This window comes from Babylonia areolata, chromosome 2 (genome assembly GCF_041734735.1).
Source record: "Babylonia areolata isolate BAREFJ2019XMU chromosome 2, ASM4173473v1, whole genome shotgun sequence".
Taxonomy (NCBI): domain Eukaryota; kingdom Metazoa; phylum Mollusca; class Gastropoda; order Neogastropoda; family Buccinidae; genus Babylonia; species Babylonia areolata.
In genome coordinates, this window is record NC_134877.1 from 53,108,618 (window position 1) to 53,252,796 (window position 144,179).

At 40.6% G+C, this 144,179-nt stretch overlaps 3 protein-coding genes across 3 annotated transcripts in view; 1 reads left to right on the forward strand and 2 right to left on the reverse strand.

Annotated features, from left to right (window-relative positions):
- Positions 1 to 3,075: 3,075 nt before the first annotated feature.
- Positions 3,076 to 81,858, reverse strand: LOC143277743 (ATP-dependent translocase ABCB1-like). The gene is made up of 27 exons (XM_076582650.1): positions 81,702 to 81,858; positions 79,880 to 79,977; positions 78,910 to 79,133; positions 72,385 to 72,497; positions 71,268 to 71,439; positions 67,629 to 67,800; positions 65,190 to 65,314; positions 63,753 to 63,930; positions 61,140 to 61,253; positions 60,281 to 60,391; positions 58,053 to 58,178; positions 54,810 to 55,013; positions 54,118 to 54,288; positions 53,464 to 53,625; positions 52,882 to 52,936; positions 46,130 to 46,266; positions 41,324 to 41,476; positions 36,572 to 36,676; positions 34,976 to 35,053; positions 33,874 to 33,957; positions 31,978 to 32,181; positions 26,112 to 26,353; positions 25,303 to 25,462; positions 24,133 to 24,330; positions 23,059 to 23,265; positions 3,718 to 3,864; positions 3,076 to 3,276 (listed from the first exon to the last, which is right to left on the reverse strand). Exons 1-27 carry the CDS (start codon positions 81,856 to 81,858, stop codon positions 3,076 to 3,078), a joined length of 4,098 nt encoding a protein of 1,365 aa, XP_076438765.1.
- Positions 81,859 to 110,586: 28,728 nt separating this feature from the next.
- LOC143274973 (protein FAM184A-like) overlaps positions 110,587 to 144,179 on the forward strand; it is an 86,395-nt gene continuing 52,802 nt past the window's right edge. The window contains exons 1-9 of the mRNA XM_076579004.1: positions 110,587 to 110,927; positions 114,081 to 114,205; positions 114,355 to 114,580; positions 114,855 to 115,376; positions 117,676 to 117,796; positions 118,712 to 118,893; positions 122,250 to 122,456; positions 122,900 to 123,022; positions 130,430 to 130,591. Coding sequence (XP_076435119.1) covers positions 110,790 to 110,927; positions 114,081 to 114,205; positions 114,355 to 114,580; positions 114,855 to 115,376; positions 117,676 to 117,796; positions 118,712 to 118,893; positions 122,250 to 122,456; positions 122,900 to 123,022; positions 130,430 to 130,591 — 1,806 coding nt within the window. The 5' untranslated portion in view covers positions 110,587 to 110,789. The remainder of the gene's footprint in view (positions 110,928 to 114,080; positions 114,206 to 114,354; positions 114,581 to 114,854; positions 115,377 to 117,675; positions 117,797 to 118,711; positions 118,894 to 122,249; positions 122,457 to 122,899; positions 123,023 to 130,429; positions 130,592 to 144,179) is intronic.
- LOC143274968 (G-protein coupled receptor daf-37-like) overlaps positions 134,739 to 144,179 on the reverse strand; it is a 15,283-nt gene continuing 5,842 nt past the window's right edge. Inside the window, exon 2 of the mRNA XM_076578991.1 lies at positions 134,739 to 139,651. Within this exon, the coding sequence (XP_076435106.1) occupies positions 138,754 to 139,651 (898 nt within the window). The 3' untranslated portion in view covers positions 134,739 to 138,753. The remainder of the gene's footprint in view (positions 139,652 to 144,179) is intronic.

Sequence of the window (144,179 nt, forward strand, 5' to 3'; positions counted from 1 at the left end):
GTGCCTCAATGTCTCGGGCAACTGGATCAATATTATTTTATTCTCGGAATTTCCAGACGTCGTCAAACTCTGTATTTTACTGCTGTTCATACCTTTTGTCTGTATTACTCTGAGGGAGGTGTGGCTGCTCAGTCAAGCCTCTCAAATATGTCATTCGATGCAGATTGTATGTATGTATATGTGTGTGTGTGTGTGCGTGCGTGTGTGCACGAGCATGCGTGCATGCCGGCGGGCGGGCGTGTGCGCCTTTATCACTGGAGGCGTCACTGCGTTCGGACAAATCCATATACGCAACATCACATCTGATCAGCAGCACAACCCAAAGTGGTTAGTCACACTGGACCGTGGTTATTGTCTCATCCAAATGGCCAGACTCTCAGTTTGATATTTCCAGGAACACTTCGGAGAAAAGGCGAGAGCGTTAATCGAACCCAGACCCTCACGGACACTGTAATGGCAGATGAGCATCTAAACCATTCTGCCACCTTTCTTCTTGAAGGAGCAAGAGAGAGAGAAAGAGAGACAGAGAGAGACAGACAGAGAGAGAGAGATTTTGACCATCTGATATTGTATTGTCATCATCATTGAATGTCTCTGACAGGATGGAAACAACGACCGTATACATTTATGTAATCAAGTGAGTTAATAAAACAAAACAAAATGTCCTGTACAGTTTTCCGTGCAAGTGAAGTGTCTAAAGAAATCAAAATAACAGAAATAATACATAAAACGCATAAGATACTACTACTACAACTTCTGCTTCTTCGTAATATTATCATACATCATTACTATTATTATTGTTATCATTATTACTACTATCATCATTGTTATTATTTTCAATTATTATTATTCCTATTATTTTTGTCATTATCATCTTTATAATGCTGTTTTACAGCGCTGTGCCCCTTTTTTTACGTTATTTTTATTATTATTATTATTATTATCACTATTTTTTATGATTATTTATTTATTTATTTACGCTTTTTGCGCCTTATACATATTATTAGTAGTAGTAGTTCTTTTTTTATGTATTTATCTATTGTTTATTTACTTTTTTTCTCAAGGCCTGACTAAGCGCGTTGGATTATGCTGCTGGTCAGGCATCTGCTTGGCAGATGTGGTGTAGAGTATATGGATTTGTCCGAACGCAGTGACGCCTCCTTGAGCTACTGAAACTGAAACTGTTCCCTCACATAAAGGCTAAAAACGCCTCACAAATTACATATAACAAGAATCAAATAATATTAGCCAAGAAGAAACAAAGAAGAATTAGGTATACTCACTCACGGCGCGTGAAAAATCAACACTGCTAAAAAAAGAAAAAGAAAAAAAAGAAAAAAGAAAAGAAAAGAAATGGAGAAAAAATAAACCACGAAGAAACAATCACCATTCTCACATCAGAAACAACAAAGAGAGTGAGAGAGAGGTGGGTGGGGGGGGGGGGAATCTGGACTCTTTCTGAGTCCATGTATTAACATGATGAGAACTTACTTTCAACAAAAATATTTAAAAGAAAATCACATTGCGCATATTTGCTGAGATTATTTTTGAAAATGAAATAAAGAAGAAAAGTACAGAACATATTTTGAACAGTTGTCATACAGTGGAAATGTCTGGAATAATTGTCATACAATGTCTATTTTTTAAAATCCACACTTACAATGTTTCGGTAAACAGGGTTTGGAGTCGGAGTACAGGGTTAAGGTTTCATTTCGGTCATTGACGCATACAATTTTGAAATGACCTTTCGATGTGGCAGCCAGTCAGCCACTTGACTCATTGATATTCTGTAAAATTGGTCATGCTAAAAGGGCTTTCGTAGATTTCTCTTATTCTCCTGCAAAACAATGGTGATTGCAGTTTCAAGCACTGAAAAATATAAATATAGTAGTTACTATTGTTGCTCTGCTGTTTGACATGCAGACAAACACCGTGGGAAAAAAATTCACATCTTGTATCCACGAGGCACGTTTACACTAGTCATTTGCCCATTGTGAATAGATAAAAGAACAACCACAAGAGACATATCAGTATGCAAACTGCATTTTTCGGGGGAACTTTCAGGTACTTGATTAGAGTTCATGCTGGTAAGCTTCAGTGAATCACAAATCATGTTGCAAAACAATTCCGGTGTATTTAAAGCATTCATGCTGCAAAAACAGAATTAGCAGGATTTTCCAAATCTTATATTAGATAACAACAACAACAAAACCTACACAATAATGCCGTTCAAAGCATGAGCAGCTGAAATACTCAGCATTTCATGTACAGATCATTTTCATTACAAAGAATGATCTTTTTTTTCCAAAAACAGAAAAAGGGAGTAGATTTTTAAAAACTGAAATGAAATGCTTTGTCTGTCAAAATCCATATATCAACAAGACTGCCTAAAGTACATGATCCACATACACAATAAGATAAAAAGCTAGTTCAAGTTACAGGCAGAACCTGATATGCATATCATAATACTGAGTTAACACAGGTAAATATCAGTGGAGCAAATGTTATATGGATTAAAAGCAATAAACATAAGTCATCATCAATATCGAGCTACAATCAGAAAAAAATGAGATCTGACAAATGGTCAATAAATGAACCGGGAAAATTTCTGCAAATCTACATTTTGTACAGATTTGGTTTGGATTCTGCAAATATTTTAATTTCAATCATTATTCAGTTAGGTCAGGTTAACTGGGACATTTTCTGCTTATGTTTTCCGAAGATTTGAACTTTGATTCATTATCCAGCTGTTGACTTGTATTAGACATTAAAACATCTTAAAAGCATGTTCATGCTTATACAGTCAATGAACTGAATCCAACTAAACTTTTTCGTCAACAGTCAGATATATATGTGAAAAAAAAAGCTGAAACAGTGGAGGTACTGTTTGCTTAACATTTCTTATTATTCATAACAGGAACTGTATGCAACGCATTTTATTGTTTATAACAGAAACGATATGCAACACTTCTTAATGTTCATGATATGAGAGAAATGATATGCACAGGCTTGGATCATCACATCTAAGGTTCACAGAATTCTTCAACACCCTGAGAAAACCACGAAGCCAACACATTACTTCTGCCTGGCTTGTGCCATGTTCAGCTTGTAGTAGAAGCCTTGCAAGTTCATCAGTTCATTGTGTGTACCCTCCTCTGTGACCACCCCATGACGGAACACACAGATTTTGTCAGCGTTCGTGATGGTGGAGAGGCGGTGGGCGATGACAATACAGGTGCGGCCTTCTCTTGCCTTGTCCAGAGCTTCTTGAACGATCTGGTACATAGTGATAAACATAGTAATAACAGTAGTTATGATGATGATACCAGTAATCATCATCCTGATAATGATACTGATAATGATAACGGTAACAATGATAATAATGCTAATATTACAGTGCACGTAAACCCCTGCACAAAGTAACACAAGCTGCAAAGAAGACTGGTGATAACAACCAACAGCAAAACACACACACACACAAACTCAACATAGAGATTTTGACACCTGCAACTAAAGATTACATGTGACAAATGATCACAGGCTTTTCACTGTACTGAAATGATTCATCAAAGAAAACAGAAAGTGCTTGTTCATGACTTGCACTGTCAACTGCACACATTTCTCCTGCTGACATCTCAGAATCACGGAAAGTCATCACGAACCACCTCATAGAAAATGAAAAAATTTTAGAGAAGAAAAAGGAAACAGCATATTTACCCTTTCACTTTCAGTGTCAAGAGCCGATGTAGCTTCATCCAGTAACAAAACACGAGGGTTGCGCACCAAGGCACGTGCGATTGCCACTCGCTGTTTCTGACCACCACTCAACTGGGCTCCTTTGTCTCCTGCTGGCGTATTGTAACCCTGAAAACACACCAGCAACCTTAAACATCAGCAGATGAACCCTGAAAACACACCAGCAACACTAAACATCAGCAGATGAACCCTGAAAACAGACCAGCAACCCTAAACATCAGCAGATGAACCCTGAAAACAGACCAGCAACCCTAAACATCAGCAGATGAACCCTGAAAACAGACCAGCAACCCTAAACATCAGCAGATGAACCCTGAAAACAGACCAGCAACCTTAAACATCAGCAGATGAACCCTGAAAACAGACCAGCAACCCTAAACATCAGCAGAGGAACCCTGAAAACAGACCAGCAACTTTAAACATTAGCAGATGAACCCTGAAAACAGACCAGCAACTTTAAACATCAGCAGATGAACCCTGAAAACAGACCAGCAACCATTCTCTTAAACATCAGCAGATGAATCCTGAAAACAGATCAACAGCCTTCCTGTTAAACATCAGCAGATGAATCCTGAAAACAGATCAACAGCCTTCCTGTTAAACATCAGCAGATGAATCCTGAGAACAGATCAGCAACCTTCCTGTTAAACATCAGCAGATGAATCCTGAGAACAGATCAGCAACCTTCCTGTTAAACATCAGCAGATGAACCCTGAAAACAGATCAACAGCCTTCCTGTTAAACATCAGCAGATGAATCCTGAGAACAGATCAGCAACCTTCCTGTTAAACATCAGCAGATGAACCCTGAAAACAGACCAGCAACCTTCCTGTTAAACATCAGCAGATGAACCCTGAAAACAGATCAACAGCCTTCCTGTTAAACATCAGCAGATGAATCCTGAAAACAGATCAACAGCCTTCCTGTTAAACATCAGCAGATGAATCCTGAGAACAGATCAGCAACCTTCCTGTTAAACATCAGCAGATGAACCCTGAAAACAGACCAGCAACCTTCCTGTTAAACATCAGCAGATGAATCCTGAGAACAGATCAGCAACCTTCCTGTTAAACATCAGCAGATGAACCCTGAAAACAGATCAACAGCCTTCCTGTTAAACATTAACAGGTTGGCAGTATTACTGAGATTAAAATGGTCAATATTGCTCAGTTAAGTTCTTGGGACATTTCATAAGTCTCGCGGCTTTTAAGTTTCCTGTCTAACAAAACGTCATTTGGACTTGCCAGTGCACTTGCTCATGAGTAATAAGAATAATTCTTATCATTCATCATATATGAATTTCAACTTGCTGATAATTTTTACCTGTTCAAGGAGATTTTTGTAAGTGTTAACACTGTTAGCTTCCTTAATATGCAAAGGTAGTGCATTCCATCATTTATCAGTATTATTAAGTATTTCATATGTTTACCTTTAATTCTACGAAGTTTTAATTGAGTAATTTCAATCTTTTTTGATACGTTTTGTCCTGCAATCCAGCAACAAACCTGGTTGCCCTTCTTTGAACTTTCTCACCTGCAACAGCTTGCTTTTTTTTTGTGATGGGTACCGTATAACATTTCTGTATTTGAGGTGTGTTCTTACTAGTGTCTTAAATTATCTAACAAAAGTGTCACTGTCCATTTATGAAAATGTTCTTTCTAAAATCCCAAGTACTCTGTTTGCCTTTGATACATGTGTATTACAAAATTAATGTGTCTATCGAATTTCAAATAATCGTCAAGGATAACTCCCAAGTCTTTTTCTTCAAAACATTTATTCACATTCTTCCCTCCATCATTCAATCTCATGCTATAGTTATTGTGGGGGTTGTTGTTCTTCCCAACAGGTAATACTTTACACTCATCTGCACTAAAATAAAGATTCCAAGTGTTTGTCCATTCTTCTGATTTATATCCACCCCCAGAGGAATGTACAAGCAATCGAGAAACCTTTCCACCCATCACATCTGAAACTAATGTGTGTCAATGTTCAGCCATGTTGACAGAAGGCATCTTCTATCCACGACGTAATTGTTGACAATGCTTTTGGTGTTGTTATGTTAACTGAAACATGGCTGTATAAAGAGGGGGGTGAATCATTCACGGCACAGCTAACACCGCAGGGATACAAATCGAAATCATTCCCAAGACAACTTAGAAAAGGGGGTGGTATAACAGCTATAATAAGAAGCCATATACAAAATGTTTGTAGGTTCAAAACCCTCAACAACACATCATTTGAGGGCGTAGCATTTAAGTTCGAGAGCAATAACTATGTGTGCCATGTTATATGTGTATATAGACCTCCACCAAGTCAACATAATAAATGTAGTATCCAGGATTTTATCACTGAATTTTCCAATCTCTTAGATAAATACACCTTAGATGCAGGGGATATAGTATTAATAGGTGATTTTAACTTGCATTATGAACAGACCAACAATTCTGACATCTTACGTTTGCGTACTTTGCTCCATGACCACGGATTAAAACAACTGATAAGTGAACCAACCCACAAACATGGTCACACACTTGACTGGCTTGTGGTTTGGGAGAATATACTCACCCCCCAGTTTCAGGTTATGGACTTTGCCCTTGCTGACCACATGGCAGTCATTTACAACATCCCTTTTAAGAGACTCAAACGAGAAAAACGCCTTTTAACATCACAAAACACCAAAATGATTAATGTTGATCTTTTCCACGCTGACATCAAATCCCTTGTGCAGGAAAATCATTCAAACTCATCTACCCTCAGAACATACAACACCGGCCTCAGTCAGATACTGGACCAGCATGCCCCTCTCTCCACTCGCCTTGTTACTGACCGTCTCTCTGCTCCCTGGATGACTGATGAACTGAGGGCCACCAGGCATCGGGAACGACATGCCAAGCATGTCTGGCGTTCCAACAAACTGACAGTCTTCTGTGAGATCTATGTCAAAGAGCGCAACACACTGAACGCAATGCAGACCACCGCAAAACGCCAACATTTTTGTGTTTCCATCTGCCAGTGCTCCACGTCCAAACAGCTATATGCTGTTTCAAACCAACTGACTGGCAAAAGCAAAGAACTGTTACTGCCAAAAGACATTTCTCTTCAGGATCTTCCTGATGCTTACTGTACATACTTTACTGATAAAATCGCTAACATCCGACATGAACTGGATGCTTGTCCACCAGAGAATCAGTTTGATGAATTCAAAGGGGTTTTAATTACATGTTTTAGAACAATTTCGGAAAAGACTGTAAGAGATTTTATTCTTGATTCTCCAAATAAGAACTGTGATTTGGATCCATTACCATCTAACCTTTTGAAGATAGGTCTAGATGACCTTCTCCCCTTGATCACCAGTATTGTAAACCACTCTCTAGAGTCAGGCACTGTTGATGAATCTCTCAAATTGGCTATTGTCACCCCACTTTTGAAAAAGTACAATCTGGACTTGAATCAACTAAAGAACTATCGACCCGTGTCTAATCTGTCATTCATTTCTAAAATTATTGAGAAAGTTGTGTTACAGCAGTTACAGGAACATCTAGAGAAAAACGGTCTACTCGAAATTTATCAGTCTGCCTATCGAAAAAAACCACAGCACAGAAACAGCTCTACTCCCTGTTACAGACAGTCTTCTCTCAAATACAGACAAAAAACTTGCATCCTTTTGTATTTGTATTTCTTTTTATCACAACAGATTTCTCTGTGTGAAATTCAGGCTGCTCTCCCCAGGGAGAGCACATTGCTATACTACAGCGCCATCCTTTTTTTGTTTTTCTTTTTTTTTCCCTGCGTGCAGTTTCATTTGTTTTCCCTATCGAAGTGGATTTTTCTATAGAATTTTGCCAGGAACAACCCTTTTGTTGTCGTGGGTTCTTTTATGTGCGCTAAGTGCATGCTGCACACGGGACCTCGGTTTATCGTCTCATCCGAATGACTAGCGTCCAGACCACCACTCAAGGTCTAGTGGAGGGGGAGAAAATATCGGCAGCTGAGCCGTGATTCGAACCAGCGCGCTCAGATTTTCTCGCTTCCTAGGCGGACGTGTTACCTCTAGGCCATCTCCTTAGTGGCATTCCTAGATCTGTCAAGAGCATTTGATACAATTGACCACCAAATTCTCATCAACCATCTGAGCACTACCTTTAGCATTCGATCTACTGCTTTAAAATGGTTTTCATCATATCTGTCAAACAGTCAGTTCTGCGTTAAAGTAAATCATACCACTTCTAATGTTATCCCTCTTGTATTTGGTGTCCCTCAGGGATCAGTTCTGGGACCTATTTTATTCACTTTATATACTTAGCCTTTGTCTGACAACACCAAAAGGCATTCACTTGATTACCAAAAGTATGCTGATGACACTGAGCTACAAAAAGCCGCTCCACCATTTGACTTCAAAACAGTCATTAATGAGACGGATGCCTTTGTGGCTGATGTAAAGGTGTGGATGGACAGAAATAAGCTAAAACTTAACGAAGAGAAAACCGAGCTCTTAGCTGTAGGAGACCGAGCTCATCTCAATGAAATAAAAAAGGGCCCAGTCACTCTCGGCACTTCTATAGTTACACTGCAAACATCAGCTAAATACCTAAGTGTACATACTGATAAGACCTTGACCATGGCTGACCACATTTCATCCCTGTGTCGCTCATGCAGTTTCATCTTGCCTAGCCTCAGTCAGTTTCAGTTTCATTAGCTCAAGGAGGCGTCACTGCGTTCGGACAAATCCATATACGCTACACCACATCTGCCAAGCAGATGCCTGACCAGCAGCGTAACCCAATGCGCTTAGTCAGGCCTTGAGGAAAAAAAAAGAAAAAAAAAAGGTGAATAAATAATAGATAAGCTTACACAAATAAATAAATAAATAAATAAATAAGTAAATAATAACTATTAAAAAAAACAACAACCAATAATAAATAAATAAGATAACAATGATGATAAATAAGCAAATAGATGTAAAACATGAAGACACACATTCACATATACACCCACACATGCATAACAGATATGCACTGAACATGCAGTTTCACAGATATGAAAGCACAGTCAAATACATATAAGCGTACATGAGCTCCAACACACACACACACACACACCACACACATTACCCTGCACCTCCTCTACCCCCCTCCTCCACACACTCATTTCTAGTCTACGTATTGCAGCTTCCACGGCACACACACAAATACACACACACACACACACACTCACACACACACATACACACAGATGAACACTTACTTGTACAAGCACACACACATATGCCCATATCTCCACACACATATATACAAAGATAATTATATATATATATATATATACGTTCCAATATCCTGTTGCTCCCACAGTGTAGGCATGCATACACTCACATACCTCATCCTCTACACCACCTCTCCCTGCACCCCCACCTCCCCCTCACACACACACACACACACACACACACACACACACACACGTGCACAGAACTCTCCTGACACTTGTGTACACTTACACTCTCGCGCATGCACAGACGCACTCAAAAAATACAGACCCACACATGCACACAAACACACACATACACACACGCACAGAGGCTGCCACTGATTGGCCGCAAGAGGGATGGGAAAAGATCTCTGATGCCAAGAACGTGGCGTCTAGTGTGTTGCTCAGTCTATTGTATTTGGAAAAGCCCACAGAGACTCTGTTCCGTTTTGAAGAAATTTGCACAATGTTGGTTTGGAAATTGTGCCGATATTTGTTTGATTTGCAAAGCATCGTGCTCTACCTTTCATGTTAGACTTACGGCCACTCCCTCTCTCTGCTTTTATTTCTTTGAGGCGATCGATGGTGTGATGGCCTTGTACCTGTTCTTTTTGATATTCTTGGACTTTTCTGAGGATTTTCGATTTTCCTAGATGTAGGCCGCTTGTTGGTGTTGCGTTACCAGCAAGTCTGTCAGCTCGCTCATTTCCCTTAACACCTGCATGTCCCGGGCAGTATGACCATGTGAGTTTTTTAATCTGAAAGTTGCGCATTGCCTTATGCCACTCTGGGCTTCCCATTCCGTTTTCAATTTTCTGTATGATGTTCATTGAGTCGGTTAGAATCATGGCATGTTGGTTTCCGGGTGTATGGATGGACGATAGCCACTGGAGGGCATGTGTCACAGCTTCAACTTCCATCGTTAGGCTGGAGGTTGTGACTTTGTAGGCAGCATTCTCTTCCCTAACTGTTTTTCCATTTTGTTTCGCAGTGAATCCCCAACTGGATTGGTCTTTGGTGACTGAGCCATCTGTGTATATGATGATGTCCTCTTCTTTACTGTTTTCTTCTATGAGTAGCTTCACTTCCGCATCAGTTTTGCCCTCTGGCCATTCCCGACAATGTCTTCCTAGAGTGGGTGTGTTGAATAGATGGTTGAGGTTTTCGGGGTTTTTCTCCCATTCTTTTGTTTCTTTCAGGTCTTGTAGTCGGCATACTAGCTGGATTGTGTCTTCTGCTTGCCCCATCCATGATCTTCCTCGTCCTAGGCGGCTGTCTTTTGGTTCTTTGACTGCGTCATGCAGTGGGTTTTGAGGGTTTTCTAATGCTTTGAAGTAGGTCTTGACCTGTTCTAACTTGTTTCTGGCCTGCACTGAAGGTCAAGCAGGTATCGCATGGTTTCTGTGGGCGTGTCCTTTGTTGTTCAGCCTCATAGCTTCATTTTGAACTCTTTCTAATTTTAGGAGGTTGCTTTGAGACGGTGTTGTTAGCCCAAGTCCGTAGTCGATCACACTGAGGACGAGTGATTGGTATAGCAGGAAGAGGTGGCGTTGTTCAATACCTTTGGTTGCCATTGCTTTTAAGACTGAAAGGCCCTTTTTGCATTTGAGAACAGTATTTTCCGTATGTTTTCTGAAGGTCAGCATCCTGTCAAAGTGTATTCCTAGGTAGCGTAACATGCGTAACATGGCTCAGTTGGTTTCCTCTTTTGTCCTGTCCAGACTAGATTACTGCAATTCTACCTTAGCAGGTTTACCATCTTCCTCTCTTATTAGACTACAGAAAGTGCAGAACAATGCTGCATGACTCGTCCTAGCAAAAAAGAAATCTGATCATGTCACACCTCTTTTGCATCAGTTACACTGGACTTCCTATACAGTCCCGCATCTACTATATACTAGCGACACTTGCCTTCCGATGAATCTCTCCCCCCGTATCTCTCCTCTGTGCTGGAAACATACGTACCATGTAGAACGCTAAGATCCAGTTCTGAACTGTTAATTAAAATCCCAAGAACTAATTTAAAATGTGCAGGGAAAAGGTCTTTTATGGCTCAAGTACCCCAAATTTGGGTGTCAGGTCAGGGGCATAGCCCTTGCTACTGGTACCATGTAACCCAGTACTACCTGATGCATGTGAAGTCTCCCAACAATGGAACAGGCGGAGGAGGAAACCTTTCCCAATGGCTTTGAAGGCGGAAGAGGATGACCAAAGGGCAGGGGGAGCTCTTATCCCTGGCTGGAAGTCCTCTGAAGCAAAAATCTGCACCTGCCAAGGCCGTCCTACACGTGGCAGTATCTGCACCTGTGGGACTGTGAGCGTCGGTAGGCGAGAGAGTGGGGAAGGGACTGCACAACTCCTCCTCACTAAAAAAAAAAGTCACCTGTGCTGGTCAGGCAACCAGACTAATATCGGAACGATGTGCTAGCCCTTCAACACCCAGTTTTCCCAAGCCCTGCGGCAATGGAGAAGTGGTAACGGGGACAGGCAGAGGATGCTGCTGGCAGTTCCTAGTCATGACTGCACGCAGGTGGCTGTGGGGTGATGGTCGTCCACCGTAGATTGGGGCAGATGCGGCGCCGTATCCTCCCACAGTGTCAGAGCAGCCCTTTTTAGGGACAGCACTGCTCTCCCCACATGGGGAAGGAGAGATAAACGGATCCCTAAACAAAGTAGTACCTAGTAGGAAACCGCACCTACTTGGACATCCAACACGAGTGAGTAGTCGTAAACAACAGAAGAAAAGAACTAGGATTCATGCCCTGACTGGGTGCCTGGAATGTTCGCACCCTTTTAGACAGAGACGACAGACCAGAAAGACGCACAGCGCTCATTACTAGAATGCTTGATAGCTACCAGGTGGACATAGCAGCCCTGAGTGAAACCAGGTTTGCCGGTGAAACCCAGCTGGAGAAAGTTGGAGGGGGCTATACCTTCTACTGCATTGGGAAGCAAGATGGCACCCCAAGAACCTCAGGCGTGGGCTTTCAATTTCAATTCAATTCATGTTGTTTAGAGCCCAGCCGACCGTTTAGGCCATCTCAGGGTTGTTACCACATTTCAACAAAAAATCTTCTCAAAGCTGTAAATAAAATATCTTATTTAAAATTTTTATGTTTACAGCCCAGCCAGCCACTTAGGCCATCTCAGGGCTGTGACCACAACAAATCTTTACAGTATGCCTTTTTTTTTTAAAAACATGTAATTAAAAATATCTAAATCTTGTTAAAAATATTTGTTTCTCTTAAAAAGTCCATTACTGCCCAGGGAGGCACATCCCTGAACAGTGTTCTCAAGGACTCAGCTGTGTAGTGTTTATGTCGGACCTCGTTCAAATCCCAGCAGTCAATTAATAAGTGTTTCACAGTAAGAGGTTCATGACAAGGGATACACCAAGGAGCTTCTTCATTTTTTAGCAGATAGGAGTGTGTGAGGAGTGTGTGGCCAGTATGTAATCGGCATATCACCGTTTCCTCTCTGCGGTTACCAGAAAAAGATGGAAGGTATTCTTTCAAATTTGGTCTAATTTGGAACAGTTTGTTGTTGGTATTGTTGTTCCATTCTTCTTGCCAGAGATTGTTTGTGTAACTTTGAACTTTTGGTTTCAGGTCAGAAAACGGAATTGTGGAATTGGATTTGGTCTGCTTTGTTGCACTTTTGGCTAGTTGGTCAGCCATCTCATTTCCAAAAATGCCCGAATGACCCGGTATCCAAACAAAGACAATATTATAGTCATCATTTTTAAGGGAGGTGTGCAGCTCGTGGAATTTTAGAAGCATGGGATGATTTGTATTGCGGCCAGAGATGGCCTCCAGAGCAGACAGAGAATCAGAGAGGATAAGAAAGTTTTTGTTTTGTGACTGATGAATCATTTTTAGAGCTAAAACCAAAGCAGTGAGTTCTGCAGTGTAAACTGAGCTGTCGTTTGGAAGATGTTTAGATAAAGACGAGTTGTTGAGAGAAGGGGATACAGCAGCACAGCCAACACCTTCCTCAGACTCTGAACCATCAGTAAAAATGCGCAGGAAGTCTGGATACAACTGGCATAGTTCAGCATACAATGATTTATAGATCAGGGAGTTGGTGGACTCTTTTTTGTAAGAAGACAGGTCAAACCTCACCTCAGGAGTTTTTATCATCCAGGGAGGACTGTCCGGAAACTTGGAATCATCAGAAATGACATCAGTGTTTATATCCGCATCCTCCAAGTGTGGAAGAATGCGGATGCCCAGAGGTGGAATGCAGGACTGGTTATCTTGAAATTTTTCTTGAGAGGGAGGATTCATAACAATGTCATAGGCAGGGTTTAGTGGATCAGATGAAAGTTTCAGATAGTAATTTAAAGATAGCTTGGGGCGTCTGAGGGTTAATGAGGGTTCTCCGGCTTCAGCGTATAGACAATGAACTGGGGTCGTTCTAAATGCCCCCAGACACAGTCTTAATCCTTGATGATGAATGGGATCGAGCTTCTTAAGGTAAGAGTCTCTCGCAGAGCCGTATACAATGCTGCCATAGTCAAGCTTGGAGCGCACAAGGGCCCGGTACAGGCGTAGGAGGGTCCGACGGTCTGCACCCCAGTCCGTGTGAGCTACCACTTTGAGTGCATTGAGAGCTTCTTGACAAGATTTCTTGAGATATTTGATATGACTGAGGAAATTCAGTTTTTGGTCAAAAATGATACCAAGAAATTTGGCTTCTTTGACAGATTTGATTTTTCCATTTTTTAGTTTTATTTCTGGGTCAGGAAAAAAGGTTCTAAAATTATGGAAATGGATACACTCTGTTTTGGAAGAAGAAAACTGGAATCTGTTGTTCTCAGCCCACTGTTGAATTTTGTCTACACATAACTGCAGTTGACGTTGTATGCATGGAAACGATTTCCCTGTTGCGTACAGAGCAAAGTCGTCGACAAACAGTGAAGAATCGGATCCATGGCGAACAGAATTTATAATGCTATTTATTTTAATATTGAAAAGTGCAGGATAGAGAATGCTGCCCTGTGGAACACCCTGCTCCTGCGTGTAGAAGTCAGACAAAGAAGAACCCAAGCGGACCTGAAACTGTCTGTTAGATAAAAACTTTTGGATGAATTTTGGAAGGCGACCACGGAAACCAAGGTCATGAAGGTCAGATAAAATTCCATATTTCCAGGTTGTGTCAAACGCCTTTTCCAGATCAAAAAATATAGCTACAACATGTTGTTTGTTTACAAAAGCATTGCGGATGGTAGACTCAAGACGGATCAGATGATCAACTGTAGAGTGGTGTTTCCTGAAACCACACTGCTCAGCTGCTAAGAGCCCCTCAGTTTCTAGGTACCACATCAAGCGGGAGTTGACCATTTTCTCCATGAGTTTGCAAATGCAGCTGGTTAGAGCAATAGGTCGATAGTTTGAAGGGTTGCTCGGGTCTTTGCCAGGTTTGGGAAGTGGAATAATATGGGCTTTTCTCCAGGATGGAGGGAAGTAATCAGTGGTCCAGATATGATTAAAAACTTTTAGGACTGTTTGAAGACAACTTTCAGGTAAATGTTTTAATAGGCTGTAATGAATTTCATCGGGCCCAGCTGCAGAGTCATTGCATGACTGGAGACTCGACTTCAATTCATCCAGCGTAAAAGGCAGATTGTAAAGTTTGATACCATCAAAGTCAAAGTCACAAGGAGATTTTTCTTTTTGAGTTCTTAATTTTGAAAAGGCAGCAGATCTGTTGACAGCAGAGTTTTCCTGTAAAGTTGACGCTAATAAGTTGGCAACTGCTTCTTTTCCTGTAATTAGGCGGTCGTTTAGTTTCAGGTGATGGAAAGAGGGGCAGGTGTTTTTACCCTTGATCTTTTTTATAACTTTCCATACTTTCTTGGTAGATGTTTTAAAATTTAGTGTGGAAACAAATTTTTTCCAGGAATTGCGTCTGCTCATTTTGTAGATATGTCTTGATTTCGCTCGGAGACGTTGGTGGGCTCTAACATTGTCTGTGGTTGGTCTTTTAAAGACCTTACGTTGAGCCTTTTTCCTCTCCGAGCAAATATCTCGACAATCTTGATTAAACCAAGGTGTTTTGGGAAGTTGAGGTGATCTACTGGAGGTAGGAATAGCCGTTTTTGCACTATTTAATATTACATCTGTGAGAGATTTGATAGGATCATCAGAGTTTATTATGTTGTTTTCATCCATTTTTGAATGAACTATGGCAGAGAAAAGGTCCCAGTTGGCTTTATTCAGAAGAAAGTGTTCTGGAATAGAGATAGGCTCACGAACAGTGGGAGAAATAAGAATAGGGAAGTGGTCACTCCCATGCAGGTCATCATGTACTTTCCAATCATAGTCAAGCATGAGAATGTACCATTTCTAGAGTCAAAGAAAGTGTGAGATCCATCATTTAAGACACAGAGATCAAGATCAGAGAAGATAGTTTCCAGTAAGCGACCTCTGGAAGATGTGCGGTCACTTCCCCAGAGTGGAGAATGACCGTTAAAGTCACCCAGGAGAAGAAATGGTCTAGGTAATTGTTGAACAAGATTTTCAATGGCTTGTTTTTGAACTGGGATAGAAGGGCTGAGATAAAGGTTGCAGATAGTGATAGTTTTATGTAAACTAACTCTAGTTGCTACGGCTTGTAAATTGGTTATGAGGGGAACAGGACTGTGTAAAAGAGATTTGTGGATAAGTAAGGATACGCCTCCAGTAAGACCGTCTTTTTCAGTGACATCTGCTGGTGTGTTTTCAATGTAGGCGTAGGCTTTGCCATACGAACCAAACTTGCACAACAGCTTGACAGCCTTCCACATGGGATAAACGATAGGCTGTTGACCCTGCGTCTGAAGCTGTCCAAGGATTGCTTCTCCACAGTCATTAGCTGCTATGCCCCGACAATGACCAACCCTGATGACATCAAAGAAGTTTTCTACGAGGAGCTCAGCCGCACCATTTCAGCGGTAGACAGAAAGGACAGGATGATCATCCTTGGGGATTTCAATGCCCACGTCGGCGTGGACTTCTCCTCGTGGCCAAAAGTCCTTGCACAGCACAGCACTGGCAAGTGCAACTCCAACGGACTGCTTTTGGTCTCGCTCTGCGCGCAGCATGGACTGACCATCACCAACACCCTCTTCCAACAAGCGCACAAGTACAAGAACACATGGATGCACCCCCGCTCCAAGCAATGGCACATGCTGGACTATGTGATTGTCCGGCAGAGGGACAGAGGTGATGTTTCCATTACACGCTGCATGAGAGGAGCAGTCCTTTGGTCGGACCATTGCCTGGTACGCAGCAAGATGAACATCAGACTTGCACGCAAGCTCCAACCAGCCAGGCAGAAAATCCCTTGGAAACTGAACATCCACTGCCTCCCTATCACCAAGGACGTGCTGCAGCAGCAAATCCAAGCAGCTCTCCAAGAAATTCCTGCGTCGACTGATGCAGAAGAGGTATGGAGCACCTTTAGAGATGCTGTGTATACAGCAGCAGCTGACACACTCGGCTTTGTACAGAAGAGCCACAAAGACTGGTCTGACGAGAACGACTCTCAAATCTCCAAGCTCCTGAACAAACTGCACATACGGCATCAGGATCACATTTCCGATAAAGACTGCCAAAGGAAGGAGAACCAGTTCTTACAAACCAAGCAACTCGTACAGAAGAAGCTGCATGAGCTGAAGAACACCTGGTAGGAGAGAAAGTCCGTAGAGCTTCAATCCGCTACTGATGCTCCCGACATGAAGACCTTCATGATGGTCTCCAAGTTGTGTATGGGCTGCGAGTCACAGGATCAACCCCTGTCCAAGCCTTGGACCAGATCACCCTCCTGACAGACAAAAAATACATCCTTGCCCGCTGGGCAGAGTACTCCAACACCCTCCTCAACAGGGACTCGTCCGCATCTGACGAGATAATTGCAGCCCTCCCACAGCTACCAGTCAATGACTCACTTGCTGCCCCTCCCACCAAGACCGAGACCTGGAAGGCCCAGAAGCTGACAACGTCAGGAAAAGCACTAGCAGTGGATGGAATCCAAGCTGACACCTACAAGTATGGAGGTGAGGTGCTGACAGACAAGCTGACTGCCCTGTTCCAGTCTATCTGGGAGAGAGGGGAGGTCCCCCAGGATTTCAAGGATGCTTCAATTGTCCACATTCACAAACGGAAGGGAGACAAAACATCCTGCGATAACCATCGCGGAATCTCTCTCCTCTGCATCGCTGGCAAGATCTTCGCCTGCATCATACTGAACAGACTGGTTGAACATGTCTCCAACACAGTCATCCCTGAAGCACAGTGTGGCTTCCGCAGGGGAACATGTGACATGGTGTTTGCTGTACGCTAGATGCAAGAGAAGTGCTGTGAGCAGAACAAGGAGCTCCACATGGTCTTTGTAGACCTGACTAAGGCCTTCAACACGGTGAACCGCCATGGTCTGTGGAAGATCCTCCTAAAGTTCGGCTGCCCAGAGAGCCTAATCCAGCTGATTGCATCATTTCAAGATGGCATGCAGGCGAAAGTACATGAAAATACTGACATGTCGGATCCATTCCCTGTGGTAAATGGAGTGAAGCAGGGCTGTGTCCTGGCACCCACACTGTTCTCCATTCTCTTCTCTGCCATGCTGATTGATGCCTTCCAAGACTGTGACCGGGCATCTACATTCAGTTTCGTACAGATGGCAAAGTTTTCAACTTGCGGCGACTCCATGCCAGGCCCAGGGTGTTTGAGGCAATGTTAAGAGAGTTCCTCTTCGCTGATGACTGCGCACTTGCTGCACAAACCCATGCAGTTCATTATGGACAGGTTCTCAACCTCCTGCAGGCGCTTTGGACTCACCATCAGCCTCAGCAAGACCCAAGTCCATGTACCAACCAGCCAGCTCACAGAACAGCAGTGCCTCCCTCCACCTGCAATCAAGATCAATGACACAGAGATCAAGTCAGTCAACAAGTTTTGCTACCTGGGCAGCACCCTATGCAGCAACGGAGCCCTTGATGCAGAAGTGACGCTGCACATCGCCGAGGCCAGCTCCGCCTTTGGCAAACTCAACAACAGGCTGTGAAACAGCAAAGGCATCAGGCTCAGCACCAAAATCAAATCCTACAAAGCTGTTGTTCTGACCACCTTGTACTGCTGTGAAACATGGACGACGTATTGCCGTCACATTCAACAACTTGAGCAGTTTCACCAGAGATGCCTACAAAAGATCCTTGGCATAAAGTGGCAAGACAGGGTCTCCAACCTCCTGGTCTTAGAGAGGAGCTGCCTGCCCAGCATCGAAAGCCTGCTGACCCATTGCCAGCTACGCTGGACAGGACACATTGTCCGCATGACAGATAGCAGGATCAAAAAGATGCTCTTGTATGGCCAGCTGAAGGAAGGCCACCGCGAACTTGGAAGACCCTCCAAGCGCTTCAAGGACACCTTGAAGACAAACCTCAAAGCCTGTGACATAGACATCACTTCCTGGGAAACTGATGCCATTAACCGCTGTTGCTGGAGGATGCTGTGCTCAAGTGGCATAAAGACGTTTGAAAACAAGAGAACACTGGCCATTAAGGAGAAGCGTGAGTGAAGGAAGCAGGGCTCAGCTTCTGGAGACGTTTTCCCTTGCAACACCTGTGGGAAGAATCCAGAATCGGCCTCTTCTCCCATATGAGGACACACACTGACAGATAAGCCTGCCTGCCTACTCATCCGTTGAACCGACGGGAGACTCCATCACCCCAAATTTGGAATTCTTTGCAATGGTCCCTCAGAAACGCTCCTGATCTCCAGACCTTCAAGTCAGATCTGAAAACACACCTTTTCCACAAACATTTCTGTACTCAGTACGATGGTAGTCCAAAGTCCGTTCGCCACATGGAGTTTTATGACAGAGATATTTATACTCACGTAAACCTCTTTTAGTGCAGTTGATATATTTAATGTGTCTGGGCGCGCGCCCGTGCGTGCATGTGTGTGTGTGTGTGTGTGTGTGTGTGTGTGTGTGTGTGCCTGCGAGTGTGAGTGTGCGCACGCTTGTATGTGTGTGTCTAAAAAATGTGTGTTCTTAAGGAATGTATTTCTTTTTAAGCATTATTTACTTGATAATTTTATTGTTTGGTGGATCATGCTTTTTTATTCATTCTGTGAATGCACTGGATTGAGCTGTTGTAATGTTTTATGTTATGTTCCTATCTGTGATGATACATCGATGATGTAAGGCGCTTTGAGCACCATTAGTACTGGATATCGCACCATAGAAAAGTTATGAATTTAAGCTTATCTATATCTGTCTGTAATGTATCTTTATGGCTGCTCAGGTTATAAATTTTAGTGTCATCCGCAAAGATTTTGCATGGGCTGATAACCATGTCAGGTAGGTCATTAATATTGTAATGAGAATGGGGCTGACTACACTTCCCTCAGGGATACCGCTTAAAACTTTGTTTTCTGAAAATTATGTATTCCCAACTCTAACACCTTGTGTTCTATTTTTGAGAAACTGGACACCCATGCTAATACAGCTCCAGGTATTCCATATGATTGGATCTTTGCAAGGAGCCAAATATGTGGAACAGAGTCAAAACCTGCCTTATTAGGGTTTAGATTCTTAAGTTTATTCTCAACAGCTTTTGGAATTTCATTCAATGCAACACCATCGGATCTTGTAGCAGGGGGCTGATGCCTGTGGTCATATTCAATTTGCTTCTAACATATTTCCAGAAACACTTTGGGTTGCTTTTACAATTTTGAGCTATTTTCTTTCCGTGTACCCTTTTAGTTTTCCTCATCTTCTTTGTGCACTGATTGTGCAGTTTAATGTAAAACTGATAGTCATTACCATCTTGAGTGGTCTCTCACAAGCACGATATTTCTTTCTTCTTTTTTTTTTTAATCTTTTAAACAATGCTTTGTTCATCCTATTGTGGTGCTACTTTGACAATGCCGCTTAACCTTCTTTTAGTTATACTGGCCTCTGTGGTGCATAAAGTCTGTTTTTCAATATATGACGAACATTCTTCCACTGTGGCATCATATTTTTCAATAGGGCTCCAGTTAATACTGCTGAGGTCTTTCCTGATATTATCATAGTTAACTTCACCAAAGTCGTATTGAGTACTTGTTCTGTTGTTTTAATTTTTCATATACAAGTCAAAAATGAGAATGTCGTAACCAGCCGCCATGGCGAAGTGGTTAGCGTCGCGGACTGACGGCTGGAAGGACGCGGGTTCGAATCCCAGCGGCGGTGGGTTTTTCGGCCCGTGGCCGGCTCCTACCCAGAGTTGAGTGTGCTGTGGGCTTAAATGGGGAGACTGGGACCACACAGTCGAGTGTCATCCACTTAAAGGATGCGTCTTTGGGTGTGTTGCTCAAATTACCTGACCAACACTGCAAGTGTCTGTATCTCTTGGGCCTGGTTAACGCCGGGATATCATTATGACAGGAAGCGTAGAGTACAGCCTTGTCACACAGTCCCAAACCAAAATGGACCTCCATAGCAACATCGTCATCATCACTGTCATCCTCCTCCTCCTTCATCGTCATCAATAGAAACAAAATAGTCTCAAAGTCTGTGGCCTTTCATGCCCTGCTCTCATGGTGACCTCAGTTTCGATACCCCTCCACTTCCGTGCTTGGGGTGAGTCCTGTCAATGTCGTCAGTGTCGGCAGATTCATGGAGGGCTGTTGTTTGAGGGACATGGTGGCGGTCTCCACTCTGGGAGGGACGCTCACTCAGTCTGGCTCCGCGACTAAGCCATTATTGTCGTTAGTAGGGGGCTTAGTAGGTGGTGTCCTAAGTATGTTAAAACAGAACAGGCACCACTGAACACCACCGAAGTGCAGGGTCTCCTCTGGTGTGTGGCCTCCTGGCGACCTAACATCGATGGTTCCCTGTGGACTGCCGACGCTGGAACTACGACGGACGAACCCGGGTGTGGCCGTGTATGGGGGAATCTAAATGAGCGGCGTGGGAGTAATGCCACTGAAACGGTGCAGATGGTGGGGCAGCAAAAAAAAAAAAAAGAGAGAACGTCATAGTCATTCTTTCCAAGAGGACTGTAATGTTCTATAACCGATATTAGATCTTCTGAACTGACAAATATTAAATCTTCTCTCGTAGGTCTTTGTCCCTCTCAACGCCTTGTGGGTTTTTCAACACATTGCATTAGACATGCCTCTCTGACAGCCTCCACAAAATCAGTCGTCTTTGCTTGAGCAGCTGGTTGTCCAGTCTATTTTAGGGAAACTGAAGTCCCCATGATGCAGATATTGTCATACTTGATTTCATTAACTCCAGCAGTTTATCATGATTTCATCAGTTGTAATGGAGCTCTTTTATATAACACCAAGGGTCCTTTTTCCAGAATCACCTGAGACCTGGCACCAAACACTCTCCTGAAATGATGTATCACTTAGTAAGTTTTCTGGTTGGGCATTAAGGTTATCTCGAAAGTAGAGTGCTACTCCATGCAATGGCTTTGTATTCTTTTTTTAAAAAAAAGTCAAAATCTAGGGTGTGATATTCAGTTAAATTTATTTCCTTTTGGTTTTTTGCTTGTGCTTTCTGTCAATGCCACAACATTCGCCTTCCTTTCTTCTATGAGTGCTAACGATTCATCCTTGTCGTTTAGAAAACTATAGATTATGTGAATATGTACTAACAGCAGCTGAGAAAGGAAAATTGATGTTTTAAAACCATTTACATTATAACCCTGCTGACAGCTCAGTCACTCTGCAGGCTGGTCGGCTGGTGAGGCCACCTCTGCAGCTTTTTGTGAAGGAGCAGAACCATTCCTTCCACCAGCGATGTTCAACAGTCTTTTAACAATCTGACCATTTCTGATTATAAGGTCAGTTTCTTCTGCTGTGATGCGATCTTTCACTGTCTGCCTTAGCTCTTTGTGTTTCTGCCTCTGAAAGGGGGTATGGTCTGGGTTGAAGTAGAGTCTATCTTCTTGTCTTTTCTTGTCTTCGTTCAGTTTGTAATAGTTCTTCAATATTTTGACTTGGGGTCTCTCTTTTACTTTGAATTTCAAAAGTCTTGGTCGGTCTTGTCTGCGTCCCTATCTTGTGATATAAAGGATTTCTGTTTTGGTCAATACTGGGTCCATTTTAGTCAGTATTTTTTTCAGGTTTGTGGTGTCGTCTGTGTGTGTGTGTGTGTGTGTGTGTGTGTGTGTTTCCCCATCACTTTCTTTCAAACCCACCAGCATCACAATACATTTCCTTTTTTTCAATTTATCCTCTTTCGTCCAAGGCTTCAGTCAGTTTCGTTTACACCATCTTTTCGATCTTTTCATTCAGACGTTTGCCCATGTGTTCTGATTCTATTTTGCCAGTTTTTACTTGCATTTTCTGCATCACTCTGATCAAGTGGTCAATTTTGGCTTCAGTTTCAGTTTTCCTTTCACAATGTTCTGCTTGGCACTTCTCACTGTTCCACCGAATACAACTGCCAGGACATTCAACCGGGAAATCAAACGGTTTCTTTGCTAAGTGTGAGCAGCTGAAATGGGCCCACCGTTTACAGCCAAAATACCCAATACAGATGTGGTCTTCGATGGCTGCATCGAGCATGAGGCACATGTACTCTGGACCCAATCTTTCTTGTGTTTTATTTTGGGTTCTAAATGGTGGATCATTTGTCAATGGCGAGCATGGTTTTTTGCCTGTTTGCTAACCTCTTCAATGAGAGTTTTTTTAGAATTTGGTGGAGGCAATTCTCAAAATATGTGAAAACAGAAAGGTGGAAGAATAACAAAAATAGCTGCTTACCTTGTTAACGTCTGCGTAAACAACAGAAAATAAACATGCACATTGTGTTAATTTGTTTCCTGAGGCAAAACTGGGGAAGAAAATGCATGAATGTAATTGCATGCATGTGTACACACCACAAACATACCTATGAATGCATGCACATATGCATGCATGAGCATACATCCACACACATACACACTGACTCATACTTACACAAGCGCAAGTGCACATACATACACACACGCATGTATGCACACACAAGTGACATAACCCTTTTTGTCTTCCCGTACTTGAAACTATTCCCAGTACTCTATAGAATAACAGAAAATGTTACTTTGGGTAAAGCAGCGATGAATTCATGGACATTGGCAGCCCGTGCAGCAGCGATGATTTCATCCATTGACACCACTCGCTCGTTATCGCCATATGCAATGTTTTCTGCCAAGCTCCGGTCAAACAGTACTGGCTCCTGGGAGACAATGCCTATTTGTGCTCTCAGGTGCTGCAGGTTCAGCTCTTTCAAACTGTATCCACCTAACGTCTGCAACAATGAAAGCAACAATGTTTTTTAACTGCTTAAAGCAGACAATCAAGCATTTTGATTTTGAATTCAAATTTGAGAAAACAAATCACATGTAAAAAATCATATGTTACAACTCTTCCAATCGCTCCTGTCAGGTCCATGAAGTAGAAGAAAGAATTTACAGTCAGTGACACTAAACTTTGGATTGGCAACTCACTTTAGGTTAAATCATTCATCTGGACCTGAAAATCCCGAGAAGTCCAACTCATAAGTGTCAGACAAAAACAACGAAAATATCAGAGCCTCTGTAGAAATTCCGGGTGTTGCTCCCTGAGGACTGGTGTCGTCTTTCGGAGTTAATGTTGGAATCTGCCGTCATGGAGTCATCTGCGCCCAACACTATTCAGTCTTTGGTCTTTTAGACATGCAGACCATTGACTTGATGATTTCCAGTATGAAGGCAGTCCTACGATTTCCTTTTTTTGTCAGCAAGTGCAACAGCTTTCAATTCGAAATCAGCATTACATGCTATTTGCTTGGTCTTCGGTATGATTTACGGTTTAACAAGAAACTCTTACTGTGACTGTCATATCGGGACTGAAAGTTCAAGTGTAACTAATGTGGAACTGAAAGAACTCTGCGAGCTGTCTGAGTGACTGTCTGCTGTGTGAGTTTTGAAGTCCAGAAACAAGTGAGTTGTTGTCAGTTTGTTGTGTCCAATGTGCCCATGCTATATTTGAATTGTGTCCATGGTTTGCAAACAGATAAGGCGCAATCAACAGATAAGTGCTGGTGTCAGAATTGGTAAAATATGTGTGCCATGTAGGCCAGAAATTACAGCACTAGTTAACCAAACATTTCCTCAAGAAAGTGAAGCAGACTCACCACAGATCCCTCTTCAGCATCATAGAAGCGTTCAATCAACTGCACTGTGGTACTTTTGCCACAGCCACTGGAACCCACCAGAGCTACTGTCTGCCCTTGCTGCACAGTGATGTTCAGCTTCTGCAGGATTTTGGCATCTGGCCGGGATGGGTAATGGAATTCCACATCTTTGAAAACCACTTCGGACCTGAACCCTTTCTGTAAACAGCAAAGATAATTACATTGATAGATAAACTAAACACCAAAATGGGCATTTTTCATGAAACTGGGGTACAGAGAGAGGACTATGCCTTAACCTGTCAACACAGATGTATGTACAGACATAGAAATGTATGCACAGACTGACACTATTGACAGGATACAATTTAACCTTTCTATTCTGTTTCATGCTCAGTGACAACTATTTGTCAAAGGAGATTTTGGTCACAGAGCATAACAGATTGTTTTTCTTTAATCTAAATGCAAACAACGGAACGCAAGTGCAAATAATCTGTACTTTTCAGAATGGAAAATTAACACACTATCCAATCATGATAATTTCATATAATGTAATGATTTTGCAATAGGAAAATTCCTACAATGACGTGGACGGAAATTTCCGTCCTGGGCACATTTTTGCCCACTGAAAAACAAACAAACATGGCTTGGATAAAATATATATTTCTAGACTATAGGTAATCTTTACTTATGGTTTATTTTGTTTTTAATTGTTGATCTTTTCTAACAGACCTCAAAACTTCTTTTTATAATCATTCACACAGTGTCAAATATCGAAGTGTAACTGAATAATTAACTGTTCTTCACATTTCCCTGGCCTGCTACTACAAATCATATTGGGGGAGAGGGATGGATGATGAGGGATGTAGGGGGCATACATTGGCACCTTTCCTGATCCACTTACACTTTGTGTGTTCTGCAAATAAAATAATAAATTGTCACGCCATATTCTCTTCAAAGTTTTGACCCAATGCACACTAAAGTTGACTACTAGCAAAACTCACTGAACCATCTAGTGGTGGCTGTGTCCACAGATAAACAAAGGGATGACATTTGATATTTGTAAAGACCTGTCTTCTCCTTCATCTGCATTCAATGAGCAAGCTTTTACATGTTGGTCGTTTATACCCCACTATTTAAGGGTGTCAACAATGGATGAAACAATTTACTTACAGGCAACCTTCTGCCCTCTGTCGACTGGCTGTTGATGCTGGGTACACTGTCAAGGAGCTTGATGATGTGTTGGGCAGACACCTTAGCTTTGCCGGCATCTGGGGCAAAGGCTCTGGCATTTCCTAAAGCCATGGCACCAAACACGATGGCTCCAAACACTCTGAAGAAACAGAGCATGGAAAGTGAAAACAATGGCCCCTAAACTTGTTGACGTATATATAATGTATGTCTGTATGCCAAAAAATTGTAACAACACAGATGAGTGAAACAGAAGAGTTTAACAGTGTTCCAAGACAGAATGACAACCAAAGTGAAGACCTTTGTAACCCTGAACATCCATCCTTGTTTTGTATTCTATTATTAGTTTACCCATATGGCTATATATTTCACTTCTATATCTTCTATTGATTTGGGAATTTAAACAGGTGATCACTGTCTGTGTTGGTGTTTGACATAAATTCACTTTTGTACAAGGGAAAATGTAACTTTTAGAATAAGATATTACTGAGTTTTTAATGCAATGTAATACTTTATTGATGTTGCAAAAAAAAAGAAACCTACTGGATTTCAACAATTCTAAGAAATAATACATTACATGTAAACTGAAAGAAAACACAATCTTTAAATATGCATGGAAATTTAGGGTTGAACTCACTTTGACTTCCTGTTTGGGTATAGATGCAAAATGTTCAAAAGATTCAGATCAGAATTACTTTTGAAAGGAAAAAAACGAGCGATTTAGATCAGAAACAGACTCTTTTAAAAAAGAAAAAAAAGAAATGTAAGCATGCATAATGCCCTCAACTCACAGGAAAACATCCTCAAAGGTCATCTCTGACTCCTCGATGAGATGGGCACCCATCACAAAAGTTGATGCGTACACAAAATAAATGCAACCCTGGGAGAAGCCGAAGGCAAAGCCCACAATATGCCCTTTCTTCAGTGCAGCGTTGTAAGGGCCTCTCAGATGTTCCATGAAACGCTCATGCATCGTTATTTCTCTGCCAAGAGCCACGACTGTACGCATGTTCTCAATGGCTTCTGTGGCTGTCTATTGAAACAAAGAAATCATAAAAAAATGATAACTGCTTCTGATACTAAGAAAAATAATTCCCGACAGAGAATCATTGACACCTATGCCTTCATGGGCATATTGTTAAATGCAAAACAATATCAAGGTAGGTTTTTTGGGGGGAAATGTGCAAAATAAACCCACCAAACAAACAAAAATCAAAACAAAAACAACTTATTTGAGAAAGAAATTTATATCCTTATTCTTTACAACCCAGCCCATAAAAATCCTAACGCATGGTCAAAAATACTGCAACAAATAAAACTACACCAACAATCAAACTATCCCAACAAACTACCACAAAAAACAAACAAGACAACCACATTGAAAAAAACTACGGTAACAAACTAACAACACTATCCAAACGAACAAAAAGCACTACCACAACAAACAAATAAAACTACGGCAACCACACACTAAACTACCCCAACAAAACTACACCAACAAACTTAATATCATAACAAGACCAGATAACTACCTCAACAAACTACCCCATAAACAAAACTTCCCGAAAAACAATAAGAACAACCCCCAACAAACACAACTAACCCAAGAAATAAAACTACCACCAAAACGAACCAAGAATATTACCCTAACAAATCAACAATGATAACTATCCCAACAACAAAACTACCCAAAGAAAACACCCCAACAAATAAAAAATATTCCAACAACAAACAAATACAACTCCAAACTAACTATGTCAAATCTGAAAAAAAAAAAATTACATGAAAAAGGAAAATAAACTAGTATCATAATTACATTTATTTTAACCTCTTCAGTGGTGGGCATGATTTTAGCTTGTGCTACCTATCTGCCAAGCGGTTTTCAGTTGCTGAAAAACAATTCTAGCACGCAAACTACTGCAAGAAAATATACTTAATCATTATTTTTATGAAAGAAAAGCTAACAGTCTATCAATTCATGATAGTTTGATGCATACTCAACACATTGGTTAGCTATGGGTGAATCATAAAGATAAATAATGTTCACATACGATCTGAATATACATTACAGACTGTTTGTAGCATTGTAGTTTAGTTTTTTCAAGAGAAGTTGAAATCACACACACACACACACACACACACACACACATATATATATATATATATATATATAAAACTGTGTCCTTCACCTGCTGTACCTGCTTGTGCCATGCCAGCTCACTTCATGCTCACTTTCAGACAACATCAAAGAGTTAACAGTGACCCAGTTGGCATGCAGTACAGAGGGAGGGGGTTAGTACTGTTAAGAATTTTGCCAGCAGGTGATAGCTGATCCCTGTCTTTGATCAACGCGTGCATGGTTTTGGAAAATAACACTGGTCCAGTAATTCATCCAATGCACAATGTTGTTCAGTCCCCTTCATCACTCTCTCCCTCCCTTCCTGTCCTGAATAAGCAGATGGTTTCTCTTCGAGTTCAACTCTGTGTCAGCCACTGAGCTTTTCGTGGCCTTCTGTTCTGCTCTTCTTAGTTCAACATGCAGCTCTACTACGACCCCTACCCTCACTCTCATTCTCACCAAGCGAACCATCTGACAAGATCTTGTCACCACAGGCACTAACATCATCGTCTTCAATGGCTTGTTAAGCTTCTGCAATATTTTGTGTGACAAATCACAAAGTGTTTTTTTCAACACACTGCTGTTTTGAAGCCACTAATTTCAGGTTGTCTCTCATCGTCCGCCATTTTGAAAGCATTGTCCTAAATTTCTTAGATGTATACTAACAATAACATCCAGTACACAAAGCGTGATCAGTTGTTTTTCCTCACAGATAATGAAACTTGCAAGCTTTCTGACTGGTGACTATTGGGACACATCAACTGTAAAATAAAACTGAAATCTTTGGCTACATTCACAAAAAATCCCAGCACGTGACCTGGAATTGTGCGCACATCATTTTGCACTTTCCCACCACTGGCAGCCAGCAACACGTGTTCACACTAGCCACCATCCATCCTCAGCTAGCATTCTGCGAAACAAGACAGATGAGACGGATGGCTGGTCCAAGGGACAGAACTCTTCAATGATACCAGTAGTGGGAATCTGAATCCAAATAATGTTTCTTTCATTTGAATAGCATCATAGCTGACGGCAACTGGCTGTGCCTGACTCACTGAGCTGAATGGGATGAAGTGGCAGCCGCAGTAATATAAACAGGCAGCCAGTTCTCCATCTTGTTAGAGGCTGGCAGCGTACATTTCACTGCTGGACAGTAGTAGAGTGTAGACATTTTCAGCAAAATATTTAATCGCTGTTTGGCAATAAACTGCGATAGTTGGTATGGGACAGAGTACTATTTGTTAAGAAAAAAAAAAGGGGGGGCTGAGGGGTGGATCAAACAAACGATCTTTTATTTTTGACATCTTTCTCTCTCTTAATCTTGACCATAATAATAATAATGATAATGACTAATAATAATATTTATAATATTAATGATGTTGACAATGATAATAGCAACAACTGATGATGATAACGACAACAACAGCAGCAATAACAATAATAATAATAATAATAAAAGCAACAAATAGTTGTCTCAGACAGTATCAGTATCAGTAGGTCAAGGAGGCATCACTGCGTTTGGATAAATCCATATATGCTACACCACATCTGCCAAGCAGATGCCTGACCAGCAATGTAACCCAACACACTTTGTCAGACCTTGAGAAAAAAAAGAAAAAGTTAAGAAGTAAATTAATATTAAAACTTAGATATAATGATCAGAATAATAGTAAAATGATTATGAAAATGAAAATAGAAAAAAAAAAATGATAATGATAAATAAGGATGAAACAAAATGAAATGAACAAATGAATGAATAATTTAAAAATAAACTAAATAGATAAATAAATAAGAAATTTAAAAAAATTAAAATTCTTTTTTTATATATAAAAAACAACTTTGTCTTCGACAAAGTTCATGTAGCAAATCGTACACTTAAGTCGACAAATTCTGCCCATCAATAGAAAGACAGGCAAAGAACTGTGCATAAATGGGTGTAAAAGGAAAGAAAATGAAAGAAGACTTTAAAAAAAATTTTTTTTTAAAGTCAGAAAAAGAAGGGGAAAAAAAGAAAATGAAAGAAAAAAGAAAGACAGAAAACAAAGTAGAGGGGAAAAAAAGAAAGTGGGAAAAACAGGAGGTTGGAGGCCTCACAATGGACACCAAAAAAACAGCATCAGTGTGTGTGTGTGACAAAAAAAAAAAAAGGAAAAAAAAAAGAAGTGGGAAAAATTAGCTAGGAGGTTGGAGGTCCCACAAAAAAACAACAATAAACAAAAACAACAACAACAAAACAAACAAGAAAAAAACAGCCAAAAACATTGTGTGTATGTGTGTGTGTGTGTGTGTGTGTGTGTGTGTGTGTGTGTGTGTGTGTGTGCCATCACCTTTATCTCATTTTCTTTCTTTGCCCCCCTCCCTCCTTAAGTTTTCGTAGCAGTTGACATTTTAGAGCTGAGTAGCCTTTTTTTTCTTTTTTTTGCTGCCCCATTCATCTGCACCATTTCAGTGGCATTACTCCCACGCCGCTCATTTAGATTCTCCCATACATGGCCACACCCGGGTTCATCCGTCACAGTTCCAGCGTCGGCAGTCCACAGGGAACCATCAATGTTAGTTCGCCAGGAGGCCACACACCAGAGGAGACCCTGCACTGCTGCTGAGTCACTTTGGTGGTGTTCAGTGGTGCCTGTTCTGTTTTAACGTACTTAGGACACCACCTACTAAGCCCCCTACTAACGACAATAATGACTTAGTCACGGAGCCAGACTGAGTGAGTGTCCCTCCCAGAGTGAAGACCGCCACCACGTCCCTCAAACAACAGCCCCCCATGAATCTGCCGACACTGACGACATCGACAGGACTCACCCCAAGCACGGAAGTGGAGGGGTATCGAAACTGGGGTCACCATGAGAGCAGGGCATGAAAGGCCACAGACTTTGAGACTATTTTGTTTATATTGATGACGATGAAGGAAGAGGAGGATGACAATGATGATGACAATGTTGCTATGGAGGTCCATTTTGGTTTGGGACTGCGTGACAAGGCTTGTACTCTACGCTTCCTGTCATAATATCCCGGCGTTAACCAGGCCCGAGAGATACAGACACTTGCAGTGTTGGTCAGGTAATTAGAGCAACACACCCAAAGACGCATCCTTGAAGTGGATGACACTCGACTGTGTGGTCCCAGTCTCACCATTTAAGCCCACAGCACACTCAACTCTGGGTAGGAGCCGGCCACAGGCCAAAAAAACCACCTCCACTGGGATTTGAACCTGCGTCCTCCCAGCCGTCAGTCAGGCGACGCTAACCACTTCGCCACGGCGGCTGGTGAGTAGCCTTTGTGTGTGTGTGTGTGTGTGTGTGTGTGTGTGTCTCTCTCTCTCCCTCTCTCTCTTGTCCAGTTGTTTGGAGACATTAAAACCAAGGTAATTTTCAGGCACAACAGATTTGTCAGCTTAATTAGAGAGACTCAGAGAGAGAGGGAGAGGTGCGCACGGCAGGCAGTAGCCTCCAGCAAGAAGGCAGCCTGCTAGTGCATGGCCGGCCTCCCTTCTTCCCCTCCATACTATTGAGCTCGATGGTCTGACTGAAGTGTGTTGCTGCGTTAGGCATGGTGACGGTAACTCACTGGCAGCAACTGGCTGGGCTTAAAGTGAACGTAGCCATAAGAGAGAAGAGTTCCTCAAAAACCAGGTATATGGCTATCATGCCATTGATCTTCTCACACAAAAAATGATAGAGGGACTTGAGTCTAACATGGAAGGTACAGCACAATCTGCTACTAATAAAATGAATATTCGCATCATTTCCAAACCAACAGTGCTCGGATTTCTTCAAAGTGGAACAGAGCCTCTCTGGGCCTTCCAAAATACAGTAGACAGAACAACATACTAGACAATAACCTCATGGCCTCGAGTTCTTTTCCTCAAACTCTACCAGCAAATCTGTGGCAGTATGTGAGTGCATAAACACATGTGCATGTATGCCACGGGAGCTGGTGTGTGTGGGTGTGCGTGGGGGGGGAGGGCAGGGGGTGCAGGGGGGGGGGGTTATCTTGTAACTGGGGTATGTATTGGTGTGTTAGTGTACATATATGTGTGTAGAGGGGGGGAATTTGTGTATGCAAGTGTGTGTGTAGACCATGGGAGCTATGTGCAAGCATAGCCGTACAAATGCATTTTCTCTTTTTGTGGGATCAATATCTTATGCGCGTATTTGCGTATGTATGTATTCATGTGCATTTGTGTGTTCGTATACATGTGTGTGCATGCGAGTAATGCATTATGTATTTGTGAAACATACATATTTATGCCTGAGAGAGAGAGAGAGAGTGTGTGTGTGTTCTGGTGTATGTGTTTGTGTGTGTGTGCATTTGTACACTTTTGTCAGTGTATGCACATAATTGGGGGTGTCCAGTTTTGTTTATCGCCTTTTTTAAATGTTAATGTTTTATACAAACCTAGCCTAGGCTCTCAAGGCCTGATCACCGTGTTGGGTTTATGCAGGCATCAACGCATCAAACTATTTTTTGCAATACAGCTGATGCAGCGTAGTGTACTGTACAAATGACATGACACACTTGACCATACTGACCTTTCCAGCTTCTTCGAGTGCAGTCTTGTTGCTACCAGCCACACCCGCTAAAATGCGGAATTGCAGGAATCCACAAAGGATGATCACTGGCAAGAACACAACGACGACCAAGGTGAGTTGCCAGCCATAAATGGTAGCAATGATGACACCAGTTCCAATGTTGGCAATATTCATGATGAACATACCCAGTTGAGATCCTGTCGCCTGAAATCAAGAATATTTTTAATCAGCTGTTCCAGTACGGACTACTAAATGTATCCACTACATAACAAATGTTATGCACTTCACATGCTAAAGTTTGGCCATTGTATGCATCATTTTTCACCCAAACAGCATTGGTATGAGTCAATTTAAATGATGGGAACAACATATATATATGATTAAATACAAATATCAATTATCTATTTGGTAAATACATTAAAACTAAACACACACACACACACACACACACACACACACACACATTCATATACACACACTCATATGCAAGCACACACACACACACACACACACACACACACGCACACCCATTATTGTGTGTGAGCACATGCACTCATACACTTCGTTCATACACTTAGACTTCAGGCAACTAACATGTTTAACACATTCAGTGCCATGAATATTTTGTGGATGTTTCTGTCAGCATTCTGAATCTGGGCTATTTTTTTTAAATATTCTGATTGTATGTATGTATGTATGTATAGATATAGATGTATATATACATACACACACACACACACATATACAATACATATTTTTGTATACATACAAACACAAACACATATATAGATAGACAGATAGATATACATATATATATATGTAGATACACACACACACATACATATATATATTAGATAAGTATTCAGTCATTTCAAAGTGAAGATAATACTTTTTGTACAACAAAAGGTCTATTTCTTCCCCCACAGAATGACAACCGAAACAAATATAAACAAAATACAGCTGGAGCAGACATGCTTGTTGTCAATGTATATCCACAGATGAAAATAAAACTGGTTATAAGGTTTTGGTAACAATCACAACTCAAGCACACATGTAAGTGAATAACCGTTCCGTCAGTGACAAACAAGTCCTCAATCTTACTGTATACTAAAAAAAACTGCTCAGTCAAGCTTTGTGACACCAAAGACCTTTCCCTCAGAGAGGAACATGATCTTTCAAAACACTAAGTCCATGCTGTACATGTGCTTACAAAAAGTCTGCTGTGCATGCCAGTTTGCTTCTTCTGTGAACAAGTCCGTCATCTGATCAGTGACAAAAAGCATGAAAAAAAACAGACACATTTCCCATCTTTTGCACTTTCAAACTTGGGTTTCATGGAAATCATGGATTGTTGGCTGCTGTCCAAACCACAGTATAATCCGTATCACAAAGGAAATAGTCTTGCACCAAACCAATCCTCATTTATATAATGCAGACACATCAAACTAAGCATTAAAAGTATGTTTATGTCCACTGAACTAATTCCGATGAAGGAAAAATCGGAATACATGTAACAGTGTATAATGTCAGTGGACATCTTCTATGAACAGGTGAAACATTTTGGTGTATGATAACAGCTGACATCTTACTGGCACAGAACGGGTTAATAGACACTGGAGCTGAGCTACTTTTCTGTCATTGCTCAGGTACCAGAAAATCTCCATAATCTGGTCTTGAACTGCAACTCACATGAGTTCACACACACATATAAACACAATTTAAAAAATCTTTTTAAAAATTAATATATTACACAAACTATTATCTCTTTTTTCCCCTTTAAATGCCAGTTTATCATCATTATTGCCAAATTAACTATAGCACAATTCAATATTCTGAAATAGTAAATCTGGTAACAAAACAAGAACAAAAATTGAAGACAAACAAAAAGTTACATACTCCTTGTACAAGAGAAGCATCTGTAGCCAGCCTGGTAGTTAATGCACCAGTGGTGTTGCTTTTGTCATCATAGAATGAGATTTCCTGAAATAATAAACACACAGAATAAACATCACTCAGAGCAAATGGAATCGTGCTGTTTATAGAGCAGCCACTTCGGGGCTGATTTAGAACAAATGCGAAGTTTTAAACTGTCATCATGTCATTATAAAGCGAAGTCCCCCACGACCCCCACCCGAACTACCCCCTCCGAGCATAAACATCTTGATAAGTGTCAACAATGAGGTTTTTATGAGCAAAGCTACATATTTTACATGGCTGCTATTTTGTTTCCTGTGTTTAATCATTTTGTGCATGAATGCAAGCGAGTATCGACTGTGCATATGAGCGCAGATGTGTGTGTGTGTTTGTGTGTGTGTTCTTTCTTTAGTTTAACGTCTTTTCATAGTTAATTGATATTATTAGACAGGGTAAAAATGCAATGCACGTCTGTGTGTGTGTGTGTGTGTGTGTTTCTGTGTCTGTGTGTGATTGTGTGTGAGATTGGGCTCGTGTGTGTGTGTATAAAAGCAGACATCTATAACAGTCTGCTGTCAATCTGGTTTTACTTAAGTACCACCGGTAACGACTGGTCAGCAGCACAACATTGCACATATCATACTGCACAATATTACACACCATTCACCATTGTCCCACACCATCTTATTTTCTGTGTCACAGCTCTCGAATGTATGAGTTCCATCACCTCAACTGATTCTTACCAGAATGATATTGTATATATTTTTTTCACTTCTATCCATTTACTTGTGTATGCCATGGCAAATTATATATATATCTGTGTGTATGTGTGTTTGTGTGTGTATGTGTGCATAGGTGTGTGTGTGTGTGTGTCTTTTTTGTCTTTTTAATCGTTTTTTTAAGCCATGTGCTTCTAGAAATATTAACAACAACATCACATTTTGTTCATATATAAAAGATAGAGTCACTGCTTTTAATCAACCACTTCTACAGCAGAACCAAACACTGCCAAACATTTTGTCTTAAAGAGTGTAGGCTATATCATCATAACGTTTCTTTTCTAAATCCACCAGTACTTTCTTACCTGATGCAACATGGCTCGGAAGGTCAAATCACGAACTCTCACTGTCAGGTTTTCTCCAGACACAGCAAAGAAGTAGGACTGGAAAGAGACAGACACACAAGCTGGATGACATGTGTCTTATAAGACAGGTGGGTGACATGCATATCTTATGAGACAGCTGGGTGACATTTGAATCTTATAAGACATCTGGATGACATGGAGACAGCTGAATGAGAAGCATATCTTATAAAGCAGCTGGGTGACATGTGAAGACAGATGGATGACAAGTGTATCTTACAAGCCAGCTGGGTGACACGTGTATCTTGAAAGACAGTTGGGTGACATATGAAGACCGCTGGGTGATGTATGTTTCTCTTATAAGACAGATGAATGAAAACGTATATTTATAAGACTGCTGGGTGACATGTGAAGACATACAGATTACTTGTGTATTTTGAAAGGCAGCTGGGTGAAATGTGTATCTTATAAGACGACTGGATGATGTGTACCTTTTGAGACTGCTGGGAGACGCGCATCTTATATAAGACAGCTGGATGGCATGTGTGTCTTACAAGACAGCTAGGTGAGATGTTTATCTTGAAAGACAGTTGGGTGACATATGAAGACAGCTGGGTGACATGTATAAGACAGCTGACTGACGTGTGAAGACAGCTGGTTGACGTGTATGCTTTAAGACAGTTGTATGCTTTAAGACAGTTGCGTGACGTGTGTTAGAAGACAGCTGGGTGACATGTATCTTGTAAGAAAGCTGGGAGATGTGTATAAGGCAGCTGGGTGGCATGTGTCTGTTGCAAGACAGCTGGATGACAGGTATCTTGCTAGACAGCTGAATGGCATGTGTATAACTGCACATCCCATCCCATCAGCTCCATTCTTCTTCCGATACTTGTCTGCTTCGCATCCCCTCTGTCAGAACAAAGTCCTTCAGTCAGTGTTCTTTCTTTTTTCTTGGACCAACTGGCAACTCCCTGTCCATTTCAGTCAAGTCTTTCCTGAAAACCCATTCTTTCAAACTAATGAAGAAACCACCACCCAACCCCACTGTTCTCATTATGTACTTCTCATCTGTGTGTGTGTGTGTGTGTGTGTGTGTGTGTGTGTGTGTGTGTTTATATGCGCGCATGCATTCTTGGTTCTTGGTTCTTTGTGTGTGTGCATGCATGTGTGTGTGTGTGTGTTTACATGTTTTTTTGTAAAGCATTTACAGTCCTATTTAGAAAACAGGTGTATTATTATTACTTAACATAAATCTGACAAAGTACCAGGACTGTCCTAAGAAAATATTGCAGATCTAGAGACAAAACAAAACAAACAAAAAAAAGACTAAATGAAATAAACTACTTAACTCTCAAACTGATGATCAAAACTGATAACTTTTGACTCTTGTGCATACAAAATATTGCATACATAGTGTTAAGCATTCAATTTTTTGAAAACTTTTCCCCCTTTCATTGAGAATAAGACAAAACACATGTGCATCTCCAGAGGTCATATTTCTGTGACAATTGATGAAAGACCAGTTAGACTAAGAAACTGCTCAGATATGATGCTCATAAATGATGATGCAATGTCGAAAGTAGATGTTAGTATACATACCTGCAAGAACTTTGCTAGAAGAGAGGCAAAAGCAAGCCCGAGCAAGATCAAACAGTAAACCCTGATCTTTTTCTCTTGCTCGTCCTCATCAGTCTCAGCAAACACCTTCAGACAAAAAACTTGTACATTTGAAGATCTTAAGACTATCTTTAACCTGGAAAGATGTCAGTTACTCTCTCTGAATCACATACCAGTTCTGTTGGTATCTGAACGTTTCATGCAGTGAATTGAAATCCAAATGCTTATGCAATGATGCAGACTCATATGTAAATACAAGCAAATTATGAATTCAGAGAGAGAGAGAGACAGTGTGTGTGTGTATGTGTGTGTGTGTGTGTGTGTGTGTGTGTGTGTTTATGCATTAATTAGAGCATATATAGCAGTCAGGTCTGGGGCATAGCCCTTGCTGCTGGTACCATGTAACCCAGTACTACCTACCGCATGTGAAGTCTCCCAACGACGGAACAGGCAGAGGATGAAACCTTTCCCAACGGAAGAGGATGACCAAAGGGCAGGGGGGAGCTCTTATCATTGGCTGGAAGTCCTCCAAGAAGACAGAGCTCCAAAGAAAAAACCTGCACCTGCCGAGGTCGTCCTACACGTGGCAGTATCTGCACCTGTGGGACTGTGAGCATCGGTAGGCGAGAGAGTGGGGAAGGGACTGCACAACTCCTCCTCACTAAAAAAAAAGTCACCTATGCTGGTCAGGCAACCAGGCTAATGTTGGAACGACAAGCTAGCCCTTCAACACCCAGCTTTCCTAAGCCCTGCAGCGATGGAGAAGTGGTGACGGGGACAGGCAGAGGATGCTGCTGGCAGTTCCTAGTCATGACTCTGCACGCAGGTGGCTGTGAGGTGATGGTCGTCCACCGTAGATTGGGGCAGATGCGGCGCCCGTATCCTCCCACAGTGTCAGAGCAGCCCTTTTTAGGGACAGCACTGCTCTCCCCACATGGGGAAGGGGAGATAAAAGGATCCCTAAACAAAACCTGTCTCGCCTAGTACCTAGCAGAAAAAGCACCTACTTGGACATCCAAAACTATCAGTCGAAAACAACAGAAGAAAAGAACCAGGAGTCATGCCCGGACTCTGGGTGCCTGGAATGTTCACACCCTTTTAGACAGAGACGACAGACCAGAAAGGCGCACAGCGCTCATTGCTAGAATGCTTAATCGCTACTAGGTGGACATAGCAGCCCTGATCGAAACCAGGTTTGCCGGTGAAACCCAGCTGGAGGAAGTTGGAGGAGGGTACACCTTCTACTGCATTGGGAAGCCAGATGGCACCCCAAGAACCTCAGGCGTGGGCTTTGCCATACGAACCAAACTTGCACGACAGCTTGACAGCCTTCCACATGCGATAAACGATAGGCTGATGACCCTGCGTCTGAAGCTGTCCAAGGATTGCTTCTCCACAGTCATCAGCTGCTATGCCTCGACGATGACCAACCCTGACATCAAAGAAGCTTTCTACAAGGAGCTCAGCTGCACCATTTCAGTGGTAGACAGAAAGGACAGGCTGATCATCCTTGGGAATTTCAATGCCCGTGTCGGCGTGGACTTCTCCTCATAGCCCAAAGTCCTAGAACAGCACAGCACTGGCAAGTGCAACTCCAACGGACTGCTTTTGCTCTCACTGTGCACACAGCATGGACTGACCATCACCAATACCCTCTTCCAACAAGCGCACAAGTAAAAGAACACATGGATGCACCCCCACTCCAAGCAATGGCACATGCTGGACTATGTGACTGTCCGGCAGAGGGACAGAGGTGATGTTTCCATTACATGCTGCATGAGAGGAGCAGTCTGTTGGTCGGACCATCGCCTGGTATGCAGCAAGATGAACATCAGACTTGCACGCAAGCTCCAACCAGCCAGGCAGAAACCCCCTTGAAAGCTGAACATCCACCGCCTCCCTATCACCAAGGTCGTGCTGCAGCAGCAAATCCAAGCAGCTCTCCAAGAAATTCCTGCATCGACTGATGCAGAAGAGGTATGGAGCACCTTTAGAGATGCTGTGTTCACAGCAGCAGCTGACACACTTGGCTTTGTACAGAGGAGCAACAAAGACAGGTCTGATGAGAACGACTCTCAATTCTCCAAGCTCCTGAACACACTGCATATACGGCATCAGGATCACATTTCCGATAAAGACTGCCAGAGGAAGGAGAACCATGTTCTTGGAAACCAAGCAACTCGTACAGAAGAGGCTGCGTGAGATGAAGAACACCTGGTGGGAGAGAAAGTCCGAAGAGCTTCAGTCCGCTGCTGATGCTCATGACATGAAGACCTTCCATGATGGTCTCCGAGCTGTGTATGGCCCAAGAGTCACAGGATCAACCCCTGTCTGAGCCTTGGACCAGACCACCCTCCTGACAGACAAGAAAGACATCCTTGCCCGCTGGGCAGAGCACTTAACACCCTCCTCAACAGGGACTCATCCGTATCTGACGAGGCAGTTGCAGCCCTCCCACAGCTACCAGTCAATGACTCGCTAGCTGCCTCTCCTACCAAGGCCAAGACCTGGAAGGCCCTGAAGCTGACAACGTCAGGAAAATCATGTGACATGGTGTTTGCCATATGTCAGATGCAAGAGAAGTGCTGTGAGCAAAACAAGGAGCTCCACATGGTCTTTGTAGACTTGATTATGGCCTTCGATACGGTGAACCACTGTGGTCTGTGGAAGATCCTCCTAAAGTTCGGCTGCACAGAGAGCCTAATCCAGCTGATTACGTCATTCCACGATGGCATGCAGGCGAGAATACAGGAAAATACTGACATATCGTATCCGTTCTCTGTGGTAAATGGAGTGAAGCAGGGCTGCATCCTGGCACCCACACTGTTCTCCATTCTATTCTCTGCCATGCTCATTGACGCCTTCCAAGACTGTGACCAGGGCATCTACATTCAGTTTCGCACAGATGGCAAACTTTTCAACTTGTGGCAACTCCACGCCAGGTCCAGGGTGTTTGAGGCACTGTTGAGAGAGTTCCTCTTTGCTGATGACTGCGCGCTTGCTGCACACAACCATGAGGACATGCAGTTCATTATGGACAGGTTCTCAACCTCCTGCAGGCACTTTGGACTCACCATCAGCCTCAGCAAGACCAAGTCCATGTACCAACCAGCTAGCTCACAGAACGCCAGTGCCTGCCTCCTACCTGCAGTCAAGACTGATGACACAGAGATCAAGTCAGTCAACAAGTTTTGCTACCTGGGCAGCACCCTATGCAGCAACGGAGCCCTTGATGCAGAAGTGACGCTGCGCATCGCCAAGGCCACCTCCATCTTTGGCAGACTCAAAAACAGGCTGTGGATCAACAAAGGCATCAGGCTCAGCACCAAGATCAAAACCTACAGAGCTGTTGTGCTGACCACCTTGTTGTACTGCTGTGAAACATGGACAATGTATCACCGTCACATTCAACAACTTGAGCAGTTTTCACCAGACATGCCTACAAAAGATCCTCGGCATAAAGTGGCAAGACAGGGTCTCCAACCTCCAGGTCCTAGAGAGGAGCGGCCTGCCCAGCATCAAAAGCCTGCTGATCCAGTGCCAGCTACGCTGGACAGGACACGTTGTCCGCATGACATATAGCAGGATCAAAAAGATGCTCTTGTATGGCCAGCTGAAGGAAGGCCACCGCGAACTTGGAAGACCCTCCAAGCGCTTCAAGGACACCTTGAAGACAAACCTCAAAGCCTGTAACATAGACATCGCTTCCTGGGAAATTGATGCCCTTGACCGCTGTCGCTGGAGGATCCTGTGCTCTAGTGGCATAAAGACATTTGAAAACAAGAGAACGCTGGCCATTAAGGTGAAGTGTGAGTGAAGGAAGCAGGGCTCAACTTCTGGAGACGTTTTCCCTTGCAACACCTCTGGGAAGTGCTGCGCATCCAGAATCGGCCTCCTCTCCCATATGAGGACACACACCAACAGTTAAGCCTGCATGCCTACTCATCCATCAGTTCGACAGGAGACTCCATCATTAGAGCATATATGTATATGCACATATGTGCATTACTCAGGTTTGTGCATTAATTAGAGCGCTAATTAGACAGTCGCAATAGCCGAGTGGTTAACACATTGGACTTTCAATCTGAGGGTCCCAGGTTCGAATCTTGGTAACAGTGCCTTGTGGGTAAAGGCTGGAGATTTTTTTCGATCTCCCAGGTCAACATATGCGCATACCTGCCAGTGCCTGAACGCCCTTCGTGTGTATAGGCACGCAGAAGATCAAATACGCATGATAAAGATCATGTAATCCATGTCAGCGTTTGGTGGGTTATGGAAACAAGGACACGCCCAGCATGCACACCCCCGAAAACGAAGTATGGCTGGCTGCCTACATGGCGGGGTGAATAAACAAAACGGTCATACATGAAAAGTATTACATGTCTGTCTGAGTGTGTATGTGTGCCTGTCTGAAATCTGATTGAATGACACAGGAAACGAATGATGAGAGCCCAATGGCAGCCGTCAGCTGGCTCTAACCAGGTAGGCAGCCTGTTGTGCAAATGATCCCGAGTTTGTAAAGTGTTTAAGAGTTTGGTCTCCGACCAAGGATAGGCGCTATATAAGTATCCATGTCATCCAAATCTTTCTAGAAAGCCAATGGATTGGCTCAAGTCATATATTAACTAATGAAAACCAAGTGGTGACAACAAAGACAATTCTGTCTCTTGTCTCTCATGTGGACAAAATGCTCTTTCCCTCCCTTCCTATCAGTATACACACTAAACTACTGACCGATATGATCTTGCTAAAGATGACGGCAAAAGATGGCTCTACACCCCCATTGAACATGGCAGCGATGCATCCCAGCAAAATGTACATCCATTCTGGGGCGTTCATCCGCATCAGTCGTGTGAATGGGGCGTTGGGCAGCTCTTCCATTTCATCCTATGAAAAAGGTGTACCGTGTTAGACAACTGTAAATATCCACCAGTAGTATTCATGCACAAAAGAAGTCGACCTCTGAACTGTTTTCAAAAATGAAGGGAAAAGAAGTAGCCCTGGTTAGTTGGAAGAGGTGTATACAAGCAGTCAGAGCCGAGGACTGAATTGTCAGGCTGAGACCTAAAATTACATTTATCATTGTCAAAACAGTCATTCATTAACGTGTGTGCACGAGTAGTGATTTACATATATAAACTGACAACAAGCAAGTCATTCCCAGCTGTAATTTGTTTGTTTCCTTTTCGGATGCCAATTTGTAGATCTTGAAATAAGACTTCTTAAAAGGCAGAAAATTGCTATCTTCACTTTGAAATGCCTGAATTGTTCTCTGCCATTAATATGATTGGAAAAGAGATTCAGAATCCTAGTTCATTTTCCTCCATCACTTCCCAGCAGGAGTTATTTCTTTCACTGCACTGTAATACCTTGTCACTTTTGTATGCCTTTTGCAGTTTTTCACCAGCATCATTAACATTTTTAGGATCCCAAGGTAAGGTACTAATTGCTAATTACTGGTACTTTAAACTGGATGTATATTTCGTTGGTCAATTTACTTGAAAGATTAAGATAGTTGACTGCAATTACCTCCTTCCTTTTTTCATTTGTAAATTACTTAGCCATCCTTATGAATCACAATCGTAGAAACTCCACCCAAAACACCACAGCAAAAGCAGGCGACAATAGCAACTGATGGACCAGCGTGCACCATGGGTGTGACAATGCCCTGGTAAATGGGGCAACAGAGGCAATAGAATGCCATGGTTGCAAGCAATGGTGCCACTGCAGCTGTGCTGAATTGACAGAAGCGCAGTGCAAGTGCTTGAGCGAAGAAGATTTCATGGTTATGCAAAAAATGTAGAGAACCAGAAATGAAGTTATAACTTACAACAAATTTACAACAAGAATGGAAAGTAAACTGGACTGTACTGAATATGCAGATAGAAAAATACAACACTGATGCAAAACATACAGCCTGCAGTGCAGTCCCTTGAAAATAAAACTGTGGACACAGCAGCACAAATGGTGAAATTAAAAGAAAAGGAAAAAAAAAATAGTGGTGTGGCTAACTTGCCAGAAAGTGACAAGAACTCTGTTGAAAGCAAAAGAACAGAACTGGGATCGAGTCAGAAAACTAGTGAAGAAGATTGCTGATGATATGGATACAGATGAAGTGGATGACCTTGGCAGACTTGGCCCTTATAAAATTTATAATTATACAAATGCAAGACCAAGACTGCCTAGACTGACTGTTAGAATTCAACTACCAATTTATGACATGTCTGAATAAAGATACAAAGAGAGGTGGAGCTCAATATAACCTAAATGCCAGTGTACGTGAGGAACTAAATAATGCAGCATTTGTTGAAAGCCTGTGGTGTAGTTGCAAAGGAGCGCATAACGAATCTGTACTTACTGCTTGTATTATGTAAGTCCGAACACAAGAGAAAACACACAAAAGCTCTTTCAACTACTGAGATCAAAAGAAGTAAGTACATTCAGTAAAGTCTGTATTTTCCTGATGTGCAATGGAATGGAGCATGGAGTAGTGAATTAAATAATGAGTTTGCTGAGTCTCTAAGAGATGCTTTCCTTATTGAGAAAGTTACACAACTAACAAGACTCAGGAAACAGCAAATACCTACACTGGATGACTTAATTTTAGTTAATGATGACAAGTTGATATCAGACATTACACATATGGACCCCCTAGGAAAGAGTGATCAAGACATTTTGGTACTTGACTTATATGTGTCAAGAATGTGGAGACCATAATGCGAGACTGAAGTTATGAGACTTGCAGAACATGAACACACAAGGGCTCGCCCTTGAAGAAATGATAGGAGAAATTCTTATAAGCCCATTAGCAACTACAACCCCAACATGCCTTGGAACAAGACAAGGAGACAGTGACAGTGTGATCTACATAGTTCTAACATCTTCAAAATTCAGAGCAGGAATGAGTTTGGATATGCCTCCACATCAAAGCAGTGACCACCTACCTGTAGTTTTCAGTCTACAGAAACCATAAAAAATGCCCTGTATGAAACCGGACAATCCATTTCATTATTAAAACAAAGAGGCAACCATCATCGAAAAATTAAGAAGGAAAAGAAACAAAAGAACGGTGCTGAATCGGAAGCATTCAGCCCCCACAGTGGAAGGCTGACATAGAAAAAGCCTGGATGGAAAAGAATGCTGCTGTCAAACTGTGACGACAAAAAAAGACAGAGCAAAGCCTTCTCCTGACAATGAAATTGAGACAAAAATGAAGAAAAAAACAAAGCTGTTTGAAGTCATAGCTCAAGAAGCAAACAATGACAAGTGGAAACAGTTTTGTGAGGAACTCAGCCATGACACAGCATTGACAGAGTCCTGACAATTTTATCGTCGCATGGAAGGGAAAACTAGCACAACAACAACCCCAGACAGTCATGTTAGATACTGATGGAACCAAGTTAAAGAAAAATGAAGAAAATGGATCCGCTCGGCTCAAAAGGTTCATAAAACAGAGTGGAAAAAACTTAGATGAAAAGAAGGAATATATGGAGGAGTTAAACAAAAGGCCAATGCAGACTGGACCTGATGATGACATCACAATAGATGATTGAATAAAGCAATAGCAAAATATTTATGTATTTAAGTACTTATGTTAAATATATATGTGTAATCAAAACTGAAAATTTTATTAAAAAATATTTTAAAAAAATAAAAATTTAAATAAAAATTAAAAAGCAATAGCAAAATGCAAGAAAGACACTGCTCCTGGCCCAGACAAAGTTTGCTACTCGGATATCAAGGAGCTATCGAAGAAGACAGAAACAAACTTTTCTATGTATATCAAAACAGTTTCCACAATGGACATGTGCCAGAGGACTGGACACCAATCTCCCTAAAACCTATACCAAAAGCAGGGAAGGACCATCGTCAGGTAAGCGGCTGCCGGATCCTAACCATACAAAACATTGCTGGAAAGCTCATGGGACTCATAATAGCCAGGAAACTCGTAAGGGATCTTTAATAGAGGCACATTCTCCCTGCAAATCGAGGTGGGTACAGAACAGGTAAGTGTACATGGGGATATGTGGCATATGAGGCATATGAAGGATTTCAAAGAAAAGAAGAAACATTAGCAGTAGCAACTGACCTGGAAGATGCTTACAATGAAGTCCAGTTTGCGCACCTCCTGGAGCTAATACTAAACTATGGAGCAAGTTTGACACTAACAAGATGGATAGCAGCAGGACTTCAAGAAAGAACGGTTGTCCTACGTCTTGGAGACTGGATGTCTGCACCCTCTAAACATTCCATGGGACTGCCACAAGGATCTCCACTTTCTGCTGTCCTCTACAACGTCTACACGAAAGGCTTTGCAGACCTAAACAAGAAAGGATTTACTCGGGTGCTTACTCTTGCGGATGAAAACCTGGTCTTCAAAAGATGTTCCATAGAGAACTACAGCCGTCCAGAAATAACTGAACAATATTGCCCAATGGTGCAAGGAGGGAGGATCTTCCATCAATCCAATGAAAGCCCAAACATTGCAGTGCACTCTCAACAACAAAACTGCGAGCAAATCACCACCATTTGTCTCATTCGACGGAATTCAGATCGAGAAAACCAACTGTCCATGCTACCTAGGAATACAGTTCGGCAGGATGCTGACCTTCAGAAAATACACTAAAAGCACTGTTCTAAAATGTAAAAAGGGTCTTTCAGTCTTACAGGCAATGGCAGCCAAAGGCAGCCAACAACGCCACCTCTTCCAGCTATATCAATCACTCATTCTCAGTGTGATTGACTACGAACCATGGCTAACTGTGTCAAAGCAGCCTCCTAAAATTAGAAAGAGTTCGAAATGAAGCTATGAGACTGATCCTCGGAAAAACAAAAGACACCCCTAAGGAGACCATGTGATACCTGCCTGACCTTCCTTCAATGCAGGCCAGAAACAGGTTAGAAGAGGTTAAGGCCTACTTCAGAGCATTAGAAAACCTCAAAACTCACTGCATGATGCAGTCAAGGATCCAAAAGGCAGCTGTCTAGGATGCACAAGATTATGGATGGGACAAGCAGCAGACACAATCCAGCGTGTATGCCAGTGCAAGACCTGAAAGAAACAAAAGGATGGTAGGAAAACCCTGAAAACATTAAACACCTTTTCAACACAGTCATTTCACCCACTCGAGGAAGACATTGTCGGGAATGGCCAGAGAGCAAAACTGATGCAGAAGTGAAGCTACTCATAGAAGAAAAAAGAAGAAGAGAACATCATCATATACAGAGATAGCTTAGTCACCAAAGACCAATCCATTTGGGGATTCACTGCAAAGCAAAGTGTGTGTGTGTGTGTGTGTGTGTGTGTGTGTGTGTGTGTGTGAATGTGTGTGTGTGTGTTTTTTTCTTTTTTTCAAATCTTTATTGGCTGTGTGCTTCTAAAATATTAGATATTCATCTGTTCAGATAAAACCACTTACAAACACTTTTCAGTGCCTTTGCTTGACAAACAAAGTTATCAAGGTCTGGAAAATGACTAACAAATGGTATGTCACCAAAGACCTTCTCCATAATATCCCAGCCTGTCAGGTCTCCACTTACTTTCTTCTCTGCTGTCCTCTCTGACTCAGATGTACCACGCGCACGCTGCAGTCTCTCCCCTTCGTTTGACAATGCGCGGGACAGCTGGCGTCGAGTGCTGCCTGGTGCTCCTTTCTGGGTGAACTTCTTGATCTCCTCTGTCAGAAACGATAACATGGTGATGAAGTTGTGCACAAAGAGAGAAAAACATTTCGGGGGAAATTTTGAAATAATTATTCTATTTAAAAAAAATCATATATTGACAAAAGTAATGTGAATGAAAGTGTTGTTCAATTAAAGCTTTCAGGACATTAGTTTTTTTCCCCCATTTTTCTATTTGTTTATTCTAAAATGGATAATCAAGAACTACTATCAGCACAGCATTTAAAACAATGCAGAATTTTCAATTTATCTCCACTAAAGTCAGACCCAACACACGCACACCACAACTTCTGAAATCTCAGAGGTTTCCAACACTCACAACAAACCTATAGTTTATTGTACAATCAAGGTGATAAAGAAAAGAAAGAAAGAGGCGTATATTTAAGTCCCAAAATATGCACAATTTTAAATTTCTCGTCCCTAAACTAAAATTTTGTATCAAATGAAATTTTGCTCTTCTTTTCTGTAAATTTACAATTAGAAATCTAATCAAAATAATGATAAAATGAAGCAAATCGTTCTTCAAAGAATCTGAGTCGTGTATGGAACTGAAAATACCCTTTATCCAAATTTTTAATGTCTGTCTCTATCTTCGCTTCATCTGCTCTCATCTCAATTTTCATTTTATCCTGTTAGCCCTTTTATAAGACAGAAACTGGACAGGAAAAAAACACTAAGTGCTTGTCTGTTTACTTAGAAAATAAACTTTTAGTTGTTACTAATTGCATTCATACAGTCTTCTAGTTTGCAACTCATATTGTAAAAAAAAAAAAGAAAAGAAAATCAATAAATATCTGAAGCATATAACAATAACTAGAAAAGATGCTGATTTTGTGTGTCTGACAATTTCTTTCTGGATCAAGCATGTGCTAGAAATTTGATTCACCAACAAATCAAGATAAGATAAGATATATAATGTACTGTCTTACTATCCAGTACTGACATTGTGACAGATGTTATTCCACTTCAGCTTTAAAAGCAAAATATAACCCCCAAAAACTGCCTGTTCTAACACTTTATAAACATATAAAACATTTTTATCTGTCACTTTTTTTTTCCTTACTTTACGTGCGTATGTGTGCGTATGTGCGTGCATGAGCGTGTGCACACATCTATGAGTGTGTTTGCATATCTGTATGGTTGTTTATGTGTACCTGTTTCTGTATGCATGTGCATGTGCGCGTGTGTGCGCGCGCACACACACACACACACACACACACACAAATCATACTGTGTTGTATAAATGAAAATACATACACTAATTATTTCTTATCTGTATGAATCAAACTGGAGCATCTCTTGTCAACAAAACTTTAGAAAAACAGCTCTTATCAATCAGTCACCATAATATACAAGCTTACTAGTGATATCATTCATCATAAAAAAATAATAATAAATAGATAATAATAATAATAATAATAATAATAATAATAATAATAATAATAATGCACATGCATATCTGTACCCTTGCCTCTCTTGGAAAAAACTTTGACAAAAAATGTTGCTCATTCCTATAAAGAGAGTTGGTCGTGTACATATTTTACTACTGATTCAGAAATAAATCATTTAAAACAACAAATTTTATTTCAACAGGAATGCACACATTTCACCCCACCAATCTATTATGTTACAGGTCTAGATCATTCAACTCGTCAGACGTAAACAAAAGGGTTTGCTGAATTTTGTACAGTCCCTGACCAACTGCACACACCACCCCACACAGGAACTGACGATCAGGTTTCTTTCAAACCAAATCCATCTTCCAGTCTGAGAAATTCATTTACCTATCATCTTGTCCAGTTCACATAAAACAATTTACAACAAAGGAGAAAACGCTTAAATTTGCAACACATCGTGCAAGAAAGTAAACAAAATAGTTTAAAAAAACATCAGGAGTTGTTTTGTTTCGTTGTTTTTTCTCACACAACAACACCAATACAAGTTTGGAAACCTTGAAAGAATAATAATAAAATAAATAAAAAGTGAAATAAATGATCACAAAAATAAAACAACACAAACATCAATAAATAGAAAGATGGATTGATAGATAGACAGATAGATAGATAGATAACCATAATATAAGAAGAAAACACATGTCCTGAACTGCCCAACATATACAAAAAAGAAAGGGAGAAGGGATAAAGGATTAGGAGACTGTGGACATAAAACTTTCCTCCTGACCACAATTGAGAAGAAGACTGGGAAGAAAATGTCATTCCATCCACTCTTGCCAACCTGTGGCACTGAACTGTATACACGAGGTAAATTCAGTAAGTACTATTTTCCATTGCAAAATGTTTAAGTACACTCACAAGTTAACTGTCTCAAGCAGAAAGAGAGACATAATTTTGGTACAACATATACAGTAGACCAGTGGTTGTGCTAAAGCCAATTTGCCTCAGCCATCAATATATCAGGTGCCCCCCAAAAAAGTGAACCGCTTTTTGACAAGTATTTTCTCAGTGACAGAGAAACAGAATTCATTGAAAATTTACACACAGTAACCTTAGGGTATCATCAACAAGTCTGCAAAATATCTAAAAGTTTGGACGCAATGTGACCATCATGTTTATGCCAGCTGCCAGGTGTTGGCATCTGTCATTCAGTGTCACTCTAAAAATAGCCTGTCTCGGTGTCAAGTCTACTGATTTTTTTATTGTCGTCTGTATCCAAAATCAGTTATGTCCAAAGTTTCAGTTTGGCAGGATCAACCATGCCTTTCAGTGAAAGTGATAAGGTTACCATTGAAAACTGTTTCAAGGAGAAAGGCTGGGGTGGAAGAAGGATCATAAAGGAATTTCCAAGCAAGGGGTGGAGTCATGTCACTGTAAGTAAACTTATCGCTAAAATACACACTACCGGGTCAGTAGCACGTAAAATTGGCAGTGGGAGACCCAAGTCTGCATGTTTGGAGGAGAACAAAGACTGTGTTGAGGAACTGATTCAATCCCAGGAGAAGAACCCAAGGACCCACAAATCTCAGAGGTAGCTAAAAATCGCCAAAATGATCGCGTTTATGGGAAATGGAAACAAGAAATTCAGCCATCTCACCTCTATCATGAGACTTCTAGATTTTCAAAAAAGGTAATGGTTTCAGCTGGAGTATCCTGGAAAGGAAAAACAAACATTCATTTCACTGACACTGATAGAGCCAAGGTTAATAATGAAAGCTACATTCAGTTATTGGATGACAATCTTCTCCTGGATTGTAGGTGTCTTTATCCTAGAAACAATTATGTTTCAGCAAGATGGGGCTCCTTCACACACAAGTAGGGTAACCCAGGCCCATCTGGGGGAGGCTACACTAGAATTCATCAAGAAGGATGAATGGCCTCCACAAAGTCCTGACTGTAACCCAATGGATTATGCCATTTGGGACTCTCTGAAGGAGAAAGTTTACCGGTGAGTGAGAGACAAATTGACTGAGCAGGCGTTAAAGGACAGGATAATTATGTCATGGGAGGAGATATCTGTGGAAGAAATACGTAAAAGCATTTCTGCTTGGAAGAAACGGATTCGTTTAGTCGTGAAGGAAGATGGAAGCCACACTGAGCATAAACTGAAATGAGTGAGTTTTCCTCTGATACTGGATTTTTTGACACACTGTATTGAATTTGACAATACTCAAATAATTTGCTTCAAAACCTTTAGATATTTTGCAGACTTGTTGATGATACCCTAAGGTTACTGTGTGAAAATTTTCAATGAATTCAGTTTCTCTATCACTGAGAAAATACTTGTCAAAAAGCGGTTCACTTTTTGGGGACACCCAATATTCCTTTTGACTTGCACATTAAAGTTACTACAACATTTACTTGTGCAAAATCGTTTTTAACTCAAAATTTATGATTGATCAATGATGCGCAACATTTGAAACAATTTCGTTTCTTGCCAGAATAAAATCTAGAAAACCAAACAAACAAAAAAGAGATAACTGCTCTTGCAAGTTCCATGTTTCATGATCTTGTATTGCAATCACCCACTCTCAGCTTGTTTCACAGTATATTTGATTTTTTTAAAAATAAAATTAAAAAATTAAAAAAACAAACATAACCCAGACAGCTTATGTTTTTTTCCACACCTAAGAGTAGCGACAAGAAGTGATACTTGTTTCTCACAAATATCCTCTGCCGGAGGCTGCTCCAGCAACACAGGACAATAGGAAAAGCCCAAATTGAATGATGCTGAACAAATAGTAATGTAAAGAATATTCCTTTTCTAACCAATACAAATGCATTTTGCTTGCTGAAAGTAAGGGTAAAATCAGCTATCAATGACAGAAATTGATCATTATCATTGTTAATGTCAAATTGAATCAGTCTGTATTTCTATCTTTCCCTCTTCTTTTTCCTTTTGAATTCACTTTCTCTACCCTCACCCCACCTTCTCTTTCTTCTACCCCTCCTTCTCCCACACCATGTATCTCCCTCCCTCCTCTCCTCTCCCTCTTTATCAAAATTATTTCATGAAAGAAGCACCTTCTTTTAAAGTCTGTGCAGCTCTGTTTCTATGATATCCAGTACAAAAGAGAAGGGAAAAGTAAAGTAACGTCTGTCTAAAGCACTAAGTCCTTGTAAAGAAATAGCACAGAAAAAACAACAAAATGGAATCAGAAGGTCATCAAAGCATAACTCCATGACAAACATGTATTGTATCAAAGTGTTTCTTTGCATTCTTCAAAGAAAAATTGTAGAGGCAGTATTTTTCTGATCATTAGACGAGATTTTTTTAACCTTCAGCATAACTCTCTTCTTCCAGATTTGCATGAGAATGTAATTAGCTATAACTTTCCAAATCTTTAAAACTGATTTTTACAACTGTCTGAATGTCTGATTCAGATGATTTTAGCATTAAAGAAAAACCTCACTTGCATAACACACGTAATCATATTTCACATCTAAAATCTACAGCTGGTAGATGAAGATTGAAGCAGCAACAGTGTATCTTACTACTGATGTCTTTAAAGAAAAATATATATAATGCCAAGGTCAGTGGGTGATGAGAAAAGAGGTACAAATCACTCACAAAATTTTGCTAAACAAAGAACACAGTGATACATACCTTCTTCTTCTTCAACAGCAGTACTTTTGTCTGTCTGAGAAAAGAAAATGATTTAAAATTGCACAGATGCAGAATGCACACCTACATACTGTAAACGAATGTTAACTTGTAACTTCAATTCAAATCTAAACTTGCATGGGCAGGTTTTACAGTGTTCAGCTTCACAGATACGTTTGGAAATTTAAAGTATGCTGTATGCACAATTCCGAAAACATTATTTATTTTCCTTACAATTAAACGTTACATAACAAAGATACAATAAACATAATGAATTTGTTTCAGCTTTTAGTTTGATGTGTGTGTGTGTGTGTGTGTGTGTGAGAGAGAGAGAGAGAGTGTATGTGGTCATGTGTATTTCTACATATGCCACTTCCTTCTGTTTTTATGCTGGTTACGATTTTGCACACAGACACAAAAAAAAATCACACAATGAATACCATTCACATTAAATGATAAAACTTTCATTTCTTAGGATATCTCATCAAATGTTCATAATCATAATTGTTTTAGTAAATGATAATTAAAACATCACTCACAGCAAAATTGGAACCTCTGTCTGCTGTCAAATCTACGAACCCAACCAATCATGAACAAATTGACAGATATACGTACTTTTGAGTATTTCCTTGCATTGTAACTGCAAATATTATGTATTTTCTGTAAACGAAGGGAAAAATCAATTTTGTGCCAGCCACCACTGTCTTGTATGTCATCAGAATCACACAACCTAACTTTTTTATTAATATAATTATTCTGCGGGCATTTCAGCAGAAGTGAAGTTTACTCAACTGTTATTCACTTCCATTCAATGTAACGAAGCCCTGAGGGTGTCGCCCGATTCTGAAAGACAAATGATCGTAAAATCCAAAGTCCTGGTATGTTTTTATGGTGTTTTTATTATCTTTTAATGCTTATATTTGTTGAAAATGTGCAAGATCTACGAATGCAGTATCTGTAAATTTCATTCTTTCGAACTCGGGGATTTAGAACAAAAGATTTTCTTGAGTCTTTCTCCAACTTATATGAATGTATAGTCAACTGACTTGATAACTCTTTGCCTGGCCGGTTGGTCAGTTATTCATTTTATAAATTTGTGCCTTTATGGTACTGGTATATCTAAACACACTCACAGACACACATCAATATATACATGTGTGTGTGTGTGTGTGTGTGTGTTGGGTTAGGCAAGTATGGATTGACTGATAAGTTCAGAGAGATACGAGGACGTTGTGTCACAACTGAGGCACTGAAAACAGAGTGGCAACTCTGTATTCAATTCTGGCTTGAACAGGTAGCCAGTGAAAGTGTTCAGAGGAATGCTGTTGCACTATCGCTCCTTGACTTTCTGAGAACGAGTCGAGCTGCACTATTCTGTATTTTCTAGCATGTATAGTTTGTAATTCAAAAGGCCAGCTAAGAGAGAATTACAATAGTCTAATCAAGACAGAATGAAGGCAACAACCAATTTGCTGGCAGCATGGGTAGAGAGGAAGGGGCAAATTTTATTAAGCTTTCGAAGCTGAAAGTAAAGATCTTTGTAGATGGCTCACCTGAGAGTCCATCGAAAGAGATGAATCTTGGTAAAAGCCAAGACTGCGGACTGAACTAGAAAAAGGAATTTTGAAGTCAGAACATGTGTCATACTTTCTGTCTATGTGTTTGAGCTTTTTTTTCATACTGGTCTGCGTAAGTTCTGTTTTAGCATCCTTCATTTTTGGTTTGTTTTGTTTCATCCACATAGCTACTTTTTCTATCCAGGTTTTAAAGTTACTAGCCAAGCTTGGAATTTCAGAAGGAATGACAGAATCGTGTAGCTGAGAATCATCAGCAAACTGATGATACAGAGACACAGACTGTTGGATGACCAAACATAGATGATGTGTATACATTGTGAAAAGTATGGGTCCCAGAACAGAACCTTGTGGAACAGATGGAACAGACAGGTTTCCATTCACAAGGACAGACTGTATGTGACTTGATAAATAGGACTGGAACTATATCAAGGCTGTACCACCGATTCTTAACGTAGCACTTAACTTTCTGATTAAAATATCATGGTCTATTTGTCAAATGCTGTACAGATGTTGCACAATGACTGTTTATAACTTGCTGCCCTTCACAGTGCAATATACCTGATTCATAACAAGCTGGTAGTAGATTCCCTGCTTTGCCATCAGTTCATCGTGAGATCCTTGCTCAAACACCTTGCCCTTCTTGAAGCTGATAATGATATCGGCCGTTTTGATTGTGGAAAGACGATGGGCAATAACAATGGTTGTCCTGCCCTGTCTGGCCTGTGATCAGAACAACATATTCCAAAAGTTACAGGAACAAAAACAGCGAATGAAGCCAAATTAAAAAACAACAACAAACAATATGTATACATTCCAAAATTGAAAGGAGAAATTGCTGGTAATGAAAAAGGATAATCTCAGATATGCAAGAGTCTTCTAATTAAGGGTAAATGTGATAAACCAGTTTTGACATTAATCAAACCTGATCATAGCCCACAAATTTTCAAAAGTTCAGGACAAGGTGGATTCAACACACTGTTAGATTTTATCTGTGATATATTAAGATGTATCTTATTTTTCATAGATACAAAAATATCATTCTAAGGCTTTTCACTTCTTAGCCATTCTCTATTGAAGCACAAAGCAGACTGAATGGAAGTTCTTATCAAAAGCCAATCCTTGGAAATCACTCTTATTTTAAGTGAGAAATCACAAGTGAAAAAAAAAAAGATACTCCAAATAGTCTAGGCTTATCAAATCAATATAACTCACCTTATCCAAAGCATCCTGCACAATCTTTTCACTCTCTGTGTCCAGGGCAGAGGTGGCTTCATCCAGCAGAAGGATCTTTGGGTTGCGCACAAGGGCACGAGCGATGGCAACACGCTGTTTCTGTCCCCCTGACAACTGAGCTCCACGTTCACCCACCAAGGTCTCATATTTCTGCAGTTAGAACACAGCCATCAAGTTTGAAGCCAGTCGCCACATCACGAAACTGGAGAAACTCACAAAGCACACTTTTCAGTTCCTGAGTTAGATTCATTTCTATTTTCTTGTGAAATATAGAGATAATGACCACTGGTTTCCATAAAGTGAATAAGTTACACTATCATATAGGAAGCAGTCTATTACCGAAATCTAAAGTCTAAGCACTTTTCAGCTGTCACTTGAAATGACAAAACTTTGTTAAAATCTGCCATGCCTGTTTATGTCAATCGAAAAATCTATAAATAAGAAAATGTTTTCATTAAATGTTACACTTTGATTTTGCTTGGGGTTTAGTAAAAATAGCCAAATAAAGACACAGGAACATAAATCAATACTCTACTCACATCATCATCAATCGTAATAATACATTCAAGTTATATAGTCTTTCGACTTCACACAAGAACACATATACATACATTTACAAAAAGGTAAATAAAAAAGTGTACAGGCGTAAGTGAAAATGCGAATCAACCAACCTCAGGTAAACTCATTATGAAGTCATGGGCATTGGCATTTTTGGCTGCTTGAATGACATCCTGTTCTGTGACCCCTTCACAGCCATAGCGGATGTTTTCAGCAATGGTGGTGGCAAAGAGGACAGGCTCCTGGGATACCACACCAATGTGACTGCGCAGCCATCGAACGTTTAGATCTTTGAGATCTTCACCATCCAGCTTGACCTTCAGACAAGAAAAGTCAGGTGTTTAACAGCTAGACTACTGCTGTACTGAAAGGCTTCATGTCAATCAAATATGTCAGAGGGTCATGAATTTCCATAACAAGTTAAATCACAAAGTTGATGAGATAGCAGTTTTCAAAATACCATACATGTTCATTTTCTGAAACATCTGGGTCCGGTGAAATCAACACTAAATGGGAAAAAGCCAGACCAGCATTCTTTCAAACCTGTGAAACTTGCTTAGGAACCAGACAAAATTAAAAAAGGTGGATTACATTTAACAGACATATAACAACAACAACAGTAAAGGAACAAGCACATAGATTACTGCGTGACATAATTCACAGTGGACTGAGTGGAAAAGACAGCTCTATATCAACTTTACAGATTTCGAAAAAGACTCTTACAGCATATACAGGGAAAGCCTGTGGCGTACACTGCAAGCACATGGGATTCACAGCAGATCATCCTTCTCACCAAAAACTTTTAAACCAACTTCACATGCTAAGTAGAAAACAGCGAACACGGTTTCGAGATGAAGGCAAGGATGTCAGCACTGTTCTTCAACATGCCATAGACTGGGTGATGCAAAGAACAACCGAAGATCAACCAAGAGGTATCAGATGGACTCTCCTCTCAACGCTGGAAAATCTGGACTTTGCAAACGACCTGACATTGGTCTCCCACACTCAAAAGAAGACAGCCCGTTTTGTGTACCTTGTTAATGGAGAGAGTTACCACCCTTTACTATTTGTTTATAATTTGTTCTGCTGGTCTCATTGTTTATTAATTCGTCTCCGCATCTTTGCTCAGCAAATAAGCCTGAAGACCGGCCAGAAGAAAACAGAGCTGATGACTGCACACTGCAAACCCTTCACCAATCCAAGTAACGGATCAGATCTACCCACAACCGAAGAATTTGTGTACCTGAGCAGCACTGTCAGACATAATGGATGAGCTGGCAGCAGCATCAAGAGCTGTCTCACTCAGCAAGGCCAGAATCACCTTCAGAATGCTGAACAACATGTGAAAATCCCCCAGTACAGCACCACACTGCTCTTTGGCTCAGAATGCCGGAGGATGAGTGAGAGTGATCTAACGAAGTTGTCAACTTTCCAAGGGAGTTTGTGTGCGTGAATGTGTGTATGTGTGTACATGTTCACTTGTGTACGTTTATGCGCAGACCCTAACCCTCACTGTTTCAGGTCCATGAACTCAAGCCAGCATTGTCCTGATTGCGCAGACATGTGTGTTTGTTGTTGTAGAACTAGGAGTGGTAGTAGTAGTCTTCAATTTAACGTCTTTCCACTTTAAGCAACATTAGATGGTGTGTGTGTGTGTGTGTGTGTGTGTGTGTGTGTGTAACTTGTTGTCTTGTACATATACGCTTGAGTACACGTGTGTGCGCAGTTGGGATATTATGTGTTTGTGGAGGCTGGGGAGAGGGGGGCGGGGGCAATATCAAAGCAAACGAGCAGTCCAAATCTGAATGTCAATAGACTGTCTAGCATTTCAACATGTAATGCAGATGTTTGACTTGCAGTTTTAAACTCAGTTGATCCACTGTGCCAGTGTACATGCATGTATGTATGTATGTGTTGAGGGGTAGATTGGGGTGGGTGTTCAACTTGGGTATGATGAAGAGAGAACAGGACTGGATGTAGGTGTACGCGAGTTGTTTTGGAAATGACAGGTTTGATGGACCTGATATGATTTACTTACTATTTTTAATTTTACCCTGTTGAAAGTTTTATAGTAGCTTTTTGTTTTGCATGTCAATATCTTGTTAGTGGAGAAAAATGAGCAGTTGTGAAAATTCTGTGCTTATTGAATACATTTTTAAACAGCTCAGCAGGATTATTCTTTAATATAAGTTGACTAGCCTAAAGTGCAATGCAATGCTGAGATTAGAGCTTTTGAAACAGGTAGAGAAACAGGATTACGTTTGTTTGCCATGAAACAGTTTCTATGTGTTGACCTGCAACCCCCAATGATCTGTTTACGGTGAACTGGGAGGATTCCCAATTTATCTTATCTCATATATTAAATGTATAAACTACTGGTTAAAACTAATCCAAATCTATGAATATAATCTGCCTGCCCAAGCTCGTAAAATAATCTAGGTACTAGAGGGAAAATCACTTGGGCAACAAACATTCGAAAGTGTCTGTGCAGTTATGGTTTTTCGTTTGTTTCGTTGAATCAAGGAGTTGGCTGTACTGAAAGTTTCTTAGTTTGCTTTAACTTATGATTGATTGATTGTTGGTGGCAAGACTGGAGTAGTCATATCGAAAATAATGATAGATTTTCTTTGTACAGAATGCTAAAATCAAATCATTCGATAGAACTCTGTATTGTATTGGATATAAATAGGACTACCTGATGTGTGCTGAAGTAAGAATTGGTGTTTCTGAAGTAGCTGTGCATAATCAAAGGTACAAGAAAGATGAAAGGTATATATGTGTCAGATGTGCAGATCCAAGAGAGAGAATGATGCTTTGTTGTCCAGTATTAGATTGTCTTAGAAGAAATTCATCCCTCTGGAGTACAGTAGCAGACCAACCTTGTTGAGGCTATCATTCCTCTTGTCTCGCAAAAATGAATCTGTCGTTAAAAACTCCACAGTGTTTCTACAAAAGTAATTTCAGATCAGAAATATCATGAGTTGAAACTATTATTTTGTCCAAATATACAATGTTCATAAGTTATATGTATAATACCTATGTGTGCATCATCATCTAAAATGTGTCATATTTTTGTGTACCCCTTCAAATGGGGCCATGTCCTTTCTTGAATAAAATTACTGTCATCATTATATCTCTCTCTCCTCTATCCCTCCCTCCCTCTCTCTATCTCTCTCTTGGCTATCTCCATAAGTCAATACATCTGTGTCCGCTGGTGTTCACCCATTACTGATCAAGTTACTTTAACAAATTCCCTGAGAACCTGTGATTGTACATTTTGGTCTCATTTCTGGTCCAGATGTAGTTCTAATTTTTCATCTGAGTGTCCATGAAAATGCATACACATATGTACACACCTGTCCTTCCAGAGGGTCATAGAAACGCTGCAGAAGCTGGACAGTTGTGCTCTTGCCACAGCCACTTGACCCTACCAAGGCCACCGTTTTCCCCGGATTGACTGTTAGGCTGAGTCCATCCAGGACCTGTTCACAAGCAAGGAAGTGAACATGTATACACACACAGAAAGTCTCTTACATACACACACACACACACAAAACCACACACACACACACACACACACACACACACACACACACTGTCCCTCCATGGGAGTTAACAAAAGCAAATGTCAACATATGTGCTTCTGACACAACAAAAGGAGAATCTCCACATATAATAGCAGCATCTGTCAGAACTGAATTAGAAGAAAATTTTGATTATCATTTAAAAGTTTACACAGATGGCTCGGTCCTGGATGATAGCAGTGCAGGATCTGCTTTTGTCATTCCTGACCTAAAAACAGAAAAATCATATTATTTAGGTAAGGGACATTCAATTTTTACAGCTGAATTGATGGCCATCCTTATGGCTTTAAATCATCTTGTTGATATACCAATCATAGTAAGTAATATCCTATTTTGTGTTGATTCTCAATCTGTTTTAAAATAGTTTGCTCCTTTTTGAGAATAATCAAAGAGAAGATTTACTGTTTGAAATTAGGTATTTATTGCACTCCCTATTTGTGAAGGGTACAAATGTTGATTTTTGTTGGATACCATCCCACACTGGATTCCTTTATAACGGCCAAGCAAACAGGGCAGCAAAAAGGGGAGCAAAGAATCATATAGACAGTATAAAAGTATATTGCCCATTGTCATACAAGGAAATAAGCAATATACTAGAAGAGACTTTTATAGGTGCTTCAAGTCTAAAACTTCATCAGTTGACTCTCTCAGACTTTGGTCCGATTCGCAGACCAATTCTGTGTTTAGCTCTCAGACTATTATCAAATTCATTATGGACCAAGTATTGTTCTAATGTCAAGTGCATATGCTTTAGTAACCTGACAATTAAGCATATAATTTTTTAATGTAGCTTGATGAAGCCTTATGTCCATGAAAGTGTGTCTTCACAAGTGACTGAGAACGTCGATGTTTTTGACTTTTTGCATTCATCATCAGTTGTTTCGCTTGTCAGTTTAACGACTTTTCTATTACGAAGTCCTTTAAGTAATTTCCTGTAATTGTATTTAGATTTTTTTTTCAAATTTCACCCTCATTTCACTATCATCTGCCCAGTTTCCCCCAACCCTCCATTCATTCACATCTCCCACCCCTTCTAACTGATAATACTCAAATGTATTCATAAATACTTTAACAAAATGTCTTCAATCACTGATGTGTGACAGGACATTAAACAAAATTCCTCCTCCTCCACACACATTAAAAAAATATCTTAAAAGATGACACATGCAAGGACACACACAATTCCTATGAAACAAAAAATAACGTCATTATCTGTTGATTTTAAAGATATTGCGATATACTTTTTTTCTGTTACCACCACACACACACACACACACACACACACACACACACACACACACACACAAACAAGCAAACAAACAAAAAAACAAAACAAAAACAATTAAATTTAAAAAAACATGGCACGTGGACAAAAATATGTGATAAAATGTGCAGAAATTCTACCTGACTTGCATTAAACGTTTCAGTAATTACAAACAGTAATGTAATTATCCCTGGCGAGCTTTCACTTCAATCAGCCATGACATTGTGGCTTAGTGTGTGTATTTGCCTTACAATATTTATCATCAGTTTCACTTTGACAGCAGGCCTCAGTCTACGAGACCCACCGTCAACCGGTTAAAGTGCATTTTGATAAAAGGACAGACCAGCAGACTTTATAAAACAGGGATATAAACTGGCTGGTGCCTCAGGGAAAGTTTGCCTGGGCTAATAATTACTCCTTTCACAACAATTGTTCTGAACACACACTGGCCTAACATTGATAATGACAGGTTCTAGTTGATGACATTTATTGACAAAGATTTGGTTCTCTGCTGACCTTTGCTCAAAATAAAAACAAGCACAAAAAACGTGACAAGAGGACACCGCTCGTTGACTTGGAATAAGTGACAGTGGAAGTTATGTCACTGAAATGGCGCTAGTGATGCATCAGCTAAAAAGTAAAACAAGTAAACAACAACAAAACTAGAGTGAAAATGTCACTTCCTTTCTGAAAGTAACACACTGTATATTTAAATGGACCATAAGCCTTCAATTACCTTTGTCTCCGGCCTGGAAGGGTAAGAGAAGTGTACGTTGTGAAAAGAGATAGTTCCTGTCACTCCTGATGGACGCTTGCCACCCTCCATCATGTTGTCGATCTTGGTTTTCTGCAACCCAGAACAGAAACACATCACTGCCGGTCAAGAGAGAGAGAGAGAGAGAGATAGGTGCCAGTGTATGTGTGCATACACAAATGTGCAAAATTGTACACAGGTACATGCATGTACATGTATGCATTACCATGTGTACAGAAGCTCTCTCACACTTGCCTGCCCCCCCCCCCCACTCCCACCCCCCCACACACACACAGTCATTCATTCATTCATATAAACACACACACCATTTACATGAACACATGCGTGTGCATGCGCAAGTATGTATGCACACACACACACATTGTTAACGCACGTTCGTGAGCTGGCAGTGTAAAGCGAAGTATATAATCGTCACGATTACATGTCTAATCAACTTGTTATGATAATTGCCTTTATGTTATTTCACATGCCCTTCTGATTCATATCAAACCTACATCACTTTATACACAAGTATGCAATATATTACTGTGATATAGATGTATAAACATACATACATGAAAGTGAACAAATATTAAATATGGGTTAAAAAAAAAACTCAAATGATCCATGCTTTAAATGAGCCTTTTCTATGTTTTAATTCACACCTAATTTAAAGACTTTATATTCATAGGTCAATTAAAATATTGAAAGATTCATCTCACAAACTCACTATTCACAGATCACATGCTGTAATCAATCTAGGACGGAAAGCCAATTTCTTTGTCTATGGTGCTCACTCTGTCTTGCTGTTCCACAAGACACACAGACACTGACTACTTACCAAGTCTATGAGGTGAAATATCACGTATGCAGCACCCCTGGCGGTTGCCATACTTTGCATGCTAGGACTGGCATTGCCAATGGATAATGCACCAATCAAAACAGAGAAGAAAACCTGGCAAAACAGAAGAACGGTTACTGATCTTATATTTTCAATAACAAAGAATGGTTACTGATCTTTTGTTTTCAGTAACAGAAGTAACTTATTTTAATGACAAAAGCAAATACATCCAACAATAAATCTTGAATCAAAGATCAAAACGCCAAATTAATGGATATAGAATATATGGCAACATTACTGATACATACCTTTTGTACATATACAGTCCTTAATTATGATCCAAACTTCTGGTATTGTACACAAACTGTCTCTCTCATATGCACTCTTTCACGCAAATGCATGCCACATGCGCACACACACACACACCATCCCATTACACACACATGGAGGTCTTTCAACTACCACGCCTTCATTCTCACTTTTCAACAATATCAGAGGTTGACCATTTGGCACGCAATGCAGTGTTGTGAGTACTGTGCATGCTTCTCCTGCAGACGATAGCTGATCCCCTTCTTTGATGCGTGTATGCACTGCTAAAACCATTCTGGCCACACGACAGCAGGAAATTGTTCCACTCCCTTCATCACTCTCCACCCCTCCCTGCCCTGAATAAGAGAACGGTTTGTCTTATGAGTTCAACTCCAGCTCAGCCACATAGCTGTATTTCGCCTCCTGCACCGTTTTCTCTTCTTTGCTCGCAACATCTAACGGGGTCAGCCATCTAACACTATAACTACCTCTCCCCTATATGGAAATTGTCACCTTCTTTCTCGTCAACAAACCATCTGACAAGACTCTGTCGAGCAACCACTAAGCTTGTAGTCAAAAATGATTTGTAAAGCTTCTGCAACATCTTGGGTAACAAAATCTCAAAGGGTTTTGTTGTCGTTTTTTTAAACAAGCTAGTTTGTTGTCCGACATTTTGAAATAGGGTGCTACTGATAGGGGTACTACAAATAACATCCCTTAATGGCCACACAAAGTTTTACTGGGTTTTGCTCCTCATAAATAATTAATGCAGACATATCAAGTTTTCCCACTGGTGTACTGGAAAGCCGTAATCTAAAATCAGAGGAAGAAAATTTATGCCATGACGAACACAGATTTATCCGTCATGGGGCACTTCAGAACTTCACAGAAATTTCCATTGTGGGGCACTGAAGAGTTTAACAGACTCACTGGCTAAAACATAGTGCTTCAGGATATGCTAGTGACATGACAGGCCCCAAGCCGTCCTTACGCTTATCATCTCATGAAATGAATTTGACTCTTGTACATACAGGATGTTCTGAATTCTTGAACAGTCACTCTAAAACATTTTCATGCCCATGAAATCAGGAAAATTCTTATCTCTCAGTCAAAACTGAATGCTTGGAATACAAAAAATTCTTCTTCTTCTTCTGCGTTCACTCGTATGCACACGAGTGGACTTTTACGTGTATGACCGTTTTTACCCCGCCATGTAGGCAGCCATACTCCGTTTTCGGAGGTGTGCATGCTGGGTATGTTCTTGTTTCCATAACCCACCGAACGCTGACATGGATTACAGGATCTTTAACGTGCGTATTTGATCTTGTGCTTGCATATACACACGAAGGGGGTTCAGGCACTAGCAGGTCTGCACATATGTTGACCTGGGAGATCGTAAAAATCTCCACCCTTTACCCACCAGGCGCCGTCACCGTGATTCGAAGCCGGGACCCTCAGATTGACAGTCCAACGCTTTAACCACTCGGCTATTGCGCCCGTCTGCAAAAAATTCAAAAATGTTACCTGCAGTTGCTCCAGCGCTATTTCTGTACACCATTTCTTATTTGACTGTCCATTCTCACAACGATTTCTCACAACTTGAAAGTATCAAAGAACAGAGGGATAAGTCTGAGCACAAGATACAGTGACATTCAATGTGTCGTGTGATTCCCAGCATTTTGTGACGTCAATCGCTGAGGTCATATGCCACTCTGTGGTGTGTAGCTTGTTGCATTGGTAATTTGACTGATGACCCTTCCAGTTAATGCCCCAATTTTCCACTTGAAGCTGTTTTCCAAAAATGACTAAATACCTCCCCTCTAATCCCTCGTGATCCATTTTCCACATCCATTGTTTGAGTGTGTATACGTGTATGCGCAGTAAAGATCCTGTCATCTATGTCAGTGTTCGATGGGTTACAGAAACAAGAACATACCCAGCATGCACACTCCAGAAAACGGAATATGGCTGCCTACATGACGGGGTAAATGAACAACAACAACAAAACACAAAAAAACGGTAACACTTAAAATGTTACATATCTGAGTGTGCATATATGCGTGCCTGAAATCTGACTGAATGACACAGGAAACGAATGATGAGCGCCCAATGGCAGCCATTAGTTGGCTCTACCCAGGTAGACAGCCTGTTGTGCATATGACCCCAAGTTTCTAAAGCGCTTAGAGCTTGGTCTCCGACCGAGGATGAGCGCTATTTAAGTATCCTTATCAAATGAACATTTGTCTAAACCACATTGTGGTGAGCAGACAATAAAACATTGAGGAGAAGAAAAAATGAACTTGCTGTAATCATATCGCCCACACTGTAGTTGTCTGGTTCATCTCGAGTCAGCTTAGCACCATACCAGAACCCCAAGGCATAGGACCCTAAGATGACGAACCACACAAAGCCGAGTGACAGTCCCGCTGTGAAGCCTTTTTTGATGCCATAGGCCTTGGTTTCACCCAAATTGTTCTTGTACCTGCAGATGTACAGTGACAGACCAATCAAATGCTTCACAATCAAAACAGGATAGTACTGTTCTCAACTGATGGACAAAGAAAAAACAGAGGCCACAACACAAAAGACAAAAAAGCGATGTGATCTGACCAGGAGAATTTGAGTTACAACTCAAATTTTCGTTTTCTTGTCTCGTGTGTTTTAACCTATATATAATAGGTGAACACAGTACTATCCTTTTTGAATGTCCACTGTCACCTGCAATCAACAGTTTCATTCAAATCCGTTCTGGAAAAAAAACAAACAGAGAGCGATTTATATGGACAGAGAGATATGCAGAGACAAAGATAGGCCAACAGAGAGGTGAAATGAAAGACACACTAATACACAAAGACTTTCTTTTGTAAAAGGCGGGAAAAGAAAAGGGGAACTTTTTAAAAAACATTTTTTCTGTTGATTACATGGCGTACACACAACCTCATTTTGCATCATTAAAGTTGTCTGCACATGTTTGCACATCTGATATCAGACACTGATATGTGCAAGAACATACCTTCTGGACACACATTCAGCTGCAGCCTGAGAACCCGCACAGATGATCATTTTTCTGAATACGTCCATGGACATGCAGTCAGAATCATGTTTCTGCAGTAGTTTTCTTTCTTCAAGTTACAACATATTTCATTTTGTTGAAAGTGGCATGCATTTCCGCAGATGGAAATTTAACAAATAAACTGATAATGCACATCTATCCCTGCAGCAGGAATGCATATGCAATGGCAAAGCATAGTCATGCACGTGTTTTTGATTTTTAAGTAACCACAAAGCAAGTTTGAATTATGTTCTACTTTTTTTTCTGCTGTTCCACTGTATGTGTCCATAACATTAACAGTTCTGTGGGATTAGCATCAAACTGCTGATCACTAACTCCATGTATATTGTCACAACAAGGCTCATGGTCTTTAGACTACACACCAGAGGAAATGCTGCACTACATGTGTGTGTGAGTGTGTGTGTGTGTATGTGTGCGCGCGCGTGTGTGTGTGTGTGTGTGTGTGTGTTTCTATGTCTGTATGTCTGTGTGTCTGTGCCTGTATCTGTGTATGCATGCATGTGCAAAAGCATGCCACCTGCAAGTAATTGGACAACATATGCTTGCACACCCATGAAATATGTTTATATGTGATTGCAGAATAAAAGCTTCATGAGAAATTCACCAATCACAACACAGTTCATATCTTTTCTAACTTCAACATGTTTGAGCAGAACAGCGCCAAGTACCTTTGTGCCTCTTTCTCCTGGCCACCAAAAGCCACCACAGTGCGTATGGAACTGAACACTTCTTCTGCCACGGCACCAGCCTTGGCGTAGGCTGCCATTTCTTTGGTTGTCATGGATGCAGCAAGCTGGAACAGTGAGGTTGACAGAAATGTTTAATAAATTAGACAACATATCTATTTCTTCTTCTGCATTCATGGACTGCAACTCTCACGTTCTTTTGTATGTATGAGTGGGCTTTTTTGTGAATGACCGTTTTTACATCATCATGTAGGCATCCATATTCCGTTTTCTTGGATGTATACATATACTGGATATGTTTTTGTTTCCATAACCCACCGAACGCTGACTTGAATTACAGGATCTTTAACCTGCGTATCTGATCTGTTGCAGGCATATACTCGCAAATTGGGTTCAGGCACAAGCATGTCTGCACACAGTGTATACGTTGACCTATGAGATCGGAAAAATCTCCATACTTAACCCACCAAAACCCGGGACTGGACTCAGATTATTATATGTATGTATCCTTGTATGTATGCATGTGTGTATGTATGTAGATATATATATATATATATATAGAGAGAGAGAGAGAGAGAGAGAGAGATATTATTTATGTATAGGCCAAGGCCCCTTATGAAGGGGTATGTGAACAGTATATTAAATAAACATCATTTAACGAAATATGTCTACATGTAACACACTGTCAAATACAAATATAGCTACACTGCACTCAGTTCACTCAGTTACAAGAGCTAGAACATTCTTATGAAGCAGCAATTTCTCGGAATTTGAAAGCTTTGTATAAATACAAAGAGAAATTTCGAACAGTTTCAGAGGAGTTTGAAGTTCAATTTAAACTTGTAGGGTGGGTTTTTTTTAATATTTAGGCTTAATAAATTCTTCTCAAATATCCCTCAAAGCTGGACAACAAAGAATGGAAATGCATCTCATTTTTCTTGTGAATCTTTACATAATGGGCAAATTAAATCACTGTCATTACGTGTTCTGTATCTATAATGATGAACCACTAATTCAGAAATGCCGAGTCTGAATCTCGTCGCTATAGTATATATTCTAAATGTCTATCCATATTTCATACTAGGTAAGGTTTCAGGTCACACACATTACATTCTTATAAAAACTTAGTCTTTCACTGTTATGGATATGGTCAGACCGTTTCTGCCATCTACAATCAGTCAGTCGCTGGCGCAAAACACAAATAAACGCTTTAATGCAGCCGGCACCTTGGTTTAACCAGACATAACCAAAACCATACTCAAACAAACAGTGGCGTATCTTGGATAGCTAGTTCACTTTTCCTCTAGCATCTAAATCATAAAACATATTGTAAGCTTTACGGGGTATTCTATTATCCTCCATTTGCAACAGTCTGAACCAATAATGGATACAATTAACTGCAGACACTTAACATATGAGATATCGATTTCTTTCATTTGTTTCACTGTAAACTAAATCATTTGGAGTTTGCCAATCAACACCTAAGAACTTCTTCAAAGCAGACGTATGAACTGATTCACAATGAACAGCAGCTTTATCAAGGCCCCACAATTCTGAGCCATATTGCACAACTGGCTGTACCTGGGCATCAAATAACTTGATAAACAAATCAAAAGAAACATTATTGAGCATGTGCAACTTTTTCATGATATAGATTAAAGCATTTTAGCCCTACTTGCAAGGTCTTCACTTGCACCAAGAAAACTCAAACATGTGGAGAAAAATATGCCCAAATGTTTATAAACATTGACAGCTGGCATTAAATTGCCATCATACACCCGTCTTTCCCTGGTGCTCAAATATCCACCCTTACGAAATAGTATGATATTACTTTTAGAAATATTATTTTTTTATTGGAGTGAGTCTGCTGCATAGTGTAAGTTGTTCAGCTGTGTTTGTAACCTTATAACAGTTTCTGACATCAAAATAATATCATCAGCTAAGAGAAGTATAAACAATTCAAAAGTATCAGCTGAAAACAAAGCTCCGTGTCTTCCATTATTTATTACTTGAATTGCTAATTCGTTGATAAAAAGAGAAAATAAAATCGGACTGTAGGCATCTCCCTGTTTAACTCCAGCAGTACAGTTGATAAACCCTGTCAGTTTAGCACCACAGCAAACTCTAGCTCTTACTACACTATACTGTACACAATAGTAACACATGCTTTAAATAGATCTATAACGTTTAAGAGAGAGAGAGAGGCGGGGGGGGGGGGTACATGAATGAAAAAGGTTGCGTTTTTTTTTCTAATACAAAGCATTTTTGTTGTTACTTTTACATTCATGTGCGTGGGGGCCGGGGGGTGGGGGTGTATGCGTGTGTTTGCATGTGCAAAGCGAATACGCATGCACGTATGTTAATTATTATGCCAGTATGCACAACAAATACACAAACACACAGTGTGAATGAGCAATTCACCTTGCTGAAAAAGGCAGCTGATACAACCAGCAGAGGACTGACGGCCAGAATGACGAGAGTCAGTTTCCAACCGAAGTAGAAGCCGATGAGGATGCCAGCAATGGCGGTACAGCTGTGCTGGATCAGTGTCGCCACCTTGTCCCCAATCCCGCCGTGGATCTTGAGGATGTCGCTGCAGACACAAACCACAAAATCCTAGCAACGGGGGATGTAAGCAATACCTCACTGCACTTTTCAGTGAAATATACAGCATCTGCGTATAGACACAATCAGTAATGAGGGTTGTTTTTAGCGACATAGACATCTTCAGTCATCCGTGAAATACAATGGCTGCCTGCACGCAGATAAATTATTCGCGGAGAAATTTTTTTTTTCATTGTCCCGAAAGCATCTGCTTAACATCATTTGAAATTACATAACTACTTACTTGTTTTTGATAATCTGGAAACTTAATTGGTTGATGATAGGTTCTTGAATTACGTTGGTGTTATCTCAGTTGTTCCGCTAGATCTAATCAGCGTGACACTGACTTGCGTATCTTGAATCGACTGACGTTTGTGTTTTAGTTGTATGATCTGGGAATGATTTTCACAGTAAACTGGCCCAGTGATATCCACGTAATGTTTTAATCATTGGTAAGCAATGAAATGATTTAAAGAAACAACATCTGCTGCTCCAACGATGCTTTGCGAGATAAAAAAAATAATACATATCATGTGCATGTCGAGTTGTGTCATGTACATGATTTACATTTCAGTTATTAATTACTTTTCTTTGCATTCAAATTGTAAATAATTGCGCGCGTTATATCTGTAATGTTTCACGTTGTTGTTTTCTAACAATAAAACAAAACAAAAACAAAACAAAAAAATCATCGCCATGTACAGGAAGTTTAGATCCAGAACGAGTAGCTCTAGAGCCTGAAACCGCTCTGGGGGAGAGGGTGGGGGTGGCGGGGGCAGACATCTGAATCTGGGTTTCTGTGTCAAAGATGGGCATAACAGAGTGCTCATCAAGATTACACATTCAGATATATGGACCTTGCTATTGCCAATATCCAAACAAAAGAGGTCAAAGCGTTGTGGGTTGCCCTCGTAACAGGCAGAAGGGGGAGAGGTAGTGGTCATGAGTGGCTTTTTGATGCCTATAGCTTTGTCCTCGAACAGCAAGAGCCTTCCCGGCTTTTCACTTTTCGTTGTTGTTGCTCATAATGTGCGTTTATACTAAGAGTGGATTTGTGCATTCGTTTGTCGGTTGTTAGTATGCGTATATGCATGTATGTATGTATGTATGAATGTATCTATAATTATATCTATCTATTATATCTAATTATATCTATGTTCGTATCTAACTATGTATGTGTGTTTGTATCTATGTAGGCGCTTGCGTCCATGGTAAACTTTAACATAAACTGCACAAAATTAGGCTGAGAAATAGAAGAACAAATTATTTTTTCCACACATTTTCCGCACATTCACAATGATGTATGTATGTATTATGCATGTGTGTATGTATCTATCTAAAGGAATGCAAGCAGAGAGCCCTACTCAAGCCTGAAAATTTTGTCTGCCCAGACCGAAGCCTGAAATCAGCCTGATTTTTTTTTTCTGCCCAGACCGAAGCCTGAAATCAGCCTGATATTTTTTTTTCTGCCCAGACCGAAGCCTGAAATCAGCCTGACATTTTTTTTTCTGCCCAGACCGAAGCCTGAAAAAAATGACTGCCCAGACCGAAGCATGAAAATACTACGCGGGCTCAACAAAAGAGAGTCAATTAGTTTTATTCACTGCGTATGCGTGTATGTGTGTGTGTGTGTGTGTGTGCGCGCGCGCGCGCGCGCGCGCGCTCGCATGTGTGTATGCCCGTGTAAGTGTGTGGATGGTGTGAGCATGTGCATGTGCGTGTGTGTGTGTGTGCACATGCGCGTGTACATGTATTTGCGCGCGCGTCTGTGAATGTATGTAAGCAATGGTAGATTGTGCCGTGTGCACATCTATGTGTTTGTGTGTCTGTGCATGCATGGTGTCTGTCAAACATCGTCATAGAGTGCATAAACCTACTTGGAACTCTTTTAACCACACATCCAGTGACATGAAAGTGGGATTTTCATCTCAAGAGTTCTCTTTGAGTTTAAAACTCTTTCTGTGCTATTAAGTATCATGGCAAATATAATTTGACATGAGGAGAACTGTTTCATTGTATTTCATACATTATAAAATATATGTTTCTGTAAATACAATAACATGATTGTCGCCAGTTACCATGGTCTTATTGAATAAATCTTGTTGTTCTGATATTTAAGATGCCTAAATATGGATTTGCTGGTCAAGGCCATTATATTTTGCTGTGACCTTTTCACAGATTTAATTAATCTTCTGACAACGCAGTTAATGCACTTTAAACAACACTAATTGATCAGATTCCGGGTAAGCAGGGTGTTTCTGAATTTAGATAATACAGATCCAGTGTAGCACAGTATTTGTATGAATGGTCATAAGTAGTGCGATAAACACACTGTTCTGAGCAGCAGTCACTGCAATGTGGTCAGTGCGTGTGTAGTGACCTAATTTTATTCCTAAGGTTAGCCAGTTGAAGAAAGTGCTGATAGGTCTATGCGCCCCATAATGTTCAGACAGCATCACAGTACATGTAAGCAATTCTTCATATTTTCATTCAATTGTCTCTGGCTACAATTTTGTTTACTTGTTTTCAAAACATTATAAGTTATGGGTTTACCGGTCAAGGTCATCTGGTTTTACTGTGACCAAATTACATGTCTAATGCTAATTCCATTAAACAAAGTGTCTGAAACGAATAACATACATCATAAAACAACACGATTGGTTGAAAATCAAAGGTGATGTTCAAAGGAAAGACATTTAGATATACAGTTACAGTGACGTTGCCATTGTGTAATGGGTGACTTAATTTCATAGCAAAACGAGGAAAGTATCAAGATGTCCATGTGCTTAAAATATGTTTAGTTAGAATCACAGTAAATGTGTGCAACAGGTCATGCTTCCACTACATTGTGCAGCCTTATACACCCCACTATAGGTGTGAAAGAGAAGAAAAATCCCTAATCAAACAAGGATCTGTGACAGCATACAAACAAACAAAGAAGAATTATGGAAACTAAACTGAACAAAATTATAGCAAAATACATATATTGATAGCTAAACTTATCAAACTCCATGTATGAGATAATTCTCACCACACCTACTTCATGTACCAAAGCGCTGCCCCAATTTTGTTTACACATCATTAACATCTAAAATATTTGAAATGTCCAAAATCATACCATCCCATAAGAGTTTGATTGAAAGTCATCCCTGAAAAATATTGCTGATAACACCGTTCTAACTAAGCACGTTAAGTTGTAACGTTTAGCAAAGACACCCCAATTTTCACTGCACCTATTACTAGTAGTGCTTGTGCTGGAGATTTGTAATACACGTGTAGTTTTAGAGTACATAGTCAACACTGATGCGTTTGTTCACTGATCTTCTGCAACAAATTCACTTTTCAATAACAAAGCATGTTTAAAAAAAACAAAAAAAACAACAACAAAACCAAAAAAAAACAAAGCATGTTTTGTACTTTTAGTTTACTGAAACTATGAAGAACGGATGGACTTACTCTGCCAGTCGTGTGTTAAGTTCTCCGGTTTCAGTATTATCAAACCATCCAATGTCCTGTCGCAGAACGTTGTACAAAAAGCGATTCCTGATACGATGGGACTGCCTTTCAGATGCTGCCATCCAGGTGACAACTTGTACGTAAGCGCACACAATAACCACCAAACCAGTGACTGCAAAGGATTTGAATAAACCAACTGTATTCAATTGAACACAAAAAATATGGTGATTTAGTCTAAAACTATTCAAAACAACATAATTAAGCGGTGGTACACTAAATCTTTACATATTGTGACCCATTCTTCACACAAGATTTTGCATCAAATTATGTGCTAGTATGACACAGTTTCCTATAAATGTAGCAATGTACTGGTTACATCAAGAGCCAAATCCATATGAATGGATGCATATAAAATTCTATATATTTCACCAATCAATTTCCAACAATTTGATTCAAATGAATAACAAGTTTAACCTTGGTTCAACTAGACTGAAAAATTGATTGAAATAAAAGAATTTGTAATTGTGATAAAAATAAAATAAAATAAAATAAAATAATTCCACTGGGCCAGTTCCTGTTTCTCTCTTCCTGAATGGACAAATTTGCACATAAAGGCGATTCTCATTTGAAATCATTATGAATAAATCAGAATAGTTGTAGTTTGTGGGGGAGGAGGGAGGTATTTTTGCATATGCAGCCTTTTTAAATCCCACGCACACAGAACCTCGATTCATTGTCTCAGTGAAAGACTTGTAGGAAATGGGGTCAGAAACAAGTTTAACTTCGAGAGAAAGAAATACCTTGAACTAAACAGCTCAGTGGAGATTCGAACAATGACCCCAGGAACACAAGTCCTGCGCTATAACAACTGAACTATTCCAGCCTAACACAGAAAATGACACAAAATAGGTTAATTATTTACTGACAAAGAAGTAGCAAAACTGATGAATATGTTACTAATTCAGCAAATAGCTACAAAATTTGTCATTATTTACTGATTTGTAGGCAGGAATAAAACAAAGAATATTCATACTTATTAACATGAAAAGATGGTAATAATATGCTTATTTAGTTGTTACCTGCCAACATAGCAAATGGCAAAAATATGATTACTTACTGAAAAAGTAGATGGCAAAATGTGTCATTTTATCCAAAATTTTATCAGTGATGTAGTCACTGGGGCACGTTTTGGTACCATTGTAGAAGGTAGATATCTGACTGCAGTATCCGCTGAAGAAGGAATCAAAGGCAGTTATGTTGCATTCACGGAGACATATGAATGTTTTGTGAAAATATGCGTATGTGTGCGTGTGTGTGCGCGCCCCCGCGCGTATACGTGTTCAAGGTCATGAATGTGTACAAGTGCGCGTGCGCGCACACACACGCACACACACACACACACACACACACGCGCGCGCGCGCGCGCGCGCATGCATTCACTCATAAACCAAAAAAGAGACAAAGCCTTCATGGTTCACACTTGCTTCATGTAGAATAACAACAACGAAACCGAATACACCGGGTAGGAGATGGATGGGGTGGGGTATGGGGCTACCAGTACATACATAACAATCCAAATCATAGTTTTTGCTCACCATCGTCAGAAGCGAGTGTTTGTCGAATGTGTGCTGGAAATGGAGCTATTCTATCTTAAACATGTCATACCAGTCACCATTTCATTATCTTACAATCATAATATAGAACTATCAAACTTTCCCTGTCTTCATTACAGCTTTTCGGTTTTGACAAATCGTAACATCGTCGAACGCATCTTCAGGTGTAATCACTCTGGACAATCCAGTTCTTTCGGCAAAATCATCATCTGTGGATCGGATGAATTGTAGACTGATGGACTGTCGCCGATCAAAGATGCATTAAAAAGATAAAATGAAATAAAAACGGTTACTCGTTGTCAGAATCCGTGAAAAAGAATGCCCATTTTCAAAAACTATGATAGTGTATGAAGATTTCTCTTCAATCAATGATTTAAGTTGAAGTTGGACTCATTTGAAAAACCATGAAACGTTTTCAAATGCGCATACGTAATATGAGTTAAGTTTGACAAACTGTGAACCAAAGATTATTTATCTTTTTTTGGACATTATACAGTAAGTGATGAGGCCTATGCATAAATCATTATCTGAATAAAATTGAATGGCTTCATTCGCCTCGTTTCCATGTTATCGGTAACTATCGATATATGCGTATGCTTGATTATGCATACTGATTTAAATAATCTTTAACTATTCAGCAATACACGTTATTACAATACAAACAAAGACAAAAGAGCATCAACAAACTTAAAGCTTATACTGTGCTCACACGTTGCCCTTTAATTTTAACATGACAGCTGATGAACCATATTTTATCAAATAACTTATTCATAAACAGTTAGTGAAGAAATAAAACAAATGAATATACAACTAAGTAAAATACTGCTACTATCGTCAATATCAATGTCAAATCAAATCAATAGTCACCAGAGGTATCGCCTGATGAAAGAGAAGCACGAAAAGAAAAGAAAAAAAAACGAAAAGGAAAATGGAAATGAAATTTATAAAAATGATGGGTGAGGTGGAGGGCTGGGGGAGGGGGGGGGGTGCAGAGGGGAGTAAGGAAAATCTGATCTGACAACCGAAATTGACCGTTTGGTCAGTCAAGGATACAATATGATCACATCCAACACATATCTAACAAACAGAATCAAGTTGTACCCGTTCTTCACAAATATTTTTTTAAGTTAATATCTATTTGAATCGTAAATAAACTGGTGAACAAATTTAAATATGAATATATTAGTATCGTTTTGGAGATCAGGATTTCAATACATCATTATTTGTAAGTGGATGTAATTCGGAAATAAAGTTAATACTGTGTTTGCCCAAGCCACATAAAAGTATTGGCAAAATAATAGATAATGTTCAGCAGTTTCGCTTGCAGTGCCACAAGCACAAAGTGGATCATTTAGTAATTGTCTGTTGAACATAATATCTCTCAAATCACAAATCCCTAGACGAAGTCGACAGTAAATGATTTGTTCCTTCCGTTTACCAAAGTAATCATAGCTACAGCATCGTTAGCACACAGGTACTGTTTAAGCTGGCATAAGGAGTTGCTGGTTTTAACATAATCAGGTAAAGAATTTCAGAGATAAAACATGGTATCAATGATTTCCGATTGAGTTCAGTGTGGAATTTTGACACGGTGCGTTCCAGTGATCTGCGCCTATGGTATGGGTTACTGTCTGAAACAAGAGCGGGAACAAGATCTGTTAGGTAATTTGGGCACAGACCATCAACATCTTGAAATATGTATATATCTCTTCCTTCTTTACTTAGGTGTACAGAACCCTGATTCTTGGTATACTTTCTTTTGGAGACTAGTCCCACGAACAGCTCCAGTTATAGTTCTTAATGCTTAAAGTTGTAAATTTTCCAGAGAGTTTGATTTTACATGTGATGCAATTATTCCATACAATAACGGCATTGTCAAAATGTAATATGAATAATTTGTACATAATTTCTAATGCTCTTCTGTTTAGCTTGTACTTGTACGTCTTAAGACAAAAATCGAACACAGTTACAGCATCAATTATAATCTTGGTATGTTCATCCCATTTACAATTGTTTTGGAGTATAACGCCTAGATGTTTACGTGTGTTTGTACTTTGTAATGGTGAGCTGGCAAAGGTAAGAGGTAAAACTGTGTTAGTGTTTCGAGGAAAATTTAATTATTCTGCTTTCCCTTCGTTAAATTTTACTTTCCATCGCTTCGCCCAAAAACCGGTCTTTTCTATGTCAGAACTGAGTGTTTATGCACGTATGTTTGGGTTATTAAGTGCTAAGGACATCCTCGTATCATTTGCAAATGCTATATTTGAATGGATGTCGTATACAATATCATCAATATAAATAAGGAATAAAAGTGGACCTTACATAACCTTAAGGAACACCTGCAGGGATTCCTTTGTAATCTGACTTATCACCCTTTATAACGACTGCTTGGATACGGTTAGAAAGGTAATCAGAAAACCAGTCAAATAGTTTGCCTGGTATGCCATTCGCTTTTTTGATTTAGAAGAAGTCCCTTATCCCAAATTCGATCAAATGTTTTGGATATATCAAAATACACAGCCTGGGTTGTGGCTCCATTATCAAAAGATGAGCATATTAGCATAAGTCATTATAGATACAGAGCAACTGATTTACTGTCGAATCACCAGAAATAAAATAAAAACTTGTAAACTTGCTTATGAATGCATCTCTCAAGGGCTAGACCAACACAGCCTAGAAAGAAATTGGACGTTATTATTACAAATTTCCTTCTATTTGTGTGTGTGTGTGTGTGTGTGTGTGTGTGTGTGTGTGTGCAGAGTATTTATGTGTGCTGTTTTCCATATTCGAGGAAATTTTGATTCATGCAAGCTTTTGTTGAAAATTGTAGTTAACGGATCTAGAATGGCTGACAATGAGGCAATTAACAATCTGATATGGACAAGATCTGGTCCAACTGCTTTATTTTTGTTAAAATTTAGAATAACATCTTCAACATCAGATGTAGTAAGCGATATTTCTGTATGTTCCAAATCGAGGAATCGAATGACAGGTAAATCTTCGTTAACTTCAAGAGTGGATTGCGAAATGAAAAACTTGTTAAGAACATCAGCTTTATCTTTGTTCTTATTAAAAAATAAAAATAAATATATATATATATATATATATATTAAAAAAATATATTAAAAAAAAACCGTTAGACATAATAGGAGGGTAGGGGAGGGGGGGATATCTGACACAGCAACTTTTTTTCTCAAAAAACACACAAAAAAACAAGACTTGACAAGCTTCCACCATGACTTTGTTATCTTTGTTGTTATCTTATTTTCGAAATTGGTAGCATACTCTTTGTTTTTGCTTTTCTCTATTTGTAATATAGTTCATAAAACGACGAAATTGTAGTTATTCTGGTTTATTAGTTTGTTTAGCTGATTTGTGATTAAAAATTTTTTTTAAATTTACGTTCCTCTATAAGCAACCAAATTTCATCTGTCATCCAAGGGACGTTATTCGGACGTACAATGATAGTTTTCATTGGCATACATAGCTTAGCGTTATTCATTAATATCTGAAAACATTTCCGCAATTTCGTCAATTGTCTTATGTTAGATCGCTTCATCCCAATTAACCTGATGTAGGGGGTTGCAAAATTTACATCCATCCAGTTTATTGTAATGAAGATTTGTTTTTTAAATTGACTGTTCTCTAATTACTGTATTTCTGATAACTACATAAAGTACGCTATGGTCGCTGCAGACAGCAGGCAGGAATCCGTTGATTTTATTATACTGGGGCTTTGCGTAAGTATCAGATCTAAGCACAAACTGAATTCAGTAATCTTTGTCGCTTAAATCTCGACTGACTATGAATATTCATGAAAGGAATACTTTTAAACACAAAACAATAATTTGGGTGAATGTGGACAGTGCAAAACCTTCATACTGAGTTGTTTTGTTGTTGTTTTTTTGTTTTGTTTTGTTTTTAATGTTTGGTGGATTATGCTTTTTGATTCGTTTTGTGAATGCATTGGACTGAGCTGTTGTAATGTTTTAAAGATATGTTTATATCTAGCTTGATCATGTAAGGCGCTTTGAGCAGCATAATTATCATTACTTTAAAAAATAACAAAAAAAACTTTCCTATGTTTTAGATGAGTGAGAGCTAAAAATTGTTCTTTCCCTAAGTGTATTCAGATTCATGTCCCATTACTTTGCAGAATTTTTTCGTTCTACTGATAGATATAGGCATCCATGTAACTTCTATATTAAGCAGAAGAAATTCCAATGTGAACTGAGAAAAAAAGATAGAAAATAACTGTTATTAATGACGGGAATAAGAAATAGAAATATAACAATAACCCGACTTTGGTTGTTGTTTGTTTGTTGGTTGGTTGGTTGTTGTTGTTTTTTTGTTGTTGTTGTTTTTTGTGCCCTTCCAAGAAGTGCTTTGTCATTATAATTAAAAGGTGTGGGAAGAAATTCTTTTTAAATCTAAGCCACATCTGGTATTGATAAAGTTTTTTTCCAGAAATATATTTTGTTTAAGTTCTACACACGCGCGCGCGCGCACACACACACACACACACACACATACACACACACACACACACACACACACACACACACACACACACACAGAGAAAGAATGAGAGAGAGAGAGACAGACAGACAGACAAATACAGAGAGAGACAGAGAGAGAGCGAGACAGAGAGAGAACCGAAACCCAAGGTTACGAGGGGTGTTCGTTAAAGATTTCCGCTGACTTAACATCCGGTTATTGTAGGAGCTTGAAACTGTATATTTACAATAATACATATTTCTTTAGTTCACTAGATAATTTGCTTCACTGAACTCTTTAGAGTTTCTCTTTTATATGTGCTATGGTGGAGTAAGGTGTGATGATGGAACAAGCTGAGAGTCGAGCGGTCATCAAGTGTCTGTACTTGAGAGGCCGTACACCAAAGGAGGCGTTCGATCAGATGAAAGATACCTGTAGGAAGAATGCCCCATCGGATGACGCAGTCAAGCACTGACATCGTCAATTCATTTGTGGTCGGGCATCGTTGGAAACGGCTCCCATTCCTGGGCGACCACAGTCCGCAATTGCTGAAGACAACATCCGGCAAGTAGAGGCCGCCATTTTGGAAGATCGCCGTATGATTATTCGCCAACTAGCCCAAGATGTTAAGATCAGTGTGGAGTCTGTGAAAAAAATCATCCATGACCATTAACACATGTGGAAGTTGTCTGCACGATGGATTTCTCGGTTGTTCACACCTTTCCAAAAGCGGGAACTAGTCACATGCTCCCATGGTCTTTTGACAATGTGCCAAGAAAACCACGAGGAATATTTCGACAGTCTAATCAAGCAGGGTCCATCACTATGACTGACGCCCATTCGAAGCAATGGAAGCATTTTAACTCACCACCTCCGAAGAAGGCGTGTGTTCAATCCTCGGCGGGCAGGGTCGTGCTCACGTTCTTTTGGGACCAGCGCGAAATAGTGGTGATGGATTTCCTGGAAAAGGTACCATAATTACCGAGGCATACTACGCTTCATTCCTGCAGAAATTGCGGGAGGCCATCAAAACCGAAAGGCGTGGCATGCTGACCAAACTTATCCGCCTCCTGCAAGACAACGTCCCGGTTCACAACTTGCATGTTGCCCAGACTCGGTCATGCGGCTATGAAATCCTTCCTCACCCCCTTCACTCCCAACCTCGCACTATCTGATTTCCACCTCTTTCAAACTATGAAATCATTTTTGAAAGGCAAGCACTTCGCAGACGATGAAACGCTTATTCCCGTGGTCAAGTCGTGGCTTCCGGCGCAACCTGAAGACTTGTACAGGCAAGGTCTTCACAGCTACATAAAGCGATGGGAGAAGTGTGTCACCCTTGATGATGCCTATGTATATAAAGATTAATAACTGTGCAAGTTTCGTTCGTCTCAGTCTATGGTAAGTGGGTCAGGCAAAATCTTTAATGAACATCCCTCGTATCACATAGACTTAGGTTGTTGTAAACACACACCAACCAAAAAAGCACTTTCTGACATGAAAAAATGCTATTTCATTCAGGTCATTCTCACTCGAGTTTTGAAGAATCTGACAGCATCGACTCTTTTGTCTCACTGACGGATGTCAAGAAAGCGCCAATTTCGTCCAGGAAATCAGTGTAGATACCCGTGTCGACGAAGAGATCAATCATGTCACCAAACACAATGGTCATGGCCGGAAGAGCACAACCGGTGGTGGCAGCACCTATCGCCCCCACAACCATGAGCAGTTTGTCCAAACCATCAGAAAACCTGAACTGCAATCGTAAAGAGAAAAAAAACTTGTTGTTCCAATTTTCAGAGAGCTATATCCACGTGCTGTTTTGTCTATTTTGTTACCTTGTTTTGTTTGTCGTTTACTTTTTGTTGTTTTTTTCTTTTGTGTGTATATATGTATGTGTGTGTGCTTGCGTGTGTACACGCGTGTGTGTGTGTGTGTGTGTGTGTGTGTTTGTGTATGTGAATGCACATGCATGAATATGGGCCTACATCCTCATATTCTTAAAAACTGACAGAAAAAACAACAAATAAATGAACGCAAAACCTGCTAAACATCTGCAAACACTAATACACATATAATGTTAGTTTTTCAAGAGTCTGCATTATTTTTAATGTAATTGAGTAGCCACAATTCTTAAAACTCTCTTATCTCTGTCGATCTAAATTCAACCTATCTTGTAAATACTCACAGCTATCTGTCTATCTGATATTGACGTGGTTCTTTTATCTGATCTGCCTATCCATCCATGTTTCCTCCTTTGAGAGAAATACAGAAACAGCCACAGACGAAAGACAGACTGACAGTCACACACACACACACACACACACACACACACACACACAGAGATCTATCCGTACAAAATGTGAGCCGGAACGCGGACACCCATTTCATTCAATGCTCTCAGCTGCCTGTAGACCAAACAGCGTTTTACATGTAGTTTCTACATACGCAAAATGCCCGATAAGTGATATATATATCCATGACACGTCAGTTCAAACTCACCACTTCGAAAAAGCCGACTATCATTGGTTTTTCTTCCTTCGTCTTTTTACCGTCCCTTGCCTCCCCTTCTGCATTTGGTTCCACACTGCCATAGTCAGCTAAAAAAACAAAATCTTTGATTGAGCAGCAATAGAGAGATACATGGTAATTACAAATGTTGTAATATATAGCACCAACAGCACAAGTTTTGTGTGTATATGCACGCACAGACACACACACTCACACACGCGCGCGCGTGCACGCACAGAGACACACACACACACACACACACACACACACACACACACACACACACACACACACACACTGAAGTGGACGACACGCTCATGAAATGCATTACAATTATAGCTTCTTTCCTGCTCTCTCTCTCTCTTCGATCACACACGCACACATGATTAAAGAGAGAGAGAGTACAGTACTGAACAGTTCTGCGAGAAGAGAAATTCAAGTTCACTGATTTTGTTTGTTTTGTCTGCTATCCCATTGTGTAATGTAATAAAGCATCACTGTCTCTCGCACGAGAGCTTCGCTGATGACACTCAACTCTATCAGCTGCAACTGCTGAAACTAATCAACTAATGGCACACAAACAAGAGTGTATGACAGGCTTGAAGTCTCGGATAACCTTCAACAAACTACAACTGAATGATGAAAAGACTGAACTGTTGCTTGCCTACCTCAATAAATTTTCGAACCACCCATTTCTCCCTCATTCTCTTCTGGTAAACAACACTGTTATTCCTGTCTCCCAGTCAGTGCGGTGTCAGTCTTGACCACAGTTGTCCTTTCAGCAACACATATCAAACATTTGCAAATCGGCTTATCTAAAGATGCGAAGATTTAATTCCATTCACCTGTCTATGGAAGCAACCAAAACAATTGTCTGTGCCTTTGTTTTGTCTAGGATTGATTACTGCAACTCTGTTCTTGCCTGCGTTCTAAAAAAAATTTTTTTTTTTTAAATCTGACTTGACAAACACCAGAGAGTTCCGAAAAATGCTGCTCGACTAATTTTCATATCATCCATTTTCGAACATAACTCCTTTCTTTCATTCTCTTCACTGGCTATCTGTTTCAAAGGGAACTGAATACAGTCTTTCTGATCTGACGGATTCTGTCTTCACAAGCTGTGGCCCTCGTTACCTCTCTGGTTTTAGTACACATTCAAAATCATCGCCTTCGTTCTGCTTCTGATACCAGGCTACTAAAATTCCTTTTGTAAAGGAGAAGCATCAGACCTTTTCAGGTTTAATCATAGTGGAACAAACTGCCAGAAAACTTGCGAGATTCTGTTTCGCTGATGGTGAAGTGGGGAAGACGAGGGTGACCAAAATGTAAAGCGCTTTGAGCAGAATTTCGAGAGGGGAGTGGGTGGGGGGGGGGGTGCGGGGGGGACCGCACTTTATAAATGTGCATGATTATCAATATTATCGCTATTACTGATTGAGGGAAGAAATCAATAGGTCCCTGATATGTCAGTACACGGAAGTAACACTGCATGGTACACTTGGCTGACTTTACACGTGACTGACCAGTACACGATCAAATACATGTCGAGTATCTTCCTAGTTGAACTCTGTAGATGAGAAGACCGACATGATATTCATTATACCATTATGAATATATTCATGGGATATTACATTATGAATTCGAAATAAAAACAAGAAACATATAGAAATAAGACCAATTCCTTTGCCACAAGGTCGTCCACAGCCACTGCATGGAATGAAGTCCTGCAAGGATGGGCTCCGTTTTCTCTGATTCCTCTTTTTGTGGACGGCGGCTGCTCTGTTGCGCTCGAATGTGTTTGTACCCTAGGTACACTGTTGTTTCCACTGTGTTCTTACAAGGGCAACATCTTCCCAGGAAGCAGTGTCGATGCTGCAGCTTCTAAGGTGGGCCTTCAAGGTGTCTTTGTATCTCTTGAGAGGCCTTTCTTGGTCACGTTGTCCTTCCTTTAGTTGTCCATTGAGCAGCATCTTTGGAATTCTGCTGCCCTCCATACAAACTACGTGTCCTGTCCATCTGAGCTGGCTTTTAATGAGTGTATGTATACTCAATACTAGGTAGGCCACACTTCTCTAGGGCCTGTAGTTTGGGCACTCTGTCTTGCTATTTGATGCTGCAGATCTTGCTCAAGCATCGCTGATGGAACTGTTCGAGTTGTTGGATGTGTCGGCGGTACGTTGTCTGAGTCTCATAACAGTAGAGGAGAGCACTCAGTACCACAGCTCTGTACACAGTGACCATTGTGTGCAGTTTGATGCCGTGGTCTGGCGACAGACTTCTCGAGAGTCTGCCAGAACTGGCCTTTGAGATGCGCAACATCACTTCTGCGTCTAGAGATCCGTTACTGCTTACAGCGCTACCCAAGTAGCAGAACTTGTCCACAGTTTTGATCTCTGTGTTGCTGATGACAAACGGTGGTGGAGCACTGGCAGCTCTGGACGGTGAAGGCTGGAACATGGCCTCAGTCTTACCAAGACTTACTGCAAGTCCAAAACGTTGACAGGCCCATGCAAAGTGATCTGTGATGCACTGGATGTCTTCATGGGAGTGGGCAGCCAGTGCACAGTCATCAGCAAAGAGGAACTCTCTCAGATACTTAAGTCTTGGCCTGAAGTCGTCGAAGGTTAAAGAGTTTGCCATCTGAACGAAACTGGATGTATACCCCCTCCTCACAGTCCGGAATTTCACTGGGAATGGATCAGAGATGTCTCCATTTTCTTGCACCCTCACCTGCATGCCATCATGGAATGAAACGATCAGTGAAATGAGCATGTAGGTGATGAGTCTTTTCAAGATTGTCCTGGCAAGAATCTTTCCTGCGATGCACAAGAGGGAAACCCCAAAGTGATTGTCACAGGATGCTTTATCATCCTTTCTCTTGTAGGTGCGTACAATGGAGGTGGCTTTGAAGTCTTGCGGCACTTCTCCCTTTTACCATATGGACTGGAAGAGGGTCGTAAACTTTCCATACGTCGTCTCCATCTTGTAGATGTCAGATGGAATTCCATCTGCTCTTGGTGCTTTCCCCTACATGGTCTGCTTCAGAGCCTTCGCAGTCTCTGTGTGGAGGGTGGGTCTGACAGAGATTCCTTCTCAGCCCAGTGAACAAGGATGCTATTCTTATCTGCCAGCAGTGTGGTCTGGTCAGAAGCACGAATGGGTGTTGACCCAGTTGTCTGAGGCCCTCGTGAAATGTCTTCATGTCACTGATGTCAGCCACAGCTTGCAGACTTTCTGCTTTCATTTCCCACCAATCGTTCTTCATCTACCGAAGCTTCTGTTGGATGAACTGCTTGCTGATACTTCTGTTCCTTCTTCTCGCAGGTCTTGTCGCTAAGGTGATCTCTGTGGGTCTTGTGGAGCATGTCTGTGAGCTTGTTGAGCTGTGGGTCGTTTTCATCAAACCTGTCTCTATGTTTGCGTTCAACAAAGCCCTGGGTATCAACTGCAGCGTTGTACAGGATTCTTTGAAGGCTTTCCATTGTTTGCCAGTGTCTTTTCCAGTGAGGTCGATGTCTGACAGACATTCCAGGATCCTTTCTTGCAGAATGTCTCTGCTTGTACACAGGCGAGCAATGTTCAGCCATCTCAGGGGCTTGATTTGTTCTTTGGGATAAGCTGTATGTTCATCTTGCTCCTGATCAGGCAGTGATCGGACCAGCAGTCAGCTCCCCTCATGCAGCGTGTAATGAGGACATCACGTCTGTCTCTCTGGCAAACAATAACATAGTCAAGCATGTGCCATTGTTTGGAGCAGGGTTGCAAACATGTGTAGCCGTGTACCTGAGTGGTATATAAGGGGACAGACGGTACAAAAGAACTAACTATTATGATGATTGTTTACTGAATTAAAGGCTAGACAAGAATTCCCGCACACAGGCCAGGAACATAATATAGAGGCCAGTCACAAAAGGGTTTTTCTATTGTTTTATTTACAATAGTTATGTAGAAGTTAAAGAGAAGAAGAAGAATAGAAGAAGAGATAAAACAGTGCCTGGAATGACACAAACAAACTGTCATTAGCACAACATTTCGGCACAAGTGAATAGTAAAGCACATGTTTTCATATTACATGGAAAGACTATAACTCGGTTTGGGATAAGCAACAACATAAGATGAGATAATGCATATGTCTGAAGACCAAACACTGACATCAAATGACATTTCTAATACATTTAAATAGTGTAGATAAAGTGGTTAAAGCTAAGCTAATTTAGTGAAAGTACACTGACAGTAAAGATTATGTAAAGCTTATACTGTGTCCAAGTGACTCAAATGAATTGGTTTATCATGTAGCACTATACTGGAGTAAGCCATATAGGAGAGGGCATGATAACTAAAATTTAATTATAATTAACAGACTAAGATACATACCAGTTTAGTTTAACCAATAACTGATATCAACCCAACACTATCTTGTAATCACCACAACAGAATACTACACACATCTGAGAGTACTGAGCACACTGTAACCGTGAAACAATGTAGCAGTACAACTGATATCAGCATGTGAAATAATACATGAATAATAAACAAGATAATAGAATCAGTGGCTTTGATATTATACAGGCAAACTGATAGACCAGATACTAAGTGAAGAACCATCATGGCTTAACCATTAAGTGGCGAATGAACTTACACAAGTTATCTGTTTCATCAAATCCAAATATAAACATAGCTAAGCTTGTGCTCAACATTTAAATCTCCCCGCCAAAGCAGGTTAAGTAACCTAACCTTCATCAGTGACAGCAAATGAGAAAGAACATTCTCGAACAAACTTAGATAAAGATATATTTCTTAAACTGTATAAAGCATTAGTTAGATCACAAGTGGAATATGGTAATATTGTGTGGCACCCATACCTCAAGAGACAATCTATGGCTATAGAAAGGGTGCAAAGAAGAGCAACTAAGATATTAAAAGAATGCAAAGCTATGAGCTATCAACAGAGACTTATATACTTAAATCTGCATTCATTAAAGGGAAGAAGGCTAAGAGGGGATTTAATAGAAACATACAAAATGTTAAATTGCTATAATGAAGTCAATGTGAATAATGTTTTTAAAATGTCAGATTATGAGAATACAAGAAATTCAATGATGAAAATTTGTAAAGAGCACTGTAATACTAACGTCAGGAAAAATTCATTAGCTAATAGAATTGCACATACATGGAATGCACTACCATTGGAAACTAAACTTGCACAAAATACTAATGTATTCAAAAATCTCCTTGACATGATCAATTTAAAAGAAAAATTTACTGACTTTGATGAGTGATTTACAGAACATGTAAAAGAAAACATATATATATCCCACAAATAAAAGGAAACCGATATTGAAAGGGACATTAAAAAAAAAGGCTGTGAGGCCTAGGCAGTCAAATGCCAGTCCCTACACTACTACTACTACTACAACAACTACTACTACTACTACATAAACTATCAGTGTCCAGAGACGTCCAGAGACTGTGACGTTAAGGAGAATCAAATGGAACACTGCTCAAAGTATATGACGACATGGCAATTTTCTAGATCAATTATAGCCGAGCTGTGACTACATGTCAAAGCAATAACTGAACAAAGAATTAACTGAACAAAGCAATAACTGAACATACTCATATGAACACAAGTACTGTATCGAAGAATACAATTTACAAATCAACACATTCTACACACTAGTACTTATAGTGATAAATAGCGAGACTGCGTCTGCCCCTGGGACAACGCGCACACACACACACACACTGCTTGCAACACGGCAAGAGAGAGAGAGAGTGGCTCTGGTCAGATGACTGACCAGGTAGAGTGACCACTGATCACCCACTCCGTCTCTTTATGCAAGGAAAGTGGACTGCAAAGACAATTGCGTGTGTTGCGTGTGCCGCGAAGCGAATCGGCTCGAATCTGCCCAAATTTGCTCAGCAGTGTGTTAGTTACAAGGTGTTCAGTGATAGATTTCTAAATGATTCCTGAACCGATTTACGTCGGATAGGTCGCAAAAGAAAGAGCTCAACACCTACTTTCCAATGAGTATAAAATGAAGTGTTGATTATCCAAGATGAATTTATAATCTTAATTTAAGTCACCTGAAAAGGGTCAGTTTTAGCGAGCTCATCGTGGAAAATTACAAACTGATGGAACAGATTTAAAGATGGAATTGCGACGATTCTGCCAGTATATAATACTTGTAGTTTACTGATCTGACAAAAGAAATATTAATTAAATACGCTGCATCAGAAACACAGAAGTCAACTCACCTAATCGCGTACACAGACGCTGGTTAAGGAGTGGTGTGCAGCAGACAAAATGACGTAAGCTTAGCGTCATTTGAAATCTTTAGACTGATGGACAATTAAACTGAAATCAAGCATGCTTCTAACTGATTAAAGCATATGTGTAAGCACAACAAATATAATATTACAGTAAACGATACAGAGACTTGATTTAATAGATGTATACAGAATAGGTTTAGAATGGGCTTTGCCTTTAAAACGGGAATGGGGTCACACATTCTGCACCAGCCGCTGAAAGCCAGCAAGTAAGACAGCGTCTGCTGTGTGCGTGAAGCAGTTTTTGAAGCAAGCAGAGTGGTTGGTTACACCTGTGTTCTTGAACTTGTCTGCCTGCTGGAGGATGGTATTGGTGATGCCACACGAGCGTTAAAGTCCCCCGAGGATGATGAGTTTGTCCTTGTGGTTGACCTCATTGATGATACAGTTTAGATCCTCGTAGAAGGCTTCTTTGATGTCATCTGGGTTCATCATTGTTGGAGTGTAGATGCTGATGACGGTGGCAAAGTGGTCCTTTGTAAGCCTAAGCCGCAATATCATTAGGCGATCATTAATGCAACGCGGCAGGCTATCCAGCTTCTGAGCAAGCTTTGTGCACATGGCAAATCCAACACCAGAAGTTCTTGGGTTATATTCAGGCTTCCCAATGCAGTAAAATGTGTATCCTCCTCCAACTTCTTCAAGCTGTGTGTCGCCCGCATGTCTTGTTTCACTCAGCCGCTACATCGACCTGATAACGGCCTAGCATAGTGGCAATCAGCGTGGTAAGACGCTCTGGTCTGTTGTCTCTGTCTAGTAAGGTTCAGACAGTCAATGCCCCAAATGTCAGGGGTATCTACATTTTCTTGTTCTTTGTCTTTCAACCGCCTTGTTCGATGACCAGGCAGTAGCGGTCACCTATCAGGTATTGTGAAGTGCAAGCTTTGTTTAGGAATCCTTTTATCTCCCCCTCTCCATGTGGGGATAGCAGTGCTATCTCTGAATAGGGCTGCTCTGTCGCTGAAGGAGGATACGAGCATTGCATCTGTCCTGGTGTATGATAAATGACCACCAGTGTAGAGTGGTAGACAGGGACATCCAGCAACATCTTTTGCCTGTCCCCGTCACAAACTCTCCATCGCCGCAGGACTTGAAAGTAGCTTTTATAATTTAAAATAATTATATGTGTGTGTGTGTGTGTGTGTGTGTGTGTGAATACACAAAAGAACATCAAAAATTTCTGGGAGCCGCATGATGGTTGTTCACAGCTCGGGTCTATGTGTGCGTGCGCGCACATATGTATGCGTGAATACATGTGTGCGTACGTGTGTGTGTGTGTGTTGACTCACCTTTTGTGGAGTGAACTTTGTCCAGATGCAGTAGTTCCATCTTATCTGGGTTCGCTAGGTTCGACCGTTTGTGGCTGGACAACTCGACCATTTTTTTTTCTGGATCCCCTTACAATCACCACACACACGTAAAATTGCCTGTCGGTCTGTATGTGAGTCCTTCTGTCTATCTGCTCTTTCGGGCAGGCGGGTGAAGGTTTGTCTTCCCTGTCTCCACTCTTCCTTTCTTGTCCTGCTCCTTCTTCGCGGTTTGATTTCCGAACGTCTTTTTGTCTGCACAAGATTTACGAAACCTGTTTTTAAAGCATGTGTGCGTGTGCGTGTGTCTGCGTGCGTGCGAGCACGCGCGCGCGCTTGTGTGTATATGTGTGATACGAGTTTACCAGGAACTGCGACGTTAATGGTGGTGATGGGGTAGTTGTGGTGGTAGGGGCGGTAGCTAGCCGAGTTCGACCTTCTGCCAACCAATGCAAACAGCCGGTCTTTGGATGATGGACCAGTCCACTTACACAATGTGGAAATGCTCCTTAAGGGTGTAGTGGAAAAGTTCGTGATCGCATTGTGCGTTAGAAAGCATGATGTGTGGAAACAACGATGCATGGCTCAGACTCAGACTAGGGCTCATTTCGTTGTCATAAGAATCCATGGAACAAAAGAGGTGCAACAGGCATATTGGAACAAGATGTGACGCAGACTACGACTCTGATTCAGTTCATTGTCATGAGAATCTATGAGGCAAATAATAACAAAGTGTGACACAGACTATGAGTCAGACTCGTTTCATTGTCATGAGAATATGTGGAGCAAGTAACCATAAGATGTAACTCAGATTCATTGCGCGCGCAAGTGAGAAGGGTGAAATAGTTCAATTTTTTTTAAAATAAAAGAGAACGAATTACGCCGAAAAGTATCAAGACGTGACCTGAGTAATTTCATTTGATATCGTCACATAACCTTCCCCTTCTTTACGAATTTTGTCCATCTTTAAACACACTCCCCTCCATGCTTTGAGCAAATTACACAAAGCAAAAACAGACTTTGTTTCATGTGTTTTTCAGGAATAAACGTATTTTCTGATATCATATTTCGGACATTCCATTACAAAAAGAAATTTATTTCCAGTTTCACAGTTATGGCAAGTGCGCATTTCTCGGGGATTGTTGTGATGCTCGCCAACTTAATGTATGACTACACCTGAAATGAAATGTTTTTTAAATGAAAAAAAAAAAAAAAAAAAAAAAAAAAAAAACGAACCATGCATGTTTGGGCAACAGGAAACACAAGCACAGCTAATCTGGGTCTATAAATAATGTACAAAAATCGAAATTTAAATTCTTTTCTTTTTTAGCGTGATAATGTGGTTACAGTATTCGAGGTGATAACGCTGTTTATTTTGGTATATCTCGGGAATTTAATAAATTCTTTAAATTCCGCAGTAAAGGAGACGCATCAAGCACACTGCAAATTGTATCCGCCTTCTCCGCATCTGCCGAGATCGTTTTCGACAAGCTCAGTTACCGGCGAAAACTACAACACGGTCCATTCAATTTCTCTTTTTACATTGTAGTTAATTCAGTATCCACTTAGAATTATTCATATGCGGTAAACACGTCGATGATGTAGTTAGTGCCACTGTATGTGTTCCGTCCAGAATTTTTTGTTGTTTTTTTCTTTTGATTGCGAACAAGAAAAATGAGGTCATGCCAGCTTCAAATCTAACCATTTTCTGGAATCAGAACCTCAACGAAATAAACCGTTTATGATCCGGAAATGTAATTTAATCCAGATGACTTACAACCTATTACTGTTGCGACTGTGAAGATTTTTTCCCCAATATTCTCAGTTCAAATGACAATGTTAAAGTTTACCACGACGCACAGACACATTTTAGCAACCTAAATTTCTGGAGCTAAATGCACAGTATATTTCGTATGTTTTGCAATGCAGACATTAAGTACAACAAAAATAAAAATCATTTGACCTTTGTCATCCATTCTGAGTCGGTAAACTGTGGTGTGAATTGCCTGAAAACAGTCCACCATCATAACCCCTTAGTAACCTGATAACGACATCACACGCTTTCCTGTGATTGCAATTTTGGCGGCTATACAGAAAAGCGTGTATGTCTTTATTAGGATAATATGGGGTTATGATGGTGGTTTTTCGGGCAATTTCTCCACAATTTAACTACTCCGAGTGGATGACAAAGGTCAAATCATTATTATGTATGTTATACTTCATGCCTGCATTGTAATATACACGAAATATACCGTGCATATAGCTCCAGGAATTTAGGTTGCAAACGCGCACACAATCACAGCCGACACACAATCACAACCGAATACCGGGTCATTACACAGACTCACTTTGTTTACACAAAATACTGGCGACTGAGCCGTGATTCGAACCAGCGCGCTCAGATTCTGTCGCTTCCTAGGCGGACGCGTTACTGTAGACCATCACTCCTTGTGAGTGGCTACACCACTGTGATTCATGTTGTATGGGTAGGTCTATTTCTTTAGGGATGAATAAAGAGAAGTAGAAGACAGTTTTCTGGTGAGTGGCAACACTGCTGTGAAACAAGTCGTACAGATAGGACCATTTGTTTAGGGATGAGTAGAAAGAAAGGGGTACAGAGAAAAGACAGATGGTTTTCTGGTGAGTAGCAACACTGCGGTGAACAAGTCATACTGATTGGTCCATTTCTTTCGAGACGAATAGAGAGAAGTACAAGACAGTGTTATGGTGAGTGGTGACACTGTTGTGACGTATTGAAAGGTCCATTTCTTTAGGGTAGTTTGGGAGATGGTGTGTGTGTCAGGGCTTCCGTACGTTTATGTGTATTTGTTTGTGGTTTCATATCTGTGAAACTGCATATTTGTTAGATATCTGTTATTCATATATGTGTCTGCATGTTTTACATTTATTTCCTTATTTATCATCATTATTGTCTTTTTTATGATTATTATTATCATTATTACTATCATTATCTTTAAATATTCATTTACTTTTTTCTTCTTTTAAAAAAAAAATTGAATATTTATTTACATTTTTTTCTTCTTCTTTTTCTCAAGGCCTGACTAAGCGCGTTGGGTTATGCTGCTGGTCAGGCATCTGCTTGGCAGATGAGGTGTAGCGTATATGGATTTGTCCGAACGCAGTGATGCTTTCTTGAGCTATTGATACTGATACTCCTATTGTAGTTAGAGGCCAAGAGCGTACTGTACAGCTGAGCGTGCAGTTTACATCTGTTTCGTTTATTTATTTATATTCTGTTCATCTAAGATGATGATATTAGACTGAAAATAAATGATATTATTATTATCATTATTATCATTATTATTATTATTAAGTTTACATCTCATTGGTAAACAAAGTCATTTATTTCACGTCATGTTTTACTGCCGTCATTAGGTTTGATTGTGTGACGTTCTTTGAGATATGACATTGACTGGCAGCAGAAGTCAACGACTGACCAACTTGGTTAGACATTTTCTTGAACAATGGAGTAGTTGCCCAGAGTTTTGACGCCAACAAAGTAAGGGCCGTCTGTCCTACACAGACGCCAGTTCTGTGTTTTCCTCGTGAATCTTCGTCTTCTTTTGTTTCTTCGTTGGTAACTGTAAGAGTATACTGCCGTGGCACATAAGAAGCCACTTCCACGCTAGTAGGATAAGAAAGATTGAAGAGTGATGTGTTTGAACGTTTTGACAATGTAATTCAGTTGTGGTGTTGGGTTTTGTGTGTGTGTGTGTGTGTGTGTGTGTGTGTGTGTGTGTGTGTGTGTGTGTGTGCATACCTACTGCCGTGCTTCAACTGTAAAGTATACCATTTCGTCATGTCCGTGTTAATGAATTTTGCAAATGATTTTATTAAGTCTTGGTCGCTTACCTTAAAAATCACGGTTATGTGGAACCAAGTAAATATATAAACACCGTCGGTATTTCGCTCCAGCATTTGCTCTGTATCGTGGGTGTAGGGAGTGCGGGTGCCTGTGTACGAGTACTGTATTCTCTGGCGTGTCAGTGGAATCAGTAAAATTCCCGGAGCAGTTTGAAGACATTATCAATTTTGTTTTTCTTTGTTCTTATCATTAAAGATAATACTTAGCATGGAAGAACATTTAACATGGTTTCAGCTCTGATCCTGTGCCCTGTATCGAGTACCGTGTTCCCAAGTCGTCATTCTACGTTATGAGTCATTTCTTTTCTGTTTTTGCTTCTTCAGGGGTGGGGGTGGGGAGTACCCCCGAACGAAATAAGTAAAAGACCCAACTGAAGGACATTGTGCGGACAATCTCTCTCTCTCTCTCTCTCTCTCTCTCTCTCTAAATTAAAGAAATACTCATTTGTGAGTGCGTTAAGTTGGAGTGTGGAAGGAATCCGAACTAAAGTATTGTTTATTTGTATATTGTTTTGTCTAGTCGAACGTTTGAACAGAGTGTACAGAAATAAAACTTGTGTGGAAGGAATATGTGTATTCTGTGTTTGTGTTGTCTGGGTCGAGTGAGGGGTGGGTTCTGGCCCGTCTCTCTCTAAGAGCGTGTGACAATGAACAACCATCTAAATCAACAAATGTTAACGCGCCCCAAAATTATTTTTCAGCTGGAGTTAACTTGCAATTGCACCGCGCATACACATTTAAATGCTTTTCCGTTTTATCCCCCAGAGGATCGTTTGAAAAGAAACATGTGTTGCTGTCGAAACTGAACGTTAGTTTTCAAAATTCCGATAAAATGTAGCCTTCAGAAAATTCTTACGTCCTCCTTGATCAGAAAGACAGTTGGTTATGAATAATCAGTCTGCACTGTTGAGAGTTGGGGAATCATATCATCATATTCTACAAGTGGGGAATAAACGTTTGGCTGGTGATACTCCCAGCACGTGGGCCAAGCTCAGTGATAACTGTTTTTCGTCATGAATTTGTGTTTATAATTTCCCTCCCAGCTCAGTAGAAACTTGTGTTTTCTATTAACTTATAATAACAAAATATATTAATGAATATTCTCTCTCTCTCTCTCTCTCTCTCTCTCTCTCTCTCTCTCTCAGCACTAACATTTTGACCTTCTCGCCCCTCATCTCTTCCCCCCTCCATCCCCTCTCCCCTCAAACGTTCCGGATGAACGATCCCCTACAACAAAACCCAACTATGATGTCCTTAACCTGGCTGAAGACAACGTGTTCCTTGTGTTAGTTAAAAGTTAACTCCGCATTTACTCATCGCATCAACGATCACCATCACCTCACGGCTTACAAAAAGAATGTGGATACGACAAAAAACGGGTGTAAACGACGGAAAGAGAATGAGAAAACAAAAAAAAAAGAACGTCGTAAATTTGAAATAAAGAAAGCGTAAACGAATCCCACTCAGTTTCAGAAACATATAATAGTTGTGTGGACAGTCTAGATCAGTACAAGGGTGAGCTACTTACCTTATAAAATCGTCCACAACAACGTTACACAGTATGGCAAAATATGGAACTCTGACAGTTACTGAACTCCCAACCCAAGCATGCTTCTGAAATTAGTAGCAAATCACTAGCCAGTTTCAGAAAAGCAAAGAAAACCGAACATGCAGTTTTTAGCCTTTCATCTCTTCAACATTCAAAAGCACTCACAGACATTTACCTTTTGTTAGGAAGTGAGACCCATGCGTTCAACAATGAACGACGGGACAAAAATTAACCCCCCACGGTGCACAGACAAGAACAGCGACGTGAGCTTGAGGTGCGAAATCGGCAGTGTTGTGCTCGGAACGGCTGGCCCACACTTTAAGAGCAAGGCGCGCTGACAACGTTTTTCCTTATCGCTTGTTGCTTGCCGGCTGGTGGTGACCATTAAATGACGTCATCCCTACCGACCAATCGTATTTATAGTTGCTTTTGCTACCACCACCAACATGGTTGATTGTTGGTTTTGCTACTACCATCGATAGCCAGTTGATGATCATGATGATGATATGGATACTTATATAGTGCCTGTCCTCGATAGGAGACCAAGCTTCAAGTGCTTCACAAACACGGAAGCATTCACACAAGAGGTTCTGCCTGGGTAGAACTGACTGACAACTGCCATTGAGAGCTCATCATTCGTTCTCTGTCATTCAGTCAAGTTTCAGTCACGCACACACATACACTCATGCAGACGTGTAACGTGTATGACCTTTTTGTCCATTTATCCCGTTATGTCGGCAGCCATACTCCGTTTTTGGGGATGTGCATACTGGGTATGTTCTTGCTTCCATAATCCACCGAACGCTGACATGGATTAAGGATCTTTAGCGTGCGTATTTGATCTTCAGCGTGTGTATACACACGAAGGGGATTCAGACACTAGCAGGTCTGTTGACATGGGAGATCGGAAAAAAATCCACCCTTTACCCACCAGGCGCAGTTACAGAGATTCGCACCTATGACCCTCAGATTGAAAGTCCAACGCTTTAACCACTCGGCTATTGCGCCCATGCGTGTGACCGCAGGTGGGGTTTTTTGTTGTGTTTTTGGGGGGGTTTTTAATGGTAAATGTACCCGTGCACTTATGAAGGAGATTTATCGAAGTTAACATCGATTTATAGCAATCATTGAGACAGATAATGTTTTGGAAAAGAGATATTGTTTCTGTTGTTGTCTACTGTGATTACTGATTGCATGGATGGTTTTCCCTGGGTTGACATCTAAATATATATGATTTATCTTTCTACACATTGAATGACTGATTTTCTCGTATTGTTTTTCAGTTATACAGCACACATGAATTTCTCTTTTTGAGATGATAAAGTATTCTGTATTCAGTTTTGACATGAAAATGCAAGAAGAAATACGTACGTACGTACATGTTTTCATAAAGACGGTGAAATTCCGTTTGACCAACAATACTGAATATGAAAGGGTTTAATTTTGTTGTTGTTGTTGTTGCGTTTTTGAACAAAAGAAGATACGGCTTCTATCATTTCTAGAAAAGAGAATGGAGCCTTTGCATAATGACTGTTAGTTATTTGTGGATTTTCCATTTGCAGCTTCCTTTTCCTCTTAAAAAAACAAAAAACAAAAAAAAAACAAAAAAAACTTTCTTTCTCAAGCAAACTGTAGGTACAACTACATTTTGCAAACATTTTTGCAAATGCTTCATCTTTTTCAAACACTGATGGGAAATATTTGTTTTCTAATTTCATGTCTTGAAATTAAATACGTTGATTTACACCCTTCAGTTTCTAAACTTTTTGGAGAACCTTACGATCGGAAACATCTTTGTTAGAAAAATCTTACAAGTACTGTTGCTTAGTTTGTGCCAATATACAGCTGTAATGATTTTTTTTTTCATTCTCATGTGTGTCTCTTTCATCATCTTTATCTTTGCAATACACACTAAATGCGTTGGCTTTGTGCTACTTTGCTTTGTTCTTTCCATCTAACATTGCCCGAATGTTTGTCTCATTTTACTGAATAAACACGACGGCTGCTGACAAAACTGCTTCCATGAATTTAGCGTAGGCATACAAACTATCAACATTTTCTACGCGAACATCATTGAGAAAGACAGACAGCACGTTTTTGAATTTGGTCCAGTCAACTATTTTATGATAATAATTTGGATTTATCTTTTACAAAGTCATATGACACTGTTATGTTACTGGCTAGCGTGTCCTTGATGGTACCCCACTCACAATCTGAAGTAATCACATGGGAAATGAGAGAAGGGTCTATGGCTGTTGCTTTATGTCGCGATATATCAGGGATTCTAGTTTCACAGCCATCATTAAACAGATGAAAACAGTAAAGATAACTCCACTGCATTTTCGACAAAGCGATTGTTGATGGCTATAGCCTGTGTCCCACAATGGGGAATGGGCATTAAAACCATCGGCTATTACTCATTTTTCATATTGTTCCTGCATGGATTGTAGCCATTCTTTGTGTGTGTGTGTGTGTGTGTGTGTGTGTGTGTGTGTGTGCAATGGGTGCGGAATGACATGAGTCAAGTTGAACCTTGTGCTGTTGCATATGTCGTGTGGTACAATATTATGTGGAGTGATGGCATAGAGGTAACGCGTCCGCCTAGGAAGCGAGAGAATCTGATCGCGCTGGTTCGAATCACGGCTCAGCCGCCGATATTTTCTCCCCCTCCACTAGACCTTGAGTGGTGGTCTGGACGCTAGTCATTCGGATGAGACGATAAATCGAGGTCCCGTGTGCAGCATGCACTTAGCGCACGTAACAATAAAAGGGTTGTTCCTGGCAAAATTCAATAGAAAAATCCACTTCGATGGGAAAAACAAATAAAACTGCACGCAGGAAAAAATACAAAAAATGGGTAGCGCTGTATTGCAGCGACGCGCTTTCCCTGGGGAGAGCAGCCCGAATTTCACACAGAGAAATCTGTTGTGATAAAATGGAATACAAATACAACAAATGTCAAAACTACACTCTTCCAGAACAAGCCAACAGCATGTTGCCATCTCATCTTTGCAGAACTATATATGATCCATGTTTTTATTGCTATGTTACAGTTTCCGATCATTCATACCACATTTATCTTCAGAGTGTAATTAAACGCACGGGCCACACAGAATTCTGAGCATTGTGTTGGACAAAACCACCCAAAATGAAAAGAAAGAGCTTTCGATTGGGTTGTATACTTTGGGTGCCTGCTTGGCTCATTTCGCCGACCAATCAGAGTTTCTGAGTCTCAAACCACCTGAAAATGTCAAGAAATAAAAATCTGAAAAACCGATATGTTAAGGAAAATATTTAAAATGATGTGAAAAACGAAATGTGAAGGAAAATGTGCTGGGAAGTGTGAAGGACAAAATTGGAGAGTTTTCTATTTTTTCTGTTAAAAAGCTAACAAATAAAAAGAAAACGTTTATAATGTATGATGTAAACACACCATATTGCACCCAAGAAACATTATTATGTCACTCGATATAGAAAAAAAATCTGTCGTCAAAATACATCATTAAAACATCATTAAGACTAAATTCCTGCTGGAAACCCCGTTGACAGCTGTTTCATAGAATAAATCATGTCGAGCACATTGCCCAGTGATAGGGGAACGGGAGTGGAATATAAAAAAAGGAGTATGTTTATATTCCTGCGTATATCTATCAGACGCAGCAACAGCCGATGCTGTGTGGCATGATTATATTGACTCGTGAAAAAAAAATGTGGAAAGGCACACAGAATACAATTTTGGAATTCGAGGTTGAGTTCGAGGTGTGTGTGTGTGTGTGTGTGTGTTCGCGTGTGTGTGTGTGTGTGTGTTCGCGTGTATGTGTGTCCGACTGTGTGTTGTGTGTTCATGAGGTAGTAAAACAGATACAGACACTGACGGAATAAGGGGTGGGGCGGAGAGACAAAGAAAGGGAATATAAGCTGCGCGGGCGCGTACACACACACACACACACACACACACACCATTGATATTGGTGATCAGAAAGACATAAAGAGACAGTCGAGGGATCAGAACAATTTTTGCAGGGTTTTTTTTTGTTGTTGTTGTTGTTGTTGTTTTGTTTTTTTAATTATCATTTTAAAACCATCCAAAGTCCGAAACACTTATCAGCACTTGAGACCTTCAGAGCTGAAAGCGCCCAGCAGACAAAACAGCAGGGACCACAGAACTTCTCATTATTCCAGTCACTGCATAGCAATAGAAAAATGAATATCATTGCATAACAATAGAAAAATGAATAATCTAAATCAACGCAAAACATCACCACGAAGAAGAGCTACACTCTGACTGTCGCCTCCTCGTGAAATAAATCAAGAGTGATGAAATACGCGAGATGTTTAAGTCCTGTTAAGGACACAAACGTAAATGGGAAATGGTATCATACACAGCATGTGACAATCTCAGGTTTTATCTTTTTATTATTATCATTTGTAGTAGTCGCAGTAGCAGAGTTTAGTTGTTGTTCTGTTGAGGTGTTTTTTTTTGTTTGTTTGTTTTTTTTTGTTCGTTTGTTTGTTCGTTTGTTTTTGTTTGTTTGTTTTTTTGGGGGGTTATTTGTTTGTCTTGTTTTGTTTTTTTTGTTTTTTTTGTTGTTGTTGTTGTTATTGTTGTTGATGCTTGAAGTCCAGCCCACCTGCACAGAACAAAACTTGGAAAAGAAAACAAAGCACAACTATAATCGTTTTCGTGCACATAAACCTAACACATCCTCCGACGATAGCTGTTCAATCATTTTGTTTCGGCAGAGGATTTTTAAAAAAGAAGAAGAAGAAAAGAACACAAGACATGCATAATTCACAAAATTGTACACAATGACCGGCACGCAAAACACAAGAAATGGTCAGAGGCGCAAAAGAGAATAAGGCAATGACAGCTCAATGATTAAAGGTGAAGCAAGAATAAGTTTCTCACCATCAACACAGTACATCACATCCCTCACAAAATATATATGACGATTTCTACCGAAAAAAAAGTTATTGTTACACATGAACACGAGCAATCGCCCGGTATGTACCTCATGCACTCACGACCAAAATTAATTATGATAAAAGACTGAATCATACAAGATACTTTGAAACAAACAACAATGTACATGGTGGCACAAAAAGGTCACGACAGCTACCAGACATTCTGAATGTTTAATTTTTATGAAAAATAAAAATAGAATAAAACCTATTCTTATTCTTGTTGCTTATAGTCCAGCCGACCGCACAGGGCCATATCGGGACTGACAAACCATACAAATGCTCAACCGCGTCAGCACAAAACTGTCACATCTACAAAAAAAAAACCAAAAAAACACCAAGACAAACCCACAAAGCACAGTTCATGACACAGTATCCCAACCATTTAGCTACTAATGGCAAATAAGACTAGGCCATGCTGAGGACGCCAGCCATTTCGCTTAATTTAACATCCCCAGATTACAAAAAAATCGTAAAAAAAGGGGGAAAAAAACCAAACTTCAAAGCCAAACAAAAAATACATAAAAAGGCCATATTGGCAAATAACACTGAAGAATGGGCAGCTAGTGCCCATCCCAGTGTTTACATCTCATACCTAATCCCCAGAGCAAAACAGCACAGACAGTACATCATAGTCTATGGAAAAGAGAAAAAGTGTCAAGGCTTGCTTGAATAAAGAAAGGGGAATGGACTACAAACAGAGTGACAGAAAAGAGGAAATTTCTAGCACAGAATTTCCAGAAGGCGGGGATGCTGAAAGACCCCAGGCATCCCCACAGGGGGTTGGGGGGGAGGGGGTAGAATAAAATGAAAAAAAAACAATACATTAATATAACCTTACACTATTGTGGAATATAAATCAGGCCAAACGTTCATCCAATGCAAAGTTTCAATCAAATTCGTAAATCTGCACGCGTTACAAGACCTGGAAAACTGAGATTAACTCTTAATAAGATGCCCTCTGGATATTTACAAATAACAAAAGTGATTAAAAAAACAATAACAATAATTTCATGCACACGTGAACTTGGACACACAGAAAACAATGGCAATGTCAATTCCCTGCACTCAGCTGTTTCAAGTTTAGCTTTATAACCGACCTCTTTCAAAGACAGCACGATGTGACCAAATACATATTATTAAGGATGTAAAACTGAACGCAGCCACACACACGTACATATAAACATCAGACAGCAAGCGCTTTTACTATAATATTATTGTTTCCATGAGGAAAAAAAACAGAGGCTGAAAGAGGGGGCCCAGTGAGGATACTATAAACAATTCTTAAAGAAAACTTCCGTTTACATTATGTCTGGACACTTTCTGAGGCCATGGATTAACATAATAACGTTCAACCGAAATATTAAAAACAAAAATTGCGTTGCATATTTTTTTTATTAACATTTCTTTTATCAAATAAATCAAAGAAGAAAAAATGTTTGAAATAGTTATCATACATTTTCATTCATTATACTCATTTGTTTTGTAAACAGGGGATAGAAATCTAAGTATAAATAACGACAACAGAATTACTTCCTGCATTTGCACACGTATTGTCTTTCACAATAACAAAAATAATAAAAGAACAAGTTCATTTATCTCCCCCATAAACATGAAGTTCACGCTGTATAAGTTGTGTGTTTCTAGATTGGTCATGTAGACTGAAGGAAAGAAGAATGAATTTCATGCTCTTTTTTCCTTCATGATATAGAAGCAGGTTTCATTTACATGCGCAAAGCCCATGCCACAAAATGTGATTGACCGTATTCATTTAGAGGCAAAGGAAAGAGCTTCAGTAAAAACGTGAAAGGGTAAGGGAGGGAGGATATGGATGAGGTGGGTAAGACTCCCTTTCCAACATTTCAATAGTGGATAACATGCTCTTTTTACTTGAAGTTTAACACAAACTGTCACGTCAGTTACACAGGACCAAAGGTTAGAAATATTTGATTAAGACAACCACCAGTCATGTCTGAAGGATAATATAAAGTGTGGAACTGTACTGCCCAACAATATCCGCAACATTCAGAAAAAATGCCATCTTTTCAAAACTGCCAACCTATAAACTATTTCATTGAATTCACCATGTTTTGTTGTTTGCTGCCTTTATCGTTCGTAATGATTTGCGCAACAGTGTGTGTGTGTGTGGAGGGGGGGGGGGTAGTGTTGTGTTATGTTGTGCTGTGTTGTGTTATGTTGTGCTGTGTCGTGTTATGTTGTGCTGTGTTGTGTCGGTTTGGGGATGAGGAGAAGTGGGCAAGAGGGCATTGGCATGACAATAGGTAGTTCGATTTTTGTTTTCCCTATTCCAAGTTTCTCATACGAGTGTGTGTGTGTGTGTGTGTGTGTGTGTGTGTGTGTGTGTGTGTGGTGTGGTGTGGTGTGTTGTTGTTGTTGTTGTTGCTGTGATTATACAGAGATAATTTCCACTGTTTGTGAGGGGTCACTCCATATAAACCACCAGTATGATCATTATTATCACTTTTAATCATGATATTATTCCATTAGTTTACCATTGTATAGCCTAAAGTACCGGCCACGACAGAGCAAAATCGACCTTGATCCTGCAGAATCATGAATGGGAAATAATGCAGAAACTTTTCTTCCCAAACACGACTGTTTTGATTGTTCAGGTAGCATACTACTTCTGACTGTCCTTCACTAATGGGCAAACCAAAACATATCCAAAAATACATCGAGACTGGCAGTACTTCCAATGAAAGAACACAAATGTCAAATGTCAGCAAAGTTAAATCAAAGCATGCACAGGATGCACTCCAAGGGATGAGATTCTCTCAGAACGAGACGGCTGACACCCAGTAAGGTGGGACACCTTCTCACGACACAAATCTTGCAAGGAACGGGGTATTCTAGCCATGAAATCTATATACTCCAATATGCATTGACGACTCTGATTTTTAAGATCTCCTCTTAATCTTTGGTCACTTCTGTATTCATAAAGCAGTCTGTTTGAACAAGCCCCTGGCATGTACAAAAGCTTTACAAATACAAGCTGACGAGAACGTAAGCTTGCATGCATCAGGGAAGGCATCGACCCATGACTATCCCACTGTTCAGAATGTGTGGACAAACCAGCTGTGATACACAATTTCATCATGGCGTCTCTCTTTCCATTGCCGTGCACAGCCTTATACAGCAAGGTCTGTCCATTGGATTGTGCATGAAGAGGGTTCACTTTCCCAATCAACAGTTCACAGCACTCAGAGTGTCCTGATTCTACAGCAGAGCACAATATTCTGCACAGCAAAGAGTAGTTCTGAGAGCATCGTGACAGATGTGCCATCACTATGCCCCATTTGTTGTTTGCAGCTGCTTTTTCAATGACCTGATCAACAATATCAATGTCTCCAAATGTTGCAGATCATCACGAACTGTATCCCAACGACACATTAATAGTCCTATGTAAGTTGCACATCCAAACAAACTCTTTTCTCTACACCTTTGTATTAACTCGTCGACCTCATTAGAATGCAAAATAAAAAATGATAAATTAGCCTCTTCATCTTCCCTTGCCTTTGGAACGTACTTAAAAAGCAGAGCAGATGATCCCCAATTTCTTTTAAACAAAGTTATGGATAAAAGAGCACTGAAGAATATGGAGCTCATGTCTTCTTGGTGCATACTGTCCAGGCACCTCTGAACATTATACTCACTATCTGACAGTACAGACAGCAAAAGAGCCAAATATCCCTGTGATGTTTCTAAGCAGTATTCCAGCAGCTGCGGGGAGTCATCATATCCGTTTTCAAAAAAACTTTCTAACATTCCTATGTGATCTATTTCACTAAAGTCAGGAGAAAATAGTATTGTACAAGTAGAGTTGAACTTTGCTGCAAAACTTGGCCAATCGTTACTGTACTGTACTGTCAACAGGCATTCATAAAGTGCTAATCCCAGGGGCGCCATAGGACAAAACATGTGACATCTTTCGACTGTTATTTCCTTAAGAAAATCCCACACTTGCTCTTCAAGTGCAGTAAACATTGCATCAGCCCAAATAAACAGATTAGGCATCAAGCGACATATTTCCATGACACAATTCTGCTTGTTCTCTGAGAAAGCTTTCGAAAAAACAGGAAGGATCCAGATCTCCTTGCGCGTGGCTTCGTATATACTCATGAAAATGCTGTATTGACCTGCCAAGAGACATTCTTTCAGCATACACACTGCAAGCTGTTGTTTTCGGTCCCAGGTCTCAAAAACAGGCTTAACACATTCCCACAGACCTAAAGCAGCCCACATCTTCAGAGCAAAGACCTTGTCACTGCTGTTCATTCTGGCACACTGTCTGCTGATCTTCAGTGCAGTGCGCCACTCTCCCGCTCGTGCAGCTTGCAGGAAGGCATGACGTCGATCACACTCACTTGTCACTGCTCTGCCTGTCATTTCTGTGACAGCCGTCCATGCTTGTTTTTGGATAGCTTGCTTCAGAGCAAAGCGGCGCACTTTGGTGGTGAGATGTGAGTCTTCATAAACATCTGTCACGATTTCCCACTTCTGCTGTGCTACAACCAAATGAAAATACAAACCTGGTCCCTGGTCCCACAGTAATGGGTACAGCGAGACGGCCTGATGATCTGAAATGTAAATCACGTGAACAATCTGTTTTATCAGTCTTCTTGAAGACCGGAAAACTGTCAGCAATTGTTCGAGAAGTCGAGAATGGGTGGAACCAAGGAATGCCTCTTTAATCGCATTGACCAGCTCTGTTTCAGTTGGCTGACTAGCTGTCAGTAAGTTTACATACACATCTATCCTATCTGCATTGTGAAGCATGGCCTGTTTGGCACAACTAAGAATTGTGTCACGGATGGCAGTACTGACTCCAACTTGTAAAAGATGTTTGAGGCCATGCCACTGATTCCTACTAACCGCTTCCAGTATAATTGTGTGTGCACTTTGATCGTTGATACCCTGATGAAGCAGCTCAACAATACAACCAAAATGACTACATTCCAAAGCTTCATGCCATATCAGCTGTCGCTGAGCAGGAGTTAACCTATTCTGTATCAGCTGCATGACGTATTCCCATTGGGAGTGTCTAAGTGTTTCTTTTAACAAAAAGTCCATTACTTCGTTCTCCTGGACCAGTTTCATTGCACTTGGCACATACTTCCATTGTTTGTGACTGATGATTTCACGACAAACGTAAGCAGCAACTTCTGTCTCTAAACCAAGTTTCATAATATCCAACACAACATCCCACTGATCATCATTTATAGCATTTGTCACAAGAAAGTTCCTGCTCGAAAGTACCAGACCCTGTGATGTCAAGTGAGGAACGAAATCCTGCTTACTCTGACGTGCTGCCTGCTCAACAACGTAATCACTGCTATCTCCAGTGATGCCAGCAGTAACCAGGTGATGGACACAGTCCCATTGTCTCTGTTTGGCAGCCATTTGGAGAACATGATCCCTCAGCTGCTGACTCACTCCCTGCTGCACGAGGCGGGACACCAGTGACCATTGACAGCACTTCACTGCCTGCCTCACAGTCATGTCCGTCAGCTCCAGGGACACTCCTTGCCCGATGGCCTCTTCCACTTTGTCCCACTGGCAGTTTCTCACAAACCACTCAAACTGTCTCTCTCTTGCATTAATGTCTTGGTAATTCATTATGTTTGAGCGTTCGTCATCTTATTGTGATGAAGGTAATGACAGGAGATAGAAGTGGTAGGTTTGTGGAGAAACAGAAGAGGGGTGAGGGACGAGGAAAGTTTAGTTTAGCATGAAGGAAGTCTGAATGTCGCGAAAAACCGTGTATAGATGTTCAAAATAATTGTCCGTATGATTTTACCAATATGGTTGTTGCCTGAGACATAAAAACACGACCTTCACATCTAATTAAAAACTGTCAAACATTGTGACAACCCATCGAAGCGCTTTCGATAACACTGCTGAAACTGTAACTGTCCCACATCAGAGCATTTGTCAAAGCTGTTTTCATACCTTGGAATTCAGTTCAAAGACTGAGAAAGGTGTTCGAGCCACAAACTTTCCATGGTGTCACCCTGTTGAATTATTTACTCCCCTTCCTCAGTATGTGGTCGATGTTAGGAACCATGGCGCAGCCCCTCTGGGAATGCAGTCTGTACATACTGTCTGAACTCTTTACCGCACTGCTTCGTGTGTTGTTTCAGTCATACAATCACAGCTTCTTGATTCATGAAGGTGTAGGATCAATATGTTGACTTCCCACCAGCAGTAATTCAAGATATATCCTGCTCTGAAATCAAATTGAAAGACAATACAAGATTCATACGCTTTCGGTTCACAGATTTAAACGCGAAATAATGTCTTAGCATTATCATTTTGCAATCCAGAATACTTCCATGTCTTTTAGTTTGCTCCTTTGACATCCGCTTTCTTTTGCATGCTTAACATTTTAAATGAAGGATACAAGAGGACCCTACCTGTAAACAAACAATGTGTTGTCGTCTTATTGTTTATTTTAAAATCAGTCAGTGGTTTCTTTCCATCAGAGCAATTATATGTGATTTCATACCATTTGTTCTTATCAAAAGGTCATTCATCTTGAATTCGCTACCCACATCTGAACTTTTGAAAATAGAACAAAAATCAAGGGAAAATTAATTGGGCTTGTTGTCTAGTGGTTGGTAGGCTCTTCAACAATTGAAGCATTTGTTCTTGTCACCTCTAGAGGCTCTTTCCGAACTGAAGAGGAACAATGTGAAGATCTTAGGAAAAAAACGTGGACAGCAATATGCTCTCAAACACTCGAACAGAAAAAGTATACCTACATGACAACATAAACATGGGTCCTCATCACTGACACAGAAACTGGAGCAGATGACAGACCAAATTTCGGGAAGATAAGTTTTGAACTCCCAACACGGTATATTGAGGCTTACGGACTAAGCAACAAGGACCCCCCCCCCCCCCACCCCCCACCCCCACCCCCCCCAAAAAAAGAGTGCAACGACTAGGAAAATTCATTCATGAGTGATTAAATTTGAACGAAAATATTTAAAGAAATTACTTTTTAAACGGCAAACTGGTGGGTTTCATTGTGAAGCTTAAGAAATTGAAAATTAGAAGAAGGGGGTTGGGGGGGAGTGGTTGGAAGTCTTGCCGTCTCACTGTATTGTGATTTATTTGTGTTTAGAAATAGAGCATAAACTACAAGTATAGTGAACTACAAATAATTACATGTATATCTGTCTGTCTGTCTGTCTGTCTGTCTGTCTGTCTGTCTGTCTGTCTCTCTCTCTCTCTCTCTCTCTCTCTCTCTCTCTCTCTCTCTCTCTCGCACGCGCGCGCGCTCTCGCTCGCACTTTCGCCTTGAAACGGCTTCCAGCATCTATTTATTTCAAGTTCGAGTTATCGGTAAGTACAAAAAGAAACAATAATCTGTTTTGCACTGAAACAAAAAAGAAAAATCAATTTTTAAAAATAAGGACGTAGTTTTCAGCTGACTGACTGAGTTCCATTGTGCATATAATTGCTCTGATAGAAAGAAACACTGATTGATTTTAAAATAAACAATAGGGCAATAAAGACAACCTCACATTGTTTGTTTACAGGTAGGGTCCTCTTGTATCCTTCAATAATGTAGTTTGTGTCAGCTTCGCGAAAAAAAGAAAGAAAAAAAGGCTTCAATGTAGATTTCTGTTCATTCCAGTTAATTCAGTGTCCACTTTAGAATATTCATATGCAGTAAACACGTCAACAATGTTATTAGTGTCAGTGTATGTGTTCTGTCCAGAATGTGTATTTCTTTGCTTTTAGTTGCAAACAAGAAAAACGAGGTCATGACATCTTCTCAAAAGACAATCACAAAAAACTCGGACACTCCCATCCCTCCGATCAGAAAAAGATGTAACGAAGACATCCCATCCCCCCTCACCATCAGTACAGAAGGCGTCTGCAAACTTCTTAAACAGCTACAACCCTACAAAGCTTCCGGACCAGACCAAATTCCCAACCTCATCCTGAAAGAATGTGCAAACAACCTTGCCCCTGCTATCTCAACAATGTTCCAGCTTTCCCTCAACACAGGAGACCTCCCAACCGATTGGCTGAGTGCAAATGTCGCCTGTGTATACAAGAAGGGGGATAAGCACGCAGCAGAAAACTACAGGCCTATCTCTCTCACATCTGTCACCTGCAAACTTCTTGAACACATCTACCGCCACATCCTCACCCATTTTGAAAAACACAGCACCCTGACCACTCTCAACCACGGCTTCCGCAGTGGATTCTCTTGCGAAACCCAACTCCCTCTGACTACACATGACCTCCTGAACTCCTTTGACCAGAAATATCAAGTGGATGTCGCCATTTTAGACTTTTCAAAAGCATTCGACACTGTCCTCCACAAACGTCTCCTTCACAAGCTGCACGAATATGGAATTAGAGGTCACCTCCACACCTGGTTATCAAACTTTCTCCAGCGCAGGAAGATGGTCGTCGTGATAGAGGGCGTCACATCCGAAGAAACCTCGGTGGATTCCGGAGTACCTCAAGGAACAGTGTTGGGCCCGCTCCTCTTCCTATGCCACATCAACGACCTCCCGGATAGTCAAATCCCAGGTACGCCTGTTTGCTGACGATTGCCTCCTTTACCGCCAGATCAGCTCCCTACCAAATCACATTCAGCTTCAAGAGGACCTCAATCAACTCGAAACCTGGGCCACTGACTGGGGTACGAAATTTCACCCCAACAAGTGCTGCATCCTCAGTATGCAGCAGTCAACCAACCACATCAACTCCCTATGAAACACTCCCCTTCAGCATGTCCACACAAACCCCTATCTAGGTATTCAACTCTCCGGTGACCTGAAATGGAGCACCCACATTGCCTACACCTGCAAAAAAGCACACAGCACCCTTGGCTTCCTCAGGAGAAACCTGCGTTTCTGCCCCCTCCAATGCAAGAAAAATGCATATCTATCCCTCATCAGACCAGCCCTCGAGCATGGTTCCATCATATGGAGTCCCTACCTCAAACAGGATATTGATAAACTTGAAAAAGTGCAACGCCTATCTGCCCGGTTCATAACCGGCGATTATAAATCCAGAACACTCGGCTCCATCACCAAGATGCTTCACACTGTGCAACTGCCGACACTCCAACAGCGCAGACAGGATCTACGCCTCATCTTCCTCTACAAGTTGGTTGAGTGGTTGGTACCGGCCATACAATCTGCTGAGTACTTAACCCCACATAAACCAGGACGACTCATAAGGCCACGAACATCTGGCGATCTTTACGACACCACCAGTGCGATCTCTAATCACATAAGAAACAACACAAGAACATTCCAAGTCAGCAGATGTCAGACAGAGCAATACAAACAGTCTTTTTTTTTTCTTTTTTTCTTTTTTTTTTCTTTTTTTTTCCTTCTTTTTTTTAGCACAGTAAAAGACTGGAACCACCTGGAAGAAAACATAGTGAGAGAACCAACTCCTGAGATCTTCAAAAAACACTATCAACATCCCAACAGTGAACCTGCCAAGCTACGCACACCCCACCCGTCGCGATAATGCCATAATCCTGGCGACAGCGATGTACACAACAGATACAGAATCGGGCAGCTGCAAAGGGAAACAGCGGTTTTCGGAACCCGGAACGAATATCAACGAAATAAACTGTTAGTGATTTGGAAACACGGCTACATTCGGGAGACGTACAACCTATTATTGGTGTGGCTGAAGATTTTTTCTCTACAATGTTTAAGTATTTCCAGAGAAAATGGCATGGTTAAAGTTTAACACACACACACACACACACACACACACACACACACACACAACCGAAAACGGGTTATAACATACTCACTTTGTTTACACAAGTGAGTAAAAAAATCAATATTAAAAAAAAGAACGTACTTTTCAGCAGACTGAGTTCCATTGTGCAGCTTGAGAGATCAAGAACAAGAACAAATGGTTTAATTGCGTATAGGCCTGTGACCCGTTGCAAACATATCATACATAAAGAAACCTACATAAAGGCGCAAAAATAAGTAAATAAATACAGCTTGAGAGAACAAGAGTTTGAAAGGGAAGTGGAGAGGTTGGAAGGCCTGCTGTTAGCTTCTCAGTTGTTAGTATAAAATCAATCAATTGTGTTTGGTAGCACAGCAAAAAGTAAAAGTATTAGCCAACTACAGTTACATACTAAAAGTATTAGCTAACCACAATTGCATACTGTCACACACACACACACACACACACACACGCGCGCGCGTGCGCGCGCGTTCCACAAAAAGAGAAAGACAGAGACCTAGATCGACACAGCGAGATAGACGGGGAGTGGGGGGAGACAAAAGTGTTGCACAGCAAAATTAACAACAAAATGTCAAAAGATGACCGAAAGTTGCCTCACTGCCAACAAATCTGCATACACAAACACCTATCCACGCCTTCTGGTCCACGTTTATCGGCAAACTGTCACTGTTCATGAGCTGACTCAGTGACAACTCGCAATTCCGTTGCTACACAAACAGAAAAGAACTCACATCTTTATCTTTCCACCACTCATATCTGTATTCGTGAATGCAGCAGTGTGTGTGTGTGTGTGTATGTGCGCGCGCGCGCGCGCGTGTAGTGTGTGTGTATGTGGTGTGTAGAGTTCGGGGGGGGGGAGGGGGAAGGAGCAGGGATGCTATTATAGTCCCCACCCACGAATGGATTCACTTGCAGGAGGAACTCTTCACGGCATTTTGAGTATGATGGGGGGTGGAGTGGGAGGGGGGTGGTGAGAGGGGGACAGATTCTTATTATCGACAGACCTTTTTGTAGGCGACTGAGTCAGCTGAGATAGTATGCTGACCCGCTTGCTACTTCTTGATTGGTTGGTCAAGTTCGTTGCTTGGTAGGTTGGCAGAATAATTTATTTGCGTAAATTATATTTGCCTGTCAGTTAATTTGTCGGTTACTTCATATATTCTTTGATTGTTCTCTGTTAATATCAGATCTGGATGCTGATACAAGAGCAACACTGACAAGGTTCATATTGATGATTCAAGGCAAAGCAAACTGTTGCAACTGAAAGCACTCCTGTACTTTGAGGACACAAGATCAGTGCGCGCGCGCGCGCACACACACACGCACACACACACACACACAAACACACACACGCGCGCGCGCACGCGCGCGCGTAAACAGAAAGGAATAAAAACATTGACCGAAATAAAGACATGAGCTGGTTCTTATCTCTCGTTGAATCACACCCTGAAGGAGTAAAAGAAATACATTTGATGTCTTGTCTCTTTTTTGTCTTTTTTTTTTTTAATAACAGATTTACAATTTCATTTGTTCTTGCTTTTGAGCTGAAATTATCAGTGTAGACGTCGTGCGCGCGCGCACACACACACACACACACACACTCTCTCTCTCTCTCTCTCTCTCTCTCTCTCTCTCTCTCTCTCTCTCTCTCTCTCTCCGGCACTCACAAGAAACAAATACACAACAGCAAAAAAACGGCACAAAAACATGCGCTCATCAGTTGTATATGCGGTATGCTTTTGCACTTGCCATACATTATGGGCCTTTACTCGTGCAGTGCTTGTCAAATTACCCCCTTATAATGATCAAAACTCTAAATGTCACGATTCGAAATGACTCTCTGTCTGCGGAGCTCAGTGTGGAGACGGAGAGAGAGAGGGGGGGGGGGGGGGGAGGGGAGTCCACGGTGGGGGAGGGGAGGAGAGGGGAGTCGTGGGAGGGCGGGGGGGGCCGGGGGGGGGGGGGGGGGGGCAAACAGAGAAAGAGACACTGATTAACGGTTTATTTCGTTGAGGCTTGTTCCAAGATTCAAGATTTTTATTCTAGAAAGTCCTCGATCTTTATTTGGGGCACACTGACTGGAAAACAAAACAAGACACAACAGGCGAAAGGCAAACAATACATAGCGACAATGAATGCGGCAATATTACACAGTACATGACGGAGTTATAATTACGTGAGTGAAATGATACTGAGAGACACACAGTGAGAGCACTGTCAGTATGCCACACGCATGCAGCCCGGCTGCATGCAATGTATACCTATAAGCTTTAAAATATGGTCAGTTACACACTCAGTCACACTTTCCTTTTAAATCATATTCATTGTTTGTTTGTATTCACCTATTTACCTGTTTATTCATTCGTTCGGTTATTCAAACCGTTTCGTAGCTCTGATATGCTCATGCCATATATATAAAGACGGGCCCAATAATTTAGCTTTTGTTTTCGGTGCACTGACTTACTAAACGTAAGTGGCCATTGTGGCCACTCTACACGTCTATTCATTTTGACTGAAATTGAAACAAGAAACAAGCGCTCTCTGCCATAAGTTAGTTATCAACGAATATTGGCCTGGCGGTGTGTTCTAACTTGTTCTAACTCGCGGTTTGTTCTAACTCGCGGTTTGTTTTGATTTTAAAGCCGCTTCACTTCGTTGAATTTCTCAATACGCGCAAGACATCGCATTCTATTAAATCTTACATATTGTGTGTAGAAGAGTAAAATAACATGACTGTTAAACTGTGTAAATAACTTACTTGAGTTATAATTTATTATAATATATATACATATGTATACACACATTTCCTTTTGGCAACGTAACAACATCCTTGCCTAAAAATAAGTAACCATGGTCTGCGGAAGTGCGTAAGAATATTTGAGATACCGATTACATTGACGACTGACCAACACATCTTGAAAGTTGAAGTCAAGATGTTTGAAAACAAGAAACAAAACTTATTGGTCAGTCTTGGTTTGCTGATTTCCACGAAGCGTATTGACGCTCTGTAAAAAGTTACCCACTTTTGGCCAGTGTTTGCGGTGCTGTTGATGAAAAACACATGCGGATGGTAACAGTGCTGTGAGATTCAGCCAAGATGGCGACGGGCAAAATGTCATTCAACTACTACCAAAATGGCAAATACGGTGCGCTTCCACAGAACCCGCAGAAAGATATGGAGGTTACACAGGATATGCATCTTAAGATGTCCAAGAAAATTGCCCAGCTTACCAAGGTAACATGAAATTGTTATCATTACAACAAAACTTTGAAGTACCCAAACTTATGACATGTTATTAATTTAGAGATGTTTCTGTGGACTGAAAGCCTTGACGTGTGGAGTGTCGGTGAAGTTGATCATTAATTGATGATTTTTATTATCATCATTCTGAACTTGAGGAAGCCTGTCCACAACAAATAGTTCAGAAAGATAATTCTATCAAAACATATGGTTTGAAGTAAGTTTCCAAGAACTTCAGTACCTGAATGTGCATGCTTGCACACACACACACGTGTGTGCACACGCATACACACACACATACATGCACACACATATGCTTGCTCTCTCTTTCACACACACACATGCACACACTCATTCACACATACAAACAGACATGCACACATGCTTGCACTCATACACACACACACACACGCACACACACATGCACACGCACACACAAACACACACACACACACACACACACACACACACACTCACATCCGTCTTCTTGTATATTTAGTAATAATGATGGTAATATACAGAGTTTAGGTTTTGTTCAGGACATAATGGATCATTTGACCGGTTCACTGCAAAAATCAATGGGTCATTTTCCAAATTAATGGGTCAGGAAAAAACACCCCTTAGTCATAACCCTGGGTACCCCATAGACCACCCAAAATTTGTATTGAATTTGTTCGTCGTCCATCACACTTGTTGGTACATGACATGGTTGTATGATTTTATATTCATAATGTATATACATGTATATGTCTGTGTGTATGCCTGTGACTGTGTGTGTGTGACGGTATGTATAGATGGTGTGCAAATGTTTGCTGCATCATGACAAACATAGAAAACACAACATAATCATTCTAACTTCATTGTGCAACATTGAAATAGGAAGCGAGAGAATCTGAGTGCGCTGGTTAGAATCGTGGCTCAGTCGCCAGTATTTTCTCCCCCTCCACTAGACTTTGAGTGGTGGTCTGGATGCTAGTCATTCAGATAAGACAATAAACCAAGGTCCCGTGTGCAGCATGCACTTAGTGCACATAAAAGAACCCACAGCAACAAAAGGCAAACTTGTGCAGAAAAAAAATCCACTTCGATAGGAAAAACAAATAAAACTGCATGCGGGCAAAAAAAAGAGTGGCACTCTCAGCGTAGCCTGAATTTCACACAGAGAAATCTGTTGTGACAACAACAAAAAAAGGAGAAATACAAATCTATGCTGACTGCTCTGGATAGCTATGTTCACAATATGGTCCACTTAATACAAAGGAAAAAGCATAAACAAAAGCAGAGCAATGCAGTTGCGTTAGTTTAGTACCTCTGTTTTATGAAAGCACTTTCACCTGCTTTGCATAAATCCAGATCTTTAAAGTTGCAAAATGTCTCTAAAATTTCTTACAGTACCTTGTCACTTTGACAGCTTAATATGTAGACATGTTTAATTCCATTCTTGTATATATTCACAAGAAGAAGACCAAAGTAAACATACTTTTATGGTAATGTGATTTATGTCAGCATGTGTAAGTTGGATAATGGAAACACAAACAACCCTGATAACGAAGTATGGCAGCTAAAGTGATGAAATAAATATGGTATTGGAGGTAAAATTGCACCTGTAGGCCTATACTACCTATCATGATCAGAATCTGATCTTACTCAAAAGCCAGGGCCACACTTTGGCATGACATCAGACTCTCCAGATGCATTCAGAATGGAAGAGAGTGCAGGAATTTTTAACACTTATTTAATCTTTCATGACATTAATAAGCTCCTTTCGACAGCATGCTACACTATGCAGATGATAATTTCTTTTGATGAAATGTTTCACATGTATCAAAGCCATCCTCAGTCAAAGAGACTGACAAGAAAGTGAAAAGTTAATTGTCACTGTAATCTGCCGCAATTCACAATAAGCAAGCAACGATGACTTTGTGCCAAGTGCCTAGTTGCATTCCCGGATTGGAACATGTTTTGATTTTTTTGCAATGTTTGTTGAACTGCAGATCAGCAACAGAAATGATTATACTTTTCATAGTTTGAAAGTGCAGTCGTGATTGTTTTGCTGGAGAACAAGAGAAATCTACACACAAAATGAAAAACCAATGAGTCAAGTGACCAAATGGCTGCCAGATCATTGGGTCATTTTTAAATTATATGCGTCAATAACCAATGACTGACACAAAACCTAAACCCTGAATGTATAGTTCTTATAGTTATATGGTGCAAACTGCATATGCCATGGGTTCAAAGCACCTCACATGGAATGATACATTCGCAGTAGTGCATGATAGCATCAAACAGCACACAATAACATTTAACAGAAAACAAATCTGTATACACCAAGAAAATACTACAAATTGCAAATATGAACAGTCACACCAAAACAGTACAGAATATCCCCAACACATGCACACACATGCACATGCTTGCAGACATTCACACAGAACATGCACACACACACACACACACACACACACACACACACACACACAGAGTAAACGCCTACTCAAAGCACACACACACTACATGAAGACCTCACTAGAAGGGAGAAAAAAATAAAAAACGCCGAGAGAGGTATAGGTGGGAGAAGAGAGAGAAGACAGACAAACTATCCTTTGTCATATCAAAAGGCCATTTACATATAAAAACTTACATAGACATGCAACAGACATATATTTATATACCTACCACCAACTGTGTTATACTAACTTATGTGTTCAGTTATGATTAAAGTGTTGCAACTCTGAAAATGACATGACCCTTTTGTGGTCATTTGCACTATGAGTAACATTATTTGACATCATCTCTTTATTGGCTTCAAATATAAGAATTTGGTATGTGCAAGGGGTATTAAAATGAATTCAGTCATCAGCCACTCCACATCTAAAAATCACAGAAAACAATGGCGGCTCACACATGCTAAAAACAATACTAAAAACTATACACCATTACAACACCATCAACAATCATTTGGAATTGAATAACAAGAAAGAAAATTATTAAATATGCAATGATTTTGTATTGAAGCATAAATAACCTTTAAGCAAAGAATTTAAAACAGTATATTTGATTTTACGAAATCAAAGAATTAGTTTCACATGTGTTTTGACACACATTTCAAGCATTCCAGTGAATTCTTTTTATGTATGTGTGCAGGTGATCTATGCTTTGAACACAAAGAATGATGAAAACGAGGCTGTTCTGCAAACACTGCGAGACCAGCATGAAGAAGAGAAACAACAAATTTTGGCCGATATGCAAGCCAAGATGGAGCGTTTCAAGTATGTTTCCTGGAATTTTGTTTTCTGTGCGAGAAGCATATATGGGTGTATTTCTGTGGCTGTGTGTTGGCTTTCGTGCGAGTTTATATTTGTAAAGAATGAGTGTTTTTTGTACAACATTGTACAGCTGGCTGTGTGGTTGTTTGCAGAAACCAGCTCGAAGGAGAAACAGACCATCGACAGCGGATCACCCTCTTACAGTCTCGAATCAGTGACTTTGAGAAGCAACAAAGCACCGTGGAAGACCGCTTCGCACGGTTAAAGGAAGATGCCATGAAACGAGAAGTGCAGCAGGAAGAGGAACACAATAGACAGATTCAGCAGCTGACTCAAGATGTTCTGCGGGCAAAACGTGAATTTGAGGAACATTTACAGGTAATTAACATAATTAACACAACTTCATTGTGGTTGAAACTTTTTTCCCCCATTTTTACCCAACTGGTAATATGATTTAGTGATACATGACTGTCAGAACAATATGATAGTTATTGCCTTAGTGATATTTCAAGAGTTTTCTTTAGCTGCTTCTCGTAGAAGTATGCACTTACGTACCTTTGTGACATGACTTTTCCTTCTTGGTCAAATGTGGAATGATCAGTAAGTTTTCCATGCTTGTGATCATGAAGACTCTACTACCTTCTGATTGCAGGCTTTCGAGGCGTGGAAGCTTCAGACTGAAGCGGAACATGCAGCTGCCCTACAGAAAATGGAAACTCTTTATGTCAAAGAGATGGACCAGCTTCGTTCCTTTCAACGTAGTCAGGACTCGGACTGGCTCAACCAGTGTGCACAGATTGAAGAAAAGTTTAAAGCTGATTTAACAGCATTGGAAGAGCGGTTGGCGGCCTCACAAGCAGAGAAACTGAAAATGGAAGAGGACTATTCTCAAAAGTTGGAAAAAGCCCAGGCTTTTTATGAGAAGGAGCTGCAAGTTCTGAAACAGAACCAGAATTCGTCTTTCGAGGAAGAACTTAGCAGGCTACGTGAGCAGCAGGAGAAACTGAAGCAGGACTTTTCAGCACAGGAAGGTGAACTCCGTAAGCAGATAGACAGGCTTGTAAGGCAGCTGGCAGAGACAGAAGATTTGGCAGAATCCCGGAAAGGAGAAATTGAACGATTTCAGAATGAACTTGGGAACAAAAACAGCAGTGCAGAGGCTATTTCGCAGATGGTAAGTCATCCATCTTGATTCCTGCTTCATGTAAATTGTAAATGCACTATGTTTAGTTTTTAACTGTGTCTTGTGTTTAATGTTCAGACTGCATGAGGTTTACTTCAAGCAATGTGGGTGCAATGTTTTCTGTCTCATCTTAACCTGTTCAGTGGGAGAGAATTTTATCTTTTTTAAATAATTTGAAAAAGTGCTCTTCTATTGCTAGGGAATTTTGAGGATTCAGGGGTAATCAATTTTTAAAATTCGATCACAAAAAGTATTGGAGTTATAGAACAAAAGTAAGCATTTTTGAAAATGAAAATGAATGTGGATTCTAAATGCAGGCTTTTTCCCTAATTATTTTAATGTAGATAACTATTCAGGCATTTCAAAGTGAAGATAATGATTTTTAGGCATTAGAAAAGTCTGTTTTCACTTCCACGGAATGATTCCTCAAAAGAAAAACAAAATGCAGCTTGAAATGGCATACTTATTGTCTGATTATATGTGTAAAAGAAATAAAACAGCTTATAAGTTTTTGATAACATTAATAGTCACAACTCTTCTAGTCATGTAAATGAATAACTGTCCCAGCAATGATAAATGTAGGTTCAGCCAAGATAAAGAGTCAATCATGTTCTCAGAAAGTGAGCCTTAAGCTTTTCTAACACCTAAGAGCATCCCCCCTAAAGACGGAAAAGCACTTCCTTCTGGTTGTAACTGATCCAGTAAAGTGTCTGCCATGCATCCAGTTTACCTCCTCTATAAAGAAATTGGCCAACTGATCAGTGACAAAAAGCATGAAAAAATTTTTTTTTAAAAACACATGAGTCCTGTCTATCGTCTATCAACCCAGAGTTTCATGAAAATCATGGATTATTGGCTGTTGTCATTCCCGGCAGTTGAACGCTGTGAAAAGACAGTTCACTGATGGCAGGAGGCCATGCTCCCTTACACTCCCTCTGTCTTGCCCTTGACCAATCATCTTAACCACTCTTCTGTCTCTCCTCCCCCCTCTTCTCAAATTACTTGAATGCACCATGCTTTCACTGTCAGTCATAGGCACTTGCTCAAAAATTATGTCTGATTGGATAGATGAAACTGAAGAAAGTGTCAAATGTTGATGTCAGTTTCGTCACTGTTGTTGTCATCACCTTCAAATTCAGAAAAATCATAAGACAAGACAGATCCTTCTCACATCGTTATACATAATCATCTGCATAGCTTGCAAAGTTTTGTAAATCCACTGACTGGGATCATTGTCTTCACTTGACAAAACGTCTGATGCCTTTTTGGCTTGTGAAGCAAACCCTCTTCACATGTGGGCTCCAAGTGGTCCAAATAGCAAATCATTGTGAAGAAGAAATGGGCCTTCCACCTGATGAATATGGGTTTAGATAGTATGTTTATAATCCAAACACATTGAACTGGCCATTCACTGATTCAGTCTGTCCATGTTCATTGTAGTTTGTACCAAACTTCAATGAAGGAAAATCAAAATAGATGCAAGGCGTCAGTGGACGTCTTTTAGGCACTATTGGCACACTTTGTGCTGGATGTCAGCTGACATCTTTTAGGCACTGAATGGGTTAAATAATGCTAGCTGCCTTTTTAGCAGAAGTGTGGCCTTTTTTTCAAAACTTACTAGATTGTGTAGGACTTTCAACAAAAATCATAAAAGAGAAAACAAGTCTAATGTCCAATAAAAAAAAAAAAATAAATAAATAAAAAAGAGGAAAACAAGCCTAATGTCCAATGAACAAAAGAGGTCAAAATATAAGCTTACATGAAAAAGCAAAAGCAATATGAATTAATAAGGCATAACCAAAAACTGAAACTTGCCAAGAACAACAGAATCTGGGAAAGTTGCTGATTGTCAGTGATTTATGTGTGATCTTTTTTTCTGTTTTTTTTTAATGTTTGCGGTGGGGGAAAAAAAGTTCAGAAAAACTGTATTGATCTTCAAATGTGTGATTCTGAATATAGAACTCAGAACACACCCCCAAATCACACAAAAATATTAAAATTGTTTTGAGTGAGTGCGTATGGCTGTGTTAATATGATTGTGTCTGTGTGTGTGTGTTTGTGAATGCTCAGTGCTCACCACTCATGTATTAACAACCCATTAACTTACAAAATATAGAACAAGCTTGCAACATGTAAATATGAAACTGACTTTGCTCAGCAGATTATCAACTTGATATTAGAAACAAACAAACAGAATCTTTACTGTTGAAGTGTTACTTTGATCAAAATGATGAAATATATTCAGCAGGAAATTCTTTTTTATTCAACAACTGTTATTGTGATGAAACAGCTACAGGCAGCTCAGGATGAGTCTGCAGCAGCCAAAACAAGGATGAGGGAACTGGAAACAGAACTGGCAGCATCCAAGCAGCGCTGCGAGGATCAAGCAGCTGACCTCTTGAAGAAATCAGGTATATAGTATAGTGAATAAACATGATGTGGGAAGTGAAAGCTAAAAAGGAGTTGGTGCAGACTGATAATTTGTAAGCAGCGTGGTCCTTTGCATAAGCCTGTGCAATGGTTTTTGAGTCACTTGTTCTACCCTCCATCCCCACCCATTATTGTATTACAGTAATGAGCAGTCATTGATCTTTCCCATTGCACTTACACTGCTTAGTATGACTTAGAAGACTTGATAGTTTACTTTTGTTTTTGTTTTTTGGTGATTTCGTATTTGTTAATGTGGTTGATATCTCTGATTTATAGTTCTTCAGCATTGTGTCAAACTTTGGGAAGAAGATGGAGTATGGGGTCCCTCAAATTTTCCACCTTCTGTTTTGTTTTCATTAAAAACTAAATCTTTTTGTTTTTTTGGGTTTTTTTGTTTTGTTTTGTTTTGTTTTTGTTGTTTTGTTTGTTTGTTTTTGTTCAATTTTCAGATGGACCTTTTTTTTGGGGGGGGGGGGGGGTGACAGTCTGTCTATTCATCGATTCAAGCATAACCTACACCCCCCCACCCCCATGTGTGCATGTGTGTGGGTGTGTTTTGGTGATTTAGTTTTGTCTTATAGTTTACAGTGGAGTTTGGCCAGCATGAGGATTGCAGCAACCCAAAAAATAACTGGCACAACCAGTCAGGTAATGCAAACAGCATCCCTTGTCAGGCTTATAGCACCACTCTCTTTTTGTCTCTGGTCTCTCCAGGTATGCAGTGACACCACACGGTGCTTCCACCCAGAGTCTCATTGTGTGTAGACCTCTCTGTACTGTGGCCTATTGTTGAATAGAGTGTTTAAAAGCCCCTACCAATGTTCTTTCTGGATCTAATGAATGAACCTAACAACAACAACAGCAACAACAGTAGTAGTATTACATGCATGTTTCAGGTTTGATAGGGGAGCTGGAGGCCACTAAGCTGCAGAAGACTGCGCAGGTGGAGGAGCTGGGCCAGAAGCTGGAGGAGGTGCAGGGCCACCTGAGTCGCCTACAGGCTGAGCGGTCCAGCATCCTGTCACAGCAGAAGTCCACCTCCTCCAAACAGCATAGTGAGCTGACCAGGCTACAGAAGGTGGGTGGGCAGGGGCTGGGAGGGTATGTGTTGTGTGTTGTGATTTTTTTTTTTTTTTTTTTTTTTTTTTAATTCCTTTCGTTTGTCTTAAGTGTATGTGTTCAGGAAGATTTTCATTCTTTCCTTTGTCTTTACTTTTGCACTAAATAGAAAAGAAAAAAAATTATATATATATATTTATATTGATGCTTATACAGCACCAGTCTTGGGTCAGAGACCAAACTCAGAGTGTTTTGCAAACACAATCATGTGCACAACTAGCTGTCTATCTCGGTAGAGCTGAGTGACAGCTCCCTTAAGTTGCTCATCATTCGTTTCTTTTGTGTTAGTCAGGCTTCAATCACAGGCACACACACACAGGGATATTTGAGTGGATTTCACCAAGGACAACCTTTTGTTGCTGTGGGTTTTTTAATGTTTGTTAATTGTATGCTATACACTGGACTTTGGTTTATGGTCTTGTCCAAATGGCTAGCATATAGTAGGTAGGTCTGGCCAAATTTTCAAATTCATAGCAGAAGCTTCATATTTGAAAAATGAATGAAAATGTGCAGTAAAGTAAAAAGCCACACCAAATTTCAAAGCAATATCTCAAATAGTTTTTGAGATATAGAGTTTTGAATTTTCAAAAAATTCCGCAATTTTAGCCAATCTCACAAATTGCATTTTGGAACCGGTGTAGAATTCAGAATTGCAACAGATGCATTCTCATTGTCAAAACTCTTCATATATGATTTATAGTACTCAGAAGACCTTTTTAGTTGGCTGTTAATGTTACTGGCTGAATGCCAGTGTCATGAATTATGAGGAAAATGCTTATTTTCTGCATGTCCGATCCCGCAGTTTTGATGGTAGCGTTACTAAAATGATTGAAACTAAAAAATTATTGCATCTACATAAACATTTAAGATATTTTCCAGTTCAGGAAAGACTGTAGATTTACAAGACAGCAAATGTTAATAATGAATCTTGATAAATGACAGCTTTTGATCAGATTATGTGAAAAAGATCAGCTTTATCAAGACGATTGGGGATAATGTTCTCCATTAATGCTAAAAATTATTCTCCTTTTCAATATTTTTCAGGATTTGTGTGTATGTTTGTTTCAAAATCAATATGTGTGCATCACTTTATGTAATTGTTTTCTTGTTTATACATCATTATTAACTATTAATCAGCACAGCTGATCATGCCAGTTCTAAAGTACATACATCCAGCTGAACTAATGCATGTACTGTATCAGAGCTGAAGTATGAAAAGGTTGAAAGGAAACATCAGTCTTACAATACAGCATCAAATATACCCCTGGTAGTGTTATTTTGAGTAGGTTTTTTCTCTCTCTGTCTCTCTCTCTCTCTCTCTCTCTCTCTCTCTAAAGATATATGTGTGTGTGTGTGTGTGTGTGTGAAATAAAACAAGTCAGAAAATAAGAGTAAGTATGCTCTGTGATCTCAAAATGAACAAGACCAATTGAACTTCTCACTGAAAAAATTGTCTGCTATTTTGACGGAGTTCTTGGCTGTCTTTCATTGTCGGAGAGAAAATTGTTTCACAACAGAAAACAATGATATTAACTAAAATTCAAATACTTACTGAAATAAGTAATGTAAAGTTGGTTTCCAATTCTTTTCTTTTTTTTTTATTTCCCCCTGTATTTGAATCAAAACTTCAACTACGTTGAGCTATGCGATAAGACTTCTGCAAAACCGAGCATTGAAACCTCAGATCTAAAAATAGATCTAGTTGATCAGCGGTATAAAAAATATTAGGTCTCCACTTTTTAAGCTTTGGGGTCATTTTATAAAGCATTTTAAAGATGAAAGAATGAATTTTTCAGTGGTAGGTTTGACTAAAAGATTTATTTTGTCTGGAAGCGCAGTAGAGCGTCAAGAAAAAAAAGATAAATTTTAAGCCACATTTTTTATGAAATGAGTGAAATATATCAACTGGAAACTTAGCCCACGCAAAAGTAGAGAACGTGATCTTTTATTTGATTGGTCTTGTAAGTCAGTTGGTTGTAAGGAGAAATGTCCGTCACCTATTTTTGTCACCAACCCTCTCAAACCAGAAGCAGACATCGGCAAACTTGTTTACCATGCTGCGTTTTGAAGAGCGTAGGATACTCCACTTCGGGCGATCAGTTTCACTCACTGTCTTACACACAAAAAAAGAAACACTTACAGGAATGAACAAAGGTGGTTTTATTTTCTGATATATCTTTCAGCTCGATGTATGCAGTATTGCGCTTGCTAGGGCGAAGTGAAAAGTGATAAAAATACAATCTGTCAGCCATAGTTATACAGCATTACATAGCGGCTGGACCTTCCTACATATAGACCACCACTTATGGTCTAGTGGTGGGGGAGAAAATAGGCAAGTGTGGGGTTCAATCCTATGCAGTCAGATTCTTCTTCCTTCTAGGTGGACATTTTACCACTAGGCCATCACTACACAGTCAAAGAGTTTCATTATCTCCTCTGTCTTGACATGTGTATTATGATAGGATTCATCTTCTCTTTGTCTTTTTTGCCACAGGAAAAAAAAACATAAACATATGAAAGGAAACTTTCCATCATCAAGAAAAATTATAAAAGTTGTTTTCTTTCTCTTACCATACTTTTTTCCTTCAGAAAGAAACTGGTATCCATTTGAGTTTTTCTGTCTCTTTCAGACTGTCTTTCAGTCTGCCTTGTTTCTTTGTTTCTGTCTCTCTTTCCTTCACTGCTTTGTCATTTGTAGACTTTCTTCTTCTTCTTCTTTTTTTCCTCTTGTGTGCATATGTTTGCGCTTTTTATTATATGTTTGTGTGTGGGAGTGTATTTATTTATGATACTGTGTATGTGTACAAAACGCTGAGAGGAGAATGCAAGTGAGAAAGACAGGGAGTTGGTTTGCCGGTGATTGGAGGGGGGTGACAGCAAGGCAGGGGAGCAGTTGTTTTGGCTGTGAGGCAGGCAGAGGTTAGGAAGAAGGTGGAGAATGTGTAATTTCTTGTTAATACATACCTGGCATGTTATCATCCCTTCTCCAACTATGAACTGAAATGACACTCCCTCTCTCCCCCTTTCTCTCTGCCTCTTTGTGCATGTGTGTGTGGAAATATCTATTGATTAAAATGCTCTAATTGATTTTGACTTCACTATGCACAAAATAATGAAACCTGAAGTTGTCATGAACTCTTTGGTTTATCAATAGAAAAGATTCTGTGAGTTAGCAAACCAGAAAGTTGAATCTTATCTAATCATATCTCATCCAATCTTGCATTGTCTTATCTTTATCAAAACAACTGCAGTGTATCCATTCAATGATTCAGATGATATTATCGTTGAATCCCTTGCTATACTTGTTGGTGACAGAATCTGGAAGACTTGATGGTGGAGAAAGACACCATGCAACAGAAGTATGAGAAAGAGCTGGCCAGCCTGAGGGAGTTAATGACGGAACGAGTGAAGGAGGTCACTGTCACCCTGGAAGGAAAGCTGACAGCTGCGGAGAAACAGCACGCTGAGGAAAGGGACAGAGACAGAAAAACTGCTGCTGAAGTTCTCATTCAGACCAAACAGGTGAAACTCTCCATGCCTGTATGTGTGTGGGAAGGGTGATTGTGGAGGCTGAGTGATGTAGGGAGTTGTGTGTGTGTGAGTGTGTGTGTGACAGAAAGAGATATGCTTGTGTGTGCTGTGCTGTGCTGTGCTATGCTGTTTTGTGTAAGAGTGTGTTTGCTTGAGAGAGAGAGAGAAAGATGGTGTGCTTGAGTTTTTTTGTGAAATGTGGTTGTGCATTAGTGTATTTGTGTAAATGATGTATCCATGCATTTGATTTTCATTGTTTGTCATACATGCTTTCAATCCTTCGTATGTGCTTTCATGTAAATGGATTATTATGTATGTAGAATATATGTGTTCAGATAATACTTTTTTGCATTTATTTATTCATCGTTTCAGTGTGCTTTCAATCTGAGTAACTGGCACAGAAATAAACATGGTTATGCTTATGATTTTGGCAGGATCTACAAACAGAGTTTTCGCAAGAACGCACGAAACTTCAGTCAGAAAGGGACAGCATTCAGACGGAGTTTGAACGAGTTAAGGCAGATCTTCTGGCCAGATGCAAACAGGCAGAAGATGAGGTGAGTTCTGTTGGCATACATTTTCCTGCTCATGTTTTCATCTCCGTTAGCATCTCATCTGAGGTAGTCTCTATACTACTAGTAGTGTAGAGACTACCTCTGATCTGAGTGCCAGTGTATTTGAGTATAAGGCAAGAATCTACACAAAACATACTCTCATGGATATCAGCACTTTAGAACAAGCGTATGTTTGCAGACTTCTTTTTTACTTTTTCATTTGTTTTTTTTGTTTGTTTGTTTGTTTTCACAAGAGCATGCAAAATAAGCAGAACCAAATCAAGTTCTTTTGGCTCCACACATTTCTGATTGTGAGCAAAGAATTTCAGTGTAGGGACTATCATGTTGTCTGCCTAAACCTTATGGCCTTTTTCATGTCCCCTTCAATATCTGTCTATTTTCCTTATTTGTGGGATACACGTACGCTATTTTGCTGTCTTGACTATTAGCTGTATTTCATTCATCAAAGTGAAAACATTTTTTTGTGTGTGTGTTCATATTAACCCCTTCACTGCTAGTACGTTTTGCTATAGCCTATGCTGAGAAAATTTTCAGAAAAACAAGAAAATCCCGCCAATGATTTTAATTTGCTTGTATTTCAAAAAGTACTGAAGATAAGTGCATAAAAGTATATATCAAATGAAAGGAAAATGAACCAAGATTTTGTTTTTAATGCTCACATGTTCAAATAATGAGTCAATCTGATAGAAAAATTCCATAAAATGCATTAATAAAAAAAAAATTGGGACTTTCATTCCATCATGTAGGTGCTACAGTATCAACCAGGTTATCTACCAGTCTTTCTTGTGACTGTTGTAATCAACCACACACACTGTCAAGGCTGAGCAACAGTGTCCAGGTGCATAAGACTCCAACACAGTCCACACAAAGTATGAAAAGGGTTTACTCACCCAGGGTCTATCGCCAGGAAAAACGCTGTGTGTGGTACTTGCAGAAACAGTCTTCAAGACACAGTGCTGGTTTGCTGGGGCAGTCTGGGAAGTAGAACCTCACATCCTTTCTTTGTCCTTTCTTCCAGCAGACTCTGCACCTCCTTTGTGGCCAGGCCTTCTGTGGGGTAGGTGGGATGACATCAATGAGGTGTCGTCCACAAAAGACCAACAGCGTGGTCATCTTTAGCAGTGTCTGGGTCTTGGTCACCAAAAATCATGGCACTAGTTACATCCTTCTGGAAGTCCAGGGGTGTACTGCTGTTGCTTGCTTTTTTGTAGAGGATGTGTGCATTCAGCATGGCAGTTTGTAGAAAATGCACACACAGCTATTTGTACTACTTCAGGGTTTTCCTTGTGGCATCATAGGGCTGCAGATGTTTGTCATGATGGTCCATGGCACCCATGTTTTTGTTGTAATACAGAATTTCTGGAGGCTTGTTTACTGCCCTTTGGTCTTGCTGCTGCTGGTCTTCAGCTGTAGGTTTGTGGCAAGTTGTCAACTCCAGATGTCCAGGATGAACATCATGATCATCACCATGCTGCATCCTGAAACACATTGCATAAAAGACTAAGTTTGTTGGGTTTTTTGGAGGTGTTTTTTTTTTTTTTACATATAAAAATATCATGAAATGGTACCATTTTATTTCTGATTGTTTTCAGAAGCTGAAATACACACACACACACACACACACACACACACACACACACACACACACACACACACACACACACACACTTCTACAAGTGTTGCATTTACAAAGTAATTTAGGCATACAATTCTGTATATCCCACCAGGTGTTCTTCATCTCACACAGCCTCTTCTGTACGATTTGCTTGGTTTGCAAGAACTGGTTCTCCTTCCTCTGGCAGTCTTTATCGGAAATGTGATCCTGATGCTGTATATACAGTGTGTTCTGGAGCTTGGAGATTCCAGAGTCGTTCTCGTCAAACCAGTCTTTGTGGTTCCTCTGTACAAAGCCGAGTGTGTCAGCTGCTGCTGTGTACACAGCATCTCAAAAGGTGCTCCATACCTCTTCTACATCAGTCGATGCAGGAATTTCTTGGAGAACTAATTTGCTACTTCAGCACGTCCTTGGTGATAGGGAGGCGGTGGATGTTCAGCTTCCTAGGGGGTTTCTGCCTGGCTGGTTGGAGCTTGCGTGCAAGTCTGATGTTCATCTTGCTGCATACCAGGCGATGGTCCGACCAACAGACTGCTCCTCTCATGCAGCATGTAATGGAAACATCACCTCTGTCCCTCTGCCGGACAATCACATAGTCCAGCATGTGCCATTGCTTGGAGCGGGGGTGCATCCATGTGTTCTTGTACTTGTCCGCTTGTTGGAAGAGGGTATTGGTGATGGTCAGTCCATGCTGCGCGCAGAGCGAGAGCAAAAGCAGTCCGTTGGAGTTGCACTTGCCAGTGCCGTGCTGTCCCAGGACTTTTGACCATGAGGAGAAGTCCACGCCAACACGGGCATTGAAATCCCCAAGGATGATCAGCCTGTCCTTTCTGTCTACTGTTGAAATGGTGCAGCTGAGCTCCTCATAGAAAGCTTCTTTGATGTCATCAGGGTTGGTCATCATCGGGGCATAGCAGCTGACGACTGTGGAGAAGTGATCCTCAGACAGCTTCAGACGCAGGGTCATCAGCCTGTCGTTTATCCCATGTGGAAGGCTGTCAAGCTGTCATGCAAGTTTGGTTCAAATGGCAAAGCCCACACTTAAGGTTCTTGGGGTGCCATCTGGCTTCCCAGTGCAGTGTAGCCCCCTCCAACTTCCTCCAGCTGGGTTTCACCGGCAAACCTGGTTTCGCTCAGGGCTGCTATGTCCACTTGGTAGCGATCAAGCATTCTAGCAACGAGCGCTGTGTGCCTTTCTGGTCTGTAGTCTCTGTCTAAAAGGGTGCGAACATTCCAGGCACCCAGAGTCCGGGCATGACTCCTGATTCTTTTCTTCTGTTGTTTTCGACCGCTTGTGTTGGATGTCCAAGTAGGTGCGGTTTCCTACTAGGTTCTAGGCGAGGCAGGCTTTGTTTAGGGATCCTTTTATCTCCCCTTCCCCATGTGGGGAGAGCAGTGCTGTCCCTAAAAAGGGCTGCTCTGACACTGTGGGAGGATACGAGCACTGCATCTGCCCCAGTCTACAGCGGATGACCATCACCCCACAGCCGCCTGTATGCAGAGTCGTGACTAGGAACTGCCAGCAGCATCCTCTGCCTGTCCCCGTTACCACTTCATCACCACAGGGCTTGGGAAAGCTGGGTGTTGAAGGGCTAGCTCGTCGTTCCTACGTTAGCCTGGTCACCTGACCAGCACAGGTGACTTTTTTTTAGTGAGGAGGAGTTGTGCAGTCCCTTTCCCACTCTCTCGCCTGCCGATGCTCACAGTCCAACTGGTGCAGATACTGCCACGTGTAGGATGGCCTCGGCAGGTGCAGGTTTTTTCTTCAGAGTTCTGTCTCCTAGGAGGACTTCCAGCCAAGGATAAGAGACTTCACAAAAAAAAAAAAAATATATATATATATGTATGTATATATATAAAAGAGATATATATATATATATATATATATATATATATGTATGTATATATAACACATAAAAATTGTTACTTTTTTCCCCAGTTGTTAGGAATGCAAAGTCAAAGAACAAAGTGAAATTGAGTTAGTGTTAATTTAAAGCAAACTGATGCCTGTGAGTAGTCTGTGATACGAGTATTGTTTTCGAACAAAATCTCCCTGAAATGATCTGTTGGCCCATATTCTTATTTTGTACCACTTTCTGCTTTCACTGCTCTCTTGTTTAGCAATTTTGGAAGGTCAGATGTCTTGAAAAGTTATCAATTTCAGAATTTTTTTAAGCTTTTTACAGAGCGATCACAAAAACACGTCTGCTTGCTCAAGGGATGTCACTCCTCTCCTCCACACCCCTCATTTTCAGTTTTTGTAGTTTTTGTTTGTTTGTTTTTAAATCAATAAGAATCACATGTGAGTTGTGATGGCTTTACCTTCCTTGTACGGAGTTGTTAATTCTTTTGCAAATAAATTTGAATGTCAAGGCATTCTTCCTCACCATTTTGAATGCTACTCTTGATACTTTGCAAGTCATTTATAATGTTTGAATTATCGGAACCATTGTCAGCTTGTTGTAAATATCTGACGTGTATTTGAAGAAAATGAGTGAATGTATATTCATTTATAGGGTTATTGATGAAATCATTACTATTGCATTTGGGTAACCTCACTTTGGGCCTCTGCTGCACACAGTTCAAGGGAAAGCGCGTTGGGTTACGCTGCTGGTCAGGCATCTGCTTGGCAGATGTGGTGTAGCGTATATGGTTTTATCCGAACGCAGTGATGCCTCCTTGAGCTACTGAAACTGAAACAAGGGAAACAACCATATATTTCTGCTCAATCTTGGGGTTCATAGTTGTTACTTCCCTTAGCACTGTTGGTGCAGCATTTTGGCAGCCGTTGTTTGAGAAACTCCAAGTGCAGCTGGTGCTGTCAGTCACAGTGACAGCCAGCAGTGAGCAGCATTCAGGTTTTGGCAGCCTTTGAAGTATTGGAGAAGGATACCAACATTGCTTCAGAGGACAGAACAATTTATGTCTTGTCTGTTTCTGCATATGATTATTGTTCCTGCTGGGACCATTTGTACCTCCATGAGGGGGAAAGGTACTTTTTGTTGTAACAATGAAGAAGAAACACATGCTTTGAAAATGAATTGTTTGTGGCTTCTCAGAAAGTAAAATCAAGTGCCTTGAAGTGGTGGTTTTATTTGTTTGTAGTTATTGGGTTTTGTTGTTGTTTGTTGGTGTGTTCTTTTTTGTTGTTGTTTTCATTTTTGCTCTTTTATCTTTTTTTCTTTTTCATATTTTTGCCCATGTTCTGCACAGTTTCTGAGGCATTATCATCGCACTGTCCATTCCAGAATCCACCCTATAGTGCCACGAGTCATTCTGTCAAACAGTCTTAGCACTTTCAGTAAAGTCACCATGAGAACATGCACCTGTGGAGATCTGGCTCTGCAGCTATCATTCAGTGACACTCAGTAGTTGCTACATGAGGAGTGGTGCTCTAGTGGTAACTTGTACATCTGGGAAGCGATACTTAAGATTCTGCTTTGTGTTGATTCTAAATCGGTTCTTCACACTATGAAATTTGTAAAAGAAAGGGTCAGGTTTGAACTCATTATATAAATCAACCATTTAATTCACGAACTCTTACTAAGAGGCTCTCACCAAACCTTTAGCTGGATTCCTTCTCACTGTGGTTTGAACTATAATGAAAAAGTTGACAAGGACCTACAAGTTCCATGAAGGTGATAGATTTAAATATTCTGCTTTCACTACAGGAATGTTGGACTATGGGAGAAAACGTTCTTTGGTAAAAATTTCAGCTTGAAGAAAAGAAGACCAGTCATTTGGAGTTACAAAAAGAATTTTTCTTAAATGTATGGTTTCATGGGAAAACATTTCCAAATGATTTCCATAAGTTGCAAATTATTTCTTTGATCTGCAGATGGAAGATGAATGGTTTGAAGACAAAGCATGTCAGTAATGTTGCTTGCATCTGTGGTGCTCACATAATAGCTGATCATATACTAACTTGCCATATGTTAAAGTCCCATATCCCTGAGCTCAAATCATGTTCAGTGTTGACAATTTTCAGCAATCCATTGCTAATGTGCGATGATTTTTCAAATCCTTGTTAAATAGTCCAATTGGTTCACTGTCATAGTTGTTAGCTTTTCACTGCAAAGATGTTATATTATGTTGTTGTTTTTAACCAGTTATTTTCAGTATCTAACACACACACATATGCACACACACATACACACTCACATACACACATGCACACACACACACACACACACACACACACACACACACACACACACACACACACACACACATTCGCATCCTCACATGCATATTTTGTAATTTCTTTTCCCTCCCTTGATTTTTTCCATACCCTCGTCTAATACCACTTTTAGTGAAAAGGCCACTCATGAGAATTTTCTCTCCTTCACCAGACCTTGAGTGGTGATCTGACCTTGAGATGATCAATTGAGGTGCTGTTTGTAGCATGGACGTAGCACACATAAAAGAACTACATGGCAATGAGAGAGTTTTCCCTGGCAAAATTCTATCATAATAGGCATTTTTAGAGTAAAAATCAAATACATTTACAGACAGAAAAAGATAAAAGAAAAAAAGTAGTGCTGTACCATGGCATTGTCCTCCCCTTACTTCCTTCTATAGAGTGACCACAATCAAATGTTGATTATTCTTGTCACTGTTTGGGGGGGCGGGGGTGTGTGCAGGAAAAAGCACTAATTCTAACAAATGAAAAAGAAAAAGAAAAAAAATTGTTTTGCATTATCAAGGCTAGACCACTCTGGCTAGCAAAGAGTTTCCTTGAGATAAACCCTGACCGGTACAGCTCCAGCCCATCATTTACTGCTACTTTGAACCATAATCCCAACACTAAGAATGAAAAATATTACTGAACTCCTTTTTTTTCCTCTCTCTCTCTCTTCCTCTTTCCTTTCTGTCCAATTTTTCCCTCCTCCCTTTCCTCTCTCATTCTTTCTTTGGTGGTGGTTCATAGAAGAAAAAAAAAATCAGTTGTTAGCATTTGACAGCACTGCGACTCCCTCAACACAAAGGTGCCGGTAGGATTGGCCTCCACAGCTGTCAGGGGCAGGGCATTCCAGTCTGGAATTGTTCTTGGGAGGAATCCAGTCTGTCTGCATTGTGTCCAACAGTAGAATTGGGACAGCTGTTCTGGGTGGGCTGTATGGAGAGTGGCCAGAATTTCACACAGACACAACTGTTGTGACAAAAAAGTTATATAATGAAATACTGTTAGGAGGACACTGTTCACTCAGTCCCCAAGCTGCTGACAGTCTTGTCACTGACCCAGACTGCTCTGCCCTTGGATTGGAGACACCACCATTTCTCTCCATACAATACCCTAAGAATCTGCTGACACTGTTGACTTTGACACGAACTCATTATTGGCATTGAAATGGTGGGAACTCAAAACTTATTTAACCATAAGAGCAGGGCATGAAAGGACACAGAATTTTTTACTTTTTTTTCCCTCTCTGAGAAATATGAGGATGATACTGATGATGATGCTATTTAGGCAGTGGAATGAGAAGTTGTGTCAGACAGTCTGAGCAACTACAGTCACCTCACCTTTTGTTTGTATGCCAGACACTCTTTTCTTCACTTCAGCCATACGCCTCTGGAGTTGTCTGTTACCTAAACAAGTGAAAGGAAAAACTCCTTCAAGCTGAGTAGCCACAATCGACATGCTGGTTTACTCACTACATATTACTGGGAAGGATCACCTTTGTGGTGATTTTTAAAAGTTTCTTTTTGTTTTTTGTTGTTTTTTGCTTTTTGTTTTTGTGGTAATCTCAGCATATCTTGTTGCTTGGGGACAGGTGAAGCGGTTGAGCTCCATGGTGAAGGAGAGTGAGGAGGGGCTGGGTTCGGCATCCACCCACATCAACAGCCTCAAGGAGGCGGCTGCTACACTCAAGTCGGAGCTGGACAAGACACGAGCCGAGCTGAAGACCACCAAGATCCAGAGCGCCAATGTCCAGGTCAGTGGATGGGGGATGTGGATGGTGTGGTTGTGTATGTGAGTGTGGTTGTGAGTGTATTTGTATGGGTTTGTGGAAAGGAGGGTACATGTGCTTGTTTGTGTGTCGATACATGTGTACATGGTGGGTTTTTTGTGTTGCAGTGGAAAAAAAGCTTGGGTATATGATTGAAATATGTGTGAGTGTATGCAAGCATGTGTGTATGTGTGTGTGTGTGTGTAGAATGGAAAAAGAAAAAGGTCACAACCCTGCTTCATCACTCTGCAGATGTTCAACAATACAATGCACACACTTCTTGTGCTGTTTGCATCCATTTTACAATTTTGTCCATATCATAGGTCATTGATTTTCCAGTCTCATTGAACATCCCCCTGCTTTTGCTCTCCCTCTCTCTCTCCCTCTCTCCCTTTCTCTCTCTCCCTCTCTCCCCACCCTTTCTCTTTTGCTCTCCCTGTCTCTCTCACCCACACTTCTTTGCTTTCTTTTTTTTTCTTCCTCATTTATATCAATGGCAAATAGAAAATATTTTATGTTGATTTTTGTAAGGTCTGAAATATTAACTTAAGTGAAGGCTATAACTATATTTGCTTCTCTGTTGACTGTCTAGTCTTCATCATTAGAGACCCTTTCATACACAAGCAATCAAAAGCCCTCTTGAAGTTGAGGTTACAAGTCACAGTTAACTGGCAGTATCTCTCTCTCTCTCTCTCTCTCTCTCTCTCTCTCTCTCTCTCCACACACACACACACACACACACACACACACACACACACACACACACACACACTCACTCACACACATGCACACACACACACACACACACACACACACACACACAAACTGCTACCATGCAGCTGTTGCTGGATGTTTCTGTATTCAGACACAAGAGGAACTCCAGACAATCTTGACGTATGACACACATATTGTGATAATAGTGACTTCCAACTCCACACTGAAAATAATCTTGATGTGTGACACACATATCGTGATAATAGTGACTTAACTACAGCCTGAAAATAATCTGACGTGTGACACAGACTTACGGTGATAGAACTGCCACCTCAACTCGCTGTACCGGATTGTTGTTCACTGCTGTTCTTGCACACTTTGGCAGGATCATGGTAACAAGGCTGCCAAGCAACAATAGAAAGCAGCTGTAAGGGGAGTGGGGGGTGGGTTCAGATCTTGGTTGTTTTTGGTTTTGTTTCCTCCTGACTTCTTCTCCATCTCATTTCTGAGAGCTGATATATCCGTGCTTTCGGGATGACTGCATTATCAGCAGTCCAGCCAGTCACCTGATTAAGCTTACTTTTTTGCAAGATGTGACCGCCTTAATCCATGTTCGAAGCAATATCTCAGTAAGTTTTGACTCTATTTTGATGTGTTTTTTTTTCTTTCTTTTTTTTTTCTTTTTTTTTTTTTTTTTTTTTTTTTTGTGAAGCAAAAAGTTGTTCAGCGTGTCAACATGGCTGCCAGAACATACAGTACAGAAGTGGTGATTGAAATATTGTTTGATTTTCTGCACAATGCCAACAATTGAAAAACATGATAGAAAACGACAGTAATGTTGTTGTTGATCAGCTGAAGAGATTCTGGTTATTCTGATGATTAATACATGCTATAAAGTATATCGAGACAGGTAGGAGGGGAGTCATTTTGGAAGTGGGTGTTGGAAAAAGCAGTATTATAGCTTGAAACCACCTTTTTTTTTTTCTTTTTTTTTTTTCTTTTTCTTTTTTTTTTAATGTGAAAACCTCTAAATAAAAGTTTTAAGCAGATTTTTTAAAATGAGCTTTTGTGTTGTAATATTATGTGATAGTGTCAGTGGATGTGTGGGAGGGAAGGTGTTTGTGTGTGAGAGAGAGTGAGAGAAAGAGAGGTTTCATGGATAACGTTTATGTTTAGAACAATGTGATAGTGGAAAAAAAACAAGATAATTGCACTTGGTTGTTTTGTCCAGTGCATTTGAAAATAATTCAGCAGTATTTCTACACATAAAATACACAGACTTGAATTTTGTTCTCTCTCTATTTCTCTTTTATTTTATTTTATTTTATTTTATTTTATATTTTATTATTATGTGGGGTTTTTTGTTGTTTTTTTACTGTGCATCTTAGTAATTGTCCCCTGATTAGTTATCTATCCTGTCAACATTGAACATTATGATAATTGTATTTTCCATTCATTTTTCTTCAACATTAACTGTGTGAATAGGATGGGGTGGTCAGATGGTTAGATCGCTGGATTCTTGTTTCAATTTCCATGTTCAGTCCCTGGTTTTGGTGCAGCTGATGGGTTAAGGGTGGAGATTTTTCAAATCTTCCAGTTTAACATATTTGCAGACCTGCTAGTACCTGAATCCCCTCCGTGTGTGTATATATGCATGCAGAACATCAAATATGCACATTAAAGATCCTGTATTCCATGTCAGTGTCTAGTGGGTTATGGAAACAAGAACACCCAGCATGCACATCACCAAAAATGGAGTATGGCTGCCATTATGGCTGGGTAAAAAAAAATAAAGTGAACAGTCATATATGTAAAACATTACATGTCTGTGTGTGTGTTTGTGTGTGTGCGTGTATGTGTGTGTGTGTGAGCCTGTGTGATTGAAGCCTGACTGAATGACACAGAAAACAAATGATAAGTGCCCAAAGTCAGCTCACAGTCAGCTCTCTACACACTCTGTGCAAATGACTCTGTAATGTGCTGAAAACTTGATCTCTGACCGAGGATAGGTGCCACACAAGTATCCATATCTTCATCATCAACAGTCAGTGGGGTACGAAACAGAACTGTTCACCAGCTTCCTGGTTTTTGTTTTTGTTTTTTTTTGTTTGTTTGGTTTTTTTTTTGGGGGGGGGGGGTATTTTTTCGTTTGGGTTGGGGGGGCGAGGGGGCTGACATATAAGTGTAGTGAGTATTTAATGTGCAAATGTGTGTTTGTGAATATGATTGTAAATACAATTCACATATTGTATGTTTGTGTGTGCATGTGAAAAGCTGTATTGTTTGTTAGCTCTTGCGCTTGTTTAGGTTAGGTCATGTGGTGTGTTCGGTCATGCATGTGAGAAACTGTATGATTTGTAATTCTTGCACTTGCTTGTGTACGCTTGCTTGTGTAGTCAGTGTTAAGGGAAAAAGGTTGTGTGAGGGTGTGGCATGAATGTGTGTGCCAGTGGCAGGATGATGGCTTGTGTGTAGAGAATTGGGGTGAAGGTTGATATTACACGTGCATTGAGTAAAAAGCAGTGGCAGGGACATAGTCGACCTTTGGGAAACAAAAATATATTCACCAAGTCATACCAACTATTTCCCTTTATGTAATTTCTTGCAGTTTCCTTTTGTATTTGTGATCTGCAGCTTTCACTTTTTATTGCAGCAGAACAAGTAAGCATGGTTTGGAAAGCATTTGTTGTATCTCTGTATTTACTTCTTCTTTTTTCTCATCCCTTTCTGTTTTGTAATTATCTCAAATGTTGCATTTTCAGTGTTAGACCCTTCTTGAATGGATCATGCATAATGACACTCATCTGGTCATGACAGCCAATGGAAGATGCATTTGCACAACTTCCACAAGGCCTTTGGCTTTCTTTCAAAGGTTTAGTTTTGTTTGTGTGTTTTTGTTGACATTTTCTGTCCATTATCAGCTAAGTTAGATTGTTTTGTCATGTGTACAACAAGCAGAGTTACTGTAGCAGTAGTGGTAGCAGTTATTTCATTTAACATCTATTCACATGAAGTGGACATCAGATGATCTGTCAAGAAGATCTGATATGGGGTTTCTGTTTGTTTATTGTTGCATCCTTCAGATATTTTTGGTCTGCACTTGTTCTTTGTGAGGCAAATAACTCAAGAGCACACATGCAAGTGCACAAACACTCAAGTACACATGTGTGTATGGGCACCCACACCACCTCTATATCCTTGCTCCCCTCCCCACCCCTCCCCCCTCCACACACACGCAACACACACACAGATATGCATGCACTGAAATTCACATGCACATATGAGCACACACACATGCATGCAAAACACACAGAACAATTCTGAACACACATGTTGACATGAACCTTTTATTTCAGTCAGAGATAATTTGTACAACCTTTTTTTCTTTTCTTTTTTTTTCTGAGGGGGAGGGGGGGGTTGAGGGAGGGGGGGGGGTGTAATGCATTAAGTGGTGTGTTCCAGAGAGTCTTAGTGCTTGTAAATCCTGAATTCCGTGGTCATTTTTATGTACAGCTGTCGGAATCCAAATGACTGCTATTAATCACAACCAAAACACAACAGACAAAAAAAGTGAACATGTTTAAGTTGGGAGGAGGGCATGGAACAGAGTGAGAACAGGTGCGACTGTCTGGCAGAGTTACTCTTTTCTCGTGCTGGATGAAGAATTGAAAAGGACAGCAGATAAACTGTGACAGTTGGAGGAAATAAAGGTGTATGACTGTTGGTTCTTTGCCTGCTGTTTTTCAGTGTTTCCTGTCAACTTTATGGAGGACACAATACTTTTGATTCTTTCCTGTACTACCTAAATTCAGTTGTGTGTCATCCTTTGTCTGCTTGCAGCAATAAAGGTTGAGGGGGAGGAGGTAGGGAGAGGATACTGTTGATAAAACTTTGTTTTTGTTCATTTGATAATTGTTCACTTCTTGATTTGTTGTGTTTTGGGGTTTTGTACAGTCAGTAATATTTTCACTACATATGTCTGTATTTACATACATGTGCTTGATATCAAACAGAAATCTTGGATACTTTTTTTTTTTTTTTTTTTTTTTTTTTTTTTTTTTTTTTTTGTATCCACTATCAGCTGTCTTTCAAAATCATTGTTTTGTGACATGTTTGTTTTTTTTCTGCTTTCCAAAGAGAACATGTTACAGTGATATGACCTTTAACCAAAAACCCAATTAACGAAAATAGACAAACAAACAAACAAAAAAGACATATATACAACTGTAAGTGTATGTATACTGGCCAAGACCAGAATGTAGAGAATACTGATGGTTATGATTCACATACACATAAAATATACTGGCCATGGCCATCATATATAAAATATGTGTGACAATGATTCACATACACATGACACAGTATATCAATGTGGTATATATATGCATCAGTGTGATATACACACATTACGCCAGAGTGCACCAGATTTAACAACTCAAAATACAAAAGGCAGAAGAAATTCATTGATGACATGTACAAAATTCACACCTCTTCCTTTTGTCTATTGCATGTGTGATACTCATTATGGGACTGACTTTATCACATGTCCACATTCAAGGCACATTTGTGTGTGAACTCGGGGCACTGTATATTTTGAACTATTTTGTTCATAGTATGGTTGTGTTCACACTCAAAAAACGAAATGTATGATTGTGTTCAGGCTGAACAATAGAGACCATTAATTTGCATTTGCTCAGAGTACAATGCACAGTCCTTGGCGTTCTGACTCAGAGCACAGTGTACAATTGTATGTGTTTAGAATCACACTACATTGTACAAAATATAGTTTTCAGTTGTCAATTTTTGGACTTGAAGCACAATGTCCAGATGTTCCATGTTCAGAGAGCTACACCCCACACAACATATAGCTATATTCAGAGTACATATATGTACATGTTCAGCTGTTTGTGATCAAGCTGAAATTGCAGCTGTCAGTTCCTTTTTTATGTGTGCACTTTAAGTATGGTATGCATCTTTATTCCTGCTTCAGGGAAGTTTTTTTTAAGGCCATGCCATTTAGTGCTTTGCAGAAAACATAAGTCTTTCATATCACAATCTCTCTTATCCCTCCTCCCCTCTCTCTCTCTCTCTCTCTCTCTCTCTCTCTCACTCACACACATCACACACACACACACACACACACACACACACACACACACACACACACACACACTCACATTGTTGACTGACAAATTAACATCTCTTGCCACTCACATGTCTAACATCTTTTTACCACAAATACATCACAACATACATACATTTTCCAAACAGCATTTTATCAAACAAACAAATATGCCTGACAGCCAATGCAAGAAGTGCCACAGGATCTTCAGGGCTTCCCATCTAACCATTTGTGTAATTTGGGGAGTTGGGGAATGGTTTCAGTTACAGAAACATTTTCAGTGTCAAGTGTTTGCAAGCTACCAACGACAGTTGTTTCGTGCGTTGATAAAAGGCAGTGTTAAAAATATGATGGGGAATGAGGCACAGTATACTTTTCATTTTTGCTTTGATATTGTAATGTGTGTGTTAGTGTGTGCACATATAAGTTATGCCAGTGTGCAGTCATGTCTTGTGGGGGATTGGAGGGATGGGGGTGGGTCCAGGAGAAAAAAGAAGAGAGGTGGATATGAGTGCTTGCAATTTGCGGCAGCTGCAGGCTGTTAAGAAAATGGTTTCCTTTACAGAAACAGGTAAACAAATTATGAAGTTTTGAAATGGTGCAGAAATGATGTCAGGAAGATGGAAAGGAAAGATATGAACTGCACACGTGTGGATTCATTTGGGAAGGAGCAGGATGTTATGAACTGTGCAGCTTCTTAAAATTAAATTTCTGACAGTTTGACTTCATTGGAATCACACCTGACAGGCAGATCTAATTTAGAGCTTTAAGAGATCTATGCAGTAAGTCAAGTGGGCTTCTTCAGTTGATCATTTTCATTATAGACAATCGTGTTCCTTCACTTTCTCACTCTCTCTCCCTCTCTCTGAACATTGCCGGCTTGTGTGTGTGTGTGTTGTGTGTGTGTGTGTTGGTTTTTCATGAAAAGACTTTGGGGGTGGGGGGGACACTGCCTCCATCCGCCTGTTAGGGGTGGGATGGGGGAATAATGATAACAGAATTAACGAATGTTAAGGCCAGTTGATATCCTGGACAACTTCCAACTTGTGCAAGTGTTGGAGAAGAGTTGTTTGTTCTTCCAAACAGGGGCCAGCCCCATAATTCATTCACACTATTCAAATGTACAGTTCAGAGCCCAAAGCTGGGTTGAATGAGCAATGTTAGTTAGCAGCACTAAATTTGCCAAGCATTAAGAATCGTCTGAAGTCTTTCGGTGGAATAAGCGCACACTGAGAAACATGCTTTACTTCTTGCTGCAAGATCACTCACGCAACCCAACCCTGGTAAAAGTTGGGAGCGCCACCGTCCTTGTCATGCCCCAAAACGAACCCCGGCTTTGCCGTTGCCGTGACAACTTGTATATTTGATATATCTTTAACGAATTAGGCATCCTGACAACAGACAGAGAAATCTGTTGTGATAAAAAGAGAAATACAACACGATACAATACAAAACTCGCGCTTCTCCGCTTATCGTGTGACGTCATCAAGACCATGGTCATCAGTTTCCATGTCTTGTTTTTGAGTAGTTTTCAGTCCTGGGTTTCATTCTAAGAGGATTCTGCAGCTCCACATTTTCCTTAAATCCCGGAAAAATCCCAAAACTTAAGCGTGAAATGACGTTGTTGCATGTTCCAAGAGAGAGAGAGGTGACCTTTATTTGGCGAGGGGTGTACTGAATTATGCCCAAAACGAAGAGAGAGAGAGAGTGTGTGTGTGTGTGTGTGTCCATTTGTACAAGATTTTCTGCTCGCTTTTTTCCATAATTTTGATTTTAGAGCTAGGAACAGTTTTGTTATATCAAATGTGATTACGTATATGGATACATCCCAGACACACATCATTTTGTTTCTGTATCACACTTTGACTCTGGGTTTCATTCTTTCTCAGCATATTGCACAAGGGATTAACATAAACGAATGGCAGTGTAACTTTGTTAACCTTTTCAGTCACAGATCAAGTTCCCTGTTGTTTACTAATATTACACTAGAGAATAAACCATAGTTTTGCGTTCAGCAACCCAATAATTATAGTGACCATCAATGTGTAATGTGGGAACAAATAAGAAGAGATGTTCTCGATTACCCCTGTACTTTGACCACCAACAGATAAACGAGTAAATAAAGCAGTTTAAAGCCCTTCCCCTCATTCTCCTCCAGGGGGAATTTTTATGTCAAAGTAATAAATGTCAGTAACAACTAGAATTCCCCATTTACTGAAAATTATGAAATGAAATGATATTAAATTTAAAATTAAAAAACCGAAAAAGAATACAATAGACCAGCGCAAATGTGCGATGTGAAAATCAGTGGTCAGACAACCACGTGGTCAGCACTGCGGGAGGTGGAGCTGCTGGTGGGGGAAGGCCTCACGAAGGACGCCTCCTTGTTGACGTTCTCCTCCATGGGGCGGCCGCTGTAGCCGTTGGCGTTGCCGGTGCCGCCCCGGATGCTGACGGCGGTAGCCATGCTGTTTTCGCTGAGCGGCACGGGCAGCGACCAGTGCGACTTGGTCAGCCACCACTGGCAGAAGACAGCGGCGAACATCTTGCGGAACTTGCGGCTGATGGAGCAGTAGAGGAGGAAGTTGACGCTGGAGTTGAGCATGACCAGCAGCCCGTTGACGCTCTTGAAGGCCAGGAAGAGGTGGTCGGAGAAGATCTTATGGCGCCCATGCACGGCGATGTTGAGGGCAACGAAGACGCCCAGCGAGTGGCAGGCGACAAAGACGAGCACGACGGCCACCACCACGCAGCTGACGTGCAGCATGTCCACGCTGGTGGTGCCCCCGCCTCCGTTACCCGCCCCCAGCCCCGCCTTCCCCGTCTTGTGCTTCAGCATGCGACGGCGGTGGGTAGCCAAGAAGTAGACGAGGAAGCTGTTGAAGATGACGAGAGCCCCGATGGGCAGCAGGGCGGCCAGGGTGATGTTGGCGATGTGCATGGCCGTGTCGTACGTCTTGTTCAGGCTCAGCTCGGTGGGAAGCAAAGGGCGAGGCTGCTTGAGGTCCGTGTTGGGCACGTACTCGAAGAATTTGGAGAAGTGGAAGAGAAAGGAGGCGAAGAAGATGCCGATGATGGCCCGCTTGGCCCGCTTGATGGAGCAGACGATGCGCGGGTGCATCATGAAGCGGAGCGACAGAAAGCGCTCCACTGTGACGGCCACCGTCAGCCAGCTGGTGCACGTCAGGAACACGTTCGTCATCACGTACCTGCAACAGAACAGCAGTGTCATAGGACAGGGGGTTTCATTCGTCCTCTTTAGGGTTCACGCTCTTCTTTCATCACAGTATTTAATGTATCACTGAAGGCTTCATTTGTCAGTTTCGTCACTGCGGTTTGTCTTCCAGACAGAATTAAGGAGTGCCATATTGATTATGATATGATTATCTGCCAGCAGTGCAGGGATAAAGTATTCAATGGAGCAGATGACACAAAGAAAGAAAGTAATCGGAGTAAAAACATGGGGTTTTTTTAAGTGAAGGGTTACAACGATTAGGTCTTTGTGTAAAGTGGGGAAGAATGCCGTTATATTGTTGTTTCGGTTTCAACATCATCAAAGAGAGACCGTTTCATTCAAATGGTTCCATTCGTGTTTCATCGCCGACTGTAACAAGAGATATACGATAATGCATGGACCCCAATGCAAGTGCATTGACGTTGGTGTGGGCATAATCAGTTGGGTGTGTATGACAGTACCGAATCACGATAAAGAAACTGCGCGAACTTCGAGAAAATTCCGGCTTTAGCTGTTGGTCTGTGCTATTCCTCAGTTTTTAATTATTAACACCAAACTTAGATTTGAGCCGTATATTTAGATTATGTATCCTATAACAAATAGAATATTGTTAATGTGTGTGTGTGTGTGTGTGTGTGTGTGTGTGCGTGTGTGTGTGTGTGCGTGCGTGTGTGTGTGACATATTTCGTTAATCACTTTCTTTCAGTTTTCGTTTTCTTCCTTTCTATCTTAATGATCGTCGTGTATGCAGATCTATATTTCTTTATTGAGCGAATATTGGTCAGTGTTCAAGATATCTTATTCCCTTTTTCATACATGGTGCAAAAGCACTCTCAGCATGGACACCCAGTTTCACTTTCCTGCCCACTTCATCTCTCATCACCCACGTTTTCTTTGGCATTTCGTTGTACCTTGTGGTTTTTCGGTCCGAATGCAATTAGTGCCGCTTTCACACGTGTCTGAACTTAACCACCTTTCCCCCAGACCTTCTTCTCTCTGTATTAGTTTGGGAGGAAGAGGAGGGAATGAAGCAGACATAGTTCACTGACTGCTGTGCTCGTTAAAGAACCTTTTCTCGGACTGCTCGGCATTTACAGAACCCTTTTGAAAGGGAACACCACCGCGGAAATAAAACTCAACCAACAAACAGCTTTTAAGGAGTCCAGGAATAATCTACGGTATTGTGTGTGGTGTAGACTGACAGGAGGGCTGTTTGGACCCCAGAAGGTCCTTCTGCCTCTCCCCTCCCCGCCCACCCCCCCACCCCCTCACTCTCTCTCTCTCTCTCTCTCTCTCTCTCTCTCTGTATATCAGTCATAAGTGTGGGAGCTACTTTTCTGTTCGTTTCTTGCCCTTTGAAGGTTTGCCGTTTCAGTACCCACTTGGAAGATTGCTGGAGTAGATTGTATTGAAAATGTCTTCCTGTTCGCGAAGGCCTGAAGGCCTCCAGAGACTCTCTCTCTCTCTCTCTCTCTCTCTCTCTCTCTCTCTCTCTCTCCCTCTCTCTCTCCATTTGGTTAATAGGAACCATGAGTCTTTTTTTTCTTCTTTTTTTTCTTTTCTTTTCTTTTAGTTGGTTTCGTTTCTTTATATTTGTATTGTCCACAGTGACTCCATGCACGGCCACTTGAGTCTCTTGGCTGTTCGTTAGTGCACGCGTGTGTGTACGTGTGTGTATGGTGCGCACGTGCGCGAATGTGTGCTTTCTGGTGCTTTGTAACTGCACGTGAAGGAACTCCGATATGGGGGCCTAAAAGTAGATCCATCCAAAAATACTCCCGGCGAGCAGTTTACAGGGTTATGGTGCTGGAAGAAGCTGGATGGGAAAAAAGTGACCATAACTGACTGAGAGGGAGCACTTGACTGATAGAGATAAAAGTGATATGAGTGAGGGGGAGGGAGGAGGCCGTGGTGGACTGGTGGCGTTGGTTGGTTGAAAAGTAGCTTGCTTGGCTGAATATTGTGGTGCTGGTTAGGTGGTTAAACGTGAGAACTGACTTGAGACAAAAAACAAACTCCAGTTCTGTTCCATGAGGGATATAATTGTTCATGTCTTTGACTAGGTAGTTTGTTGTTTCCTGTGTGTCATAATGGCTTTTTGTATTTATATTTCTTTTTTTCGTTTTCATCATTTTATTGTCTTTCTTTCATCGAAGTAGTAATTTCCTCTTCTTTTATCTTCTTTTTTTCTTTCATTTCTTCTTACGTATCGTTCTCACTCTGCCTCTCTCTTTTCTTTCTTTTCTTTTTTTTCCACATATCCCCATTCCACACCAGTGCCTTATTTATGTTTTGCTAGTTCATACTTTAGTACGGTGCTTTCTCTCTCTCTCTCTGTGCGACCTCTTCTCAGTCTCAGTCACTTGTCCTGTGTCTGTATGTCTGTGTGTACGTGCGTATGTGTATGCCTGTGTGTGTGGGAGTGGGTATAATGTGTTTGTATAGTGTACGTGTGTGGTCCTTTTCTACTTGCATTGGCCTCTTTCTATTGCCTTCCTTACATCTGCTCTGTCGTGTCTATCATGGTCTTGCCATGCACATGCACGGCACATAGGGAATGGGTCTTCCCCCACCCCCAATCTCTCTCTCCTGCTTCCTTCCTTTCTTCCTCTTATACGCATGTGCCTGCCTGTGTGCATGCATGCATGCGTGTGTGCGTGTGTCATTCAGCATGAATGTGTGAAGGTGTGTGACACTAATTGAAAGAGGCTTTGCCATTATCGTTCATCGACTGCTGTCAGGCTTTTGACGTGAAGGTCTTGTCTGCCCTGATGTAGTGTGTGTGCGTGTCTTTGCTTGCCTGCCTTCTTTCAGGTACTGTACAGAGCTGTGCACGTCGTGGTTTTTGCTGGTGTTCGTTCCGTATGTGACATACAGCGTGATGTAATGACGGAAATTGACGGGGTGGTTTGGGAGGGGAGTGCAGAACGTGTGTGTTCGTGTGTGGTTTCATGTTAGGTGTTTGTGGTGGGAGGCGGGCGGTGGGGGGGAGAGGAGATGCAGAAGGGAGGGGGTTAAGAAAAAAAAGGGGGAGAGGCTAGTTTTGTCTCTCGCTATTATTCGATTTTTTTTCTCACTTTTCTCGTAGCTTTGGAGTGTTTAGAGAGTCATAGAGACCGAAAATCATAATATTAATTACGCAGGGGCATTTCGAAATGGGCTTGGTTGGCAATTAGCTTTTCTGTCATCGAGTTTCTGATGATCTCTCACCCTGTGTAGATTAGTTTGTAACCCTTGTACATCCCCGTAAAATGACAATAATGATAATATCTTGGATATGAGTATCAGCAAGTGTGTATCCCGTAGCAGACAGGGTGTTTTTGTTTTGTTTTATGGTGTTTGAATGCGTCGTACATGTTTGCTATGAAATACACGCATGTCTTTATGTGTATCTGAGTTTCCATGCGCACGTGTGTGGATATAGTTCGCGACTACGGTTTCAGCCTCCCCCACCCCCTCTCCACAATTTTTATATAGCTACCCAAACATCGTCAGTCTTCGGTGGAGGACGAAATGTTATTCTGCATGTGTTTTTATAACCTCATTTGTATCATCTGTGATACGCTTGTATATGCCACACTTCGCTGGTTGCTTTGAGAAACCAGTGGACAATTTTATTCCACGAAAATTATGAATGCATCTGAAACATAAGTCGTCACTCTTGTGAGTTATGGATGGATTCTTACACACTCACTGCCACAGCCGTGATATATGACAGTCTTATTTAAGATGCGCAACTCGTGACTGTCGTTGGATGTAAGTTGGTGTTTTGTTTTTTGTTCTTAACTTCTTCTTTGGTGGGGTGGGGGGGAGGGGGTAGGGGGGCGAGAGCGTTTTAGGTGTGCGGGATTCTTTGTTCCTGTTTTTTCTTCATTTTCAGTTTGTTTGTTTTATTTGCTTTGGTGGGTTGCAAATCATTTGTTCACATTTTCAACGATTTAGTTCTGTGTGTATTGCCTGCCGTTTTTTTACTTAGGCACGGTCGTTCCATGGGGAATGGGGGGCATGCTGGTAGTATTCCTGATTCCATAACCCGCCGAACGGTGACGTGGATTACGAGATCTTTAAAGTGCTTATTTGGTCTCCTGCCTGCGTACACATGCGAAGGGGGTTAAGGCACCAACAGGTCTGCTCGATGCCAGCTTGGCGCAACCGGGATTCCTGGCACAGACCTCACACGGAGACCCCGCGGGACTGAAGTCGAATACGCAGACCAGTCGTTTGTCCCGCCTGCCTGTCAGATGATGTTCTGTTTGTGCTTTTCTGCTCCTCCCTTCATCCCCGTCTGGTTTGTGGTGTCGCATTTTCAGTGCCATTTTCAAAATGGCAGAAGTGTTTTCGAAGCCCCTATTCAAAACGGCAGTGAAAGGGGTTGTTTACCCGCACTTATGTCCCCCTATTACATAATAAACCTGTTGTTTTTAGCCTCCAGCCATCTCTATGTCACCATCTTCTCTCATCCACAGGCGCAGACTTTGTGACATGTGGTTGGCATTTTGCTC

Bases quoted from the DNA above. Each gene is read 5' to 3' on its own strand.
- LOC143277743 (XM_076582650.1), bottom strand. From the start codon at position 81,858: ATGCTGCTCAATGGACAACTAAAGGAAGGACAACGTGACCAAGAAAGG. The intron at 79,134-79,879 runs GTGAGTTTGAAC...TTACGATTGCAG, and splicing joins TAGTCGGCTTTTTCGAAGTG to TTCAGGTTTTCTGATGGTTT. The intron at 36,677-41,323 runs GTCAGTAGTTTA...TTTTGTCTGAAG, and splicing joins TCTTTAGCAAGATCATATCG to GTGTTTGCTGAGACTGATGA.